The following is a 144,179-nucleotide window of genomic DNA, read 5'->3' on the forward strand; positions in this document are numbered from 1 at the left end:
TGTTTATGCATGTTGACCATGTGATGTAGTATTTGTCAATCTTCGTCGCTGTATACTATCTATTAAACGATTCTTCTTTCTACCGTGCAAATTCATGATGAGTCTTTGTAGTTTCTTTCTGAAATTTCTAAACCTTTGACGATAGGCCTCAGGCACCATATCATAAGCCTTCAAGACATATCATTTGACCACATCATAATCAAAACCAATTATCGGCAATTTTCTCAGAACTAAGAAAACATTTGTCTACCTCCTTTCTTCAAACAAGGGTTTATCAGCATATTATGCTTGGCAATTGCATGACCTGAGCTGATGTATATACGATAAGAGTGTGATTTATTTGTCAGTTCTAATTACTTTAAGTTAAGCTGCCCAACAGTGCTTTCATCTTTCTCTTTCTCTCTCCTACGTTTGCTCATGCATTTGTTTCTTGTGCATTCGCATTTATCTATCTTTCTCTACTTTCTCTCTCCTCCTTTCGCTGTTGCATTTGCATTTCTTCCTTCTGCATTTGCATCTCTTCCTGGTTAATCATAAGCGTTCTTATTTCAACATCCCACTGGTTCTTTTACTTCAGTTCATTTAATTTGCTATACGAACTATGAGGAGCAATCAGAATGTTTGAAATATTTTTAAAAGTGTTGTCAATGAAATATATTAAAGAAATTCAAATCCCGGATAAGCCCCAACTTCTTATTATGTCCTAAGGGATTAAATTACATAACAGAAAATACCGAATCCTTTAAATTAATAATTAAAAATATTAATTCAGTTCCCTAAAATAAAAATAAAAATAACTTACTGAATTGTATGGATTCTTAAATGTTCTAAAAATGTTATATCAATTTCAAAGTAATGGTAATACGCTACGAAAGTACTCCGAATGAAACTTCTAAATTGCTTATGTGCTAACACCACAAATGAACCACTGTTTTAAACTCCAAACGTCTTTGATGGAGTTCAAGGTAAATGAAATATATTAAGTGCAAAATTATCCATGAATATTTCTCGGTAAATTCCAAAATATTAGGATATAGAAGTCTTTTGATAATTTTATAATAATCCAGTATTTGGTATTGTCTGTTAAAGTAAATGTTCCAAGTACTACAATCCCATATGAACGGTTACAAAATTAAATAAATAAATAAAGATTCTCTTTCAAGATTTATATCAACTCTTAGGAATAAGAGCTTTCTCGCGTTCTGTTGCTTATATAAAACAAAATTCAGTCTAAAAATGCAGTGCCTAACAACGCAGTTTCTTTCAACGAATCATTTAAGATAGCGAAAAACATTTGTTGTCATTAAGTCAACAATGTTTTTTCCAGTTTTAACATACGTTTGAATACATGCGAGAAGGAAAATCGTGTACTATGTTTATTTTATTTAGAAAACGAAAACTTGTAATATTTTTGGTCATTATTTCCTTACATCGCTAATGATTAATCAGCGAAAATTCATCACTGACATACATAATCGATAGCCTACTTTTGAAACAATGTTTATATTTGCGTATTAATGTACCATGGGTTGATCACAGTTTGATATACCAAAATAATTTTTATATCAAATAGTTTAATACTAACACTTTAGAAGTCATGTTATAAATGAATATTTTTCATAGGAATCCTGAATGACTGTGTAGATAGATGAGAAGTAATTACTAGGTCATCAGGCGAGTGTGCCTGCTAGGCTCGAGTGCATATAACACCGATTAAGTAGTATAATTGTTTGGTGATGTGTGCTTAGTCGTGATTGAATATGGGCTTGTGTGTGCAGGCATGGACTGGGTTCGAAGTAAAAATTCTCTAACCTGTATGATAGTATTAAATATTAATTCTGCCTACTATTATCTAGTATTCTTCAATAGAATCCAAGGGTAGCCCATTCCGTTCTGACTGGTGTATATTTATAATTCTCTCTCTCTCTCTCTCTATCTCTGTCTCTCTCTGTTTCTGTGTATATATATATATATATATATATATATATATATATATATATATATATATATATATATATATATATATATATATTCTTGCTACTGCTTCAGAATTAAGAATGTAGAAACGTTTGCATCATTATTATGTGATGTAATATGACATCCAGCTGGCTGACTACTGGTCCGTTTTCAGATTATCACACTGCTTTTTAGGAATACAGTATCTGCTTCGATCCGTCATTTGGCAACAAGCGATGTGAATGCATCTATTGAGAGGCCCCGATATGAATTTCAAATAGTAATGAGAGTCATGTGTTCGAGTCCCTGTTCATTACGCGCGAGATGATATTTCTAGTGTATCAAAACTTGGCTCATTTCAGGTTCTAGTGTATCAAAACTTGGCTCATTTCAGGTTCTAGTGTATCAAAACTTGGCTCATTTCAGGTTTTGGAAACTACAAGTGTCGCTTGTTTGCAATTAGTAATGCCTTCGGAAGATATGATTAATTATGAATCCAAGGTGATAATTAAAATCCAATATTTCCGCGAATTTAAATCACGAAGCACGAAAAACAAAGCGCATGCAAAGTGCATCTAACTTATACAAGAAAAGCCCTTCTGAAAATGATAAAATGTATCAAATTCATTTCTGGACATTTTACTTGCTTTGTGGTCACACACATAAACATACACTCGCACGGACTCATGGAGATACAGATTGAGAAAAATATATATTTCATCTCTCCTTGCAGGCATTCATCGCTGGTACATATCTCGGATGAAGGTACAAGAGGACCATGCGAGACAAACTTACAGAAGGTTTTTTATGCAGTTATATATTGAGGGAATTTTATTTCTAATTGTTTCAACAAGCTTCAAGGAATGCTTCGTTTTCCTAAGAATTTAATCAGATGAGATGCATCCAAGTAACTCGATAATAAACTTTAATTAGGCGATGAAAATCGTTTTGTAGGTCCTACTGGATGTTGTGTGGTTCCATTCGTATATCGTCTATTTGATCCAAAATGGCAGTATGCAAATTAAAGATGTTAATGTGTTTTCTTGTTAAGTTTTTGTTACTTACACCGTTAATAATGTGTGAAAAATATTCTCTTATGTTTTGTTTCACTTGAACCTCTTTTTCATCTTCATCCGAGATATGTACCAGCGATGAATATATATATATAATTATATATATATATATATATATATATATATATATATATATATATATATATATATATATATATATATATATATATATATATATATATACAGAGATAGAGAGAGAGAGAGAGAATTATAAATATACACCAGTCAGAACGGAATGTCCTATCCTTGGATTCTATAGAAGAATACTAGATAATAGTAGGCAGAATTAATATTTAATACTATCATACAGGTTAGAGAATTTTTACTTCGAACCCAGGTCCATGCCTGCACACACAAGCCCATATTCAATCACGACTAAGCACACATCACCAAACAATTATACTACTTAATCGGTGTTATATGCACTCGAGCCTAGCAGGCACACTCGCCTGATGACCTAGTAATTACTTCTCATCTATCTACACAGTCATTCAGGATTCCTATGAAAAATATTCATTTATAACATGACTTCTAAAGTGTTGGTATTAAACTATTTGATATAAAAATTATTTTGGTATATCAAACTGTGATCAACCCATGGTACATTAATACACAAATATAAACATCGTTTCAAAAGTAGGCTATCGATTATGTATGTCAGTAATGAATTTTCGCTGATTAATCATTAGCGATGTAAGGAAATAATGACCAAAAATATTACAAGTTTTCGTTTTCTAAATAAAATAAACATAGTACACGATTTTCCTTCTCGCATGTATTCAAAGCGAATGTTCAAACTAAAAAAAACATTGTTGACTTAATGACAACAAATGTTTTTCGCTATCTTAAATGATTCGTTGAAAGAAACTGCGTTGTTAGCCCCTGCATTTTTAGACTGAATTTTGTTTTATATAAGCAACAGAACGCGAGAAAGCTCTTATTCCTAAGAGTTGATATAAATCTTGAAAGAGAATCTTTATTTATTTATTTAATTTTGTAACCATTCATATGGGATTGCAGTACTTGGAACATTTACTTTAACAGACAATACCAAATACTGAATTATTATAAAATTATCAAAAGACTTCTATATGCTAATATTTTGGAATTTACCGAGAAATATTCATGGATAATTTTGCACTTAATATATTTTATTTACCTTGAACTCCATCAAAGACGTTTGGAGTTTAAAACAGTGGTTCATTTGTGGTGTTAGCACATAAGCAATTTAGAAGTTTCATTCGGAGTACTTTCGTAGCGTATTACCATTACTTTGAAATTGATATAACATTTTTAGAACATTTAAGAATCCATACAATTCAGTAAGTTATTTTTATTTTTATTTTAGGGAACTGAATTAATATTTTTAATTATTAATTTAAAGGATTTGGTATTTTCTGTTATGTAATTTAATCCCTTAGGACATAATAAGAAGTTGGGGCTTATCCGGGATTTGAATTTCTTTAATATATTTCATTGACAACACTTTTAAAAATATTTCAAACATTCAGATTGCTCCTCTTAGTTCGTATAGCAAATTAAATGAACTGAAGTAAAAGAACCAGTGGGATGTTGAAATAAGAACGCTTATGCTTAACCAGGAAGAGATTCAAATGCAGAAGGAAGAAATGCAAATGCAACAGCGAAAGGAGGAGAAAGAAAGTAGAGGAAGATAGATAAATGCGAATGCACAAGAAACAAATGCATGAGCAAACGTAGGAGAGAGAAAGAGAAAGAGGAAAGCAATGTTGGGCAGCTTAACTTAAAGCAATTAGAACTGACAAATAAATCACACTCTTATCGTATATACATCAGCTCAGGTCATGCAATTGCCAAGCATAATATGCTGATAAGCCCTTGTTTGAAGATCGGAGGTAGACAAATGTTTTCTTAGTTCTGAGAAAATTGCCGATAATTGGTTTTGATTATGATGTGGTCAAATGATATGTCTTGAAGGCTTATGATATGGTGCCTGAGGCCTATCGTCAAAGGTTTTGAAATTTCAGACTCATCATGAATTTGCACGGTAGAGAGAAGAATCGTTTAATAGATAGTGTACAGCGACGAAGATTGACAAATACTACATCACATGGTCAACATGCATAAACAATCAAACACACATACAACACAAAGTCAACAAAGTGTATGTGGTTGCAGTTGCAAAGACAAAAAAGGAATTGGAAATCGATTATCGTGTTTCACCAATCCAAAGTCGCGTTACAAAATTCAGGCAGAATATATAGTCTATTAATTCCAGTCAGAAGAGGGCTACGCGTGACGACACATACATCACCGATGGGACATAGTTTGGGTATGGTGGAGATTATGAAGACGATGTAATGGGGTGAACCCGCTATGGAGATGAGATATGGCATGGTAGCTACCAATGTCATGTTTCCAGAAAGCAATGATTTTAAATGGTATTTTTCCTCGTCGCAAGAATCTGTACCGCCAATAGTACCGTCACAGCTTTCACAATCCATTCTTTGGGTAGAGAATATTAGACAGAGGTAAAAAGAAGAATTAGAGACATTTTTCATCAGCAGAAAGAAGCTGAGCGATCCTTTGTCATTCAACAGCAGCTGCAACAAGAGCAAAGAAGTAAATGAGAAGAGAAGAGGAAGTGCGAAGGAGAGACGAAGGGTGATGGAAGTCAAACGTTGACAATGTTACTTAACATTGTAGCATAGTTAAGCTATCTGAGAGAAATGTATCAGACATCTTAAACTCGACCCAAGAGAACGAGATATTCACGTGCCGAACATTCCAAAACAGCCATCACTATCACTATCTGACAACCCCTGAGATAGCAGCAGCAGCAACAGTCACTACCGAAACATCCATTTGGCCGCGGCAAGCGTATAGACAGTTAAAGCTCACTGCGTCCAGTTCATGAGTTTGTCAAGCAAACTCCCAACGGTCCTTCTCAGGGACACCTCCTTCTAAAAGACTGTCAAATCAAGTAAAACTTAAATAGCTTCTTTCCCATCATGCGTGAAATGAGTACATGTGTTAGTACGTGCATGTGTGTAGGTCCTTTTTATAAAAATCAAGACAAACAGAGCCTAACGTTTCCTTTCTAGTATATTCTCCCTTTTAAATCACATTGAATTTATATATCAGCTAGTGTCCCATTATCCATTTTCTGTTTGAATCTCCTCACTTGCACACGTTCTTCCTTATCGTCACTTTCTTCTTCATCGGAATTTTTTCTTACTCCTCTTGTTTCTTTGGTTCTCATTGTGCTATGTCCTTTCTAATGGCAAGGATAGCAGGTATCTTGGTTTTTGTCTCTCTTGTTTGGACGAAGCGGGCATTCTGAAGACAAATGTCCATATAACTTACAGATATAGCAAATATCTTCTTCACATTTGAATTTTCGTAAGACGCCCATCAAATCTATGGCCAGAAGGGTAAGTTTTCTTGACACCTTCATCTTTGAATTATACAGCAGGTCGAACTTTGTTGACTCTTCCGTTTTGACTGCTTGAGAACTGAACGGATACTCTGACTCTAAGGCACGATTCTTATGCATAGAGACCCTGAATGTATACTCTAGTCAAATGAAATTTTGTTGCATCATATTGTAACAAGGTATTATTTATTATTCCTTCCTGCAAATCTTGCGGTATATCTGTTGATACGTAGACAATTTCAGGTAGGGCATACATATGCATCGAGGTAGGAAGATAACATCAACTTAGCATTAACATTGCATTGTACATGTATTTATGCAAAAAGGTTATATATAGATAGACAGACAGACAGATGGATAGATAGCTAGATAGATAGATAGTCGATAGACAGATAGATAGATAGTGCGTACTTACAAGTCCCATATCCCCGAATCTACCAGTATGCCCATTTCCACATAGTAGTTCTTCTTTAGATTTCGTACCTCATCTGCATATTGGATTTGATGAGAAAGCATATTCATTTGCAATGTCATAGCCGTTAATAATAATAAATAATAGAAATACGTTAGTCATCAATGCTAAAGTTTACTTTTAGTAATAATGTAATAATCATCCACTAACAAAGGGATATAATATAATAAAGCTGAATTTAATGGCGACAGATTTACCATTCTTATTTGGGACTATAGCTGATAATTTTGTTGTTTTTGTTGTTGTTGTTGTTGTTGTTGCAATATAAATTTTCTTACCTTTTGTCCCTCGGTTATGTAAATCTGCTACATTTCGGGATAACAACGTAGCGTCTTGGCGAAGAAAATGATTTTGTTTGTCTTGTCGACGTCTTAACCATTGGACGTGTTCTAGAAATTGTTTTTCTACATTTTTTGTATTTCCGTTTGCTGTGTCTGCAAGAGAAGGCAATCTTTGTCAGATACAACGATCTAAGGCAAGGTGAGTTAGGTATTCCTGTATTTCGAGATTGTACTCTATCCTCAAATAAAACAAAATTTGAATATGTATTTATATGTAGGTACCGCGTGGAAGGACCAATTCCCTAAATCAACTTCTGGTTTTTTTATAATTTCTTTTGAATTTGTTGTTTGTAACATAAGGAGAGGATACTGGCGTTAAAATGTAGTTGTTGGCACGAATGTAATAATCTTTATAGAATGTGAATTTAGCAGCCGAACGAAATCGTATAAATCGTTAGCATAGAGTCATTAGCTAACGTCTTTCTTTATGCGCTTTATTGATGTAATTGTGTTCAGCAAGGAATTTTATCATCAAGGTTTTGCAATGAAGATACAAAAGACTGATTTTGCACATTTTCAAAAGACTGATTTTGCTCATTTTATTTCTAAGATATAAAAGGCTATTTCAAACCTCTTTTTTCATCTGCAGTTTTTATTCTCACTTGTTCTTGGTCCTCCAGGACATATTTTGTGTCAAGAAGATTAGGACTTTCGAGCAAGTTTCTCAATGTTGCACCAGTTTCCGCTGGTCGAAGATCATAGTTTCTGTCTTCTATTCGTATGTTTCCGTTCTAAATCAAAGTGAATATATATATATATATATATATATATATATATATATATATATATATATATATATATATATATATATATATATATACTGCATAACCCAAATGATCTCAATCAGATTGGTTTTCTCCTATTTGTATTTATTTCTTTACTTCTTTATCTTGTCATTTCAACAGTATAACCATTATAATTGTCATCATGTTTTAGTGTGGGTCAGAAACCTTATCATTATTAAAGCAAACATACTATTATTTGTTGTTGACACTCATATTAGAGACGAGATATAACTATAGACTGAGCTACTACAAAAAAATGACGCTAGGCTTTACTGCAATCATACGCCAGTTGTTGGTTTTAATCTTACATGATTATGGATTACGCATCTTCCGTCAATGAGCAATATTGCAAGATATATCGGGATTGATGCTGGTAAGATTTCTGACATTTGTAAAAGACAAATACCAAGATTCATTCTGATAAATATAAGACTAACTGGAATGTTTTCTTTACTAATGACCCTAGAATAATAGGCTGGATAAATCTCCACAGAGATTTCAATGAAGTATTTATTTACAAAATCTTGAGAAATTTGAGTCTGACTAAGCTCCCACTCCATTATATATTTTATATTTTTGTGCTTATTCTTCATATATTTTTATCAGGAGACAGATCGCTAAGCATATCGTATTTTACTCAAAACTCCTGAATCAGGTCCAACATGATGAACTTTGCGCCTCTCAAATACGGGTTTAGCTGATTAAGCATTTTAGTGTATGTTGCATCTGCAATCTTACAAGCTGCCTTCTTATTCTCATACTTTGGTACTCGCTTTTTACTAGAAGCTGATAAAGCAACAACACCTGATATGATGCGCAGTACCATCAGCTGAGGCAATACCCGTTGTTGTTAGTAACATACGAAAGTACGTTGTTAGTTTTTAGTTTTATAAATCTTTATAAAACCTACCAGCTTTCTTTGCACGGTACAGTTTTTTGTGATAGTGCTTGCAGTACTGAAGAAACTTATCCTTCTAATCCTTGTGAAGTCTTTGAGATGTGGTTGAAGTCTATAACAATCGGGGGGTTGTTTGCTTTATCTATATGATGATTTTGATACAGTCATACTTAAACAATAGTTAAACCGTTGCTAATAGCAAACTTATCAATAAGAATACGAACATCATTATTGCTAGGATCAGATAAAAAGTCTATATTCGTCAAATACTGACGATGATATATCATCATATCTACAATCAATATCTAAATTTTCGTAGTAAACTCTAGGATCAAAATGTGTTGGAATTTCTGTGATATCATTTACAGAAGGAATTAAGTAACGTTTTATATATGATATGAACGATATGATTTTTGTAATTTCTTCCAAAGTAAAATTTTCATTACCAAATACTGCCGCATAATAGCAAATGCGGTACCAAAGTATGGAAGATAATGATCAAAGTTTAAAACACAAATTCCAGATCCAAAACTTTCATCAGAGATGCTACTAGCAAAAAGTAAGATGTTGCTAAAATATTAGCTTCGCATCGATAATCTGCAATCTTTTAGATGGTATCTGTATCATTATAATCTAAACCAAGATCACGAAATATTCGTCTTTTTGCAAACTTCTATCTTAGATGCTTATGTTTAATAACCTAACTTTTCTTTGTTCTATCAAGTTCATCTAATCCATCAAGCATCTTTTTAGGCGATGCCTTTCAAGTTTCTTACCACCTTGCCCATAAAGCTTGCTTAAGGTTGATCTATCAATAGCAAGTGTGTTTTCTCTACTAAATGCTAATAGTATTTATTTTTGTTAGCAGCTTTTAAACAAGGTTTTAGCAGAACAAATACGAGAAGAACAGCATTTGCTTATTATATCGTGATCTCTTAATGCTTCTTTAATCTGAGGACCTCTCGTATGAGATGATAATATAAAGTTTGTTTCGTTTTCGCTTAGTGAGGTATCATCAACATTACGCTTTTTCATCTTTCATATGACATTTGTTGCCTCAGCTCTGCTGATTTCTTTTTTGGATTCGTACTTGTTGTGATTGTTTACGGTATAATATAATCTCATGAAAATCTCTAGCAAACTTTATTAACAGCTGATGTTATTTTTTTGGTCCCCATGTCAGGATTACCTGTCATCGTATCACCCGCCTTAGCAACGAAGTTGTCCTTGACAACATTTACAGTCGCTGCATAATAACTATCATTTAGTGCTATTGCTATTAACATTTGATATTAGCTTCGACCTATATTAAAGCTAACAAGTACGGTTGCACCAGCCCGAGGAACATAGCTACTTAATGCAGTGATCAGCTGGTCATAAGAAACAGAATATGTATTGCTATGTTCAAAACTTAATGGAAAACACAAGTATACTCGTGAGAGTATCTCCTGTTTTACTAACACTGGTATGTGCAACAGTATTTAATTGATTTATGCTAACAGCTTGATGTTACCAGTCCTAGTGCCACCTGATAATCGTAGTTTATGAGACAAAGCTGTAAATAGATGGTCATAACTAGACGTATTTGTTAGATCTGAATTGTTTAGTGGATATTGTGCTTGCAGATTGAGTATGCTATTGTTGTTTGTGCTAATTTTACCAGTCCTAGTGCCACCTGATAATGGCAACTGTTAGACATAGCATATTCTGCTGGTTATAAGTAATTGCCCGAGTATTATCTGTATTACTTAGCCGATTCGTTGTTTGCAGAGTAAATATTGTATTATTGTTCATATTGCCGTTACCAGTCATAGTACCGCCCGACAATTATAACTTTTCCGTATTTGTTGTTTGCATTTGATTGTAGTTTACATCTTGACTAGAATCAGCGGTGGATAAGTTGATTCTAGGTTTATTATATTATTACCCAGCATATTGAGACTTACGATGACTTTAGATTTCAGCAGCCCGGTACTGCCACAGAGCTTTGGCTAGTTTTAAAATTAGTCCAGGAGCTTATAACGTAACCGACCTAAACACAGTTATAAAAGCAAGGATAGCGTCTAGCGGCGGTATGACTGATAACTTCCTGCTTGAGTATAACTATAGCAGGCTTAGAGCCTGGATGATGTTAAGTAACTACATATTAGTAGTCTTTAGTACACAAGCTAGCTTAGGATTTTTGCTGGGCTTTGCCAAGCAGCAATATGGTTCAAGAACGTACGATGGTGAAAAGCCAGATAATATTACAGATGTTAATACGATCTTAATCAATTTCTCTATTGCTCTGGGCTCATATTCAGCAAAAGAATCACGAGGCCAAGGAATATAAAGCTTTCACCAGCGGTTCCACCATGATCGTTTAATGCAAGTTAAACCTAGACAAATAATCTACTATCCGTTAAACTGAAATTTTGTCTGACAATCAAACATAATGATCAGTCATAGACAAAAGACTACTGAAAAATGTAATTGAAGACAGTATCTTCGGAAGTATTTTCTCAAAGATAATATAACAGGCCATGACTAGCGACTAAACTAGTTCCAGTTGAAGTTGATGCTTCAAACGCATTTGCTTCATGTGCAGCATCAGCTGCTGGTACTGCAGTTGGTCAAAAGATAGCCAACAAGATTAAAGACAGCCTGACAAACCAGGAAACAAAACAAGCTATAACATAAATATGATCAGAAACAGGTAAAAAGCTATAATAAAAACAATCAAAACATTATATAAAATTAGTATCACGTGCTGCCGGGCCAAATCCTAGTATAGTTGCGTTCTAGGACTAGGCGGTTCGTCCAAAAGAAAGCCAATAATGACGACCAAAACTTATTTTTGATCCTAATTAAACTCATTTTAGAACATGTATATATGTGTATATGCATGTATTTGTGTGTATGTGACTAAAAAGTGGTCATACATTGTATATACCAGGTTTTGATGAAACTATTTATATGGCTTGATCCGTACCCATAACTTCTCTAAGACAACTAGGCCAAGGAATTTTACACTATTCATTGAACATATTCAGATCTTTCGTTTCTGTTGCAGTGCAGGACAATGTACATTGTATGCGTGTTTATTTAATAATATACGTACGATGACTCTGTCACACTGTCCATTTGATCTTCTGACACATCTGACGGTCATAAATGCTCCATTCTCCACATCTTGGTAGTAAGCCACATCCTATTCAAAGTATAACGTGTATTCGTCATATGAAGGCAGGAAGGTGGGTTCGTATATCATTCAACACGAAAATCTCTCCCTATCTATATTGAGTGTGTGTAGATGTATATATGGAACTTCTGAAGCTCTGGCACCACTGATAAGAACTATCAGCTGGTAGGTGTTGAAGAAATGGGTTTCTTAGACAAACAAGTTATGGATTGTTAAACGCCAGGCGTATTGCTCAGACATATGGAGTTAGGATTAGCAAAATATTTGTAAAACGTCTTCAGAGCTTGTAATATTGGTTACTAAATATTTTATCAACAATAACACAATAAGCATGAAATCTGTATCAACATAAATGAGGGCACACTCCGATATTTTTATGGAATCAGCGGTTTTCAAGGAGTTGTTATAAATACTTTAAATTTACACTCAACTTTTTCAGTATCAGCAAAATTAATTTGTATAGAAGTGCCGATGATATAAAAGTGAGATCAGCGCTATTTGTGCAACTATAAGTTTCTTACAGGGACACTCGTTGAAATGGCGATTTCAAATATCATGAATATAAAATGCAATGTTTTGGATACGATTACGATTGAGATATCCAATTTGTTAAGCTTTACACCACAGAAATAAACTTAAACATGACTCGTATTGGAGCGAGCTGGAAAGAAAACAGATCGAAGGTAGGCAAACATATTAAACAGTGTAATGGTTCACCTAGAAAACCAGTTTTAAACTGTAAGTGTGTGAAGTCTAATTTTTGCTGGTAAAGTTCGTTGTTAATCATTTCTTTAAGACACCTCACTTGTTGTATAAATGAACATAAGGGTCTACAGCTGATACATTTGAAGATCTTATCGTCCTCAAGTGAAGGGACAGAAAGAAATTGAATGAAAGAGAAGGAATATAATACGAAAAACATAGGCCTAAATATCTAAAAACATGCTTGACTAATTATTTATAAGAGCATATATATTTCACGACTATGGCGATAAAATTTGGTATTGATACGTTTACAATTTATTTTTTCTGCCATTGACATATTTCATGATTTCACCATGAACTATATAATAAAGGATCTTATTTAGAAATCCCTACCATCCTAAATTTACTGGGAACTCTTTCAACATCGGGCCGGAAATAACTAAACATTTAAATACGCCATATAATTATAAACTGGCAGACGAATACTGAGAGGAGGTTTGTTATGTAGTCATCTTTATGCAATCAACAGGATTACATATACAATTTTCGAAATATTTTTTAAGACGAAGATAAAATTCAAGGTAAAGTCTGTGTATTTCTTGTCTAGAAATGAATGATGAATCGTTTAGCACTTTTTCATACGCGCAGAAAGCACTACTACTTTGAAATAAATACAGTGTTAAAGACACCTCTTTACTCGTGGCGATAAGAAAAGAACGTATCGTAAGTAGCTGTATCAAGTAACATAAAAACTGTTTTTTGAATGATAGTTATTTAATAGAATGGAACCATTTGAATAAAAACCCTCCGATCATTGGAAAATGCAAAAGTTTATAACAGCAGATCACGTAAAGTTGCATTAATCATAACACAAAAATTAAAATAAGAAACTTCATGCAAACTCAAAATAAGAAAATGAAAATAGTACACAGGAAAGAAGGATAAATCGACTATGAAATAGGCTATGTCCTTGCATTGTAATAAATAAAGAAATTATTCCAAAACTTACGAAGTTTATTTTAACTTCATCTCTACTACGATGAAAACCAATTTTACCTTAAAGGTTTATACACTGGTATATGATATTTTGAATAAATGAACGGATAATGAAGATGGTATAGATGCTGTTTTAATGAAGAGTACCTAGAAACTTCCTTCAAATTTTCATCAAAATAAGGTATTGCAGCGATTATCCACATGCATGAAGAGCAGTGAAGTTTTCCGAGTTCCTTTAAAGAACAATTGTAACTTGTCCATAGTCTTGATTGAGAAATACTATAAAACCAAACAAAATCTTTTGATATGGCAAGGATTTGGAATCATATTGATGAAGTGAGATTCGCTTTATGCACATTTCTCAGACAACATTATTTGGATTGTATCTGACATTAAACTACTGAGGTAAATTGCTCAATCATATTCCAAGTAATTGTTCCAAAGAAGCAAACGTAGATGCAAAATATTAAAACATAAACCTTTTTGTGTCCTTCTTGCCAGACATCCACCTAATCTGTGTTTGCATATGTATTCATATCCAGTCATGTTATGATACAATTGAATCTTTTTTGCAAATCATATTTCGTGATAGTAACTAGTCATATTCTAAAACGTTTAGCTTATCTGAGGATACATGTTGCGTCTATTTCATCATTCGTGAATTGGATATACTCTTTCAGAGATATTCGGAAATGTATGATCTGTTTCTATTATGACATATTTGTGTCTGCTGTATTTTGCTTATGTTTGCTTGAGTTTATCATTTGCATTTCTATTACCTCAGCGAATGTTTGCAAAATATTTAAATAGATGAGATCTTTTTTTTTTTATTTTTTTTATTTTTTTTTTATGTGAAAATCCTTTTATTTTCTTTCTTTTCTTTCTGAATATATACTTCCATATAAGTCTATTATAACTGCAAAACAATGTAGACCCAGATCTGCCATCACATAATAAATCAGCAGATCTTGGTAAATGCAGTTTGTTAGGAGTAACCTTAAGAACAATCTTCTGACACCTCATGCAAAAGAAGAGCAGGGTCATACAGTAGGACCAATTTTCATGGATTGGTACAGGATCATTCTTTGTCTTTATTGGCACACTATTTCTTCAAAGAGAACCCGAGGAACCCTCCATGTAGATATTCTAAAAGGCAGTTTTCTGACTGGACATTGAAAGGGGGGGGGGGATTTACTTTTGATCTGAGATGTTGTTTTTTTTCTTCACTTTAAGATAAATATTTTTTTAAGCTATTTGAGAAGTGTAGTTTATTGCCCTGACAGGATCAGTCACTTAACAACCAATAGATAATTTTTTAAAAATAAATCACCCACAGTTTGCATGAACTTCCATATTTCTATGAGTATTAGCTAATCATAGAATCATCACTGTGTTTAAGACCATGTATTATTTAGGCTTCAAGTAACTGGATTTTTTTTGTTCTATAAAAATATTAAGACTTGCGCACTAGTAGCTGGATACATCCTTCAACCAGACATTGGTAGCAGCATCTCTTACTTGCCCAGGTTATCATCTGGACTGAACCCGAGTGATATGCTAGAATTATTCTTGACTCAAAATTAAATTGTCAAAAAAACCCTGAAAGAACATGCAATTAATCTTGTTGTACATGAATAGAGTGAACAACAGTGGTTCCAGAAATTATTAGAAATATAGTGAGCCTGGAAAAAGGGGACCTATTTTTTGTCAGTTTACACTTTTTTTTTTTTTTTTTATTAACCCCGTAATAGGTTGACCACTGGGTCGGGGAACCATCCCAGGATCACCTTACAATCAAACATTTCTGGTTATCAGATAATCTAGGGATAATAAATATAATCTACAGAGAAAGTAAAAAAGAAAAACACACACACACACACGCATATACACATGCATATGGCCAAAATCTAGGTGACATGGCTTTTGTGATATTACAGTATTTTGTTCCTGTTTACCTTCAAGTCAGAGACAAGTTAAATGTTCATTGTTGAGGTCCATTTTTGAAGAAATTGGTCCTCTTTTTTATTTACCTTGGCAGTGTAATTTTCAATGTTCTTATGCATTGCAACTATTTGCTTAAAAGCAAAAATAGAAGGATTTTTCATATTGAATCTGCAAGTATAAATATAATATTTTGCCAAAATAAGCAGAAAATTACCCAAACTGTCCAGTTGTTCACTTCCTAAAAATCATTCGTTTTTGGACAGATGTACAATATTTGGGCAAAAAGGTGCAAAAACTTCATTAAAACGGTACCAAAACTGTGAAGTAATACTGCAGTCATAAAAGAGATGCTCAATACTTTCAGTTTCACTCTTACAGAAAGTTCATTTGTTGTCATCAAATATGTTAATTCTTTTAAGAAAATCATTTGTAGCGATTATTCTATGGATTAATTTAAAGTTAAAAGAGATCAACTTGGTATCCTTAGTACAGCATTTTGCCCGGCTATATATATCAGACCACTCCTCACTACTTATATTTTTATTTAATACTTGCATCCAAGTTTCTTGCTTCGCAGTGTGTTGCCTTTTAGCTTCCTGTAAAAGATCTTTGTAAATAAACTTGAGTGAATCTTGTTTTCGCAAGTTCGTTATTTTATCCTCCTGCTTATCAAAATTATTATGTACTAGGTGGTTTTTTATGGCATCTTTCCATGCTTTAGGAATTCTGGATATTAAGGAGAAGTATTTCAAGAAATCATCGCTTCCAGTTTTTTGTTTTATTATCTCAAAAGGTATTAAATTACCGTGAACATCTACTAGATCGTTCATAATTTCAAAACCAGCTTATGTCCAGGATTTGTATTGATAGATCATTTTAGGGGGGACAAAATTTAAAATACTCATGGATAGATACTCGTTAGGATTTTGTGGTTCTTCTTTCCATTTAGATACTGCCAAAATTACATTTCTCCAAAAGCTGTTTTTAATGAACTTACAAAATTCTTCTAATTTCCTTCTCCCTAAATTCCAAATATCCTTTTTATTTCTGAATATAGTTGTATTGACTAAGCTCTGCCACGTTCCATTTTCCTTTTCCAGCAATCTTTTAACCCATCTTATCTTAATATACCTAATGACTGAAAATATGTGTATCATATTTAGTCCTCCCTCGTTTTCTGGGGAAACTAGTATATCACGTTTTATTCTCTCTACTTTTCCACCCCATACAAATTTAAATAACATGCGATTTAGTTCTGCTTCAACTTTTGCTGATGGGTTAGGAAGTGCTGAAAAAAGATGTATGAATATGGGCAGAGCAAGAGTCTTTACAACAATTACTTTACCAACTATTGATAGATGTCTTTGACTCCAGCTTGCCAGTATTCGTTTTGCCTTTGTTAGTTTCTTCATATAATTGATTTCCACCATCTGTTGTAAATCTGGAGAAAATTCTATGCCAAGGAGTGTAAAGTTAGAAGAGGACCAAATTAGGCCCATTTCGGGACATATTCTTTCATTAGAAAAATTCCTGTTTCCAATCCAAATAGCTTTTGTTTTTGTTATGTTACATTTAAGTCCCGATAATAGAGAAAAACCTTGCAAGATATTCATAGTTGCTTCAAGAGAAAAACTAGATCCATCAAGAAGAATAAAAGCGTCATCGGCATACTGACCCAATTTATATTCACTGGCGTCAAAGATTACTCCCCGTACATCCACGTTTTGCTTTAAAGTTATAGCTAAAATCTCAACTCCAATGATAAACAAATAAGGTGCAAGGGGATCTCCTTGACGACAAGTCTGAAAAAAGATGACATCCTCTTTCAAGTCTGAAAAAAGATGACATATGTTCATTATTTATAACACAACTATTAGAGTCATTACAAAACAGTTTAAACCACTTACAAACGGAATCACCAAAATTAAAAGATTGTAGAGCTTCTTCTACAAAGATCCAGTTAATTGAGTCAAAGGCTTTTTCGAAATCTATTAACAATAATAAACCATATCTGTTTTCGTTCTCAAGTTGGTCCATGATATCATATAATAGTCTGGTGTTTTCTCCAATGAATCTACCCTTCATATATCCTTTCTGAGTATCGCTGATTATTGATGGAAGAACCTTTTTAATCCTAGCTGCAATTGCTCCCGAAGCAATCTTATAATCAGTATTTAAAAGTGATATAGGTCTCCAGTTTTTAAAATATCTTCTGTCTTTTTCCTCCTTTGGTAGACAGGTCATGACTCCTTGAGTCTGAAAATCTGAAAGTTTTCCTACAGTATATCCGTAATTTATTGATCTACATATAAATCCCCCCAGAGACTTCCAAAAGAATTTATAGAACTCTACAGTGAATCCATCCGAGCCAGGACTTTTTCCATTTTCCATCCGTTTTAGAGACATACCAAATTCATTAATTGTAAGCAGACCCTCGCATGATTCTCTTTCCTCTCGACTAAGTTTAATATTGTGATTAAAAAATCTATTTCGAGTTTCATGAATAGCCTCATCATCAAGCTGAGCAATTCTACTTTTGAACAATTCCATATAAAACTGTTTTTGTGCTTCTAAAATATCTATTTGGTCAGATATATTTGTCCCATCATCTAAAATAATTTCCTTTATTGTCTTATTAACATAGTTTCTTTTTTCAAGATTTAAAAAGTACTTTGTGCTTTTTTCCCCAAATTCATACCATCTAGCTTTAGATCTTAATATAACACCTTCTATGTATTTTTTCCTAGATTCCTCTAATTCTGCTTTTTTTCTCTCTAAATTTTCCAGAATTTCCCCATTTATGTTATTCGACAGTCCCCCCTGAATTTCTATTATTTCCTGCTCAATTTTCTTTAATTTTTCCCGTTTCTCTTTTGATTTCCTAATAGAATAACCTATAGTTTCAGATCTTATTTTCATTTTCAAAATTTCAAAGAACATTTGGTCGTTACAGGAAAGAGAAACATGGAGAGAGTCATCTTTATTTCCCCCTACATAATATTCATTTACAGTGTCAGTTATACACTTTTTGACCAAATCAGTATACTCAATGTTCCTCAACAGTTGGTTATTAAATTTCCAATATCCTTTTCCCCTTGGAAACGTTGAAAACGCCACACTCAAAACAATAGCTGAATGATCAGTCTTGTACCCTGGTAAGATACATGCATCTGCTGTATTCATATGAATGTCATCTGATACAAGAAAGTAATCTAGTCTACTTTGTTTCAAGGGAGATTTTTGCCTCCAGGTATACATCTTTAAGTCTTGGTTGGAATTTCGCCAGGGATCAATTAATTCCAATTCGTTTTTCAGGTCTTGAATCGCTGCCCTAGACTGTTGGTGTTTGTCATGTAAAATATTATAAGTATCCAAATCTAAGTCTTGAACAGTATTCCAGTCTCCGCACATTATAATTGATGAGTTCTCAAAACATAAAGTCTCCTCCTTTAACTTTCTAAAAAAGCTAGGATTATCATCATTATAACCATACAAATTCACGAGGGTTATTCTGTTGCCATTAATTGTAATATCTAAAATAATAAATCTCCCTTGACTGTCACATCTTTCTCTATGAATTATAAATTCAAAAGTATTTCTAAAAAATATTGCAACCCCAGCACTCTTATTAGAGCAGTGGCTAAATATACATTTGTATCCCCATTCAGCTGCCCAATATATTTCATCGTTCTTTGTACTATGAGTTTCTTGCAAGCATATTATAGATACATTCTTTTGTTTTACCCAGTGAAAAATATCCCTTCGTTTTAAGACTGAACCTTGCAGGCCTCTAACATTAATAGATATAATTTTTAGTTTATTATCCATGAAAACAGCAGAAATTTTACACATACATATTCTTGTACAGGAATGTATGAAGTAATTATCACCTTGAGTTTATCATATGCATGGCTTTCACACTCACACTCACACAGAATACAAACATCCATAATAAAACCATCCATGGTGTTACAGTAAAGGCTGTAGCTTTGGCTGCATTTGACATTGATACAGTAGATCAGATCTTGCCTAATCAAAACAATTTAACACAATAAAGCTGTAAATACGTAAGATAAATCTAAATAAGAACGTTTGAGACGAATCGAAGTGAGGCCTGAATGGAACCGTTTCAGCAGGTATAGATGTTGTAGCAGCTTAATTGTGTCTACCTTGAATAGATAATAATATGACTTTACCTGTTAGCTTTAATGCAGTTTAGTTCGCATTTAACGCATTTGTTTTGAAACCATTGAATAACCACATAATTAAACAAAACATGAAATAATACAGAGTAAACCAATTTTCGAAAGACGTAATGACATGGATTTGCATAAAAATAGAAATGGTTATGGTATTAAAGTTTAAGACTTTTATTCCGAAAATAACGTTTAGTAAAGAATACAAATATTCTATATGTATGTATATATAAATATATATATATATATATATATATATATATATATATATATATATATATATATATATATATATATATATATATATATATAGATAGATAGATAGATAGATAGATAGGTAGATAGATAGATAGATAGATAGATCTTCGTCCGTTGAAAGCTTACCTCCTGTTCCAAATTTCGTGATTTCGTCACTTGAAATCGACCTTCTTTCATTTTTTGCACGTTATAGACGTCAGCGTTTGGATCAATCTCATGATTTCTCTTCAAGTTTAAGTTTAGAGATTGTGATCCGCGACTAAATGTAAATGTCAGGGTATCAGGAAGGTCGAGGTCACTATGTATCCGTTTGTCTTGTTGTAATTCGGTGGTCACATCTTGAATCCAAACAGTTTTCGAGTTGGGTGATACTGTCAAAACAGAGATAACATAAGGTTTATAAATACAAAGTGGACAAAAAAGCATACCAGATAAATACCAGAGTACATTTCTGTCAGTTACTTCCCGTATAAAACATAAAACAAGAAATGTTAAAAACTCGCTCATTTCGGTCAGTTGAGTACACGCATAATATCGTATTATAATTTAATATAAATTATTTTCGATATAATAATATCAATAATTTATGTTTGTGTTCAAGTGTGCAAGTATTTATTCGACAAGATTTGGTTAATATAGAAATAAACTCTTACAACGACGTTGGCTAAAAGCATGAAATATTGTTTCAGTAAAACAACCTACATGTAACAAAGTAAGTCCGACTGAAATATAGCAAACTAAATATAACTGTTTTTGACATTAATGGTATCTTTCAACCTACTTATATAGAATAGGGGTTATGTGAGTCCTAAAATAATTATAATGCCTTGTGTCATAAAATGTTGAATTTGCTTTGAATATTATATATATATATATGGTCTTTTGTTTTCGTTAATGTAACCTTTTCGTTGGTTTCTATTTTTAAAATGATTTGATCAATATAAAGCAATGTGCTTTTCTTTGAACTTTTTCATTAGCTCAGTATTAACATAAACCTAGAAGCTAACATACCGTTTTTATCAGATGATGAATCCTGCTTTATCGTATTCATGATCTCCTTTGGGGGCCACGGTTTCACAGATAAAGCATATCGTATTTATCTGGTGATGAATTCCTCCTTTATCGTAGGCATAACCACGTGTAGGGGCTACATTTTCTGAGATATTTTACCATTGTGTTATATTTCTTTATAATTTTGCCAACAGCCTCAATGCTGTTTACAAGTTGTCAATAATTGAATTTTTGAAGTAGCTTTCAAGTCTGTAAAAATGAAAAATGCAATAGTTCTGCTGGAGACTAAACAGAATGGTCTAATATAATGCACTCACAATATATATATATATATATATATATATATATATATATATATATATATATATATATATATATATATATATATATATATATATATATATATATATGTGTGTGTGTGTGTGTGTACACTCATTAGTGAATAGTCTTACCTGACCGAACATACACCGTTAGACTGACGAAAAAATTAAGTACAGCTTTCTTCATTCTCAACTCAACAATCGACTGCTATCTATAAGTGTGCTGATTGACTGTAACTTTAGAATGAAGGTCATATATAAGCTTCATTTGGCAGACCCCGCAGGTGAGGACTGGTTGTAACAGGTTCTAATTTTTGATTGAGCTTTTTCATAAACAAATTAAACGAAATGGTATTGAGTATTGCTATGACGTAATAATTGTTGCGAAAATCACTTTAGGCCTTGTCTATTAGCAGGTGGTGCCTGCTGGGACCATGTGTGACATAATTTGACATGGAAATGTTTACATTAATGTTAACAAATCCGAAATAATAGAATACTAAATGACATATAAAGGAAGAATAATATGTCAAAATAAGTCCAATGAGCATATAGATATATATATATATATATATATATATATATATATATATATATATATATATATATATATATATATATATATATATATATATATTGTTTTTTTCTACCTCTTGTCCATCTACAAGCCACCTATACAAATATTTTTCCATATATCAACCTATTGATATTACTATCGAGCAACATTCGTCTATCAGACTGACTAACAAAAACAACCTTGAATTTATTTTCAAAGGCAATGTGCTAGAGCCACTAGAAAAGTCTGCTTCAGCGTATGATCTGGATATTAGGGTATATTTCAACGAAATTTTCACTACTCAGTATCGATCGGTAACATTGTTAAATTCTAAATAATGAGTTTCCCCTCAGGCAAAAAAGACTTACGCGATTCTGTTCTTTGCTTTGCTCAAGAACACGAGAAGAAAGTTACGAAATGATGGAAGTGAACGAAATATGAGGGGTTAGGAAGGATAATTATGTATAGCGAAAGGAATAAATAATTTCGTGCATTGATATTTGTAAGTGTTCAGATTATCTAAATAATTCAGGCATGGTAAAACTTTTGGAGATGTGTTTTTCAGTTAAACAACATTTTTCAACTTTAACAATGTAGTATATTGTTCGAACTGTCACGATCAATATATTGTTGGTACTGCAAGAGATCTACAATTTCAAATGCAGAGGCATATTTCGAATATCCAACTACAGAGGCACGTAATGCCTCCATTTGCAAAATAACATTGTCAAACTTACAGCGTTGTTGGTCTCATTAGCATTCTCAAGTGTTATTCACTCCGAAAAGTATATTTTGCCAATGTGAGATCTGTCAATAAGCAGTTGTTTAACTTGTCAAATTGTAAGCTGTCAATAGCCCGTTGTAGGACATGCCACATTGTACGTTTTCAGTAACCCAGATGTAACATGCAAATATTTGCTCTGTCAAATGCCTCTTTTATAAAATGAGAACTAGTAAGCTGTCAATAGCACGTTGTAAATATAGTTAGACCATATTCTTCAATCACTTTAAACTAAAGACTGGGAGACTGAAATATTAAATCTGCAATAAAGTACTAAAATCACTTTGAAATAAATATTAAGAGCGAATTCTTTGTAACTGATGATGACGCAAGCCGACTTAAATACCATTAAAATCTACCCAGATAGACTACTTGAGCGTGTCCATAGTTTTGGGTATTTCGTGGGTCAGATAGTAAAGAGAGTATTTATTACATTCTATGACCTTTGCATTGTAAAACAAGGCTCACGTTCCTCCGTTGGAAACTATCAGTTTGTTCAAGGGATAGTTTTTTTCTTTATCTTCGATTGGATCCAATACATTTTGACTAAAACCAATTTTTGATCTGGAACTAATCTTCCGATAGTGGCACTGTGACTGTGTGAGCACATGATTTTGCCAGCCCTCGAGTGAATTTTAAATATATATCTATATATCTGTCTTTTTCTCTATCGCTTTCCCCATTATGATATTTGACGAAAACATGTTTGTTCCCTGGACATTATAATATGTATTTTCGTAATATGTATTTTGTCATGGTTTAGAGCCATTGAAACTCGTGCCATAGATTATCTGAAACACCTTGTCAAAATGCAGTGATGGCAACACAGGGCCAGCATCGAACAAGGTAGTTTATGCATTTGTCTTATAACATGAAATAGGATTAATAGGTATGTTGTAACTTCACCATGGAAAACCCCAGTTCTAGGTGAGTGTCATCTTTACCATCCTGCCAATCATTTTTAAAATTTTGAAAACCAATACAACTTTACAAACGTTAAAACCATTTTTCATCCTGATAACTGAATTCATTGCTGATATAGATTTTATGATCTTTCTAAATATCAGGAAAGCTCCAAAATTAGTAATTATTTCCATGGACACACATCTCGAAAGTTTCAACAAATAAAACCACACAATGAAAATTTAGTTTTAAAATCGCCACCATTGCATTTTCGAACATCACAAATATTATTGAGTTACTTGCCAAAGAACTTAATGACCTTTACGGCATGGAGAAGGATACGTATTGATAACAAAAACTAGCCAATAAATAATTGAATTCATTAAGAATTGTAAGCTGTTGGGTTATCTAATTACTTTAGACATGGTATAAATCCTGGTATGGTATTTTGACATTTAACAAACATAATTCATATGAAGCACACCATTGAAACTACGTAGTGTATTATTTGGACTGCTACAGTTAGGATATAGTTGACAATGAAATACGTTTTACCTTTCAAATGCAGGTCGGTGTTCATATGTACCAATGCAGATACAATTAACACATCTATTTCCAAAGATATATAGTCATACTTACAACGTTGTAGGTCTCCCTTGTACCCTTCAGTTTCAGTCACCACGAACAGAATATCATGCCAAAGTGCAAGCTGTAATTAGTCCGTTGTTTAACATGCCAAAGTGTAAGCTCTCAATTGACCGTATAGAATGCTAAATTGTTGACTTATTTGAACATATTCTTCCATACTTGAACATCGACCGTACAAAGATTGACGGTACCGAAATAATAAAGCTGCATTAACTACTAAAATCACTTTAAACCTAATATTAAGAGGGAGTTCTTTGTGACTCGTGATCATCCAAGCAGACTGTCATACCATTAAAATCTACCCAGATTGCCCAGTTGAACGTGTGCATGTTTTCTGGATTGTTTGCATCGGTACTAAAGATATTATTCATTACATTCTATGACGTTTGTATTTGTTAAACAAGGCTAACTTTCCTTGTTGGAAACATTTACATGGTTCAGAATAGACACTAAAAAGTGCTGAGAGCAAAATGATACAACTGGAAGGATTATAATTTACCCGGTGTTGGAAAAATGTATTAAATTTAGAAACTGTGTGAAATCTTTGTCAATACGATATCCGGGTCAACACTCATATATTAAAGTCATTGTCAGATATTCCCCGTGAAATAACCTCTTTGATCATTAAATTTCTATGCATTGATAATGTGTTTACATTAATAGACAGCTAATACAAATTACAGGACATGAACGTTTAGCATATATTGACTTGAATGCTGTCATTTGAGTTCTAAGCGCATATTTGTTAACATTTAGACACATACTGTCTATTACGCAATAGTCAGTGTCTACACTTTGTAGAGTGTACAGAAATCGGAGTAATGCAAGCATTTTCTTAACACTTATAAAATGTGTTATTCTATCTGAAGTGTCGCTCTATTATGCAATAAAGTCGCTTACAATAGAAAGCATAACACCAAATACAGACTAAAGAATGAAATGTACAAAAGCAATAACAGTGACACTGACTAAACACTGTTATGTATAACAAAAATAACAGTAACACAGACTTAATAATTTTATTTACAATTTTCTTAATAATAAAACACGCATTTCTTAAAACGTCCCCTTTCACTCTCTGCTCTATTCTATTTTTGTGATAACACTTTGGCACAGTTAGCTCTCATATCACTAGCCTTCATGGATATTTTATTTGAAAAGAATAAATAAGTCCTTTGTTGTTCTCCTGAAGTAATCAATATAAATGGACATTAAATCTCTGTCGCAAGCTATCACCAACTTCATCAGGTTTAGTAAACTTGTATCACCTAAGGTAGAAATGAATAGATGGTACAACTAAGTATGTTTTACACTTTATTTTGATTTACTAATTGTTCTCAAAAACCGTATCAGTTTAGTTTTTACCTTAGCTCTCTAATGTTTAATGTATTCACTAATATACTTTTTACATTGGTCACTAGTTGTCTTCTTTTAAACTTTATCATTTGATTAAGCGTACGATGTCTATTATTTACTCATTACAACTTTATTGTGAGGCATTTTATTTTTCTAACAAACACTTAAAAAAATAAAATGATTTTATTAAAACTAAATGTAGTGCACCTTTTTGTGGTGCAAATTAGATGCTCTCTTAACGAGGCAAAATCACAAACGAAAAAAGTCTGAATCAAAATTAAAAAGGTATATTCATTACAAATAATGACCCACCTGAAGCAGAACCTGACAGACAACTTGGAAACATACTAACAGCACATAAAAAGCCTTACTTTAGATCATCAAAATACACACCAACGGACGATGAAAAATGTTATTTTAAACAAGCATATTCGTTTATTAGTTGGTAATGCCTCAACTGTAAATTTAGTATCAAATTAAAATAAAAGACTATAATAAACAACAACTAGTTCAGGTTACGTGACAAATTATGTTCCTGCAATAGTATGAAGTTTTAGAGGATACATACAAGGCAACAAAAAAAGTGCTACAATCGATTACTTGAAGATATTGGAGGATTCCTGCAATTACTCATACCATGCTGTATATTCATGAAATGAGTCATTCTCTATAAACCGTATAAGAGGCAGGTGATTGTCTGAGTGTCAAGGCTAAGGTTACATCATTGAATAAACTTTCATTTCCACGGGCCATTGGATGTAGGTCGTCGCTATTTATATCTTACAAACATTCCTCAGTTGAAAGTTACTAATAATGGGAAGGTAGATTACAGTAAACATACTAAGATTTATTAATCTCTGTATTGCAGTGATCTGGAAATGGATTTGCGTGAGCGGACGTTATCTCAAATATATATGCCGGTACTTATGTTTGGCTTGTATTCTCATCTAATTAGAGATATATTGCCCTCTCCTTTTCACTACATACTTGCATCAAGTCATTGAAGGTTGATGGTTAACAGGAACCCTGACATGTACTGGTGTACCCGAGGAAATGTAAGCGGCTCTTATCTATGTCTAACTTTGCAATGGTAAAATAGAAGGAAAACTAGAAACGATATACTGCATTAAGCTTTGTATGTGATATAGTATAATAAATAATGATGTGAGTTATCATTCTCGCGCGCATTCTACATTCTCTTGCATTCAGTAACAACCGCCAACGGTCAACAGCAGTGATGCTACACTGTGAAGGTGACGGGTTGTAAACTAATCTGTATCTGCTTGACAGTTGATAATGTACTAACTAATTGTAATTACAATGCCTGGATTTCCATTAAATTCCTGCCATAAATTTATTAAATTATAGATATATTGAAAACTTTTAATCTAACATTTGAATTGTTGCTTGCAACTAACATGCATTTTCTAATAAAGTCAATAAATTCATTTAAAGAATAACATGAAATTTCAAACTAAGTTATTTTTCATGCAATTATTAAGGAATAAACGAGAAATTGTAATGGTAATATCCCAATTTTTATTCTGATAAACAAATGACCCAAATAAGAATGAGGCGCCTCACCTAATATCCTAATGTAAGAGCAATTTGCCAAAATCTCTGGATCAGGAGGAGGATAATAACAATAAAAAACAACAGGTTCATAATGTTGTATAGTTGCACTCTTATCTGACGGCATATTTTCATTTGTCAGATAGTGAAAGGTCTCTGTGACAGAATGTTTGATCTCAGTAGGTCGTAGTCGATCAAATTCTATTCCACTTTTAGATGAAGTTTGGGAAATATTTAACTATTAGTTGTTATTAACAATCGCCAGATGTGAATGTGGATGGTGATCACTTCTGCAATTGTCGAAAATATTTTCAGTTGGAACATTTTTGTGCAAATGTCAGCATCAGTACTGTGGCCTTTTAAAAGAAATTAAGTTTCTATTGTTACTAGTAGCTGTCATATTAGGATGGAGATTGGCATCATTTGTACCAAACATCATGGCAGGCTGCATTCCGTTGATTTTACACAAATTCTTCTCAGTTTGTATTTTTTAAAAATGTATGTTGTGTAAACGTGGCCGATATCTTTAGCAACGAAAGCAATAGTTCAAGGTTGAACGGTAGAATGTGTAGAAACGTGAACGATCCTAATGCCAAAAAATACCTCTTGCACAAATTGGATCAAATTAAGTTTAATGGATTTCATCAAAAGTCAGTTAAAGATTAGTATTGGTGACCTTCATAAATGAAAAAATGCATTGTGATGTATATTACACTCATACAATTCTGTAGTCATTGCTGAGAGAAAGGGATTTTGTTGAATTTGCATATTAATTTTATGATCACATTGGAACATATCTACCAGTTTGAAAGACCTTCACGTGATGATACATTGGTTCAAATTTAGCGAAATTAGATTTTTGTTGATGTTTTATTTTGTTTTGTTTCTTCTGAAACCCTAATTGCGTTTTACGTAAGGGCGAATAGTCAGATGGAGGCTTGGGATATTTTCCACAGCTTTCTTCATAATGAACTCAATAATTGGCCGGTATCGATGGATATGCCGATCTAATCAGACATTAAAATGAAGGCTAAATATAGGTTTCATTTGGCTAGATTGTGCAGGTGATGACACGTTTCTAGCCCGTCTTAAGGTATAATTGAGCCTATTCATACACCAAGGAAACAAAATCGTTTTTAGTAATGCTTTGATATAATAATTGTTGTACGAATTCGTATAAGCCTTGCCCATTACCGGGTGGTGCATAATAGGACAATATGTGACGTAATTTGACATGGACATCTTTACATAAATGCTCACAAGGCCGAAATGGTAGAATCCTAACTGACACAAAGTCGATAAGTACTATGTTAAATATGTCGTAATATGAGAGGATGTTATCTTGATATTAGAGTATATTTCAACAAAACTGACACTGATCAATATCGATCAATAGCATTGTTATATTAATAATGAGGTTACTATGAAGAAAAAATACTTACAAGACTGTTATTTGCTTTTCTTAAGAACACGAAGAGGTTACAAGATGAGGGAACTGGAAAAAAATTGAGGAATTATGAAGAATAATTATGCACAGCAAATACAATGAATATTTTTATTCAATAATATTTTCATGAATAATTGTAAGTTTTGAGAGTGACTAATTAATTCAGATATGGTAGAAAGGATATAACATAATTAGGTACAAAGAAATGACGTGTAAACATATGTGGCTATTAGTAGACGTCAGTTTTAAAGATTAACAGTGTTAGAGCATAAAATCCTTGTCTTGCAACCCTGCTTAACGCTCCAGTGAATACACACTTTCCCAAACATTTCCAGACATACAGTATTTGCTCTATTGGTAAAGATTATTTCAAAATTCAAACCATTATACATTTTTGTTTACGGTATTTTTACATCTGACAAATCAAATGATAAGTCTAGAAACACAGATTGATAAAGGTGAGATGACAATTTGGTAGAATCAAATTAATTGGGTCTTATAAACTACTGCAGCTGGATGGGTAATGTCTTATAGACTTTGTACATATAGCAGTGTACTAGTGTGAGCAACATTAAGTGAATAACAGAAAAATCAATGGAAGCAGCCAATAAAAGCAAAATTAATAGAAATAACTGACTCGTGATTGACGAATTTCCTCTATCCAAATATAAAAATTAAGCTAATCTAAATGATTACGTTAGCCGGGACTATTTACTGTTCTGCGTGAGAGTAATGGGTTAACAAAGAAAGGATATTCAAAGTTAAATGAAAACATTAGTTCAAAATGAAATTCGAATATTTGGTGATCATGTTCAGTTTCGACAGAATCAGAGACTTTTGACACATTACAGTGTTATTATATATGGAAACGTACGGTTATTCAGATGCAAATGATGTGGGACAAAGCTATGTATATCATTATTGTGTATTTAACTTTTGTCTATAATTGTAGATTGCTATGGTTATTTGTAAGCTATAAAAAGGTTGTTTACGTTTATTTGTGTTCTAAACCCAGCTTTTATGTGACTTAAGGAGGTTTTTGACATTAACTTGTTTACACGTTTGGGGTAATTTTCAATTCCAATGGTTCAGTTGTGCCGTGCAGGTCAGGTTGGGATACAATGCGACATAGATCAAAGAGGCTTGTATTGCCACATAGATTTCTGCGGATGTACATATGGGGGAGGAAATACAGATTATTCAGCCTTTTCCTATCTTAATATAGGTCTCTTGCTTTTCCAGTATAATGAAGGATTTCTTTATTTAAACGATTCATTGAAATTATAATTTACCCATTGATATTTGGACTAAAATAATAATTTGGGATTATTATCAATTCAATAAAAACAATACCATTGTGATTCAACAAACGTTTTAGCATATTCAATGCTTTTTTTAGCTCAGCGCATTCATGATAAGAGTTTATTTGGAACACAAGTCGAATATATTCGGAACCCTCTCTACCTTGGACCTGTGATAAACTTTATAGGATTATTGGTGGCGCTCTACAGTTTCGTATTTTGCATAGAGTAAGATTTTAAAGAAAAAGAATTTCCCCGGCTTTCCTCACTGGTTATACTGGCTATTTAAAAAAGTACTTGTATATCTTAGGTATAATTCGAGGAACCTTTAATTCCTTTTATTTGGTATATAATTGATGGGTGTAATATGGGTTATAGAGTATACAGATTGGCCTTACTCCAGATGTGCACCTTTAAAAAAAGTGCCAGCTCCACTTGGTCATTTTCACTTCCTGAAATTCAGAGGTAAATTGTATACAAAATAGCCGATAACTGTTTTTACATTTTATATATTTGGAATTCATTCATTGCCCTTTCAGAAGCTGGCATTTTCTCGTCTGGCAAAATTAATTTTCCCTATTTTAATAGCTGTTATGGATAGTGTCCTTTAGACAAATACAGGCTAATTATTTAGCACAAGGGAGCATTCATTTTAGTTAACAGTGTGTTTAACTCATGTACAGTTTCCAAAAATACAATATCCAAAGAAATATCATCCAGATTACATTACTGTAGCATAGATGTATGCCACCATTCTTTCCATTGCGCATGTTTTAAATGCAAACAGCTTCACCTTACATACGTCACTCTCACAAAAGTACATAATAACTTGTGAGCGCCCCCATTTAGGATTTAATTCACAATAATGAAAGTTTCTCTCACATTTTCATTTTAATACTTCGATAACTAAATTATTTGTAGGATTTTACTAAAATTGTATGCTGTTTTTACTGTTACATAGTTTAAGGCCATAAGTCTTAACAAGTGGAGGCTCATCCGGGATAGGAATTTCTTTAAAATAATTCGTAAATATTACATCGTTTTCTGAAAATTCTATTGACTTTGTTTAGGAATTTTCATTGCGCCTGGTGACGATTTTAAATGCAGACATTTAAGAACGTTTTAGGGGAAGAAACAGTCATTTACAATATGATCTGATGTAATGAACGTTATTTTAAATGCTATCAGGAAGGGTTAGGGTACTTAAAAAAGAACGGTATATTATCATGGAAATAAATCATTTCTGGTTAAGCATATAATCAAATATATTTGGTCCAGTATTTGGTGGAATGTAATTGTTTCCATAAACGTTCTCTGGGATTGATTAGCAAGTCTATATCTAGCTCTGATTCGAAATTAAAATAATTGCAGTTTTAAAAAAGAGGATTGACCAATGGTTCCTGTGTCAGTTCTAGATAGATATGTTGCAAATCGAAAACCAAAACGTGATGAAAATGCAAAGTAGAGAAAGGAAATAGAAATACGACTGCAGAAGGAAGAAAGAGAGAGAAAAAGAAGTAAGGCGAACACAGACGGAGAGAGAAGAGAAGGAAATGCAAATTCGAAAGAGGAAAAAGAAAGAGAAAGACAGAAACAGAAATGGGAGAAATATGAAGATCTTAATATAAATCCAGACATACAAAATGGAAGAAACTTTTGAAATGCTGCTCCTACAGCTGATGACTATTCACTAATGTTTGATTGAACATTGTCTTCCTCTCAGTAGTTTAATCCGGCAAAAACACCTGAGTCTTCAACATGCAATTTCGAATCTCAATTTGACACTACTATTAGGAATCAAGCTTCCGATTAGACTCATCCGAATTCCTTATCTCATAACTTGTGCACTTGTTGTGAAAGAAAGGGTAACTTATCTCTCATTGTTTCAGATCAACAACTAAGCAGCAGAATACAGACAGATATTCCAAATGGTCTTATTTCTGAGAGGACATGGTCATGGTCAGATTTTGAAAGCATTACTTTTGTTGGGTAAAACACACCCCAGTGTGTACCTTCTTTTTACGAATGTTGTCCCCTGATGTGATGACGTTGCTAGGATTGGGAATGATAAAATGTCCCATATTGCTACAATATTTATGTATGGCCGATGAGTTTCTACTAAGGATCCTTGTTTCTAACATTCCACTTGTTGCCCTAATGTCGTCATTCTCACAATCATTACATTTGATATAATAAACCAGATCGCATGCTTCACATTTTCTGTTTTGTCCTTCACACGCGTAAGTCGATGTCTTAGAGAGAGTTGTATGGTCTGTGATATACGTTGATCCGATGTTGTCTAACTACTATATATAGCGTCGATTATGTGACGAAAATGGTACTATTGGTTAACGACAAAGATCCATATCAGAAATTAAGGAACGATACTACAACATCAGTAAAAAAAAAAAACGGATTAACCTGCTAAAAGAATGCAAGAAAGACAAAATTATATCTGACACACTGTACCATCGTCTCTACCCCACTGCTGAAAAATTCCCGACCCTATATGGGTTTTCCTAAAATTCACACGGAGGATGTCCCACTCCGTCCCATAATATCTAGTATGGTCATTGTGTTGTATCGTTTGCCCAAATATCAAACATCTATCACGGAGACTATAGTGGGCTAAACGGAACACCATATAATTAACAACGTTCACTTTGTCCAAAAGATCACGGATCTTGAGATCCCAACATATGAAAACTGGTCTCTTATGATGTATCAGCACATTTCGAATTGTGATCCGAACAAACTTAAGTCGCAGGCAATACTCTCAAATCTAAAATTCCATAGAAAGTGAAAATATATTACACCCTACCCTCTCAGACGGAATGTCGGTCGCTGTCACACATTTTCATATTGCTATTGTCATATGTTTTTTAGGCACATCTGCCTTCAGTCATTACACATTCATGCCCATACGGATATCTTAACATGCACTGATATACACAAGCAAATGAAGGTAACTTTTACCTATGTATAGCTTTATAGTGCAGAAATTGAATAGAAAAAAAAATGGAAACGTTATACGACATTTTGTTTGTACATGTAATATATTTAACGAAAAACACGGTGTGAGTTATCATTCGTGTCCTACACCTTCTGATACTCAGCGAAATACTCAAATAGCAAACAACATTGTTGTTATGCTGTGAAGACGATTGGTTGTAAACCTTACATGCTTGACAGTTTCTGATGTATTAAATAATTTTCACTAAAAATATAAATATATCAAACTATTTTCATGTACCATTTGTATGGGTGCTTTCAATAAACAAACATTATAATGAAGTTAACACTTTCTTTTTAGGAATAACATGTATGTCAAATAAAGTCTTTATTTATGTACATTTGCAAAGGATAATAGCGAGATTCTTAATATTCCATTATTTTATTCCGATAAACAGGAGGCCCAAGTGAAAATATGGTGTCTCACCTAACAGCCAAATGTATAGTGTGTTTGACAAAATCTCTGGATAAGGAGTAAGATTTTCGCCAATGCTTTTCATGCGTATGCAAATGAAACAATTGTTAGAAGGTTTTTCTAGGTTAAATGCTTGTATGCATATATGACAACGTATACACATCATTTCGCAAATATTGAAAGGCCTTTATGACATTAATTTATCTTAGAGCCGATCAGAGTCTATAAAGCGTTGAATCTAACACAAAGTTCTGGAACCCTATAACTAGGGATTATTAGCAAGTATGGTGGTGACTCATCATCATTTCTGTAATTTTGGAAGGTATTTTCAGTTGGAATATTATGTCAAATTTGGTCACATTTAGTACCGTGGCATATTGAAAGAAATTAACGCATGTTTTTCTATTGTTAGTGGCAAAAGGTTACAATTCGTGGAAGATTAGCATTTATTCAACTTATGTCCAGAAAGCATCGAAAGAAGATTTTGTTTTGTAATTGTGGTATATGTTATGGCAGATTGACATGATCTGGGTATATTTGATCGTACTTCACGATAAACTGCTTTTGTCACATAAGTTACATTTTGAAAAAAGTTTCTGAAACGCCATTTAAAGTCTGATTACTGCATTTTTGTTTTGAACACGTAGCGATATTTCACGGTGGATCGACATTATGTGCAGAAAATTTAAAGACTTTTATGACATAATACTTTCTTGCCAAATCAGGTAAAATTCTGCTCAATGGGCTTCGAGAGAATGTCACTTAACGATTTTTCTTTTTTAATAGTCATGGCCTTATTAGATGGCCGATTGGAGCTATTTTAAAACAAAATACATCATGTTATTACCATATTACTGTTACATTTAGTGATATTTTATTGAGCCGGTATTGAGAGGTCGCTATTACCTTTTCTATTTTTATTATTTATCTAGAATACGAAGTGAAAATTTAAAAGGAACTTATCAGGTTTGTGAATAAATCCTTAATAGGAATATACTGAGGAATTAAATACGAAAAGTAATGTAGGAAATAAATACCTTACTATATGTCCATGTATGGTTATGTTAAATCTAATTCAGCATTATTAAAGGAAACAAGTAAAATAAATTATAGTTGAGCTTGTGTTTGACTCAATGTTTAATGTTTGATATGTTAGTCAATTTAAGGTGATATTCCTGCGACTATTTCGAACATTATTTATGTAGTTTATAAAGATATACAGTCGCACTCAAGAAACAAGAACAAAACATTCTGACATTTATAAGTGTAGGGAATAAAACAGCAGTTATGGAGAAAAATGAGTTCATTTGAAAAACAGTTTTCAAAACTTACTTGAAAATCGGCAATATTGTTAGAAATCGAATAATTACAAACAAAAATAAAAAGCGATACCTTCTTAAATATTCTTAGGACATTGAAAATTAAGCAAATAAGTTTTGGTGGTAAGATCTTTGCAGACGGTAACTCTCAAAGCTGTATAATATCATTGCACTATCTCAAGAGTATTCTTACGGGATTTCCTATTTACATTTGAAAGACAAAATGTACCAGCATGGGCAATGATTTTAAGATCTTACTTTCAAAATCTTCACCGCCTTCTGATGTATAATTCTGAAGTTTGAAAAATGGACTATATATATATATATATATATATATATATATATATATATATATATATATATATATATATATATATATATATATATATATATACATATATATATATATATATATTCGTATTAAGTGTTTGAAATTTGATATGTGACTAGATTCTACTTTTTCATAGAGCTATAAATAGGTGTATACTAGTTTTAAACTCAGCCTGAATCGTGAATATGTTTATAAGTTTGGTGACTATTCTGATTGGACAATTGAGTATTACAACATATGTCAGGTGGGGTGTATATGGACATAAGAAAGGTAATGTCAAATAAGTCATGTGAATGATTTGCGACATTTGGTTGTTACATTGTCGTAGAGATTTATGTAATGAAGAATTTAAAAAGTAGTATTAGTATTGCTATTTCCCAATATTGCTCTTGTTTTAATATTAGTCTGCAGATGTATTATCTGATATGATTTGATTTATTTTGAGAAGAATTATTTGTTTGGATTACTCATTGGAATTACGAAGTGCTCTTTGACTTTGGACTACAACTTTATTTCCCATTATGGACGTCCTGTACAATGACATTGTGATAAATCAAGATTGTCATGTAACTAGTCTTTGATGAGTATCAACGATATATTTGTTGCTCAAAATCAGATATATGCAATCATCAACATTCATGTAACACCGAGTATCGTCAGTCATGTGTCTGATTTGATGATGTATTTGTACGTCTGCATCAAGCAGTTCAAATGTTCAACGTAATATAGATATCGAGGTCAACATGTGTGTTTTTTTTTATTACTGTGATACCTTTGCCTATAGGGTTCCTTTAGTGACCTTTGTTTTCATTTCTCTGATTCCTATCATATTCCTTTATTCATTTTTTGTTCTTTCGTTATTCATGTGTTCTTCAAAATCCTTTCTTCATGTCTTCTTATATAAACCTTTGAAACCTTTTGGCTGGATATCATGTAGCTAGTGTCTGATGAGTGTTAGTTGCTGCTCTGAATCAAATTATATATAAAAAAAAAACTTATCCGGACGGGTAGTACTTATCCATCTTTGACGTTTGAGTTTAAGAATAATTCATGTTTACATATTAAATAGTTGATTCTGCTGGCGATGGAGAGGAATGATGCATAGACTGACAGCAATGGGTTCCACTTATCGACGCATCTTTGCCTGAAAACGGTGTGAACAAACGCATTTATACACTGAAATTGAATTCTACTCATAGTTAAATAGAAATACATAGATTGACCACTCTAATTATGTCAATACCAACCCGAAACCAGCTTGGGATCATTGGTATTAACACATGAAAACATTCAATCACATAATTCGCAGCAAGAAAACACTCTGGGTGTGTTTCTGCAACAATTAAGTCGAGTTGACCGAATACTTTATCCCGGTTGCATTCCCCGATGAATAAGTTACACCAACGTTGACTCGACGAATAAAATCAAACTTTCGAATATTATTCACCAAACATTATTGGGCAAAACGAGAACGATCATTTCAGGCACTTCGCACGGTTGCACTCAATATGGTTCAATATCGACTTGATGTGGCGTAAATCACGACTATGGTAACTAGATGACAATAATGTCGGAGCCATATCAGTGCAAATATGATTCAATGGTGGCGCTGGCAAAATAGCATCGTCACTGTGTGTATACGTTCATATTCACAATTTCTTGCGGCGGCACAAAGCGGTCCGGAAACCAATTACAAAGCTATAATTGATGAAAACGATGGATATAAAGATTACCATGGCTGCGTTCGACACCGTGCTGGCCCAAAATGGTAAACCACGGGAAACTCCGAGAACGTTTAATAGAAACAGTTATTTCCTTATCATACAAGTGGGACAATTTCCAGTTAGAAATACGAAGTATATAAATATATCCCCCCAAAAATTCAACCAAGCAAACCCTCCACCACAGTCTATCATGGAAATACGAATCGTGCATTTCTCCATTTCTGCATAAGAAGTCCAATAAATGTATTACATCAGCTCAACCATATTATCAGATATGGAATGCACATAAATATTCCCCATTTTAAAATCATATAGATTCACCTTCCAGCCTACGATTGATGGTATTAAAAAGATATAAAGCCCTTAAATAATATGTTCATTCAGTAATGCTTGGGTTTGATTATATGGAACTAAAATGTCAAATCTGGACAAAACATTAAAATATGGAAATAATAGTACTGAGTAATTAATTATGCTCATAATTCTTGCTACGATTTAAAGGGTGTCCAGACGCATTTATTGCGAATCGCATAGAGTATTTTACGAAATAATGAAGTGACAAAGAAAGCAAATATATGGTCGAAGAAACCTTAAATAAACTCTAGGAAGGACCAGAGTTTAAATAACCGGAGTTTGATTTATTCATTTCCAGAATATTAAAACGGACATTGCGTGAAAGCCGAATGGATACATGATGCATACTTTGCGCATAATGGTTTCTTATAACCCTGGGATAATGAGAGATAACTTAATCAAATAATATGGGTATGAAACTCAAAATGAACAGTCTTAAAAGCATCGCTAGTTCCAGTAGTTTGAAGCATCAAAGTTTTATTTGAGTTAATTTCAAAATAATTTCTACTACTCAAGAACGAATAAATTGAACAATGTTGTAAGCTGCGTTTCGATGGCACGATCGTAGCCTTCTTTGCTCGAAACAAATTCGTAAGCTCTCAAGCAATATTCTTTACATTTTCTAAAACCATTAATTTTTTTAAAACAATGTTTGTGATCATTAACACACCATCCACTACCCATAATTTCGTCATTGCCACCCATCATTATTGTCGTAGCCGAAACAATAACACATCATAAACCATCTAGCACTGGTCATCATCATGTGAATACCGGCGCATATAATGGGCATGCCGTCGCCCTAAAAACCAATCATTCATATATCACATTCCCTCGTAGATAGAAAGGCCTGTCTTCATGAGCCAAGGAATATGCATCAAAGAAGAAGACTAAAATGAAGGAGATAACGATGGTGACTATGTACAAGAAAGATGAAATCAATGACAAATCTGACAACAATGATGATGATAGGAACAACAGTGATAATGATCATAATGGATAATAGGAAAAAGCGCAATAGATGTATCTGAAGTTATTCAAAATATTAATCAAGATCATAAATGATTATTACTATTAGAGAATACAATTGGCAAATATGCAAGATGATCAATGGCGTTAGGACGAAGTCCTTACAGAGCTTGATTGCGTTGTAAAGTATCAACTGTGCGGCGGAGCATGCCATTAGGAAAACTAAATCACATTTCCTCGTGTTAACCTAGGTTTAGGCGCCCGGCCATGTCTTAAATATCGTATCGGACTGAAGTCACATATTTTGCCGACCTTGCGGATCTGTTCTCGGATAGATAGATAGATAGATAGATAGATAGATAGATAGATAGATAGATATATAGGTAGATAAATAGATTAAATGGATAGATAGATAGATAGATAGAGATACAGACAGACAGACAAACAAACAAACAGAGAGGCATACAAAAAGACACAGAGAGAGAGAGAGAGATTAAATGGTAATGATTTAATACATAATACTTGTAACGAGTTTAATGATACGTAGCCTTTAATATTAAATGATTACCCACATTCTTATTATCACGTAGGTCTAAGTTCAGTGAAAATTATTTAAAGAGAAACAAGGAATAATTTGATTTATTCTGACTGAGAAGATAACCCTTTATGTTGTTGTGCGTATAATGTAGTCCTAAAAGAAGTTGAACAAATATATTAATATAAAGTAGAATATTTGTCTTGCAAATAATAAATCTATGAACAAGTGTCCTGTTGAATAACCAAAACATGTTACATATACATTTTATTTTCCACACATAATATTCAATGAATGTGATGTCACATTTGTTTATACAGTACAGGTTAGAGTACAGTAGGCGATCGATGCTTACCGTAAATTCTAACCTTTACTATTAAAAATTACCTAGTTGCGATATTTATGTGAAAGGCTTACTACTGGATGCAGAAATGACCATATTTATTGTAATGTGTTAGTTACATGATGTTTTCATTATTTACATGAATACAAAACTGAATCCGTGTTTTCTTCTTAATCAAGGAAAAAATCTCGTTTAATATGGCTTGAAATAAATCTCGGTTTAGCGGCCTCGACTTATCTGTACGCTGTATTAAACTTGTCTTTTCCACCGGCTTGGAACAAAACATTTACATACCACGATAATTTTACATGATTGATTCCGCACAACTCACTCAGATTGGAACTAGACAAGTGCCTCCTTTAACGTCCGCACGTCGATAATTTTCTATGCAATGAAACGAATGTTTATAAATCCCAAACCATTTTCAATTTCGTTTCTATAATAATGCAACAAATTGTATGCTAAATGAAGCGTTTCAAAGCTCATAGATTAATGCCAGTGTTGGTTGTATTCTATTTGCATTGCGTCTTGGCTTTTTTAAATGACTGTATGCCGTGTTTATCTGTATATTGTACTTCAAATCAACCGTGCATAAAATGATTACATTTTGAAATGGACACAATAATTTAATAAGTGATGAACAGGAGGTTCAGAAACAAAATTGTACTATAGATAACATATTTATTAAACACACTCATATAAAAATATGTTCCAATATGCAAAAATATATTATATTGTACTGAGCTATATATACCTTGGGAAAGAACTGAATAGAATAAACATAGAAACGTTTTAACATATTTTTCAGAATCTAAATTATAGTGATGAAATGTAAAATATGTTTTAAACAATATATAAAAGATTTTGTTATGACCACATATGAATGACTATTGCACTGAATTGTCCATATGGTGTAGTTCCAGACTTTATGCTCTCACTGTCAATTTTCCTTTATTTTGCACTGTTCAGTGACTGTTATTAAGCTCATGTTGAACGTATGTTAATACTATTTTCTTAAAATGCTTGTGGTCAAGTTATATTTGTTTACACACCTAATGATATGCAACTCTTACGTTATCGACTGGATTTTTATTGTGGCTACCAACAGATGCAAGTAATTATTTAAATTGCTTTTGCTAGGAAGGGGTGTGGATCACATACTAAAAGTGACTTGATCTTATAATACCTAGAGACAGTATTTTCCTCATGTAGGTTTGCAACAAGTCTCCAAAATGTTTTTTCTCAAAACGCTCCAGAGATATTATTCTCAGCTCTATTACTTGATTCATAATCATTTAAAACATCATCCTTGAGATTTTGTGCTTTCATGTAGAGCTCATCAATTTAGTTCCATATTTTGATATGGGAAAATTGTTGTATTAAGTCTGTTATATTCATCGAAAATGCATTGTTCTCGACCAGCTTGATGGTTGATGTGTGTTGATTCAAGGATTGGCAGATCTTTCACGATTGTATCACCGATTACATAAAGACAACGTTATTCTCAGCTTCCTTTTATGTATACTTTATATTGATAAATGTTTATAGGACTCGCTGTATTAATAATATATAAAATTGGGATTCATTCTAAATCTGGGTGGACCTAACATGGAGTAGAGATGGGTTTGGCTGGCCTTGATTGGTTGCTGGCCAGGATTGGTTGATAATTAAAGTAAGCTGTTAGTGAAAACCTTTTTGGAGACCTTATCATAGTTGTAACTGAAAATGAGTAGAGACTGAATTTTAGTCCTTTCACGGACGATTTTTGAAAACTCATAACTCATTGCAAAATTAAAAACCCATATTGAAACACATGTAGATCCTGAAAATTCCGCGGTTCATATGGTTTGCACTAAACAGAAGCTGCCATTAAAGATATGTCATTGCTGCCAAATTTAGGTTTGATCATGAGGGTTGACATCTTTAAGGTTATTAAATTTTTAATATCACGTTTTCGATCTGTTTATTTTGAGGGCGGTGTTAATACAGACAGTTCTATAACGTTATGTTCACCTTAGCTTTTCAATCATTAAACTGTACACTTTAACGGATGGTATTGTCACCAACCTTAGTTTCTTGCGTCCAATCTTCAATTTGGGATCTTATTACAGCCACATCGTGATATTTCTGATTGAGCGTATCAGATTGAATTGCCTTTTCCTAAAAGAGCAACAGCTAGATTTGAGATTTTTTAAAATTCCAACATTAATTTCTGTGAGAATTCTTTTTATCTGGTTAATTATCCTAACACATATGTGACAATACATATCTTTAATTGAGTTATGCAACAACTGTTATCTTTTAAATTTGAGTATATAACGTGGTAGTCGTCGTTAGAAGGATCAGATTCCAAATGTTATTCATCACATGTGATGTCAAACGAAATGTGAAAGAACGAACATCTATTTGTTCATCGCATACGGCGAAGAATCGTTGTCTAACTGACCTACCAGTAAAACGAATTAAAAATTGATCGGTAATGATTCAATTACTGCGTTCAACTGTCGATTACTGTGAGGTAACATTATAAAGAGAAACCAACACGAACGACTCAATTATTGAGGATTAATACAAACGATCTATAATGAATATAAGAGAATATCAGAAAATTCTTGAAAAGAATGAAACACTTACAAATTAATGCAATCCGTGACACAGCCGTTATAAGCGGGTCTTAATGTCATTAAATAAAATATATGTTTAAACCTTCTAAATAGTTGAAACCTAAACGAAACCTGACCAAATAATTAATTAATGTAGACAAACTAATTGTGTTTGCTTACTCAGTTGGAACATAAACGACTTACAGTTTCAGGTTTTGTTAGGTATCAAATTTAGCTAGTGAATATACTATTTTCTTGTCTCTAGAAGACATCAATTCAGTCGATTTACGCTTGGAAAATGTATGCCATAAACACTTTCGAATTAGGGTTACACTCAAAGCCAGTATACTCACGAATACTTAAATAAAATGATATTTATATCTTCATTATCATGGTTTGCACAGACCATGCAATATCTTTATTTATATTTATTCCAATGCTTCCATATCTCCAAGTTTTGATTTTCAGATTATGGGAAGACACTTGCAGTTTGTGAACGTTGATTGATGTTTAAGGTTATCATTTGAAATAGTCTTTGCTAGAATTTTTTTTAATCTATGTTTAAGAAAAGATAGAAAAGCATATGTGTCTTTTTAAAATAATGAATAAACTTTGGTCAGTTTACAGAAGCTGGACACATGCACACTTCACCAATGGGCTAATGTTGTTTATGCCACATTTACGAGTTGGTACATAGTTTCTTTAAATACTAAACAACAAAGACATTAGGTGTCGACTGAGTTTACTGTGTGAACATTCCTACATGCACTCCAACAAATTTGAAACACAACTATTTTCAAGATATCGCCGTATAACAACGTAAAATACATATTGCTTCCTTGATCGTTGCATGCTTTAATGTGTCTCGTTAGTTGATTTCGCTACTCAAGGAATGCTCTTGTCTTTATATGCAGTGAACAAGTATTAGACCATTTTGTTTTGTTATTGAAATAGCACAATGAAAGTTAATGTTATTTCAACCTTTTATTCAAAATGACTGGCGTCGTTATTGCATGAATGTAATCTGAGTACCATTGCGCAGTAATACAAGCTACATCACTGCTTAGGAAGCTTGGTACATGGGGTCATTCTCATTCAGCACTAAAAAAGCGAGTTTGCTAATGAAAGCGAAAACTCATACTGCAAAACATGCACATCAGCAAATGACGCAATGCATCATTTAAAATTGACGTTTCATTTGCAATAGGAGTAAGAACAACTCCTCCACATTCGCTCATTGTGGTTGATCATGGTCGATTTTGATGTCATATATGTAGGTAAATTAGACATATGTATGGTGCTTTTTGATTACTGCCAAAACGTGACCCGGTGGTTTTCGATAATATCCAAAATTACGGATATAAATGGATTTTGAAATCAGTTTTGACACATAACATTCCTAGTTTAAGATACGATAATGTTACTCATAGTGGATGCAAATGCACTATAGACGTAATAGGTTTTTCATTGATACATTGTATCAAACGGACATTTTCTCCCTCTCTCATTCCGACAACAGGAACTGCATATCACAAGCAGACCATTTACTTTTATTTTAGAAAATATTTGTTTAATCTTTTTTCAAATTACATTTTTGGATGTATTTAGTTTTCATTTATTTAATTAGAATTAACAATAGTTTCTAAATTTGTTGCATTTTAGGAGCAATGCCAAACATCATTCTGAGGTAAGTCAATTATCCAATACTGCCGTCAGGTAGAAAGGGCTAATATCCATGTTGACCTATTGTGGATTTCAGACGCATGACGTAGTCAGCCTTTGGCGATTCGTTCGATATTTGTATTTAGCCTTAGCAAGAGGGAATTCATCTAATGCGACACGGGTTTGCCATATAAGAAAACAAGAATAGTTTTTTTATAGCTACGGTCAATTCCATTGCATATATACACCCGTAGCAACAACGATACGTAAATGAAACTTTTTCTAAAGTGTTTAGTAATGCATGAATTGTTTGAGTGAAAGAAATGGAAAATACGCTGACTGAAATTGTTGCCAAGTGAAAGGACTGACTTTGCAAAGATCTGAGCAGGTTCCATCTTTCCTAGCTGCACAAGCTAGTTAGCTTATTTTGGCATTAATGTGGAAATAAACACGGCACCAAAGAGCATAACAATTCGTAAATTATTTCGAAAGCACTTTCTGCAACCACTAGCACAAAAAAAGTTTATAATTGGAATTTGTTAAGATTCGATTTTGTCTTGTATCATCTGAACATTCGCGTATCAGATTACACTAACGGGACTGATGTTATGACTGCCATCAAGCTATTCATTCACTTTGTCTTTATTCTTTTGTTTGTAGTGCTCTAGGACCCGTGTTCCTGCTGTCAAATATTATGTGCTTTTGAAAACGAGTTCGTTTCTACAATGGTGTTAATAGTAAGATTGAAATCAATTGTTTAAAAAGTTAATTGATTTATTGTAGCCGTTCATAGTATTCATTTTTTAAGTCACTAATTCTGCTTTAAAATATTTTGTTTAATTATAATTATTTTTCATCCAAGTAGTCACTTTTCAATCCTTAATATCTCTACGATCTTTTCAACCATGTCGGCACTGTAAATAAATGACTGTAGAACTCATTTCCTGTTTTTAACTGGTACATCTTTTCTTGTGTCTAAAGTGGGTATCAATACATAGTTGTCGTTTACATAACAAGTTTTAATACATTTCTTTATTTGCCATTGTTCTTCAGCATTAAACATAATAATTCTCATAGTTGCAAAGACATGTATACGGTCTTGCCACTTCAGAAGTGTAGACTATACAAAACCTTCCGAGTACAGTGCTATGCCGATTATCAAAGAAGTGTTTCTTTTTTCAATGAGGTATCTCCAATCATGCCTTACTGGATTTTGAAATTGTGGCGAATGCCTTGATACTGTTGATTTTTTAGAAATTCATGACCAGATAAAGTATGTTAGATTCCAGTTGGCATTCCTTTCATCTTTATATTTAGTTTGAATGTTAAACATCGTTGTGCATTAGAAGCCAGTGGGATGATGCCATGATCATCATTGCACAGGTTATCGAATTCAGAAAAAAAAAAAAACAATATTATCGCACACCGCACTCTGAGTTTGCTCAGAGAACATTCATGCCAAATCTTAAAGTTTATTTATCAAATATTAGATTATTACTTATTACTTAAAAATTTTAATTAAATAGTTATTCCATTAAAATAAAGAACATTTAGCACTTTTCATAACCTTTTAAAATGTTTAAAAAAATAAAGTGTTCGTTATAATTGCATAAAAACTTAATTGCTTTTCTTTCCATTCTTCTGACAATTTTCAAGATATGCTTATGGGAATTTAACCAGTACATAGTTTATTTTGATTTTTAAAGACGTGGCTTGCTTCAACATCATGTATTAAACATTATACATTTTTCTTATGTCCAATTAGTTGTTAGCCTGCTATGGCATAGCCTACATTATAGTTCACGTGTAGAGTTCGTCAAGTGTAATATTTTGTTAGTTGACTGTTTTTTGCTATGGCATAGTGTACACAGATGTTGACGGTTTTCGTTTCTAGGGTGTACTATTTTGTTATTTGCCTCTTTTGCTTCTGATGCATTTTCTTTTTTCCATTTAGGTATTAGAAACACAATGCATGTTTGAACGCCTTTTTATTTTCCATTATTTTCCACTTCTTTCACATCTTAAAAGCTGTTTTTTTTCTCGCAGACACTCAATGTTCCCAAGACCCTGCATTATGGTAATTATGTATTTTGCTTCCGCCGCCTACAATGGTTACATCTTTCATTAAATTGTATAGTACGTTCAGGATGCTAATGATCGTTCGAAACTTCATTATACCATTTCCATTTAACGAGATCCTAAGTTTTATGGTTCACTCGTTTGTTCTTTATGACCTTTTATTTACTGGTTTTGATAAACTTCGCAAATGTCAACTTGTGTGTCGATTAGAGTCAACGTTTGTTAGTAAAACATATCCACTATGTCCTCCTCCGACACGTCTTCCAAGTCGAAAAAGACTGAATCATCCAATTTACCTACGTGAAATTGTATTTTAAACGTTTGTGTTTATCCAGTTTTAATTTGAACGCAAGAAATATATCAGTTGTCAAGTAACGAAATTGTTTGTTTCAAGATTGAGCGATGCCGACTGATTTAGAATTTCCATAGATTCTTTATGGTAGTACGTCAAAAAACTTTCTTGTTTTATCTTGCTAGAAATATTAAAACATTATGACAAGGAATTTTGACACTTGTTTTAGTACTGGCCAACTGAACTATGAAAGCGAAGTCTTTGTTAATTTACCAATTTTTAAAATAGAATACTAGTTGCATTCTTTAAACTCGTAGATTCGGTCGTTAATAATACCATCCAACAAACCAAACGACTGCTACAGCTACACTTTTGATCCCATCGTCCCTTCCAGTTTACATTTATTATATGATTATAGATAAAAAGGTGGGTAGTAAATATGCACCAGTGTACTAATCGACCTTATTAGCAACCTTATTGTCGACTCTTTATTGTATAATGCCTGTCATAAAAGACGATATATTTGAACATTATGGGAAGCAGAACTCGGGATAGATTTTTAGTGTGACTTAAATTGATATTTTACGAAAAATTAATTGATAGATTAAGCTCATGTCATAACTTTAAAATGTGTACGTGACGTCACAATCCCATATCTGCACAGGAACGTAATCGTTTGTGTTTTGATATAGAAGAAACAAAGTCTACATAAATAATTCTTTCTTCGATGTGTCCTATGATAATGATACCATGCGTCATTGTAACTAGTAGGATCACCTGCTGGAACTAAAAATGGTTTATAGTTTAACCTGTCTGTTCCTTCTGGCAGATAGCTCTGTATACCTTAGACACAATAATTGATGCTTTGTCCTTGATTTTGTCGATAAGGTGCGAAGGAAGTACAACGGAGCATGCGCTTTGCGGTTCACGATTCCTTATGATTCAGTTAATCTAACTGGTTTCATGTAGTTCATCTCAATACTGCACTCCGTCCAATTTGGTACTAATTTACAGTGCTTATAGTGGCATGGACGACACATCAGGACTTAAAGTAATTTCGTTATAAATGCAATATGACTAGGAATACAGTCAATAAAACAATTTATTTTTATATGAATTTTTATATCCATATTCATATTTTGTTGTGGCAGTTCTTTTTATAGCCCGGCCTTTAAAATATGTTCATTATGGAGAGGTCTATCTTCTGCATAGGTGTTCGTTCTAAACAGGTATTCCTATGGCTGTGGCTAAATATCATCTTGACTCCTGAAAATAAAATAAATTAGTTTTAGTTAATACTGTGATGTTTTTATAATCAAACATAACTCAAGGCTGTCAAGCATAAAATTGCTCAGAGTTCTGTCTTCTTATTTGCAAGGAACCAAGTTTTCTTCAAATGAAAACTAGAGCATTTTCCACAATACTGTATGGTGAAGAGGATTATATTGCTTAATCTGGAAGTCATACTCAGCTCTTGTCTACCAGGCGAATATAACTAGAATTCAGATAGAAATTAAATGACTGGACACTATTAAGAATTTTTCCATCATCCTGTGGGGATATAAATTGCACAGAGTAATTAAATCTGCCTTGCATTCTATTAAACGTGACAACACAAATAAAGTCATGACATATACATAATATATTTGCTTAAAATGCAAATGATAAAACTCGACTGGTTCTAACATATAATACATACTATTGAAAAGACTGATTATATATACTGACATAAAATGCTATGACATACGCTTAACCAATTAAATGGTGAGCTGGAATTTATATTCATCATCAGAATTTTCGCAGTTTCTTTTTTTCGGTGGGTGAAGGGAGACGCGAAAATGATCAAATTGTTTCAATATGTATGATGTGTTCCAGGTCTATTATATTTCTACTACTACTTGTTTATTTTACAAACATCCGCGTCTTCGAATTCAATGTTTTAAATTCTATACTCTCACAGGGATAATAATCAGCATTTTACATTTTCAGATTCAAGTGGTCAGTAACAAAAATAGGCTGTCCGAACTCAAGAGAGATGACGTTAACCGAATATTCATAGACACGTTGACATCAAGTGGGAACCAACTACATACGTTTGACAAGGATGCAAATATATTCCATTTCCAGACAAACACATATAAAATTCAATTGTTACAATCTTATGTAAACATCTTTGTTCAGATATCAAAATTGTAATCTCGCAATAAACGTGATGACTTATATTTTTGTAAAAGTTATATTATAAATGCTTTAATATATGTAAGCAGAACCGAGCTTAACAGAGACTCGATTCGATCTCGATATCTATGACTAACGTATTATTCATTCCATTGACTGAGCTTATCTGAACATACCACAGAGAGTGGAAAACGGGAAAACACCGTAAAACATTGTATATTCAAGATGGTTATTTTAACTTTTATGTTGCTTAGAATAGTATATTTACGTTTATTGAACACCCACCATACATCTATGGAATTTATCTTTAAAATAATAATCGTTTTGTATTATACGCTTATGAGTAAATGAAATGGAGATACTTGCTGTTCCTTGATGGTAAATATAAATATTAAGTCAAGAATGTCCTTACAAAAACGAGCTGCTGTTAAAATATATTATATGAATTTCGCTTTGAATCCATATTATGTATTTGGTAAATGTCTAAAATGCAGAAATAATTGATGCAAAATATCTTCATAAATTTGCTATTCTTGAAACTAAAATTTCTGGTATGAAAAACTTGCCTCTTTGGAACAAATTTCCTTAAAGATCGAGATCGTTCGTTTCGATCTCAAAAACGCCACCCTTTGAAACACACTGTCCGTCAATGCACCACTGCAAAAACATATGCAGAAAGAAAAGAAAAAATGAAGAACTATACACCTATAGCTGTCGGCTTATTGATTTGCGAGACAGTATACGAACCTAAATAATTTCTAACATTGCTGTGCGAATCACTGCACAACATACTGAACAGTTTTCTTATCAAGCCTATGTTGAACATACCGATAATTGGCCATAACGATTTAAAGAAATACTTCTTGTTTCTAAGGCGGCATTTATGCAACAAGATCTTAGAATAATTTGTTCTATCCCACCTTGTATCTCGTCTAAATGCAAATACTCTTTTTAGCAATGTACACTCTGCATATCACTCTTGCCACAGTACTGAAACTACTCTTCTGAAACCAGTTAATGGCTTTCCCTAAGCTTTGTATAGCGACAAGAGTACCATCCTCACCCTCCTTGACTTGTCTGCGTCATTTGACACAATAGACCACGATTTATTTATTCCCCATTTACATTGTTTGTTTGGTATTTTAGAATACAGACGTATTATGGATAAAGTTAGTGTTTCGCAAAGCTCAACCGCTCTCAATCGTCATAGACTGACATCGGGTTTCTCACAAAATGTACGCTGATGACACTCAGATATAGAAACCTAACTGAAGTCTAGTCTACCGTCCAATGCCTACAGAGCTGCATTTCATCTGTGAAGTCATGAGGTGTTTCCTACGTACACGTATGACGGTCAATATATTAAATACAAGACCGATATGGAATGTATCGTCGTTGTTTCACTTCGACGATGTACAACGTGTTAGCCGATTACCATGACAAGGAAGACACAGGTGCCGCGAGCTGAACTGATATCAAATCTATTTGTTCCACAGTTGAAAACGCAAACAGTATATAATTCTGAACAATGACGCCTATGATTTTGGACCTGCATTCGCAACTGTCACTGCTGGCTTCAAAGGCTAAATTGATCTGCGTTGTTGAATAATTCTGACTATGTCACAAACGCACCTAATATCGCAAATATCATCTTTTCTTGCACCTCCTGGTATCCGTATATTTCGCTCACTTGCAAATTGTTTCAGTTGCTGTACCGTTGCTTTTATAATTAGAAATCGGTGGTGGTAAATTAGCCTTCGTTGATGGAGTACGCTTACCTAGAGTAACTATTGATCTCAGTAATTCAAGTACGTCAGCTTTTTGCATACGGCTTGGTATTAGCATTCCATACTGCCGTGCGATCTACTTTAGCTGATATACGGTTGGCACGCATATATAAGGAAAAGCATTTTCTGGCTGAGAAGTACGTCAATAACTTTTCCTAAGTTGTCTACTCTACCAAGATGAGAAACTGTAATCAATTCAATGCTCGTTATTATCTCATTAATTCGGTTTCGGGTGTTTGTGCAAATCACAGGTATTTGTGTAGTCACATGCGTTACTGCTGATCTATGTTTATGCAAGCGATAATATTCGCGAACAAATCCGCGTGATCCATAAAGTTGATTTCGGCTTTTAGTCCTATGGATCATTGAAGACAGGGCTGAACACCATAAGATGTGATATACAGTAATCAGTATAGCATATTCTGACACAAAATTCAGGATTTTTAAGGCACACAACTTTGCATTCATGACTATCAAATGCCATTGAACTTGTATATCTGCAACATTTATCTAATTGTCTGTAAACACAGTTGATATTTGCTGTAATTGCTGTCGTTATAAGCCTTCACCAGTTGTGATACGAAGTTATAAATGGGACCTTGTCTTTGTCAGGGTCCTCAAAACGAAATTTCTTTGTGACTATAGACAAAATATCTTTCAGAATGGAGATTCAGTATTAGACAACAGTAACAATGTATACGTGGAAACTAAATTTTCACCATAGCTAAGTTCAAAGATATATAAGATCTAGCATTTGACATGGACTTGTCTGCGCTTGACACGTCTAGGTTGTTTCATCAATTTGAAATCATCTTGAAAATTGAGGGAAAACTTAAGCGCGCTGACAGAACTTATTATCTAGCCAGCACCACAGTTGGAGTTCTTAACAACAGCATTATATCGTTGCGTAGCTGAAGGACGCTATGATTCCAGACATGGTCCGTCTGTCTGTCGAGTCATTGTACAACACAATTGTATTATTAACAGATGAACTACGATGGACCCCCGGTCTTACCAATTTGAACAAATAATTGAAGCGAAGCAACAGCTGGGAGATAAAATCACATAGAGAATAGCGCAACTTGTAAAATATCCGTGCTAGCAAATTAATCTGGATACGGCCAAATTCACTAGTACGTATCTATTCAGAACATCTTGCAGTGTCACAAAGCAGTCTCAACACGAATAATAAACTAAATTCGGTGATAAAATTATTAGAGGGGCCGAATTTGATACATTTCTGACAGAAATAAAAGAGCATCGCCAACTCCGAGCACAGATACAGAGCCACGCGGTTGTGTATTTACAGAAACTAAGAGCCGAGGAAAATAAAAACAAAAACAATGTGTCCTACGCACTTTACCTCTCTAGCAGCTTCCTTGGGCAACTTTATCTTCGCGGATTATTATTGCTAATAGTTCCAGGGTTGCACAGTATTTGCACACGTGATAGGTGATAGAGGGTGTGAAGCTGATAAAACCAAAACAGATGAAACAGCTATTTGCTACTACTACTTTTATCTGGTTCGTCTCATCATCGTCTACAGAAACATCAAAAGCTCAAAATACAGCTTCTTGGAGTATCCTTAGATTATGGATAACTGGTCATACCACCGCACACCGCTATGTAGCATCCACTAGCTACCCGTTCGATTCAGAATCAAACACAAAATGTGTTCACTATGCGTCATATAGTTGTCTGGCTCCAGTCCAATACATTTATCTGACTCATGCAATCCCTCTATACTCTTCCGCTCCTCTTGTAACACTTGTTTTCTCATTGTTTCTACAGTTAAAACGAAGTCATACGGACAAAGTTATTTTGTGTACCAGGGCCCAGATACGTGGAACTAATTTCTTATGCAACAGTGACAAAATGACTCAACTCAACTACTTCGACTATAAGAACAGAATTCAAGTTTTGATTATCGTGACTTCCTTAATTATTGTCAGCATGTCTTTTTAAATTCATGGTTTTTGTTTTACAAATATTTTTGTCATAAATTTGTAATCTCTTGTCTAATATCGCAAAGCGCTTAAAGCTTCTAAAGATAAAAAGTTGTACTAAGTCCAAATTAGTAGTAGTAGTAGTAGCAGTAGTAGTAGTAGTAGTAGCATAATACTGCACAACGTTCTGATTGGTTTTCCTATTAAATGTAATAACAACTTATTAAAACTAATAACAAACTGTACTGCTCGTAATGTATCCTTAACGTTAGAAAATAAAATTTGAATAGTGAACTTGCTTCATCATCGAAAGACTGCCATAGATTTGCACAAAGAGAGAGAGAAGAGAGAGATTACCTTATTATGTCCACATCTGGTTCCTCTAGCCGCTATGAAACGTTGTCGCAAACATTTACCAGTTCTGGGATTCTTACACTCCATGAAGAGACAAATATCTTCAGACACAACCTAAAAAGGACGCCTAGATATTAATACAAGGCTGTGTTGATGACTTAGACTCTAACGAACCTGGTTTGGTTCACGACGGATAAAAGGTTTAGGCCGAGTCCTTTTCATGTCACGTTTTCTTTCTCCAAAGGCATCATAACTGGGTGTGTGTGTGTGTTTCGGATATGTGAAATCGTTTCAGATATACATATGTGGCATGTGCAAACTAAAGCATCCCATGCTAATTTGGTAACTTATATTTTAATTTCCATGGATCTTGAATAAAATCTAGTGCAATAATTGAAAATCTAATTTGATCAAAACATGTAATTAAACCTGCATACATTAGACAAATGTATTTTATATCTGATGTATCGAATAAAACTACTCGAGATGGCTTGTCCAGATCCGACTGTTTTCTTTGGATCAGACTTTCTAATTTGTTAAACTTCTTTGCTAATGGGATGCAAACATTCACCAGTTTATGTCCTTCAGACACAAACAGCAGCAAAAACAACTGGGTAGCTTATAAGCTTAAAATAAAAATATAAAATTAAAAGAAATATGATATTTTAATGAACAACTAACAGCTGCTAACATCTGAATTGGCATATGGTCTGTGGCATAAACGTACAAATGAGAATTCATTACTAAGCCGATGTGTGGGTGTGTCTCCTACGAACTGATGCCTATACCATCGACATTGTATAATGATGTATGTATGGTCGAGAAGCTATACCGGTCGGAGCTTACAGGGAAGGCGATTGGTGCAGTTTACCCTCAGACCTGTGTTCGAAGCTCAATAGAATTCGAATTAAAATTTCTAACCTATACGATAACGTTCAAGTTTGATAAAATAGCAATATAATAATAGAATACATCAAACAGGGACTCTTGAGAGAACAAGGAATGTAAACAAATAAAACCTACAATAAAGGTAGTTGAAAAGTCGCCGTGGCTTATACAACAGTATACCCTTTCGTGAAGTTGAGAACCGGCCCACGAACAGACACAGGCACACACACACACACACATACGTTCAAGCTTACAAGCACAATGTACATACCCCACAGAAATCAGATTTGGGTCCCTTAAATAGTTGACATTGATGACTAGGGGTATACACCTCTCCCGGCAGTCTCATCACATTCTTCGTCCATTCCTCATCGTCATAGATACCACCGATATTGGACAAACACGTTCTGAAATACGAACAGTACCTGCTTACAGTGACAGATGGATATAAATATATCCTCTCACTCATTTTCTTACTTATCTACGTTTATATCTGCCTAACTACCTATATATCTAAATATCAAGATGCCTACCTACACACATACGCATGCGCACAAAGATAACGACCGAAGTAGATGGATATGTTAGATAAAATGATAACAGACGGACGTCACTGGCAATACATACCTTCGATGACGCCATTGAATTTTTGTTCAGTATTTCGACATAACATGCTAAGAACTGAGGTTCAAGCACAAGTCTTATTCTAAAATCGGCTGCATACTATTGTGCTCCTTATAAGCGACTACTGGTCATGTTAGTAATTCGTATTTAAAAAAAAAACTGAAATAAATGCAAGTTTAAATGTGTATATGTCTCAATTATACATTGAACATACTTGTGGCGTAGTGTCTTCTTGAACGCTTCCACAGAGCAATTAGAGAAAAACCAGGGGTTTCTTGAAAATGGCTTGTATTTCTCAAATAGTGGCATTCTTGGAGACATAATATACAGATCCTCAGCTGGACACGCAATACCGCTCATCTCACCATCGTGGTCTGCACCAAGACTACAAATAGCAAGCAGAAAAGGCGCATAAATATACATGGGACACAGCGTATATTTCATAGTCAGATGTTATATTGGTCTCTTAGTCTAGGGCGATGAGTCTCAGGCAACTTACGAAATTAAATTTATTTTCCATTAGCGTCGTAAAAAATACATTGGATTTTATTCATGAAACTATGTGAGGTCGTACCTAAATAACAATTTACAATCAAATCAATTGCAGAATTTGACATCTGCTACAATATTTTTATTAAAACAATCAAAATGATAAGCATTCCACTGATACTAGTATCACAAATTGATTATTGCTTTTCTTCCAAAGAATTGTTATGTATTTCACAAAGTTCATAAGGTAATTTCTAATTATAACACCTGGAAGTTAATGTTTTAAGATCATTAGCCGGTAATATTAGTTAGATTCTATGGCATCATCATGGTTTGTTATCCTGTACCTCATATATTTAGTAAGACGTGTCGGATTCTCCATTCCATTATTGAAAATATTTGTATTTTAAGAATGCTTTCAATTTTCTTTTTAAACAGTACTTGTTCCATTAAACTAGACTGCTACCATATATCACTTCAAGTCCTCTTTCAGAAAACAAAACTGGAATCCAGTCTAAACAGTCTGCTAGGTGGGAATCTTCACTTAGTTCCTACCGGCCGGTTCAGTGTCTATCAAAGTGTCAGTCCAAAGTCTTGGTTGATCATTTTGTTGCGTGTACTATAAAGCAGATACAGTTTTTAAAACTATTTAACTACATTATATCTCAACCAATTTTCCGTCAACATTTCACAGCTATTCTGTCAATTAACGTTAAATTTTCTCAAGCAACGAAAACAAAGATGACAAGATGAATATAGCTACCCTAAGAGTATGTTGATGATTTCCTTCAAGTCTGGAAGGACAGTTGATTCGGTATCTTATGCTAATTGTATAGTAAGTAGTGTCCACAACCGTGATCTCGTTCCCGAGATATAGGAGGCAAGTAAACCCACAAGAAATCACCTACCATGTATATGCAGCCACTAATAGTTGCACGTGAGCGAATAGGGATCCACCACTGGGTACAAGAAATGTAAAGAATATGAACTCTAAGGGTCAACTAGGGCGGGGCCCCGAGTGGCCAAGTGGTCTAAAGCTCTCGCCTTGGAGTTTTGGATATGCCTATGCTGGTAAGTGAGAAAACTTGCAAGTAGCTTCCCATGAGTTGGTGGTTCTAACCGGGGTTTTCTCGTGTTCTACTTTCTTCATACTTGCCGCCATGTATAGCCTATCGTTTTCTAAAAAATGACGTTAACCCCTAAACAACAACAACTAGGGAGCAAGGAGTTAACTTACTTGTGCCCAAGTTCGTGTGCTGCTGTGCTTACAGTCTGAAAATAATCGCCTATCTGAATAATCGATGTTCTTTTTCCAAGGTCACACACCTTTCCTATGAAGGAACGGCCTAAACGGAGAAAGGAAAAAGTCTAGATTAAACAAATAAATTGGTATCGGATGATATTGCTTTGAGGTGTATGGGCAACTTATACTGACTCAGATAATACACTAATGCATGATTGACTTATATAAACAAGAGTGAATATAACTAAAGCGACTAAACCCAATGCCAATAAATATATTAGCTGGCAAGAGCCTGTGTGACTATAGAGTTAGATTCAATGATTCTGCCCGACGCGATTTATAAAAGCACAAATCAACAAATGGAGTTTAGAAGCCACGAAGTCACAAACCAATTGGCTACTTCAGGACGGGTAAATGGAAGATTGTACCAACGACCCCTCTGTATTAGGTCTCACTGGATAGTTTCGTATTTTGACACCCCCCTAATTTTTAAGGTAGAAGGCATGAACCTAATTATCACAAGCCTAGCATTTATAAATTCACACATAAGCTAAATCTATAATGTGGTTCAGATTTACTTTGAGTTAGGCTTGGAAATAGGTTGGCTTGTTGGTGACTGCCTGTCACAGTTAGATTTGCATTGGAGATCAAATGCGTAACTTGGGCTGCAAATGAGCTGTCGACTTGGCTTACGTATTTATGTGTGTCTGCTACAGAGGTAAATATCTAAAAATCTAGATGGTTGAGGGATGATGAAAAGTATGCTAATTTGTTATAGTACTAGCGAACTTTATTCATGCATAAGGCACATACTGATTCTTTTAGCTGCCTTGTCACAGAAAAATATTCAAAATAGCTATTTCTTGTCAAAAATGAATGTAAAATTTAGGGGTTGGTGGCAGTGTTGGTTCAGTATAAAAACCACCAGTTGCATCAGGAATTAACCTGATTACTGCAGTCAAAATCTCACATGTATGCTTTCTACAAAAATCATTAGTTTGTTTTTATTTGTATCTTCAGTGTAAAATTATTCTCATTTTTCTGTAATTGGTCATCGTCGGATGATAATTCACCAGATAAACTGTCCAGTGAGACCTTACGAATCCAGTGCTGTAGCAAATGAGCTACCATGGCACAGTACTTTTAAAGAGACTTATTCTTTTCATGACCATTGCATATATCTATACATATTTATATATACAAGAAGCAGCTAGGGATGCATATATATATATATATATATATATATATATATATATATATATATATATATATATATATATATATATATAAGATGTAACTTCCAGCTGGGTTATTAATCAATGTAAATACCAAGAAGTTTTCCGTATGTAACACTAGCCACGTACACGTCCTTAAGAGCTGGAGGCAATTCCATGTTGGTTAATAGACGTTGACTTGTTCCGTGTGTAATATATACATAATATTAACAAGCATTCTGTTTTGTTGACACCAAACTGTTGACTTATTAAGATCGACTTGAAGTTTATGTTTAGTGGTGTAAGAAACAGCCAGCAAAACTATTAGTATTGGAGTGCACTGGATATATACCCTAACCACTGGCAAACTGTGTCCGTAATAAGAGTTTTGTGGAAAACCACTTAAAACATGACTTGAACTGAAAGTATATTTACCCATACAAACCACCTGGGATTATTAATGAGACATGATCTGAACAACGTAAATGGGTTTGAAGAAAATTTATAGGCTGACAAAACGACGAAGGCTGCGCCAGGAAGTTCGCCCGATTCGATCTCAACTAGCCACTGGTATATAAGTATCATCACGGTAATTTGACATGAAACAAAACGTTTTTGTCACGAACCTTACTGGAATAAATAGGCCAGTAAGTGAATGAAAATAAATAACAAAAATAGATTAAAATCCATTCAGTGGTTTTGAAAATATTGTGAATTAAATTCAAATATTTTCTTCGATCGTTTAGGCTTGGAAATACGCCATAATGGACATAGTTATTATCTATCTCGCACTAGCTCTATAGTGGTCTATAAATCGACGGCTACCATAATGTTCTTTTTGAAATTTTTAGATAGGTTGCACAGAACAACCGTGTTAAAATACAAACTAAATAATTATAAAAAAACATAGTGCAACACTAGTAAAGAAAGCAATAAATAATGAATTGAAATTCCGGCTATCATGATTAGTGCAACTTTCTGACAGGATGACAGAATCGTGCAGTCCACTCCGATACATATGTTACATCTGTACAGTGTACTCCATACGATGTCAGATCTATGTAGTCTACTGCGAGACTGATGTTAGATTTGTGCTGTCTAATCCGGTAGGTGTGTCACATTTGGTAACACTACTGCGTTACGGATGTCCTACCCGTGCGGTCCACTACGATACCGATGTCATATCTGTACAGTCCAATACGATACGTATGTAAGATTTGTACAGTCCATTCCGAGAACCTAATGATTTTCAACAATAATATAATTATTAATCTTTACGCCAAACATATGTTAAGATATATTGAAATGGTGCTTGGTGTTTAAACAAAATATATATATAAATACAATCCTAAACTTTGTAATAATGATCAAAACTTCCAGTCACTGTCAAACAACTGTGACCTTCTCGTACAACCGAAATTTGCTAAACAGATACATACAAATAATGCTGTCAAAGAGATGGACAACTTCCACTGTAACAGGTACGGACACAATTACTGTCTTAGGTGCGAACAATTACTAGTTTGACAGATACGGACAATTACTACTGCTACAGGTACGGACAAATGCTACTGTCACAGACATGGACAATTATTATCGTCTCAGCTAGAGACAATTAGTACTGTTACAGGTATGGACAATTACTACTATCAGTGACACATACGAACAATTACTACTTATTACGAAATGCGTTTCTTATCTGCATGATACGGCCTCTAAAATTGATGATCATTTTATGCGTGTGTTTCTTTAAAGTGTTAAGTAGCATAGGCGAAATTGAATTTCTTAATTAAAGTGGCAGAGTGGTTAGAGCGTCCGTCTCTGTTGCAGGAAGTCGCGGGTTCAGAGCCCGGCCTGGGTGGGACATCATGCTACATGAATGTGGCATGATGTCCCAATGCTAGACATCACTATAAACTGTCACACTGCAGATATTGTAGCGATATGACTGAAAAATGACTGAAAACTTGCTAAAGCTATGCTGAAAATCAAAATCACACACACACTGAATCAATTAAGGTATTACTGTGCAAACTTCTACAAACATTTTCAGATTAAAACCCTCAAATATACTAATAACTCTTATTTCTTACTAGTCTTTTGCTGAGAAGGACAGTTGTAAACGAACATATATTTCAAAGCATGACCGATAAAGTCAATAGAGGTTTGTATAATAGGACAAAGTCCTATTCTTCTTTAAGATCAAGAAAACTGAAGGCATCATAATCCTTGTCCAGATTTGCGACTAATTAATACGATAAAGACTTAAAGGTGCCTTTGATTTGAATGGATACTGACTCCAAATAAACAAAAATGCCTCTGGTACGCATTATAATTCTTACAAATATGTACGGCAAATGTTTTTGGCACGTAATTTCTTATCAGACAGACAGATAGACAAACCAAGACAGACAGACAGATAGACAGATAGAGTGCACTTACCTATTTCAGAGTTATTATAAAGCTCATCCTTAAACAAGTCATGTCTAAAAGTGAAAATAAAAATATTCGTTATGTACTTATACAACATGCAGTTTTTACAAACTGGCAACAATATTTAATCTTCCTTCACGGCCAAGACTATGACATTCACATCGGGTACCAAAGCAACTTGTCAGAGAAGCATGATAAAATATTGACCAGAAAAAGTCATCTAATCACGTGTTTGAAATGTATTCACGGATAATTGGGTCATATTCAGTGTAATGATATATCCAGTTTAAATATACTTACCCCGTAAAGAGCATTGCGTGATCGTATGGTGCAAAAAATTCCGAGTATTCCACATCCCATAGACGTAGATCATCGAGATATTCGGTGATTTCAATATATGTTTTTCCCGCATCTCTCAATACTACAGACACGTTGTGTGGAAAGTCATGTTCCCGCTGTGAGCAAGATATGAAACAAATGAAATGCGAACTATTAACTACGGGAAGTCAATTTCCCTTTATAAGCGAAATGGAAACAATTGCAAAACGATGCAGTAATTATTTCAGTGCAGTTCCTAACTTGGAATCTAAATAAACACGACAGTAGCGACACAGATGAAGGAAAAAGATCATACATCTGTTGTAATGTGTTTTCCATGAGCAGGGGGAGCTATAGAACGGTACGCATTCTCCCTGCATCATTGTTAAAGGGTAGACCCACACGCATAAATAAAACAAGAATGAACAGAGGTATAAATTGGGGAAATACAAGGAGACAGAGGGACTGACAACTGATCGCATAAACTTTATATATATATATATATATATATATATATATATATATATATATATATATATATATATATATATATATATTAAAACCTATCATCGTGTTGCTTGACAAGGAAAACAAATTCAGAATTGTACACTTTGTCTCTGTCTCCCTCTGTATTTACATTTAATATATGTAGATGGGATGTTTTAGTGCGACAAAAAAAATGTTATAAATTGCTGTGCTATGGTTAAAAGCTATGCCTTGTCCTATCCTATACGGCAGGGGTGCACAATCCCCGGCCCGCGAACGTGTTCAGTCCCGCCATCAGGGCAAATTAACACAACATATAAATCTCGCCCGTGAACAGTAATTATATTAAAGATATTAGTGTTTTCGGCTCTAGAGTGATCTTAGAAAATGCAATCCTGTTGTACGGTAATAAACTGACGTGCTATGCTCAAAGGCAATGCCTTGTCTTATCCAATACAGTATCAAATTGAAATAAATACCAAACTGGGTTAATCTAATGCGTTTCAATGTCAAGCAATGTACTAAAGGCTTTTATGTTATATTTGTCTAAAAACTAAAAAAATATAACGCGCTTTGAAGTTTTCGCCTCTGAATCCAACATATATGAAGTCTTTATCTCAAAATCCAAGACATATGAAATTTTCACTCGTAAATCCAACACATGAGAAGTCTTTACCTCAAAATCCAAAACATATGAAATTTTCACCTCTAAATCGAACACATATGAAGTCTTTACCTCAAAATCCAACACATATGAAATTTTCACCTCTAAATCGAACACATATGAAGTCTTTATCTCAAAATCCAACTCATATGAAGTCTTTATCTCAAAATCCAACAGATATGAAATTTTCACTTCTAAATCCAACAGATATGAAGCTGTTTTGATCTTAAAAATGTTGCCTAGTTCGTGCTATCAGAAATCAGAGGTATTCCTGACGGAAAATTTATCTTCGCCAGTTAGAAATTATTATATTCTGAATAAGGGAAAATGTTTATTATCTAGGATGGCCACGTTTTATGCTGTTAACGTTGTATTCAGAACTTCATATGGATATTAAAATATAGGTTGCTGCGGATAAGTTTTATCACCATCCCTTTGATACTTAAAGATAAAAGCAATACTGATTAATGTTAATGATATGCAAATGTTTTGTTCAATATTCTTTAATTAAAGCAAAACTAGTTGGCAAACTTTTTATTCATGTATCCTACAGACCTACAGCTGGATTATCTAAAGCAGGGGTCTCCAAACTTTTCAGCCCGAGGGCCGCATTAACTATCAAACAGCAGTTCGGGGGCCGACTACACACTCGAGGTCCAAATAAAAAAGAATCAAAACATGGATGTTGTTTTTAATTATTTATTTAATATTATTTTATTCAGTTATTATTTAATAACACATTGTTACACTACACATGAACACCTGTATTAGTGGGAATGGTGAAATTGTTTCTTGGATGCCAAAATAGCAGACATTTCTGGCTTTAGATTTGATGTCCCTAACATCAACAGTGACCTGAGATTATCATCGGACAAGTTTGTTCTCAAATTGTTCTTCACGTATTTCATTCTTAAAAATGTTTGTTCACACAGGTATGTTGTTCCAAAGATTGAAAGGTACCTTGACGCAAAAGTTTTGACATTAGGAAAGTCTTCCTTGGGCAAAAACTGGTAAAAACCCACCAGTCCTTCTTTGAACTTGTCCCTAAGGAGGTCATTTGCTTGCAACTCAATGACCTCCAGCTGCAGTTCATTTGGGCAACTGGCCACATCTGCTTCAAATGGGTTTTGAAACAGTCTCACTTCTTCTGCCTTTGAATCCAAGTCAGAAAACCGCTGCTGAAACTGCAGCTGGAGGTCTTTGATGATCTCGCATGCAGATGACGTGGGGAACTCAGCTGTTGCTTCAGCCATGAAGACCTTGCACTGCTGAAAGTGCGTCAAGTTGTTGGCCTGTACTTGTTCCAAAAACAAGACAAGTTTGGATCTGAAGGCCTTTAGGTGGGTGTATAGATCGGAAACTAGATTTTCCTCTCCTTGTAGTTTTAGGTTCAGAAAATTAAATGACTAGTTATGTCTGCAGCAAAGGCCAATTTCCATACCCACTCTTCATCAGACAGTAATGGCTGTGGCTTGCCTTTACTTTCCAGGAAGTCACCTATTTCCTTTCTTAACTTAAATACTCTGCTCAGAACTTTCTCACAACTTAGCCATCTTACTGCTGTGTAATATGGTAAATCTTGCGATTCTGTGTCTGTATCTTTCAACATGTCTCTGAACTGTCTGTGGTTGAGCCCATGTGACCTTATTAAATTCACCATCTTCACCACAGGATTCAGTACACTGCTAATGTCCACATATTTAGCACACAAAGCTTGCTGGTGAATAATACAGTGCAGGAACATTGGTTGTAGAATGTTTTTCTCATTACACATCTGCTTCACTTGTCCAACCAAGCCTTTCTTTATGCCACTCATGTTCTTTCCTCCATCAACAGTCAGGCAACTGAGGTTAGTCCAGTCCAAGTTATAATCAGCAAATGTTATTTTTTAACTCATTGAATATATCCTCTCCGGTAACAGTGCCATACATGCTATGTAGGGAAGCCAGCTCTTGTGTTATGTTCATGTCTTCATCTACACCTCTAATGAACACAAGCAGTTGAGAGGTGGAACAGCTGTCCAGCGATTCATCCATTGCAATTGAAAAATGGCGAAACTTGCTTGCATTTTTCGCTATTTGAGTCACAATGTTTTCACCCATGTCTGCAACACGGCGGGCAATGGTATTTGCACCCAAAGCTACACTTTCAAATTGTTTTGACTTTTCTGGGCAAAGTTCCTCAGCCACCTCCAACAAACATTCCTTCACTACTTCACCATCTGTAAACGGTTTGCCTCTTTTAGCCAGGACGTAGGCAACTTTATAACTGGCCTTAGTTAAGGATTCATTTTCATTTGAGGATTTACTGAACAATGTCCTCTGAGATGTGAGTTGATTTTGTAATTTAGAAAATTTTTCGGCACGGACTTTACCCTCCAACTGTGCATATTTCTCCTGATGTTTGCTTTGATGATGACGGCGCAGGTTGTATTCTTTCATCACAGCCACGGTTTCGTTGCAAATCACACACAATGCTTTCTCGCCGGATTTGATGAAGAAGTATTTCAAACTCCATTCTTCTTGAAATTGCCGACACTCTTCGTCTATTTTTCTTTTCCTCTTCTCGGCCATCGCTGGGCACTAAAATAAAGTGAATTCAACATGAATAAATAGTGAAACTGAAAGTATCTTGCACACAATATCACTCAAATAACCTGATTATGCGAACTAATTTCGTCGCAATTATAGCTGCAAATGACCCGAAACAATTTTTAAAAATTCTTATGATTTCTTAAGTTAAACTTACCTGAATATAGTGTGCAAATATATCCACTTATGGTAGAGAGATTGTTGCTTTTAATGTTTCCTCTTCAGAATATTCGCAATCAGATGCTAACTGACACCAACACCTCCTCATCGCAGCAGTCAACCGCAACTGGCAAACTGTGATCAAAATAATCAAGTCTTGAACAAGCAGCAAACCATTTAAAAACTCCGCCACTAGATGGCGTTATATCATCTCATTGACTGTGAACGGAAGTAGAAAAACTAAGCAGCGAATAAGGTTTTGCAATGTAGTGATCGGTTGGAAAACATAACGCACTACTGCGCGCCTCTATTTTAATTCGGTAAAAACATAACGTCCACGTAAGCGGCGGCTGATCTTGGCAGGATACACGTAAATTTCCGTAATTTTTTTCCGTACAAAAAAAGGTCTCCACGGGCCGGATGTGAGGGCCTCGCGGGCCGCATCCGGCCCGGGGTCCGTAGTTTGGAGACCCCTGATCTAAAGGATTGTTTATATCAATATAACAAGTTGTACAGACCCTTTTCCTAGCTAAACACGCCATCATTAGCATCAAAGTCCACTCCCCAGATACAATAAAAATAGAACGTTACAGTAATCCCGAATTTGCTTTCTGTCACAAGTACTCAAAATCATACAGGAATCCTGTTTTCATACCCTACCTCAAGTTCTCAAAAGCATACAGGAATCCCGTTCTCGCACTCTATCGCAAATACTCAACGGCATACAGCAATCCCGTTTTCACATTATATCGCAAGTATTGAATGGCATACAGGAGTCCGTTTTCACACTCTACCATAATCACACAAAAGCATACAGGAATCCCGTTTTCTCACTCATTCACATGCACCCAAAGGCATGCTGATAAAAACGAATGAATACATATAATTACTTACCTTGTACACGAAAAATTCAAGAAGGGTGACAGTGATTGATATACTATCATCTTCCATTCCTTTGTAGAGGAGGCTTACCTATGAAAAAATGAAGATATATTCATATACGAAGATTATAATGCATGCTTATTATATTTATGTGCGTTCCTTTACGATCAGAAAGAATAATAAAGCAAACTTACTTATCAACCTTTCCAAACAAAGGGTTATCAAATATAAATGATGATGCTACCTTTCTAAACCGGACACAGTTATTATCATTACTTTCGCTGCTTTTGTATATCAAAACTACTCTTAGTTTTATAATTGCCCTTTGGGTATATTCATTTTCGTCTTACAGATTTACAGAGAAGGGCGGTTACAGAGGGTACCTATTTGCAGACAATTCCTGGTTACTGAAGAGAAATTCAGACATGAGACTGGGTTGCGGAGGTGCTTTTTATTTACAAAAGATACCGGGTTACATAGGAGACAAGGTGATAGAAGAGCCTTTAACAGAGATTTGGAGGGGAGAATTCATGGAAGTTTTCTTTCTAATTGCATCAATAAACTTATAGAAATGCTTATTCTTGAAGAATTAAGTAGATGAGATGCATCCATGTAACTTGATGTTAATAATGAATTCCTGTATAAGAAGAGAGTTGTAGGTCCTATTGGAATTTGTATAGCCCCAGTCATAAACCATCAATTTGATTAAAAAAAGTAGCATGCAAATAAAAGAAAATTAATGTGTTCTATAGCTAAGTATTCATTACTTACATAATCAATAATGTGTGAGAAATATTCTCTTATATTTTGTTTCACTTGAACCTCTTTTCATCTTCATCAGTGATTTGTACCAGCCACGTATCAACAAACTCACAAAAATGCTTTCTTTTTCTTCAGAATATAATCAGGGAGATGCTTCCAAGTAGGTTAATAATAATCCTTAATTATGTCATGACGAGAGTTTTGTTGGTCCTACTGCATCATGTATCATTCCATTCATATATCATCTGTTTGATTCACAATTGCAGTATGCAAATTAAAGCAAATTAAAGGAATATAAGTGTTCAACAGTTAAGTATTTATTACTTACACCATTAATAATGTGTGAAAAATATTCTCTTATATTTTGTTTCACTTGAACCTCTTTTTCATCTTCATCCGAGATTTGTACCAGCGATGAATGCCTGCAAGTAGGGGTGAAATATATATTTTTTCTGTATCTGTATTTGAATGAGTGAGCCCACGTGTATGTTTCTGTGTGTTAACACAAGATACTTAAACTGTGCCGATATGAAAGAACTAAAATAAGGATCTTACTTGACCAAATTGGATGCACTTTGGCTGTGTTTTGTTTTTGAATGTCGTGACATTTGTTTAGTGATTTAAATCCGCAGAAATATTCGATTTTAATTATCTACATGGATTCAAACTTGATCATATCTTCCAATAGTATGCGAATTAACATAAAAAGACACTTGAAGTTTCCAAAGCCTGAAATGAGCCAAGGTTTGATACACTAGAAATATGTTATCATACGGAATATAAAGAGATTCGAACACGGGACTCTCATTACTAATCGGAATCCATAGTCGGGCCAACCACTCTATAAAGTCATTTACGTCAGATGTTACCAGATGGTGGACGGAAGCTGCTTTCTTGCAGATACTGTGGTCTGTGATTCAGAAAATCAATGTGATACTCTGATAACGGATCAGACGTCAGTCAGCTGTATGTGATATTTCAGGTCATAATAATGATACAAACATTTCTACATTCTTTATTCTGCAGCATTAGCAGCAATCTTTCTCTCTCTCTCTCTCTCTCAGTCGTGCATAAAGGAAAAAATACGAGTAAATTGTTGCATAGAGACAACAATGTGGGCTTGATGAAACCCTTGAAACTGACCTGTAACCAAATAAGCAACAAGAACTTTGGTCGTAATAGCCTTATGTTTACAGTTTATTTTCTTTTTTTAAAACCGATAATAAGCTTCTACAAGCCGACTTTTTATCAAAATTATAGTGTTCGTAGTCTCCCTTTCTGTCTCACGATGTTGATGGTCAGACATCAGACTAATTTTTCAACTTAAACACGTATGAATTAACCCAAATGCTTTTATGGTAACTCTACCCAAACTACAACATCTCTCTCTCTCTTTCTCTCTCTCTCGTTGGTTTGTCCATCATCATATCAGTATTACCAGTGCGTCTAACACTCATTTGGATGGTATGTCATCATATGAGTTTTACCACATCATCTCTCTCTTTCTTCCTCGACCATCGTAACAAGATACGGTTAAAATACGGGTACAAATGACTGTCAAACAACGATGTTTCTGGATCTATAAATGATATTAACATTAAAGTAAAATAGACCAAAGAAAAGGAGAGAGAGAGAGAGATGTCGGATAAAAACAAGTTTTTGATTAATAGCAATTATATTTAAAGCATAATAATGACTTATTTCAACTAAGTAAATTTAAATGTTTGAATTACTCTTGCTGGTTTTTCATTCTGCTTAGTCTATAATTTCCACACGTTTCATGGTGTGTTCGTTGTGCTCTACGTTCTTCATTTAAGCCATCTTTTATGTTTGAACCATAAATATGTCTCATATTTTTTTAATCAATACGAGTGTAAAATGGGAAATCAAAAAAGAAAACATGCAACTTATCTATCTGCAAAGACGACTGTGTTAAGTATGTCTTTATCAAGTATATTATTGGTGTAATATACTTTTATAAAATTCATTTAGTCAATACGATTGTTAAAACCGGAAAAGCCGTTAATGACTTGATGACAGAAAATGTATTTCGCTATCTTAAATGATTTGTTGGAAGAAATTGCGTTGTTAGGTACTGTGTTTATAGTGTGAATTATGCTTTATATAAGCAATAGAACACGGAAAAACTCTCATTCTTAAGAGTTTATATGAGTCTTGTAAGAGATACATTGATAATCGTTTTTTATTCTTTTAAATTGACAACCGTTCCTTGTGATTGCAGTACTCGGAATATTTATTTTAAAAGACAATACCATATAATGATATATTGTGAACTTATCAAAAGACTACCATATACTAAAAGGTTGTAGATTACCAGGAAACATTAAAAGACGTTTTGGGACTTAACATTTTGGATTTACCTTGAACTCGAGCAAAGACATTCGGATTTTAAAACAGTGAGTCATCTGTGGTGTTTGCACATAAGCAATTTAGAGTTTATATGAGGAGTATTTCTGAGCGTATGCTGATTACCTTGAAACTGATAAAACATGTTTAGGAATTGAAGGAATTCATCCAATACTGTAAGTAATTGTTCACATTATTTTAGGGAAATAAATTTTATAACTTAAAACATTGGGACATGTTGTATTTGGTCTTTCTTGTTAAGTAGTTTAATCCCAAGAACATAATAAGCAATTCAGGCTTTTGCGGGATTGAAATTTCGTTTACGTAATTCAGGGATATAAATTTCTTTAATATTTCAGAGATTCTTATTACTTTTAGAAATTTGAATTTCACGTTGAGTTTGAAATTTTTGAATCTTCGGTATTTTTTTTCACGTTTGGGAAATTTGTAAGGATATTAAAAAGCTTGTACAATAACATCCAAAGTGGATTATTGAAGATCCTACACATGAGGGGTTAGAAACCTTAACCAGGACGAGTTACTTGAGTTTGCCGTGCATTATGAAATTGCTGAAGCAAGAGCTTCTTTCATTAAACAGAAGGTCCAAAATCATTAATTGGTAGAAAAGGGTGTCCTTGATAAAAGTTGTTCGGATTTGAAATAAAAGTTGAAGGTTTCGAAATTGTAGAAAGAAACTACAAAGACTGGTCTTGAGTTTGCAAGGGAGAAAGAACGATTGTTTGATAGATGGTGTCATGCGAAAATGTTTGACAAACACTATGATAAACTCAAAGAACTCAAACTGATTAATGGGTTCAGTAATTTTTTTAGCAGTGACGTCAAATCTTACCCCGATAATAAAGGACTTGAACCGTTAGAAAAGACAACTAACACAGCTGACGAATATTCTTTGATTTACAAAGTATCATTTGTGAATAAATCTTCCTCCCCACGGGGTTTTATTAAAACACCATTTCAGACTTGTGCGACCATTTACAAGTTTCAAACTGGTATAAGAGTTAAGAATCACATTTATCAAAAGACAGATCTGAAATCCTTATCTCTTTCTACTTGCAATTATTGCTAGACGAAAGCCACTTATATCTGATTGCTGGATTTAGGCCACAATGTAACGACAGAGGTGTTCCAAATATTCTTGTTTCTAAGAAGTCAAGGTCACTGTCATACAGTGGAAAAGATACAGTTGTTGGGTCCTAGTAAACACCTGTCTGATTTTATTATGGAGAATTATAAACCATCCATGCTGAATGGTTCAGAATCACTTGTTGGTTATTTTGCCAAATCTACATGTATTAAAATATTGAGAAACACGGGAGCTTCTGAACCTTTTATTGTTAAATATTTTGCCTTTTTCTAAATAGACTTCTAGTGAAATTCTTTGAAGCCACTAATTACAGTGGATATCTGTTAATGTTCCTCTTCAGTGTGCTAATTTTACACTATACTTATTTTCGGGACCAGCAATTAAAAGAGATATAACTTCACTTTCTACTCCGGGAGTTCATTTGTTACAAGGTAATGAACTTGCTGGAGATGAAAGTAGTTGTAGGAGATGTTTGAGTGTCATCGTGAAATCCTGTGTTGAAATCGTTCAACGTTTAGAATGTTATAACATAAACTTAACATGGTTAAATTCAGGGTACTGGACACTGGGAAAAAATGGGAAAACTTTTGCAAGTGGCTGTCCTCAATCGAGCTGGACTGAGTAACAGTGTTCGAGTTTACCTAAATACACACTACTCCAGAAGGGTCATATTTGTTGACACCTTCATCTCTGAGTTATACTTTTAACAAAGCTCTGAGCAGCCTGTCGAAAAGTCTTGACTCCTCCATCTTGACTGCTTGAGAACAAAATAGATACTATGACAATATAGCACTATTCCTATACATAGAGACCCATGCGTGTAAAGTGTAGTCGAAAGAAATTTGCAATCAGGATTAAACGATCGATACCATTTCAAGAAGAGAAAAGTGTTGGCTCAAATACATGGCAGCGATTTCGAAGAAGAGTAACGCTGAAACATTTCCTTCCGTGTCTGATGCCAGACCAAGATATGTTTCCACCAGCGAAAATAGGCCAGAGAGAGAGACAGAAAGAGAGCATCATTAAGGCAGATAGATGTATATATAAAGTGAGAGAGCGTATGTAGTATGTGTGTGTTAATGGTCACTGTAAACATTTTACGCCGATTTTTTTATATTTTTAAGTCGTACAGCCGATAGCGTACATTTGTTACGATTTTCTGAAATAATAATACGTTGACTCAGAGGGAAATGCAGTGTGCATTTAGTCATGCACAAGGGTGACATTTAGATAGATAGACAGACAGACAGATAGATACATAGATAGATAGATAGATAGATAGATAGATAGATAGATAGATAGATAGATAGATAGATAAATACTCACAAGTCCCAAATTCCAGAATCTACCAGTATGCCCATTTCCACATAGTAGATCTCCTTTAGGTTGCGAACCTCATCTGTGGATAGGATTTCAAATGAGAAAGCATATTCATTGGCGTTGTTATAGTCATTAGTAACAATAAATAATTGAAATAAGTATTTTGTTTGCATTTTTGATATAGAACACATTGATGTAACTGTTCAAAATAGTTTCCGTGTAAAATGTCTTTAGTTTTCAATACTAAAGATTATTTTTGTAGTAATGTAATAATAATCCAGTAATAAAGGGATATAACATAAATTAACAGAATTTAATAGTGACATATTTGCCAATATTATTTGGGTTTATCTAGACATCCTCTGATAGTTTTACCATCCTTACATGCAGTTGTTGCTGTTGTCATTGTTGCAGTATAACTACTCTCACCTTTTGTGCTTCCATCATGTAAACCTGCTACATTTCGGGATGACAACTTAGCCTCTTGGCGAAGAAAATGACTTTGTTTGTCTTGTCCACGCCTTAACCTTTGAACTGGTTCTATAAATTCTTTTTCTACCTTTCTTCTATTAACGTTTGCTTCGTCTGCAAGAGGAGACAATCGTTATCAGATACAAATATCTAATGCTACATGAGTCTGGTTTTCCTGTATTTCGGAGTTGTTTTATATCCTCAAATAAAACGAAATTCAAATATGGACATAAACGGAGGTTCCTCGTGAGAAGACTAATTTGTTCTTAGTTTATTTTGAACTTGTTGATCACTTAAACCAGGAGATGATAATGCCATTGAACTGTAGTTCGGACAACAAATACAATAATCTTCATCTAATTTTAATTATATCACGTAAACGTTATCGTACAATCGTTATCCAAGAGTCATCTGTATACGTCTTTCTTCATCCGCTTTATTGCCGTAATTGTGTTCAGCAAGGAATTTTACCAGCAAGGTTTTTCAATAAAGATACACAAGGCTGCTGCTGAACATTGTATGTTTAAGATAAAACAGTCTAATTTCAAACCTCCTTTTTCAACTGGAAGTTTTCTTTGCACTTGTCCTTGATCCTGCAGAACATACTTTGTTCCAAGAAGATTAGGACTTTCCAGGAAGTTTCTCAACGCAACGTCAGTCTCCGCTGGTCGAAGATCATAATTCCTTCCTTCTATTCGTACGTTTCCGTTCTGGGTCAAAGTTTATATATATATATATATATATATATATATATATATATATATATATATATATATATATATATATATATATATATATATATATATATAATATAATATAATATAATATAATATAATATAATAGATAGATAGATATTCCACAAATCAACTGATTTCAATCAGATTTGGTTTCCCCTGTTTATATTTATCTCTTTTTTCTTTATCTTGTCATTTCAAACATCAATGTTACTGGTACCCAAGGAATATGAACATGTTTATTTCGTTACGTCTGAAAAAATTGGCATACTACTAACAAGTTTAATAATCTTTATATAAAAAGATAGTCAAGGACATAAATGAGGAATGACGATTCCTGATTCACGCAGGAACATAGCGAAGAAATCGTACCAATTGGCTTCTTGTGGCCTTTAATAAATAGTCCCTAGCAGCAATCGCAATCACTAGAAGGGTGAATTCATAAGACATATATTACGGTGTCCTCTAAAGTTCTGGGATCTCTCCCTTATAAAAATAGTAACGCAGTTTACGGAGACTCTAGCTTTATCTTCCTATATAGCGCTATTTCGGAAATTTTCTCACAATTATAGGCTATTCGCTTATAAATCCCCAATTAAAATGGCAAGGCGTTATAAGTAATTGAACCAATATTTTCCATTTGCTTTAGTACTTTACATCGTTTGCGTGATTCTTGTCAACCGAATATATCTGGTGGAGAAAGAACCCTGGAAAACCCCGGGAAGAACTACTGAACCACGAAACGTTACTAGCAAGCTTTCTCACCTACCTACGTTAGCCGTGCCTAAGACTCAAACACACGCAGACAAAGGTGAGATGGCAGTGATCTGGAACGGTGAGCGCTTTAGACTACTTGACCAAGCGGGGCCCCAACTCTAATTGATGAGCTTTTAGTTGCTAATCTAATTTCTTGATTGTGCATTGAGTAGTGAAATGATTAGATGCCAGTATATAATGTTTGCCTTACAAACAGAAAATTCAATAAATAACGCCTCGTCGTGTGACCAGCATTTGAAACAATTATTACACAATGCATTTTAAAACTATTTAGGTCATTAAAATGTTAAAATGTTTGAGCAAGTAACAACAATTAATTTGTAGGACTGCATTTATTATTTGAGGACATAATTGGGCATTATACAAACAATGACAGCAAAATCGCACTGATAAATAAATTTCTTTGATATCTTTCTGCACTAGCATATTCCCGATCTTGCTGTAATGATGCTAAAATAATTTTATTATAGGATTATATGGAGTTTTTATAGTACTTTTGTATTTATTACATCTTCATAACTAAATAATGTTCCACTGTGGAAGCTTGATACGATCCTGGTGAGTTTTCAAAACATAACGACCATGTCAGATTTCCTGTTCTAATAAATAGTGACAGGATACCTAATTTGTTAAATATATTCATATCTCTTTCATGACTAAATAATTAACATACTTATTTCTTGAAACTGGAATCGTGTTCTTACGCGTGATGTCGTTTCAGAACCGCAATCTCGTGTGTGGGGTTATTGAAATTCAATTAATCCTTATCCATAGAAGCATCCTTACTTCTAAACATGTTAATTCCAATCCTGGATATCAGTCTTAAAGCACATATAGGAAAACAAAGTAAGGAAAATCGCTAACTCTACAATCCACCATAAATGTGTTTTGTGATGTATAAATTATGGTGCAAAGTTCAGTCATTGTAAGCCGCAAATACCATTCTCCGGTATCTAGTGCATTCAAGTAACCGTAGATGATGTGAAAACAATATGCATGCAAGGTATGATTGGATGTATTGTGGATGTATGTGCTTTTTAATGCTTGTGCGAATAAATATATTACATTTTATTTCTCCTCACTTAGCTATATTTTGGTTAAGTGCTAGGCTTAAACAAGCCATCTTTTATAATAACGTTGACCATATTTGAATAAAGAAAACATCAAAGCGGAAAACTACCGCAAACAGATGGTATATGGTCGTTATAATGACAAAGTCGCCTAACAATAGAATGCACAAGAAAGTCGACACTGTAACGGAATTGTGCTCATTTAACAACAATGCATTATGATATGACATTGATGAATTACATTATGTAGACAAACATCACTGAGCGTGTTTAGTGTCGTAGCTAGATATAATCCCAACACGGTTTCATCAAGTTACATGCACATTCTGAACACCAAATAAGTGTTACTATGCAAGTTCGGTAGCGCATAAAGATTTAAAGATTATCATTAAGAACCATCTCAATGTCTCAGGTCGACAAATCAGTAATTTATATTCCGTAAAACGTGACCTCCAAGGGTTCACAATAATTCATACCTATAATAATTACACTGAACAATAATCACATTTCTAACGTTCCAGAGACTTGAGAAGACTCTATTAAGCGTTAAAATGAAATGTTGGGAAAGCATAGGCTAAATTCATCATAGAATAAAAGTCACACGCTCGTGGTTTTGTGTTACAAAGTAACAATAAGAAACAATTGAGAAACAACCAAACAATAGAAGAAAACAATGATAGTGTTTACATTTGGAACATCAGAATGAGTTCACTGCTAACATCACTAGATTCGTTCTACTCTACCACCACCAGTATTCACTACAGTAAATGAATTAAAGAAATTGTTGATATTTTTATTAAATTTTTTAATGAGCTTTCAGCAATACTTATCGAGGAAAAATGAATGTTTAGTGTCTTTTGTCATCTTAGTACTTTTAGGCCCGCTTTCACAATGCATAAGTATTAATATGCCTATATTGCAAGTTAATATAAATCTTAATATACTGAGCAGGAATGTTAGATGAATTATATCCTCTGCTCTTAGCTTTAGTGCAATGCTGGATAAATATAGTGTTGACGTAGCTTGCTTGCATGACTGAACATAAACTATTACAGCATATACTTTCATTTTACGATTCTATTCGTTTTTATTATAAATGCACTGCTAAGGCCGATATTTTTTCTGATAGCACGTTAATAAAATGTGGTAAAGGAGGAGTTGCAATCTTCAGAAAAACTTCTCTCATGAGATATATTAATTTCAGATGACGTTAGACGTTAATAGTGACAGAGTTGTTGGCATATTATTCAAATTTCCATATATGCAAAATGTATGTATTTTTTGTGTATATATGCCGACTCTATTGTATGGCACAGATTGTTACAAAGTGAAAATTGAGTTGATTCGAAATCTGTATGATCAGTACTCAAAGCGGGGTGACGTGTATTTTACTGATGATTCCATTGCAGTAGATAAACCAGACACTTTCGGATGTTACAAAGATAGCGTATTTCATGAGTTCATGCGATATAACTATCTCGTAAGTGCTGGACATTTAAAAATATGCACTGGTTCCCGTTATACATTCACCCCAGCAAGAACGATGATTGGTCATTTTGTACTATCGGATCAATGCATAGGTAGATTACGGAGTGTGCACATTGTTTCAGATCACGAAGAGCACGTGATATCAGACCACATCGCTATCCTTCCTTCAGACAGTCTATGAAGAGAAATAACAGCTTGGAATACATTAGACGCTGATATCTTGAAACATTATCGAACTGAGCTGGACCATCGCCTGAAAATCTTTGATATAGATACTATTTCGGAAAATGTTGATAGATTGTACGGGCACAAATGAACTCAAAGAAGCACATAAACTTCAAAGACAAGCTAGATATATTTGGATAAATGATTGAAGGTCGAGGGGTAGTCAATATAATTCTTACAGAGAATATAAAGATAAGAAAAGAGACTTTAGAAACGTTCAAAAACTGGCTGTGGAAAAATTATTTGGGGGAGGTATATGAAGAAATTGAAAAAGCACATGAATGCGATGTAAGACACTTTTGGAAAATGATCAATGTTAAGAGAGGGAACAATGTAAATTTTGTCAGGAATTATCAACTGATGGAGTTTGTGTCCGTGATGATGATTCCATCACAAATGGCTTTGCCAGATACTATGAGGACATTCATGCGCCACATTTTGGCCATAGTTTTGACGGAAAAGTTTATGAATTTATAGAGAGAGAATTAAATCGGGGTCATTGGGGTCTACAGGACGGAGTATTCCATATCCAGGCCTTACAGACCAGTATCAGTGTAAACGAAGTAAGAAAAATCATTAAAAGTCTAAAGAAATCAAAAGTATCGGGCCATGATCAAATTTGCAATGAACACTTGATCTATGGCAGCGACTACCTCATTGAGTGTATGACAATTTATTTACTCAGATGATTGATCAATTTTACATACCTGTAGATTACAAAAAAGGGTTAGTAATACCACTGTATAAAGGTAACAGAAAATCAAATAACTCCCTCGAAAGTTACAGGCCTGTTACTTTACTGCCTGTTATCTACAAAAAATTTGAGAAAAATATTCATGAACGGTTGGTAACTTGGCTCAAAGATATTAATTATAATATACCCAGTTCACAACAACATGGTTACCAAAAAGGTTTATTCTGCACAACAGCGTGTTTTTGCTGTTGCAGTCAGTACAATATAATGTAAACATGGGTTCACGGGATTTTGCTGAAACAAAAAGGCATTTGATACCGTGTGGCACAAAGGACTACTTTTAAAATTATTCATGTTGGGAATTACGGGTAAATCCCTTTTGATATTTTTTTTGCATGTATACAAATTTACAGAGTAAAGTTCTTGTCAATGGGAAATTTTCTCAATTGGTTCTCAATTGGCCAAGGAGTGAGACAACGAGGTGTTTTGTCAACCTTGATGTACACAATATTTATAAATGACTTGCTGCTACAGATAGAGAATAGTGGATTTGGAGCAAAGATTGGATCCTAAGCTATGGGAAATCCATCCCTAGCTGATGAAATTTCACTTTGGGTATATATCCTAGCAATCTACAAAAGCTGTTAGATATAGCATACGCCTACAGTAATAAGTGGCGATTCGAGCTTAGTGTCACAAAGTCATACATTTACATTTTGGTCCCCAATACAAGACTTATGTCAGTATGAAATGGCATCTTGGCCCGTCATGTTTGCTGGTTACTGATTTGGCAACACACCTGCGTCATCGGATTAACTCAAAGCTGACGTCGTTTGACGCAATACTCGATGCATACAAGAAATGAACAAATCTTTTCACGGCCTGTTTGGTATTGCAATTAAACCGAATGGCTTAAATACTTTGGTTGCTGCAAATGTAATCAAAAAGGTAATTTTTCTCACAGTGTTTTACGGAAGTGAATTATGGTGTAAAATTTCAAAAAGTGACCTCTCTTCATTGGGTAAAAATCTGAGGTATTTCGCCAAACATTTACAAAGCTTCCCAACACATACAAGATCAGATATCGCCCGGCGAATGGTAGGATGGACATCATCGCAGTCCGAAATTGATAGAAGAAGATTGATGTTTTTACACATATTATGTTTGATGCCTAATAACGTATATACTAAACGTGTGTTTAACGTTGGGTTATTTCACTTCGTTTTGAGGGGATGCATGTCAAGCTACGGGTTAATTTCAAATTTATATTATACGTTAAAGACGTTTGACATGCTCGGGTATCTAACTAATTATTTGCATCATTCCGAAATTCCAGGTTAACAAAATTGGAAAGAAATTGTAAGGTCAAAAATTGCTGGTCTTGGAAATAGCCTCTGGAGAGTTCGGGTGTCTAATCAAGCAGATTTTAATAGATTCTATTCTATGCACGAATACTTACGACCTGCCGAAATGTGTCGGTTGGCTAAAACCAGACAGCGCACTACGGTATTTACATTTGTAGCTAAACTATGGGCTGCTGTTCTTCAAACACAGCTCGATATGTGCATTAGATGTGGGAATGTTTATACAGACTTGATACTTCATTGTTGTGTTATTTGTCCTTATATGTCGACTTTCAGAAAATCTTTCTGGGGTTTCCTTACTGATAAATTTCCACTGAGCCTGCACATTACGTTATTTAATGCAGAATATGAGCAGCATCTACAATATCTTTTAGGCAAAAGGTTACCAGCAGGTGTAATCGACAAAGAAATCTCCACGCTATTAGCCCTGTATGCAGCATACTTTATCATGCAGTGTGCAGTTATCTTAATCAAATTTGGTACTTAAACTTGTAACTTATGCAGTTGACCAAAACTTTATTGACTGCTATACTGTGAGAATTTGTATTCTAATATTATTATTTTTTGGTACATGTTTATTTATCTTTTAAATGTTTGTTTTTTATTTTTTTATTTTACTTATTTATTGATTGTATTCATATGATTTATTCTTATATCATGTAATCGTTTATGGAAGGAAATAAAGACGATGCTGAAGTTTCCATAAACAATAATCCCAATAAAAAAGGCCAACTTCAGACTAAACATCACTATTTAAAATCTTTGTCAAGAAAACATTTCTCTAAACTTAGCGTCTCTTGATAGAATGACAATAAGTTTTGGACGATATGTAGTCCTGGTTTAATCATTACCATTCTTGTACAACGGCCCTCCCGAAATAACTAACACTAGGTTAGACGAAACAAAGAAACAAAATAGAAAGATTAGGTTATGTTGATGTCAACATAAAGAAGTGATCGGAGATCACTTATACCATCTCCCAAAGTTAAAAGCATGTAATAAATGCTTGATCACCAAGTTGTTTGAATAAGTTCTTACATTTTGCAAAGAACGCAGTATGTAGGCATAGGCAGCAATACATCTTCATAAGCCTTGTGTTCTACAAGGGTCTGTATTGGGACCATTGATTTTATTAAAAATCTATTAAAATTATATTACGCTGACTACTAAGAAACCAGTACAGACCATTTCAGAATGTCACAATTGAAAATGTTTATAATCATGCTGACAACCGTTTCTTTCCATGTGGAATATACAGTTTAAAACTTTACGTAAATTACTTTATTTTAATAATGCAATTCCTGAATAAATAGGAAACTCCCCTCCTGCTGTCAGAATTGTAATTAATAAAAAATAGTTTATTGTCTTAATGAGCGGGGAAATTGTTCCAAACAAGAATTTGACAAAAGCATCAAGTTACAAATGAGACCAAAATATAAATATCTCCATAAAACTTTTCGTTCACATCCTAAAACTCTATAAATAATTAAGTTAAATCGAAACTGACAAAACAAAAATATTCTAGCAAAACATCTCCATATGTATCTATAGTGTTGGAGGGTTATCTCCAAAACATGTTTAACAATATATAAACTATTTATACAGGTCTCTTTCTATCAGCTTTAACCTTGTGCTACGAAGACGTAAACTACCAATGTCTATGTAAAGCGTTAAATTTGCAGGGGCTCTTCCTTGGAAAAACTTATGTTTTAATGTCAGAAAATAAAGTCCTCTCAAGGTTCCTAAAACTACAAATTGCTATTCTTTTAGCAAGGGTTAAACAATCTATATATTGGACAGACATACATTCAGGAGGGGGGGGGTTCTAGATGTAAAATCGCTGCTTACTAGTTACGTTACCTGCATAAATGAATCATTAGTAGAAGTGATAGTAGTAGTAGTATAATTGTAAGTATTATGCATATAACTGTAAGTATTATAAATATAATTAAAAGCATAGTTAATATTAGTAGAAGTTAGATGCTGTAGACAATAAACAATCGCGGAGTGCCCAAAATAAATGATGAAAGCACATTCAAAGATTTTTAGAGACTTAGGTGGCAATTTTACAAACATTTTTAACAACCAATTAGGCTATGTGAAAGTAAGTCTGGAAGATGTGACAGGCTTTCTAACTCATTTTCTATAATCAGTGTTAAATACACTAAGTGATCATGCATATAAATCATCGAATCAACGTGTAATTGAGGTACATAAAACAATAGGTATAATGGAATTTGTAAATGTATGCAAAGTTCAAAATGATCTTAAATATCTGCAAATATGCATACAATATTGGAATGGTAAATGGAGGCATGGATAAAACTTCATCATTCTGATTGTTCTTACTACGATAGAGAACAGATACATTTGCTTATTGATTAAAATAACTTCAAGCGAAGCTGCTGAAGTTTATTGCTGCGCTACCTAATATTGCACAGAATGCTTTAATTTCCTTCAAGAGCAGTTACAGATATGGAAGGTATCATTGCGTTGAAAAAAAAGATTTGTCAACATTACATATCATATAACTGACAGAACATATTTGCATATTTAAAATGCTTGACTAATCTCAGTACATAGGAAAATTATTGGACCGTAAAATACTATATTCGACAAGAGACAATCCGACTGAGGAAAAAAATGCATTTTAAAGTGTTGTTGTAAAATTTTACATCATTTGAAGCTATTACAATTTCTTGATCTCTGTGAAACTATATATATATATATATATATATATATATATATATATATATATATATATATATATATATATATATATATATATATATATATATATATATATATATATAATATGTTTTGCCTGCACAGAATCCGCGTCTTAAATCATAATCTGCGCTCAATAAATGCCTTAGAAGAAAAGGTCATAAATATTTGGCGAAACATTGAATGAATGCATCTTTACCCTTCATTATTTTGGTCTTCAAAATCTTTTCATGGGTGTAGCATTAAAACGTTTAAATATGTGTATTGTGTTTGGGTTTACTATTCTTTTCTCCCCAGATCTAAGCAAGATTCGCTGTATTTCAAAAAATCTAAAGTTCTTCTGATCCGTATTTCTGCTATTTAATCACACCTCTACAGTGGTTTCCAAGAATGAATTGAGTTTAATAAGTTATTTTCAATAAAAGAAACTTTACAGCAGTGGTGTCCAAGGTAAAATTGTGTTTGATACGTTATTTTTTTTTAATAGAAAAAATTAATACCATTGTGTCCAAAGTTGAGTTTTGTTCGACACGTTACTTATTTGAATAGAATAAATTGTATGCAAAGGTGCCTAAAGTTGATTTTTTTATACGTCAATTATTTGTATAGAAGAAACTGCATGCAGTTGCGATCAACGTTGATTGGTCATTTTATACATTATTTATTTGATCAGTTTTTTAAAAATACATTTCTGTCCAAAGCTAAGTTGTGTTTGACACGTTACTTATTTGAATAGAAGAATGTGAATGCAGTGCTGCCCGAAAGTTGGTTTGTTTGATACGTTACTTATTTGTATAGAATAAATTGCAAGCAGTTGCGACCAACGTTGATTGGTGTTTTATACGTCATTTATTCGAATAGAAAAGATTGTATGAAGTTGTGTCCTAAGCTGAGTTATGTTTAATGCATTATTTATTTGAATAGAAGAAATTTTATACAATGACGTCAAAGGTTAAGTTATGTTTAATACGTTATTTATTTTAAATAGAAGAAATTATATGCAGTGGGGGCTATGATGGGTTATGTATCTGAATAGATTTAATTGTTCTGCAGACGATCCAATGCAACACATTTCAGAATGTACATTATACCATTATTATTTCTTTTCTTCAAAAGCTTTTGAAATTTATAGGTACCTTCTGGTGTTTTGGATATAAGTAACATTTCTGCGCAAAGCAATTTTCATGCCTAAATTCAATTCAGTTATATAAAATAATGTTTTGCATTCATTGTTGCATTGCGTTTGTATTTTTGCAGGTTAACAATGATTACAAGCATCTGGTCATCCACCTACCCTACATAAAGTCCTTTGTGGAGAAATATTTTTCCAACATGTTTTTTGTTAGAGCACTGAGATTTTTATGTGAATCAGCTTTAATTAAGAATGTGGTTTTTTCATTTAATTCCCTTTATTTGTTTTCACCTTTTATTCATATTAGTGTACGAAACTGATATTTGAGAAATGTTTAAAAGCTATTAAATACTTTCTTATTCGGGAATTTTTTTTAAAAAATAGGAAATATCAAGAGAATACATCAAGCTGTGCAAATGTATTTTGGTATCATGTAGAAACCACCTGGGAATCCACAGCAAGAATTTTATTTACATTCGTTTGCAATGATTCTTCAATGCCGACAAGATACAAATTATTTTAAATTTATGTTCAATTTTGCCATTCATGGACTTGAACCTAAAACAGCTTGACAATTTTTTAGTCCCCATATGCTAGCTTGAATTTATCGTAGTACACCATACGTTCTTGTCCTTCGTTTAGCAATGCACTACAAATTTTAGCAGCATCCAAGCATTTATATGTATCCACTTAAAATACGTAAGCTATATCTTAATTGTACCTTGTTGTTTGAACAATCCTGCTTTCAGAGTTACTAAAACATGTCGAAAATGTCTTACCAATTATCATGTTTAAGATTAACCTCTTAAAATATATTTGAATTACCTCTCTTATACAACACCAATTGATCAGAATATAGAATTTCGCCACCGCGTACGTTGTCACAACATTATATATTTAAGTTGCGCTCTAGTCATTGGACAATCAAGAAATTGGCATGTGACTAAATAGTATTTTACTTTAGAAATATAACTGGTTCCGAAAGTAAACGGTATTTGCGTTTTTATAAACATACAAACACCTTTTACACTAGGCAAGGGAGGAAGTAAAATACATTTTCAAACCCTCCAAGAGACAGGAGATGGCCATCAAGCCGTCATAGCAAACTGACAAATTACCGCTCACAAAAGAAGAACCACGAATTTAATATCTATATATTATCGTAGGAAAAAAGTGGACAATCAACTGATGATTTCCACACCATATTCTAAGCCAGCTTTCAGCAATGTGCGAATTATTCATTGATGCAGATAAAGAAATAAAATCATAGGTAACTCAAGGATGTCTGTCATGCACAAAACGTTGTGAACTTCGTAAAAAAATGGATATAACGCATCTTCGTACAGTTGCCCGTGACCGAAAAGCAATTTAAGAATGTCAATGCCATATCAACGAGAAGGACATCGAGTCGTAGCAAATGCATGACACGTTTCATGGAGAGAGCAAATATCAGCAACAAACAACAATAGAGAAACCAAACATACAGAATTTGTGTTGGCAAATATCCACACAAAGCTATGCAGTATCCTGCCAAAGGACACTATGTAATATCTGCAATAAGAAAAACCATTTTGTAAACGTCTGTAGATCAAGTCTCAAAGCAGAAACCAGTCAAGTAAAAAGCCAGTAAGATACAGGTGATAGGTCGGAAAGCTCAAATAAATATTACTCTGGCCTGCGAACTCGAGATAAAGTCAATACTCGTAAACCAGACTAGCCTCATACAACGGTAAAAAGGATAGAACGAGAATAAATGTGCAGATTGACACATGATCAGGCTTTAATGTCATGAATGAACATACATTTGCAAAGTGTAATCATAAGCGTAAACTGCAGAAAACAGGTACCAATTTATTGGCCTATGGATAAGAGACCAAACTACATATAGTTAGCAAGTATCAAGCCAACATCGAGACTAAAAATAAGATAACTACATATCCATTCTATGTAACCAAAGGAACCTTTGGAAATTTCCTGAGCTATGAAACAAGCATGTAGTTACAAATAATTCCTAAAATATGTACTACAGTGAGGAGCCCTTCTGAAAGACTATGCAAAACGTTCATGAAATCACGATATGTCTTGATATGTGTTTGCCTGATGTAGCGGTGATGTACGAGAGATACAGCACAACAGCAATAGACGATTTTATAATAGATCTCAATGGTGCAACCGTGTTCTCCATGCGTCAGCTAAATTCGGGCCACCATCAACTGGACTTGGAAGAAATATCAAAGAATATTTCAACATTCTCGACTCATTTAGGAGTACTGAGATCAAAACGCCTCATTTTCGGAATATCATCTGCAATGCAGATATTTCAAAACACATTGTAAAACACTGGATAGACTGGATACCAGGCCAAAATATTAGTAGCGATAACATTCTAGTATTTGGTCACACTCAGGAAGAATATGTAAAAAATCTAAAATCTACATGCATTCGCATAAAGGCAAAGGGTTTAACACTTACGGAATAAAAATGTTAGTTCAAGAAATATACAACTGAGTTGTTTGGATAAATTTTCAGCAAAGATTGAATTTTTCAATTATTTAGGATCCGAAGAAAGTGAAAGCAATTAAAAGTGTCAGCTTTACAGCAAACCTATTGAAAGTATGTAGGTTTCTTGGCATGACAAACTACATTGGACGATTTATCCCAAATTATTCACCAACCATTAAGCCTCTTGAGCCTTAACCAAGCAAAGTAAACTATGGAAATGTACAGAAAAACACAAGAAAGCATAAGGAAACATTTAATTATGGATGCAAGTGATGTCGTTCTAAGAGCGATATTAATTCAGAATGAAAAGGTTCATGCTCAGGCCAGTAGATCACTTTCAGATGGGGAACAGCGGTACTCACACATGGAATATTAAAAACTAGCAATAGTCTTGAGTTGTGAGCATCTCCAACTGTACCTATTTGGTCATATGTTTACGCTAAGTCATTTATACTATTTTTGCCATGGAATAAACATGGTGCACTGTGTTGCATTAGAATGTAACCCAAACAGTGATGATGAGACAAAAGGGTTCTTTCTTTTCCGAAAGACCCCGTTTACCATAAAAAAGTGGATTTAAGCTGTGGGATATGCATCCTTACTGTAGAGTGTATTGCATATATCAGATAACAAATTCGCAAATGAGACGGGAATATCACCCAATTGTTTGAAGGTACCTGCCATTCACGCATGATACGTTATAAGGTGAAAAATGACTAAGATTGCATTCTACCAAGGTTAACTAACTGACAGTATATCACAAATAAAAATCATTATTTAAAAATGAGAAGAATCATGCATTAAATTTCTCCCTTTCAACGAGGCGGTCAATTGTTAAACTTCATGCCACCTGTTGAGAACATAACGAAGTAATTTATGTTTAATGATATTGTTGATCTTTTTGTTGCTATCATTTTTCCATATATCATCGTCGCATAATGTTAACTTTCTAGTACTGACATTATCAGCCATTGCCTCCCTATACCAATAACGACAAATCCAGAACAGAGCAACTTCGAAGCTCAGAGCTTTCATAGTAAACAGTGCCTAATACACCTCAGATCATGTCAGCATTGATTATATGCTCATTGCTTCTCCATTAGCCTCACACTTGCACAGCTTTTCTATATGGTACTTATTCATTTTGCGCGAAACGAGTGTCTAAAAATGGTCTTGTGTGTTAGAAATTACTTTTGATTATAAACAAAACATGTACGCAAATGTAGCAGAAGCAAGTGCGTTTGATTTATTAGATTTGTTTGTGTATCAACTAATCAATCTGTATAATCCATTGGAAAGTAGAAATGATGCAATTCATAATGTGTATAAGTTCATCGATGCACAAAAGAAACTTTCAACCAGGCAAACGACTGAATATAATATCTGCAATGTCCATAACAAATGTGCGACACTCAGTATTTAAAATATCTTTCTGATCATTTAAATAGTTATGTAGAATAAGTATTCGTAATGATTCTAAACCGGGATTGTTTGGACTATGATCCGTGCTCTCAAGGGCCCATAAAGAATGATAGAAAGGCATGTTCAAGCTATAGCCTCTCCCATTTCTCTCGGAAATATCCCTTTTTTACAAGTTAGTCCAAACGCTAAATTGGAAATAATGCAGTTGACAACGGCGCATTTTTTGTTGGGAAAAGAACCTCGGAGCCAGTAAGTCAAGTCGATGAGGAAATGTTATTTCCTCAGGCGAAATGGATTGTCACTCCGCAGCTGCCTAGCATTATCCTCCCACCACCTTTTGAGATACTGTTTGGATTTATAGCTTTATAGCAGAGATACAAGCCATGCAGGTCATCAAGTAGCTGAAATCCCTCCAATACAAATACGCTATAAATCTCAATCACAAGAACTGTGCGGCTGTTTAAGCAAAGGGTAAAGATTACCAATATGAAATATCACTAGCATGTCGCTATTGACACTCATACAAAACTAGAGCCTCGCATGTTCACAAAAAAACAGCCTACCACTCATTACAAAACCAGGAAGCCTTACGCCAGAGATTCTCGCCAATAATGTGTTTTTTCACCCCTTGTCCAATTTATTGCTCTTCCCACAGTACCAATAACATAAGTTTTTTTCATTTAAAATTTCTCCCAAAGCAACCAACGATTCACGACTCTCTATGGTAAAAGAAAACAGTAAAACAATACCGAACATTAAAATTCAAAATCATTTATAATTCAGCCAGATACGTCTTTCCCTTATCCTTGTTCCGCTCAACGACGGATCATTCAAAATCTTCGAAACTGGGAACAAAAGCATGAAGCGGTTGCACAAAGTCTCAAGTGTCTTTTTTTAAGAAGTCCTCCCTAAGAACTAGCGGTTACGTTCTAACATTTCTAACTTCATCAACCGATGTCATGTTCTTAGAACATCCTTTGTAACTTGACACAGTTTAGTTCTCAGACAGGCTTACTTTTAATGATTTATCGATTGTATATAAGAAGTTAACCCAACTTGGCGATGCAACTAGTACCTCTTTCTTGTCAGTAAACGAATCAACTTATCAATCAATAAAAGCACCACTCAAACGGCAGCTTGGGGTGTGTGACGGTTACGGCCACCAGACTCCTCTCAATGTTTGTTTTTTCAGTTACTTAATTCCCGAAAAATATGAATGTGCCAGCGCATCATAGTTCTCGAACAAGCCTGACTCTGTGCATAATGGTTTGGATGATGGTATGCACTCGTCAAGAATGTGACACGCGTTTGGACTAGAGATCATTACCATATGTGTGTTTCGGTTCCACTGTAAATCAATCATTTTCATTGATTTCACCAAATCAAGCAGAAAGACTGAGATTGTAAAAGGGCTCATCAAGTGGTTCTTTGTTTTGCATGATCTCCATCTACAGTACTGATAATCTTATAATCTCAAAGTGTTATATATAGAGGAACGCGAACATCACTACAAACATAATTACTCAAAGTGTATCCAATGCAAATAACCCTTTTTGTACAAAATATAGTTACAAGTTAATTTAGCTGCATTGTGCCATCCAGCATCACTTTTATAAATTGAACATGTTTTGTATTTGAGATATTTGATGGCGATGACAAACCTAATGTCCGACATTGAGTGATTTCCATCACGAGCTTGTTTGTTTGAGTAAACGCTCTGCTACCTATAGTGGTTTATATAAATATACAAGTTTTAATCCGAGGATGCTAAAATAGAAACTAGATCATTCTTGACAAATAGAAGTTAATTCTGAACAACGTTTTACCAGTCCGTTATCATATGCAGAGTTCTGGAATATGCTGCCAGAATTATTTTTTTTTATCAGTTATCACGTGGGTCCACAAAAACTCACAGGTTGTTGTTGCTGTGTTTTGCTTGAGCTCAATGGTTACCTGCTGGCACTTTACGGTGGTTTTTCATTTTCTTCTCTTTGTAGATTTACATTTTTTTCTGTTTGTAATATTACGATGATGAGTCCACAAACATCAGATTAAGCGCTTTAGGCCAACCTTTAGGCTCTGAATATAGCAAACGTTTACAGAGCAGCAACAGAAGTTTTGTATTCTCTTATTAATGACCTAATGACTATGTGGATGATTGTGAATTATTTCATCCAATATCGCAGAACATAGAGCAAATGTTACAATACGAATAATGCCATGGGCAACAACTTAGAATAACATGTTTCAAGTCATCCATCTGAACTCTTTGCTTTACAAATTGAAATTCCGACAATAACAGAGGTATACAGCTGATTGGTTAACACAGGTGTGTCTGTCTCTGTGTGAATGGGTGTGAAATATGAAGTCCTACATTTTATACCAAAAGTCATGATGACACTATATATATATATATATATATATATATATATATATATATATATATATATATATATATATATATATATATATATATATATATATATATGTATGTATATGGCTTGGTCACATTATTTTATACTATAGGGGAAGACATTCTGATCTTTCATTGCGGTTGCAGGGCAGTACAAAGTACACTATAGACTTGGTAATTTAATAAGATACCTACGATGAATCTGTCACACTGTCCACTTGATCTTCTGATACATCTGACAGTCATGAATGCTCCATTCTCCACATCTTGGTAGTAAGCCACATCCTATTTATATTAATATATATATTAAGGCTGGTACATGCATCTTTAGCACGAAATTCTCTCCCCCCCTCTCTCTCTCTCTCTCTCTCTCTCTCTGCACGGTTATGTATGCGTAACTTTACACGGCTGTTTCTACTGGAATTAAAACTTGTAACTTTATTATGTTTCATCTAGTTTATTTCAGCTTGTTGCTGATACTGGAACATATTTGTATTGACCAGAAATTGATGAGCCTTAATGAAATCTGGTATTTTATGTAAATTTTGTAAGCGCAAATTATATCCTGGATATATCACTGTTATAGTAGACATAAGCTATTAAGCATATTTAGACAATTATTTTATAGAATATGTGTGTCCAGGCGAAAAGTGTTCTGCGACCGTGCTTCTGTACAGTTTCTTTGTATCCAGTCAGATATATGAATTCCTCTAGAAACAGCCATGTAAAGTCTAGCAAACATAACCGTTTTTCTGTTTCATTTGTTTGTCTTCTCATTGTTTTGTATTTGCCATTGAAAAAGACTCATTAATGTGTCGAAAGCGCTCAGGCCAGCTAGATAATAGGTTCGCACTGTTTGATTATGTAATGAATTTTTCAGTTGTTACAAAAGGAAAAGGAATGAATATGTTTAAGTTAGGAAATGCCTTGACATTCACATTGGGCACTTAGGACGATTTATGGAAGCAAATAGTATCCACATTTGTAAGCCATTGATGTATCCAAACATGAGTTAAACTTTTCGATTGCAAATATAACGTAGGGATACATTTAAAAATAACAAAAGAGAAGCAAAGGTCAAAAAAGTATGAAATCTTACTAAATGCTCATCTGTTAAAATGTCACCAATGTTGTCAGAAATATCATAATAAACAGAAATAATCAGGAAAGTGATTCCAGTGGACAACTTAGGCAAATTGAACTAAAGATTAACACATTGAATAGGACCAAATTTGATGACTAACTATATTTCTATTATTTGGACCATGGTTTGCATGCTAGTTTATACCTCTCAAAGACATAGATTTTTGATATATTTGATTATGTGGTAAAGTCTTCTAATGATAATAATATAATAGCCAATTCTGCAACATTTTGTGTCATGGATGAATTTAGCAGTCCCGAGTGATTCAATTGTTTTATCTTCTATATGTTTTTTTGAAGGATTTTACCAGTTTAGACCTAATTTAATTGCTGTAATTATGTGTTTGACAATTGGAAGCAATCGCTTTCTTCTTCAGATTTGGAGAAAGGTTGAAGGGCTGGTATTGCGTGATTAGTGTAAAGACAGACAATATCACCTTCTGAAATTGTTAAATATATTCAACTTCGATATAAATTAGCTGAACATATACCCTAGGATATTCAATATCGTGCCTGATTCGACTATTTGTTTAGAGATTGCAAAGTTCTAGTCATCTTGATAATAATTTATCTGATTTTTTTTTTCATTGTGATACCGAATTCTGACATGACAAGATTCTCATGTCAAATAAATGGAATGCAAACATGACGATAACAACTACAACCATGGTCCCCAATTAACCAACGAAGATAACTACATAAAGGTCACAACATCCGCGTAAAGTTAAACTTGAAAGAACATTCGGAAAAAGTTCTCAATAATTTAAAATGTCACAAACAACGAAATAAAAAAGGAAGATAACTCTCCTAAGGATATCACAAAGAAACTATATCACAAAACGTGATAGAAATTAACGAAACTAAAAGTAACACAATCTGTTATTTGATAGGTGGTGGTTTAGCTGTTTATGTAATCGATCCTTTTGACAAACACTAAAGATAGTTTAAAGTGTCTTCCTAACTGAAGGCATGGTCCAACACAGGAATATCAAAATAACGTTGAAAAATACGTAGGAAATGTGCATAAAAATAATATCGACATATGCAGGAATAAACAATCAACTGAAGTAGAACTATCTGTTTCGGTAAATTAATTAGAACGTTTAGAACAAACCAACAACCTAGAAGAAAAAGTAAAATATCAAATCTATTTCTAGTGTAGCATATGCCTCTACTTTTACCAATACAGCATAATCTTTAATATGGTATTAGGTTCACAATCGATATTGGGCATTAGATAAATATTAAACTAATCAGTCCATTTTTATTTCCTCTGTTCAAAAATGATAAACTAATATCGAATGAACATTTACCCCACAAAACTGGTAATGCACAATATTCATGTTGCTAATCATTTAATTAAATCATGAGAAAGTGTCCATTAAGACAGAAAAAAACATAAATAGCAGAATACACCATGCAACACTAAGCTTCGCACTTCTTGCTGAATTCAGAAAATGTTTCGAAAAATTATTGATTTTTTCGTAATTGATACACAATCAACAATGTGTATTGCAGAAGTAACCGGGACAGACATTAGACTTATATTAAGCCAAGTTGACTTTCTTGTAGATAATGGACTGACACAAGTGTTACTCAATATCTCTTTTGCTTAGAAAATTGGTAAATATCCACTACATACTAGAACACAAGAACGTTTGCAAAGAGAATGGATATTTTATAATCAATACAATCTAGCACAATAAAGCTGTGAACAAGTAATATAAAGTTAATACGTCGTTTTAAAAGCATCGAATGATAACATAATTGAAGAAACTATGAAATTATACAGAGTTAGACAGTTTTAGAAAAAAGTATTGACATGGATTTGCTTAAAAGAAGAAACTGTTTTGGTGTGAAAGGTAAAGCCGACTTTTATTCCGAAATTAACATTTAGAAAAGAATAAGAATATCCCACCAATCGCTTTTTGAAAACATTATTTTAAGGACAAATAAAATCGAGACGTTTGACTACAACGAGGTTTGTGGAGTTTGTTAGATGATAAAATAAAATTTAAAAAAGATATATCGCTGTTCTGACTGAAAAGAATGAAAGGAAGGAAGGACGATATTAATTATGACTGGATTAAGAGAAGAATCAACATTCACATATGTAATATATATTTGCTTTTTTATATGCTCAATTCTAATTATATTACACTACTGTCTTTCCTCCAGTAATTCATCTTGCAAGGTCTTTTGTACATTTTCTATCTCACTTTTCTTCTTGGATATACATTTATTTTACCTAAAGTGCAGAACGGGTTCTTATCGATCCATTTCATTTAATGTTCGATTTCTGTTCCCAAAATGTTATATATCTTATCTTTAATGATATATTTTTATATGTCAATAATTAATGTAATGCGCGTCCAACTAATCTCATGATAAGTAATTCCAACCACGTGTACTCCTGAAATCCACATTCTTAAGCAACCTGCAATCACAATCGTTGATTAAATAATCGCACACGAGTTCTGGTGCCATTATAGATAAATAGGATGTAGCACTAAATGCAGCAAGAGGCTTTTATTATAACCTGTTGAAAGCTTACCTCCTGTTCCAAATTTCGTGATTTCGTCGAATGAAATCGACCATCCTTCAATTTATGCACGACATAAACTTCAGCATTTGGATCAATCTCATAATTTCTCTTTAAGTTTAAGTTTAGAGCTTGTGGTCCGCGACTGAGGGCAAAGGTCAACGCATCAGGTAGGTCAAGGTCACTGATCATCCGTTTGTCTGTTGGTAATCCGGTTGTGACATCTTTCAGCCAAACAGTTTCCGAGTTGGTTGGTGCTGACAAAACAGATATAACGTAAGGTTTGTAAAACCAAAGTTAACAAACAAACAGACCAGACCAGTGTAGACTGTCAGTATCTCCCCATATCAAAAGAAACGTTAAACGACGGGCATTTAGGCCACTCGAGTACATGTTTAATATCTTATTATAATTTAATAATATTAATAATAATAATAATAATAATAATAATAATAATAATAATAATAATAATAATGATAATAATTTATTTATATGTTCAAGCGGCCAAGAATGAATTCAAAATACACAAAATATAACACAAAGTAACAGTCAGAACACTATCAAACAGGTTTCAATAAGAAACTGTCAATATTGAACTAAGATTAATATTAGTCCAACGTAAGTGCGGCAAAGTAAAACATTGTTTTGTCATTCAGTTGGTTTTGACACTAATGGTGTCTTTATACCTACTTATATAGAAAAGGGCAGTTTTAGTCGAAAAAGAATTACAATGCCTTGTGTGATAAAACCTTGAATTTGGTTTGAATATTATATCTAACAATTGTTTAAAATCTAATGTGCCTCTTTTCTTGACATGTAACTTTGAAATGATTTAATCAATGCAAATATGTGCGCTGTTCTGTAACTTTTTATAATGAATATTTTTCATTGGCTCAGTTTTAACATTAACTTGCAAGCTAACATACCGTTTTATCCGATGGAGAATTCCTGATTTATCATATTAATGATCCTTTTAGAGGTTTCGGTTTTACAGATATAAAACACCGCATTTATCAGTTTGGTGAAATCGACCTCTATCACAGGCGTAACATGTGAAGGGTTACATGTTTTAAGACATTTTCTCATCATGTATTGATAGCGGTCTTTTTAATTTTGCCAACAGTTTTAATGCTGTTTACAAATTTTCAAAGATTGAATGTTTGAAATAGATTTAAAAATCAGTACAAATATATTACTTGTGGTGGTGAGTAAGGAAATAGGTCTAATATAATGCATACATATATATATATATATATATATATATATATATATATATATATATATATATATATATATATATATATATATATCATAGGGTGAAGCGTTTCATAAATATATCGATACATCGATACCTTTGCTGTTACGATGCACATATCGAAAAAAGAGATGAATAATCGATACAAAACTATATTTACCTTATGTAATTTATTTTAGTCTTCAGTAGTAATAAATAAGTATTATTAGCTTGCCTTGTTGTTTTCTAAATATAGAATTCATCTCAGACAGCATCTGCAGTCCTATGCACACATTTGTATTAGTAAAAGCGAAAAAGGCTATTGAGAATATTCGCTCGCCGTATACAAATTAAAACAAAGTGACATGGTTCGTTATCTCCCCCCCCCCTTTAACTCCATGCTAATTGTCCTATCCTCCCCCCCCCCTCCCCCGCAGCATGTTCCTCTTATAGGATACATTCTAAACATGTTCCACGTGTATAATGAAGTACTTTATTCAACGTTTAATGACCACTTTTGCGCATGGTTTCTACATTGAATTGTATCTTCTCTACTTTGTTCTATTTGAAAACTATACTATTGGTGTAGTCACACGGTGAATATGTTACATAGAATTCTCATCGGTGGATATTGCTTGTTCCTGTTCAGCCTAAATAATACCTATAAATCAGGAACTAGCTAGTGCAGCTTTTTCCCTGCGTGACAAACAGGAAGACCTAGCAAAGCAACAGAAAAACGTCGCGCAAAAAATCATTGATACGCAGTATTTAAACTGAGATGTTGTCAGGGTGTGCGACTGCGTAAATCGTACAAAATTTGTACGAATTGGCACAATTGGCAATCAATCATGTGCGAAACCTCCTGCAAATTCGTTGAAAATTACGCAACTGAAAATGTGCTCAGCTAAGTATACAATCTTAATTTAACCGTTCTTTCCCCGACATCTGGTTTTCTGGTAGGCTACTGTTGACACATCTGGGTTCTTCAAGCATGACATGAATGTCTGTTAAACTAAATTTGATTGGAACACTATGCCTTAGAATACATATCATGGCATAGTTTGAGATTTTTATAAAGGCTGTTTTGCAAATGCTTCTTTAAAATACAGGCTACCTAGAAATCCCAAAATGTCTGATTTATTACGTTTACGTTTGGAAAATAGAGGCTGGTGATAGTTATGAAGAATTTGTTTCTAAGGTTTTGAAGTATATCCGATTATTGGAGCTTCTGAAGTTGTTTATGAAGATACCAGTGAGTGATTTTGAGTCCAAAAATGTTTTAAATACAAATCAGATGTTCATTTTAGTTGGACGAAAATAGACGGTATGACGGTTAATCTCCCTTTCATCAGTATTTCGAAATTAATAGTATAAACGACATATCACTAGAGTATATTTAAAATAGACAATTTAAAAGTACAATGCTATATTCTTTTCTTATCAATCAATTTAGTTTTGCTCATCATATGCTACGAAAATCCGTTTGAGTTTTAAGATAAACTGAATAAATAAGAATGAAAATTTAAATTAAGTAGAAAAACTATTTATTTGAATAACTCTGTCTGCACAAGCCTACTATGGCATTGATGAAGTAAAAATCTTACTAAAGCATTATGGAACAGATAAGAAATCAGCCATGGCAGCCAGTAAACTAGATTAAAGAAAGAAAGTTTATATTAGTGAAAAGTCCTATTTTAGAGTAGATGTATCCAAAAGATAATATCTGTTGTGAGTTCTGGAAAATTGTAAATAACAGCCACAAAGATCAGTTTCCCAACATCTTCGATCTGACAAAGCTAGATCTACCCCATAAGAATGAAGCACATAAAAATATTCATACACAGATAAGGAATAGAATATGCTCAGAAATAATTCGTAGATTGATACTACAACGAGAGATAACATCTTTTCATTGCTTGATTTCAATAGTGCTCTCACAGACGTGGTGGAGGAAAAAAGAGACCCATACATTGAAGTGTTAGGTAAATATTGAACCATGACCGTTTCCTCCTCTTCCTAACTTTTTGCTCTCCCCTTCTTCCGTTAACTAAGAGTGACGTTCCATTTAATATAAAATTATGGCAGCATCTCTCCTTTCATTGTACATGAGAAACATGGAATTTCTCTTTTGATGTACAGAGATTTAACCAGTGAATGAAAATGATGATGGAAAAAATAAAATTATCACAAAATCAGCAAGGGGCAGATATTAAACATCTCAAATTTATAACCTTGTCTCAAATCAAAGTAAAATTATATAACAGGACAGGTTGTTTCAATAGTTATCCTTCTTCAATATTAAATAAAAGTACTTGTGGCTGAAGCAGTTTTTCGGCACCTGAAGGAAGTAGAATGTGATAGTTTTGTTGGTATTTATCCTCGTTCCCATGCCCGGATTTGTTCTAGTAAGATGTTCAAAGCATGATGAAACTGCTTTATTTCTTCTGTTTTGAAGATAATAACATCGTAATGATTTACAAGTTTAAGTTAGTCACGAAATTGGTAACATGGTGTTTTCAAAACATTCATGCTGCGGGAAACAAAAGCCCTGGTATCTAGTTTATTCACCTTTAAATGGCATAAAACGCTGAATAAAGAGAATAAATATATGATAACTTTATCTCTATCTGTAATCTTCAAATGGAAATAATTAGACATACATAAAGTAGAACACCTACCTTACAAAAATAAAAATTCCATGAAATTCATATTTTTATCGATATGTAACGGATTGTAGAATGTGCATCTTGAATCGTATCGTTACGCGGCAAGACTGTATCTTTTCACCCCTTATACATGCTTACACACACACACACACACACACACACACACACACACACACATAACCTCTTTAGTGAACTGTCTTACCTGAACGAACATATACCATGAGACTCAAGACAAAATGAAGCACACCTTTCTTCATTTTCTGCGCTTGGTATCTATTTTAGGCTGATCGACGCCAACTTTAGAATGAAGGTTATATATATGCTTCAACTGACTAAATTGCGCCAGTGAGGACTAGTTATAAGAGGTTCCATTGTTTGACTGAGCGCTTTCAAAAACAAATGAAACCAAATGGTATTGAGTAATACTGTGATGTAATAATTGTAGCAACATTGAATTAGGCCTCGTCCATTACCAGGTGGTGCCTCTTAGGGCAATGTGTGACAGAATTCGAGATGAAAATATTTATAGAAATGCTCAGAATCACTAATCACAAAAAGTCGAATATATATATATATATATATATATATATATATATATATATATATATATATATATATATATATATATATATATATATATATATATATATATATATATATATATATATATATATATATATATATATATATATATATATATATATATATATATATATATATATATATATATATATATATATATATATATATATATATATATATACATATATATACATACATATATATACATATATATATATATATATATATATATATATATATATATATATATATATATAGAGAGAGAGAGAGAGAGAGAGAGAGAGAGAGAGAGAGAGAGAGAGAGAAAGATAGACAGACAGACAGAAGAGAAAGAGTTATAAATATATACCAGATAGAACGTAAATGCTAGCCCTGGATTCTAGAGACAAATGCTTGATAATAGTAGACAGTATTAATATTTAATACAAACAGTACTTTCATAAATGTTATTGCCTTTTCTATCTGTCAATCTATCAGCCAATCTCCACATTTATCTTTCCTTATATGCACCACTTAATCTAACAATCTATCAACTTAATCTATTTGCCTGACTTAAAAGACCTAGCTGAAATTTAATTTCAAAGGCAATATGTTGGACCCACTACAAAAGTCTGCTTTAGCTTATAATCTGGATATTAGGATATATTTCAGCAAAATTGGCAATGATCAATATCGATAGGAGCATTACTAAATTCGAAATAATGTGGTTCCCATCAAGCGAACAATACTTATAAGACTCTGCTTTTCTCAAGAACACGAATAGGAGATTACAATAAGATTGAGATTATCTAACTAATTAAGACATAGTAGAACTCTTGGAAACATGTTTTATAATTAAACACAATAGTTAGATTTCAGTTTTGTAGCTAATTGTTCGAACTGGCACAATCATTATATAGCTTGCACGGAAAAAGATCTCTTTCAAATCCAGGTCATCTTTCAAATATTCAACTAGAGAGGCAAGTAATGTACATAAGTTCCGTCTCTTTATACGGAGAACCATTGTCACACTCACAACGTCAATAGAATCCTTTGCATTCCCAAGTTTCAACACACTCGAAAGGTATATCATCGTGTACTCTGTCAGTAGCTTTTGTACTTGTCAAAGTGTAAGCCGTGAATAGCCCGTTGAAGAACACACCTAAATATATATTGGTAATTACCCGTATGCAACACGCTCAAAGCACTTCTAAACTAATATTAAGAGCGAGTTATTTGTGATTCATCATAATCAAAGCAGACTGTCATACAATTGAAATCTATTCATATTGTCCAGTTGAACGTGTGCAGGTTTTGTGAATTGCTTGCATTGGTATTAAAGATACTATTCATTACGCTCTATGACGTGTACTTTTCATAAAAAGACCAACTTTACTTTGTTGGAAACATTTACATTTTTCAGGGGATATTATTTGCATCTTTTGACGGGATCTAATTCATTTGAAGGCGGAACAAGTTTAGGTCTGGAACAAATCTTCAACTGGGAGATTGTAAGCACAGACTTTGCCAGTCCTCTAGTGAATTCTGAATGAGATGTGGATAGAAACAAATGCATACAAAAAACATTTTAGTACCTCGATATATTGGTCCTAAAATATTTCAATTTATTTTATGGTGAGGTAGATATATATAAAGATGATGATTTTATTTGTAATCTTCAAGCGTTACAGGATCATGAACGGTTTAATACCTTCTGTTGCAGAATAGAAACCGAGTGGGTTTTGGATTAAATGAATAACACAAGCACAATGTGTGAAAGATGGAAATTTATTAAATGAATTAATAAAGAAAAACGTATGGTGAATAAATACAATGATTCTCTCACGCTCTCAACATACGATTGATCCAATCACTCTACACAAACATTCACACATTAAAAATAAACCAAAAATATGAATTTAATATGAAATACAGATTCAAGAAACCTCATGGACTGCAGATATGTTTCAAATAATATTATGCACTGTAAGAGAGATTCACATAATCTCACGTATGGACTACGATTAAGATTCAAATAATCTTAAGGTATTCAAATGTGTTTAAAATAAAGCTATGCACTGTAAGTGACATTCACATAATCTTCTGGAATACAAATAAGATTCAAAATAATCTCATGAACAAGAACATTTACCAAATTGAAACAACAATTGGAACAAACATATGCTTCTTGACCCTTGTACGGTCGTACGATTCATATACTGATGAGCCGCACAGTTTCACCGAGTCCTTGGGTTGGCCCACACTTTTATCGACCGCTCGCACCCTTCACGGATCCTCCACGTGTACAGTCATACGTATACACACATACATACAGCATACAGCACCCTTGAATTAGCTACGTCTACATTCGTGGCTCCACCACATATACAGACATACTTGCATACATACATACGTATCGACAGCACGTAGCTCAAAATACTCTGGAAACTCCAGACAGCTCTAAACAGCTCTAGCAAGCTTCAGACAGCTCTTGACAGTTCTAGTCAGCTGTAGTCAGCAACAATAAAAACAAACTGGTCATGTTAACGGGTTCTGAAAAAACTCTGGATATAAACTAATACATTAAACTCTAATAGCAACTTGTAATTCAAAGGTTACAACGTTTCAAACCTGTGTTGCAATAAATGCATCATTACACGATTTGACATTGCAAACTGAATAGGCTTCTCATATCAAATGAAATATAAATTTAACACTTACCCCTATGGCTGAAGAACACAATGGAGAGCGCACACTCCTTGACGAGATCCAAAACGACCAGTTCGTCGGTTAGAAATTGATCTTCCTTAAGTCCATTGGAGAGTGAGTAATAGTCAGGGTAAAATACCCGTGCATAGCATGCTTTTATTGTGCCTCGTCGCAAGTAATATCCGACGAGATACATGTTAGTACAGTCACTTACCTGGAAAAATACTTACTCATCCTAGATAACGTTGTACGCATGTACAACGAAAAATAGTCAAATAGTTCTAAGACAAAACCAAGGTAAATTTTTTGGCTAATTCTGTGACACCTTCTTCTATTTTCACACCTTTATAATGATAGATAAAAATCTTGTATCATAATTAAATGTAAAAAGAAGAATTGAAAGTTAGAATAGCGAATGCCAAGTGCAGAGAGATAAATGGTATAACTGGTAGGATTGTAATTTGCCCAGTGTCGGAAAAATGTATTAAATTAAGAAGCTGTGTGTAATCTTTGTCAATACATTTTCCGTGTCAACATTCCTATTGAAACATCAATGTCAAATAATTCTCCTAGCAATAATCTATTTGATTATTAAATTTCTACGTATTGGTGATATGTATAAATTATAGACAGTTAATACAAATTACACGACATAAACGTTCAGAATGTACTGGCTAGGCCTTGTCTTATCGAGTTCTAAACGCAATTTTGATAATATTCAGACACGTGCATTCTAATCAACCAGATGTGCAAACAGAAACCAAAACTAATGCTAATTAAATAGTCCGTTGCTATAATTCGTGGCTTGTAACGAATGTTGTGAAATCCGTGTATTTTTATTAACAATTGTAAAACGTGTTATTCCATCTGAAGTGTCGCTCTTTGATGCCATAAACACAGACTAAAGACTATCTATATCGTAAAACATTACTCAGTTAAAAGTTACCAAGAATGTCAAAACAGATTACGAGAAACATACTACGATATATTATTTCTCTGCATTCCAGTGAACTGGAAATGGATTTACGTGAGCGGATAATCTCTTTAATATATATTTGGCTGGAATTCTCATCTAATTTGACACTGATATCTGCCCTGTCTTTTTTATTGCACACTTAATTTCAGTCATTGAAGGATGAAGGATGATGGTATTACGGAATCCTGACATCTACTGGTGTACCCAAGTTAATGAAGCAAATGGATTAGGCTGTGCATGCAATATAGTAGAATAAATCATTATATCGTTTATTATTCTCTCGCGGGCTCCTCAAGATCTTGCATTCAGTAATAACCCCAAACTGTAAATAGCAGTGATGCAACGCTGTTAAGGTGACTGCTCGTAATCTTTATCATCTTTCCAGTTGTTGATGTGTTAAATAATTTTAACTACGATGCCCGAGTTTCCTTGAAATTCCTGCCATAAATTTATCAAACTATAGATATATTGAAACATTTTAATCTATCATTTGAATTGTAGCTTTCAATCAATACACAATTTTAGTCAAGTTAATACATTCATTTAGAGAATAAAATGTTATGTTAAATTTAGTTATCATTCATTTAACTGTTAAAGGATAAAAGAGTTATTGTAATGTTAATATTCCCATCTTTATTCTCATAAATCCCAAATTGGAAAGAGACAGCTCACCTAAGAACCAAAATGCCTGGATCAAGAGGATGATTTATGTTAATGCTTTTCAAAAGTTTCAGAATATTGTATTGTTCCACGCTGATCTGACGTCATATAATCATCATTGGTCAAATAGTAAAAGGCCTCTATAGCTGAATGTTTATTTTCATTAGTTCGGAGTCGATCAATTTCTATTTGATTTTTATATTAAGGTCGGTATAGGTTAAACTATTTGTGGTTATTAACAGTCGCCATATGTCACTGTGGATCGTGATCATTTCTATAATCGTGGAAGGCATTTTCAGTTGAAACATCTCTTATCAAATGTAATTAGCATCTGTATTGTGGCCTTTAAAAAGAAGTTAATATTGTTTCTATTGTTAGTAATAACAAAGGCAAAAACACAGATTTACCGGGGAAAACAGAATCACTTTGTTCTAGATTCATTTGTGTCATCTGCCAATTTCTCCTAAATCTAGCATAAAGCAAAATCGAGAAAAAGAAAGACCGGACAGAGGACAATTGGGCGTATGTACATTTTATGCAAATAAACTTTGGAATGCAGAAAGAGAGATGCGAATAGAAATTGTCGCTCCCTTAAAATAACATAAGTAGTATAGTTGGGCTGTTCAGGGTCTATGGGAATCTCAGTCAAAAAGGTCATGGGGCTGTTTAAGGTGTATGGGAAATTTAACATCGGGCAAAACCTTGGGGTTGAAAAGGGCCAATTAAATTCCCAGAAAAAAAGGTGTCCCGGCACTATGGGGTTTATGGGAATTTATCATGGGTGGGCATGTATAGCGACAATGGGACTTTAACTCGGGAAAGACACCTGGGGAATTGAACATGGATGACGTCATGGTGTTTATAGGGTCAAAACTATTTATAGGGTGAAATGCTTTTATAGGGACAATGGTTGATAGCGACAAACATAGACATACAGAAACAAACAATTACACATTCAATCAAAGAAGAAGGAAACATAGAAAAGAGGACTGAAATGTTGTAAAGAAAGACTCACAGACAGAAAAAAGACACGAAAAAGAAAACTCTATTGAATGGGTACAAAACATTTATACAAGTATATACATGGGCTCTCTGTCCTGTGCTTTGGTATAAGCACTGTCCATTTAATACATTGACATTTCGAAATGAAACAATCCTATTTACTAGTTATTTAGTTCTTGGTTCTAGTAAACAACATTTTAATATTAAAGTTCACGCATTGGTAAAAATCACTTCATATACAACTTATTTACATTAACTGTTCATTTATAAGAAAAGGCTTAAACAAAACAAGTAACAACAATCAAACAGGACAAAGTTCATGTTTCTCTCTATATCCGTCGCACACGTTGCATAAAATCTGGTCAACTACCACTTGTGTCCCAGCATAGGTGTTTCCTATCACGTACTCCCTTTCATTCTTAAATCTGTTGTTATGTCCTTCTTGCTAGGGACACGTATCGGTAAGCAGATCAATTGTAGTTATCGTCCTCTTCAAATGGATGTACAACGTATGCCATATGAATGGTTACTTTTCCATCGGTGATGCACAATTTTTCTCTCATCGTCTGTACGTCTTCAATAGCCCTCAAAACATCAGAAGAAGTTAATTCTGCAGGTGTGATAAACCCGAGACATACGGATGAGTTCAATCCGTTGTGATAAATACATAGGCTTAAACGACCTCGATCATTGACTTGGCACTGACGTTTGAGTTCCTCTAACAGTAAGTCCAGTAGGTCTGTAATGAAACCTGCTACTTCTTCGGGTAGAACTTCAGACGCGAAGTCTTTAAATTTCACCGTGTAGGTGTAAGTTGCCGTCCAAAATGATCTCGAAGTCGCTGTCTGAGTCATCTGGATGATAAAGTACTTCTTCAGATCTACTGAATCCTTTCTGTTCTTGGATGCACTTTGCTGTGACGGTATGGTGATTAAAGAGGTCAATGATGTTTGTTCCTTCTCTTTTTGCATCTCCGTAGAGTGATTCATCTTTCTCGTCGCTTGTTCTCGCAATGACGTGTCGCTCTTGGAAGACGTCCCTTTTTTATAATGGGCGATATCAGCATGTCCATAAGGTAAAGTCTCGTGGTCTGGAAGTTGCACTGGTTGCACGTAGTTTGTCATGGCGTTAGTACATAGACAACTAAGATGTGGTACTGCATTCGTGATGTGATAGTGAGGCATAGTATCACACCTGAGTTTCTCGTTGGACTTGAGTCTTACGCTCTATACTTGCTGCTTGAAAGGATTCAACTTTCTCGATTGACGTTGGTATTTCCAATAAATTAACGGTCTTGCACGTTGTCCTTTTTTATATGCTGACCAATATCGACGTGACCGTACGGTAAAGTGAAGTGGTTGGGAAGCCGAACTCTCTTCTTGTAGATGATTTGTTAGACTTTTTCCAAGGGTCGACAGACAAATTGGCGTGTGCGTAAACGTAAGATTTGTGCTGTTCACGGGTGATCACTTTAAAGTGTTCATCCTGTCCAGACTGAAAGGCTTCTTTCAATACGCCAAAGTGCACCAGTCGACTGTTGCGATAATTCAGAGTCAATCCTTTCACTTTGCCCTCCGTGTGCACCTTTCCTTGTGGGTCCCGGTATTCGTAGCCGTAATGTTTAGGACCGCCACTAGCAAAACTTAGGATCTCGTCGTCGGGGTGCTTGTCCGTCCAGGCTCCTAAACGGTCTGATTCGATGTCAAGGTGACGTTGACCTAGGCGATCAACCGTCCGTGCCAAATTACAGGACGCGATCCCCTAACAGTTCTTCAATTTTAAGAGAGCATGCGCTATCACGTAAGCCACAATAATGATATTTCCAAATTCGTCGGCTTCTACAGAGTCCAGTTCTTCTTCGTAATTAATTATGAGCATGTCTTCGTTATTCTCCACGTGGTATAAGGTGAAGCCTTAATGCTCCCAGTATTTCTCTTTGAATTTATTTTGGTCTTCGGAAGTGTGGCACCAGGAAGGGTAGCCTCTGACTTCTTGTTTCAGTTTCGAAAAGGCATCCACGTAGTCAGTGAAAATGCCTTCTAAGTTTTGTCACCCATGTGGTACTGTTCTGTCTTGGCAAAGTGGTAAATTTCGTACACTTCTAACAGTTGGTATCCCAGGTCCAGAGCTTTAAACAATTCCACGCTGACCCACGTTCCTCTCAAGGCGCCTTCTTCCTGGGTGTGCTGACAATGTCATTCTTGGTCGCACGTTTCGGCACAAGTAAGGCACAAGGGAAAATCAGTCTTTTTTGGCAATGGTGAAGTAAAACGGGATGGTACAAGTCCGTGGGAGGCAAGACTTTGCACTTGATCAATCCTTCGTATTGTCGAATGCTGTCCAGTTCCATGTGTTCCTTCAGCAATTGCAGGTGCCCTGCATAAAAAATAAAAAATATTTACACACGTAAGGATACAGCGAATAGACTTCCAAGTATATGATTTATTCACCTTTCTGCTCGTCGGTGTGGTACAGCAAACAGGTGGTATTCGTCCATCCTCCATACAAACTATTCCGCGGGTTTAGTGGGTGCACCAGCTTGTAACTTTCCGCGATGCGTTTAAACTCGGTATTGGTTTTCAAACAGTAATCGGACTCGTGTTCCCAGATTTCCACCACTTGGTATCCTTGCTGTTCTAACTTCAAGCGTCGCTGACAATTGGCCTCCTAGACGTTTTCCATGGTACATAGTAAACACTGATTTTTAGTGTCACGTTTAAGGTAGCAGAGGGGACATCCGTGAAAATAAGCATCCGTTAAATTCGTACGAGATCTTTGGGTTTTCTTTGTCCCAGCCATACACCAATGGTCATTTCGCCTCCTCTGTTTCGCGCATGTTGAATCCATTTGTCTTCTTTGTCGCACAAGTAATGTACCCAGCATAGGGCTTTGCCATTTTGACATCAGAGATAAGCTTGTTCGAGGAGACCATAACACGTCAACCCCTTACTATCTTGATACACCCTTGCAATGCTAGATCAAATGCTTTCATTTCTTGGTTGTTTATGCTGAGATACAATTTGGACAGGAACAAAATGCCCTACAGAATTCTGCCCTGTGGCTCTAAATGAGGGCCCCAACCTGAATCTGTCACGACTTATCCACCATGAAAAATGGTGAAAAAATGTTGGTATTAGAAGGATCGGGACTGATAGAATCTCTGAGGTTTCATAGACAATCTCAGTGAGGCTTCAACCTTGTGAGAAATAGAAACTGTAGAGGTTACATATGAATATGTCCTTAGAGAACCAATATGTTCCTCAGCATTGAAGGTACAGGAACAGTCGAAGAGACAAAGTTTCTATTCAAAGTTCCTCGACAGAACCAGAATTCAGTCTTTCAGATTCTGTGGAAATTGGACTAAGTTCTGATTCACGAGGAAATTCATCTTTACATAAACAAAGTCTCTCAATGGAATGGGTTCTGATTTCTCGAGGTTGAGTAAAAGCCAAAATTCCCTTGGACCCACATAGAAACAGGTCCTGATGAAGGGACTAAACCTAAATATTGTGGATCCGCCAATCGTCAAATTACTGGAAAATTGGTGTACCAAGTAATCAGAGGTCAGCTGCTTCTATTCCCATAACGCTGGTGAAACTTCTTGATTGAGAAGAAATGCATAATGGTAGGACCCAGAATTGAGAGTCTGCCTGATCCGAAGACAAACTGAGATATTAGTTGTGGGAAGGATATAGGGTAGGTAAGCACCCTGAACAAATCCATTTTTAAAAGTTCTTCCAGAAAAACCCTGTTTACAGGGGAGAGGTCAATTATCAGGCAAAACTTTCCACTTTTCATGAAACTAAGAAACCTTTTGACTGCCCCACTCTGTAAAAGGATGGGAACTTCCTCCTTCAGTTTCACCAGACTGGATTGGTGAAGAAAGATGGAGGTCTTAGATAGTTGAGGTAGTTCCCAAAACTGGAGTCAGTACCACTCACTTACAACTAAAAGGATCCAACGATCATACGTGCATGACCAAGCCTAAGAAAAGAGACCTTGGCAGTTTATGAACAGCTGGAGAGAATTGGTGAGATTTTTTCTGTCGGGGAACATTCGTATCAAAGTTTCTTTAGTTCTAGTAATACATCTTTTTCAATATTTGATGGCTCATCAGCATCATTTATCTAATTATGGAAGGCTTTCTCTCAGAGTTTGTCAAATTATGCTAAGGATTTGTTTGCAAAACCTAATTGTAGAAATGTTTTTTCTATTTCTATTCCTGTTATTTATTACGGTGCATATGAGCCTTGAAATGTACATACAAACTGTAGCACATTAACATATTGGTTGATAATAATGAATTTCAGGACAGGTGTTTATATGAGATATGAAAAATTTACGCCAGTGCGTATACTCAGTATATATTTAATGAAACATGCACGATACTCATGAAAAATGTACCTTTAAATAAAAAGCGTCATATTATCATTATAAGCGACAGCAAGCATAAACTATTATACATCATTTGAAACTAGTGTTGCTTACTGCATACATCCAAATGGCATGTTTGAGTGATTGCATGCTGCAGGTGAGAGACAGCCATTGCCAATAATTACAGATGCATGATCAAATATAATTTTTCATACTCATAATTGTTATTTTTAGGCTGATATTCGATTAGATTTCCTCTCAAAATATTAGTCAGTGCTCTGTACCATAAGCCTTTCTTTGACGACATTCGCCTAAAACTGGCCTGCACTCTAGCGAACCTTTTTCATTTCACCACTCTGGACACAATGAATGTGGAGTCTGATTGGGCAACCCTTAGAGAGCATGTCTACAATACTGTTTCAGAGATCCTATGGCCTTCCTCCAGAAAACACAAGGACTGGTTTGTTGAGAAATTGCTACGAAACCAAACAGCTGTCGGCTGAAAATCATTGCCTCCACTAAACGTACCTAACTGATTCAAAATATACCAAAATATATCAAACAAAGACACCTTCAATAATATCCGAAGGACTGTTCAATAGAAACGCTGACAAATGCAGGACACTTGGCTGAGTAACAAAGCTGATGAGATTCAAAGCTACACTGATGAGCCTTATATGAAAAAGTGTTATGACGCGCTAAAAGAAATCAATTTTCCCTCACCATCTGCTTCATCCCTTCTATCGGTGCGGATGGGAACACCCTGATCGCTGACAAAGAAAAGATTGTCGAAAGGTGCACCAAGCACTTTAACTCCCGAACTGCCCAATATCCATCAAAGACGAAGCCATTTTTCTGTGCGATGTACCAGTCAATGAATCAGTGGATGACTCGCCCAACCTTTTGGGGACAACGATAGCAATACGTCTGCTTTCCAGCTGCAAATCTACTGGCTCATAATCGTTCCCAGCGAGATATGCAAGGATGGCGTTGCAGCCGTTGCAGCTTTGACTAAACTACTCCATAAGTTGTCTCAGCTCATGTGGCAGAAAGAGACGATCTCACAGAAATTCGAGGACGCTTCTATTATACACTTGTATAAGAGCAAAGTTAATCAGCAGGCCTGTGACAACCAGTGAGGCATATCTTTTCTCCCCATTGCAGTCAAGATACCACCTTGATTCTCCTCGACAGTCTCACATCACACCTTGACCAAGGACTCCTCAAACAGAGCCAATGGAGATTCCGGAAGGACCCCGGAACCATCGACATGGAGTTCGCTGCTAGGCAGTTGAAAGAAATGTTACTGGTGCAAAATGTTAACCTTTTCTCCACCAATGTTGACCTGACCTAGGCCATCAACACTGTTAGTAGATAGTGCCTGTGGAAAAGTATGGCCAAGTACGGATGCCGAAGAAAAGTTTTCAGCTTGATGCAGCACTATCACGACGGCGTGAAAGCTATAGTACAGGACAATGTTTACACGTCTGAGCAGTTTCCTTTCTCGAACCGAGTGAAGTAAGGCTGTATACCAGCACCAAAACTGTTCAGTCACATGTTCTCCAATATTCTCACTGATGCATTCAAATTGTTGAAACGGGAATCAGCTTCAGATACCGACCTCGTGACAGACTGTTCAAACTCCGGAGGCTTCAAGCAACAATATGATTAGGGCAAACATCGTCAGACACTTACTAAGTGATGATGACAGCGCCTTGAATGATAACTCTGAAGCTAACAAGAAACGCAGCGTCGACAAGTTATCTGATGCTTGCACACAATTTGGTTTTACAATCATCACAAAGAAGACTATAGTACTATATCAGCCAGCCTCAGGGAAACCGGATGTTGAGCCAAACATGACAATCAACGGCTACAAACTGCTCGCATTGAGAACGTTCACTTTTCCTGGCAGCGCTCTGTCCAAAAAACGTTGTCGTCGCTGAAGAAGTTAATGTCGGAATTGCAATGGCCAGAGCAGCCTACGTGCAAAACCTGGACATTGTACCAACTCCGTGCAAATTATCTGAACCACTTCTACACAACTTGTCTCAGAAGACTATTCGACATCAAGGTTAAAGACAGGACCCCAGATACAGAGATCCTCGCCCAAGAAAGGCGTTTCAAGACTCTACGCGAATCTGCTATGGGCAGGCCATGTAGTTCTCGTGCCAGGCCACTGGCTTTGGAAGACTATTTCATGGCGGGCTAGAACAAGGAAAATGTTCTAAATGAGACTAAAGGAAACGCAAAACTGATACCAAGAAGACGTCTTTGAAGTCATAAGCACTGCCACGTGAGAGAAGACTGCTTCGGACAAACGTGTGTAGTGCTCCTATATCGCCAAAGGCGCTGATCTTGCTAGACCAAGAGGGCAGCCAGAGCAGAACCACGAAGGCAGGTCAGGAAAGCCTGGTCCAGTGACCCCACAATTTGCGTTGCTGCCATCTCCTATCGACACTGTCATATAACTTCAAAGAGTACATCGGCCTCTTCAGCCACCTGCACACACACAGACCTATTAAGTCCCATCAAACGCACGATGACTAAAGTGGCTCTTGTCGTTTCAACAGACGAACCCATAAAGGAACTTGTTGGATATGGGTATTGTTAGTAATTATATAAAGGAACGTGTTGCATGATAAATGTTTTCTTAGTATTAATGTAAGAAACATGTAGATGTAGGCAGTCTTAGTATTGATATAAAGAAAGTGTTTGATGTAGGCATTCTTAGTATTAATATAAAGGAAACTGAAGGGTCTAGGCAAGCTTTGTATCAATATAAAGGAAAATGTTGGATGTACTCATTCTCAATATTGATTTAAAGGACACTGTTGGATGCATGCATTCTTAGTACTGATATAAAGAAAACATTTGGATGTAGGCATTCTTAGTATTACTATAAAGGAATATATGTTGGACGTATGCACTCTTAGAATTAATTTTAAAGGAACGTTTTCGATGTATGCATTCTTAATATTGATATAATGGAAACTGTTGGATGTAAGCATTCTTAGTATTGATATAAGGAAAGTCTAGGGTGTAGGCATTCGTAACGGAAAGTGTTGGATGTATACACTCTTAGTATTTATATAAGTAAAAACCTATTGGATGTAGGAATTATTTATATAAAGGAAACTATTGGATGTAAACATTCTTACTATTGATATGAAGAAAAGGGTTGGATGTAGGCATTCTTAGAATTGATATGAAGGAACGTGTTGGATGTAGGCATTCTTCAATGGATATAAACAAAACTGCAAGCCATATCACGTTGCTTTGTTTACAGTTCATCCGTTCCTAAATATGACATATAGCATGTAATACGAACTTAACTGATAGATTGTCTAAGAAGATACTTCTGAATAAGTTATGTTTTCTTGCATTTGGAAAAACAATCGACGACATGTTTGTATGTGTGAAATATAATTGCTTACTAGTCCACTTGCAAAATCTATCTTGCAAAAATCAGTCTTTATGTTTCATATTTAAAAAATGTCACTCATGATTCAAGATTTATCGTACAGACAGCCTATATATAAATCTTGGACTCAAATTCATGTAAAAATCTTCTTAAATCTTAGAAACATGACAAAGGTCAGGTAGGCAAAACCTCCATTTTCACAGTCCTCAATCATGGACAAAAATGTCTCAATACACAATTCTATCTTTCGAAATGCAATTGTATCAATAGTCACAGCCAACCGTCCGTTTATATTCGGTAATAAGTATCGCGATAATATTGTACCTAGTAAATAATCCTTAACTCTAGACGTGCATTATTATTATTATTATTAGTAGTAGTAGTAGTAGTAATATTATTACTATTATTATTATTAGTAGTAGTAGTAGTATTTGTTGCTGTTGTTGTTACATCACGTTTCCATAAAATAGTTCCTTCTATAGTCTAAGAGCTGCCTCACTAGGAGCTCGGCATTAAGAGATTAGTGTTAGGACTGGTTAACGTGGTATCCGGATAATGTGTCTGGGTGGGACATCATGCTACACGTCTACAGCAAGATGCCCCAGTGCACGACATTACTATAAAGCTACGTTAAATATAAAGATCACACACACACACGCGCACACACAAAAATCCTATGGTAATCTCGTTATGTATCCTTGGCCATGCCTGCTACAATTACCAGTAACCACTGACCTTTACCCTAGGGAAGTGTTCCTCAATATTTTACTAAAATACTTAAACATCTGGTCCTCAAGATTATAATTGAAATCTTTGACCTATAGTCTCTAAAAGCTTATGAAAAAACTAGACACAATTTGAAATATTTTGTTCTCTGAACCACAAATTTTCTATATCAAACGCCAATTCCGCTAGTCATAAATGTTTGCGAAAAATATTAGGTTACTAGTAAGCAAACCAAGAAAAAAGAGAACTGACCGACTTGTTCACGTCTCGAAAACGCATTAAATTCCATTATGTCTTGAAATATTTTTTTTTTATTTTCAGACTCACTCATGTGTTCATTATTCCTTAACACTTCTTTATTTTCAACCGTTAGGACGTATGTGTTCGCTGAAATGATTTTCACCTTTTTATTATGTAAATATATTTGACCAAAATAAAATTTTATGATAAAACCATAAGCCATTGGTTTCAAGGATTTTACTGAAAAAAAATTAAATTGCTACAGTGGCAGCCACAAACCCTGGACAACCAAAGGAATAATAAGTCCGAAAAAGACCTCAACGCTAGCAGCTACAATACTCATAAAACAAGACGAAAAGAACATCCCATTCCATCAAACTAGAGAGTAGTAGAATGGTTTTATTTTCAGCAAAAGAACAATTATATTCCGAACTTACAAATTAACATACATTTACATCTAAACCATTATGCTCACAGAGTTCATTTAGCTATTAAAATACTATTTCTACAAGGCCGAAGAGCATATAAATAATAATAATTTCATTGGTCACTCATATTAAACAGTTTCATCACGAAAACAATCAAATAAAAAATTTTCAGAATCAAATTAACTGGTCAGCAAGGACTACAACCACTTAATGTAGATTGATTAATTGGCCTTTAACGGGCCAAAGTAAATATAATTGAGCAAAAATTCAAACTTTCCTTGCTTATTTGAAACATATTACATAAGTAATATTATTTAATATCAAACATTCACTATTAAGATTTGGAGACCAATGGCATTCCTGAATGTTTGATATGTTTGATTACCTCTCTTTGTATAGATAACATCATCAAAAACATCTCACCTCATATTATAAAGAAAGATTGGACTAATTTTATTAAAGTTAGATATAATGGGACAAACAGATCCATGTATAAGTTCATATTTTACACTAAGACACTCAACAAAACTCGAGCTTTATCAAATCTAATATACTTTCTGAAGGTCTTTAATTCAATTTCGTGGTTGTACAAGAATCCTTCGTCAAATTTATTTGATTCTATAATAAACGGTATGCAAATCTTGTATAATAATATCAATTCATATGCTACAGTTGATAAATATCTTGGTTTAACATTCAAAGAGGATGTATGCAATAAGACCCTTTATAACTGGATATATGTATCTTGTGTTCAGGACTACTGGAGCAAAGGAAGGAGGTTGTTGTTGTTGTTGTAGGGTTCAACGCCATTTTCCAGCACAAAATAGGCTATACATGGCGGCCAGTATAACTGGTGGAGGATGAACCCTGGAAAACCAAAGGAAGAACCACCGACCCACGAGAAGCTACTGGCAGGTTTTCGCACGTACCCACGTTAGCCGCTCCTGAGACTCGAACCCACGCAGACACAGGTGAGATGACAGTGATCCGGAAGGTAAGCGCTTTAGACCACTCGGCCACTCGGGGCCCCAGTAAGTAATAAAAATACATATTACAGTATATTTGATTTCTCAATATGCAGAGGAGACCTTTTTTTATTCTGGAATGGTATTGGAAATTCTGAAGTATGTTTGTGATCTTTTATATTGATACTCTAAATTTCCAGATCTTAGTGTCAATATTGATTAAACTCTAGTCTGGGAGTTAAGTTTGAATTGAGGATAGATTGTGTCAGAGTTATGAGATAGTTAGGGGAGACTCATGGTATATTAGTAGGTGCAAAGTGTTCAACAAAGCTTCAAAAATAACACAAAAAAGTTATGAAAATAAAATAAGAGAAATAGAAGCAGTTATTGTATAAGTGGTTAAAAATATCTGCGCCATACAACCAAATCTGCAAAACGATTAGCATTATCTAAAATAAGTCATCTACCTCCATCCCTATCGTCGCCATAAATACCTTCTCATGAAATTATCAATACATTTTATACATTTATCTGGAATAAATAATTAGCTTTCAAAATAATGGACAATTAATTATCAATGATTACGATATAGAGGTTCAAGAGTGGTCGATTTATTCTCGTTTGTACAAGCATCAAAGATTACTTGGACTAGATGCCTTAAAACAACGTCCGCGACTACATTAAACACGGAAATTAGATGAATTTTCAAATTAACTGCAGAACAGCGAATTAATAGGAATACATTTCAGTATTTTTGAGAATCTATTATACCAAGGCTTAATAAGAATAATAATTAAACAACAGAAAATGTTGGTATTAGACTCTTTTCAAAATAATTTGATCTGTGTTTCAGCTCTAATCTGCTTTACATTGAAACGGGCAAAAAGGGGCTGCAAAAGTATTTGCAGTAGACAGGGGCAATTCAGCCACAAGAGACACTTGATACAGAATAGTTGGCAAAATTTACTACTTTATTCAGATTAGCGATGTTTCAAAATATAGTGTGGTTTCAGAATAATATTATGACACAATAATTCCTATCTTATGTTACGTGTATAGACTCGAATAAACAGTAAAACTAGAAAGAGTGAAAACAACAAGGTTTGAAGAAATATAATAATTTATTTCCCTCGAAAATTCTGTAAAAATGAAAAAAGTATGTATTTTCGGTTTTAAGAATCAAGTCCAAAATAATCCAAGAATAATCCACAAATACAATTTTTGAAGTCCTAATAACAAAACGTTCTAATGATTTCAAATTCGAGTCTCGACGAAGAATCCAATATGGAAGACGATGACGCATGCTGTAAAATGTAGTGTTGAAGTCTACAGTTCCTTGTTTTAACAAGAAATATCACTCCGGTTTCAGAAATCTGAAAATAATTTTTATAACAGCTGTCTTTGTTCAAGAATTTCACATGAGCTCACATATTTTCCAGAAAAAAGAATTAATCCTTTTGAATCCAAGTAATTTGAAATAATCCAAACATCACAACATACACTTTCCACCTCAAAGAAAAAGCCCAACTAATGAAAATATCTCTACATAAACAAAGGTTATATCGCATTCTAAAACGCACAAATTGGGCATGTAATCATGTTCCAGAACCTCGTCGAACTTTTTTAATTGTTAAAGATACCCAGTGTAACCCTGACGAAAAACAATCATTTTACTCTAAGAAATAAAATTTAGAAAAAGTTTGTTTACATCTTAAACACGCAGTTCCATCATGACCTCGACAACAACCAATCATTTTAAAATTAAAATAAAACTTAATTACGAGTTTGCTACTAATTTTGAATCGAGATCTAGGTCAACACATGGTGTTTACAAAATGACCAGTCAAGGTCAAACTATTTTCTGGAAAAACTATCATCTCCAGTGAATAAATTTACATTACAATAGCATATAATGAACAACAATTAAAATTTAAAACTGACAAACAAACAATTAAACGGAAATAGTTATATATTAAAACAGATAAAATGAAATCAAATATATCTAACACCTACAGATACATTTCTGTTAATACATGTTCTTCCTTTTACCAGGTCCCTACATCCATAAGCTATCTTGTGTAGGAACTTCGAGGTTTTCGAGAACTTTCTGTAACTGATTGCTAATAAATATATTGATATACAAAACTCTAATTTACATAAAGAAAACTTTTGTTTAGTGTACATAATAGGCAAGAGGAAGATGACGTATTCAATTTTATCGTAATCCACGTAAAGTCTTACATTTATAAATGCAATGATTGTAATTCACATCAGCAGATAACACGTTTAAAATACGTTTCAAACAGTATTTTGCAGGAAAAGACAACGCTTTCAAGCATTTTCAAAACAAAACATTTTCCACGAAATTGAAGAATTACACAGTTGTATCCAGATAACGCTATAATCACTAGTTTATAATTTAATGACAACGAGTAAAGTTTATATGACCTTGCACCAAAAAATGTTTTATAGATTTTCTATTCGCATCTCCCTTTTCATTTCATTCATTAAATTCATACAATTGATATAGGTTTCGGGAATAATTATAAATGTATTCTGTCATAATATATCTCTCAAATGCTTAATTATTATTAATTACTTAATGATAGTTTTGTGCAAAGTTTGTAAAAGGATGTATCTAGAGTCGCTCACCGTGCATCATTTTCCGCATCGGAAAGACAACAAAACGATCAAGAGTCATATTGCAGTGACACTTAATAATATTTGCTGTCATTCTGCCAATTTCCTTCCAAAGAGGAGTCATGAAAAAGTGGGCAACCAGTGAAAGAAAATCTTCACAAAAGTGAGAAGCGTGATTTCTGTGAAAAATATAAAACTATCTTTGAGAAGCTGCAAAAAAGAAACACAGGTCTCTAACAAATCATTCATATATTGATTATATCTGATTCAGATAAACTTACCAAACGTAATGATAACCAAAGAGTCTTACTTTTACCACGATAATCGAATTCGTGCATTCAGGCAATAAGTGTTAATACTTACAAAAGTATCAGACACTTCATAATGGCCAGTGTAACCAAATAAGGAAGCGATCTAAAACTCTGATGAAATACATTCAAATGGATGAATTATTGTATTTACACTGTCCCATCGGCAAAATCAAATACCACAATGTTAATTAAGTATTAATGACATTTTCCTTTCATTTTTTCTATATGCTACTATGAACGAATTGTCTAACGTTTATATCTAGGACATTCTTCTTCTGCATACTTAACAACAGTTTTTTTTTCTCCATCTATTGTATATGTCATTTCCATCATGTGGTCGATGTCAATGTAAGCCTCGCATTTTCTTATTACAATTTAAAGCAAGTTTTAGCAAATAAGAAATAAATATTTATATTTTAACTTACCACTGACATCACAACCATAAAATATCTGTGCGCATTAGGGATTAGTAGACTTTCAAGTTCTATGTTAGCCTCAGGTAGTTTGTGTGAGCGATTTTATGTCGAACTGGTGTTAAGTGCAAGTCTTGAAATTGCTTTGACAGGTGTGTTTTCAAGCAATTAAATACCAAAAGGATTTCGTTTTAAACGCTATTTTGTAGGAACATGTAACACCTCAGAGGGCGCTTATGATGTGTTGCTTACTTAATAGTTACAAGAGACCCGATACAAACTGCTTCGCAAACAATTAAATGGATGATAATAAGTGTTCTCAAGCCATTCTCAAAAATCGGATTCTTAAATCATTTGATGCATGCGACTATATGATAATTGTTACAAAATGGATAAAATAACTGTCCACAAAACATTATGTTGTGAGTACAAAAATATCATTACAAAAAGTTTTGACTTAATCTCTCTTAAAGATTGTAGCTATTTCTGAAATCTTTTCTACCTACCCTTTAATCTATTTATTTATATAAACATGTCGGCTTTTGCCCTTCGAACACTTCATTTGAACTCTTTCTAATGTGCATATCTATAAGCGTGTATTATTTATATATATGTTTGAGATAATAATAACCAATGGCATATATTTTAACGTGTCAAGAGAGATACCAAGGAAACACGAGACTTTTAATAAATATAATAGGATTCCCTTAAAATGAAATATATTGTATTATTGTTTTATTCATGTTGGGATATCACGAAAAGGGCAAGCTTAACTTTTCCGATGGCAAGTTTAATTGTCCAATGAGATTGTCCATGGCAAGCTGGCTTTTATGCATTTTGTAAATCCCTGAATTAAACATCTCAACAGTAAGTTACAACGTCTTGAAATTTAGTTTAACGTGCTGCTGATGATTGTTAACTTGTTAGTTTTTAACACTAACCCCTACAATATAAAGCCAAACCATTCTTTGATTGGGTTGCCAAGTGTAAATCGTGAACATGGCTTCAAGGTGTTTTATTTTCCTTTAAAAGCTATGGTGTTTTGACTGAAAGCTTGTCTACGCTCAAGCTAAATGTCCATTATGAAATAAAACCAGTCTCATAATAGTCCATCCCGTACTGAAATCTGTATCACGTGTTCACAAATTCAAAAGTGTATTCAAATCACTGTCACATAATCTTACATATGAATTACACTCAGAATGAAATGTGCTAATGCCACCCTCATGCATAACAGACATAACACTTTCTCACTCAACTTTGAGCTAAACCATTCAAAGAGTCATTCTTAAATGTTTTGATATATGCATTACTTTAACTGTAAAATGCAAAAATCTATGTTCCACTCTGGCTTTGCTATCTCGTAAATATTAACAATAATCAACAAATTTGTTTCCTTTTGTCTGTGACCTGACGAATATGAAAATGTAATCCTATGCCGAAACAATGCACTGATGAGAGAGAGGGGTTGAGGAAACAAGTAAATTATATATCTAGGGTAAGAAAGGAAGATGTTGTTATGTATGTTTAAGACAGAAAGATGTACATACATCTGAGTTTCTCTATCCTATTTTGATTTGTGTGATGTATTATTTGTCATTCCCACCAAAATGGCATTAAAATAAGTCTTACAATTGGAAAGGTCGGGCAGATGCTAATCAAATTTCTATCAGATCGCAATAGACCTTAATGTACTGAGAAAGAGAGAGTGAGATAGAGAGAGAGTTTACGAAACTAGAGCAATAGAAGGTTCATTCTGGAAGCGAATTTATTTACAGTTTGGTGTAATTTTCCTTCCGGAAATGTTACGGTGACATAGGTCACGTTGTGATGTATAGGAAATAGTTTTTGTTAACAAAGTCATGGTACTTGTTTTAAGAAATCTGTGACATGATTTTAGCTGTGTTCAGGTATACTGTGAGAGGAGTATTTATTTGAATTATTAATTGGAATTGCAAAGTTCTACTTGAATGTTTGCACTAAAACACTCTATTAGGATTATTCACGATCCGTTCAAAGGCGTTTTTGGGTTATATCATTGTAATCCATCAAGACTAATAGTATATCAGCACATTCAAAATTATTGGAATGAATTCGTAACATTCTATACTTTTGGACTTGTGACTAAACTTGTAGGATTATATGAGACTAACTTTACACGACTTCACCTTCCAGTTTTATTTTGACTTTGTATTCTAGGAGCAAAATTTTCTTAAAGTTTATGTTCCAACAACAGTTCACACATTTTTCAAAACTCTAATTGATTGAGATCTAATGGTGTATTTACTTTGATATATTCCCTACTTATACCACAATCTTCATCAATTTGCCATATTACCTTATCTTTTTAAGGGTATAATGAACATAAATCCCAGTGTTGTGTGCAGTGTGATTATTCAGAATTTAGACATTCCCGTGTGAGTCAGAGTTTGAATTTCAGGTCATTTAGCAAATTTTAGGTTTATTACCTTGTACACTCATTACATTATTTTGCAGTTTACATTCTGCTTCGAATATTCGTGTACAGCTTGTTGGCAATGCAAAGAAAATGAATATTTGAATATCATTTTTCTTCGTGAATGGTCACAAAAACTTGCCCGAAGTGAATCCTGAATATTTGTCTCAGCTGTAGACAAAATGTCAAAAATCCTTGTCATTGTCACTGAATAAAACAAAATTGTTTCCGCACAATTACATTATTTGTAGTTCACAGACCTGAAGCAAAGTTTGTTAATGGTTCACACTTTCGAAAATGAAGAAGCACAATGACTTGGAGGTCAAAAGGGTAAAGGTAAGATTGTTTTTGTTGCTTTGGTGTTGACACCATTTCTCAACAAAATATAGACAGTACATGATGGCCAGTGTAAGCAAATAAGGAAGCATCCAAAGAAAACCATGGCAAGAACCAGTTACCTACTGGAGCTACATGCTAGCTTTCTCACATACCCTCATTGACGTAGGTCGAGACTTGAGTTGCTGGTTTCGGCTCTTTATGTTACATAATTTAAACCATATAGTCGTAAAAAATATCGGAGATCTGAATTTCTTTACAACATTTCAGAGATATTAAAGATAATATTTAAATTTTAAATTGACTATGCTTAGTAATTATCACTGTCCCTGATAACGCTTTAAATTTCACATATTTGAGAAATATGTAAGCAAACAAGCAAGCCTTCACCAAGTCGTATAAACTGGAGAACTTTTGTTTTAAATCCCACCCAGAAATTGTTTGAGTCTTTTAATAAGGACGAGTAGCTTGAGCAATGGTTCTCAAGCGATGGTTTATTTAACAAAGCAAGAGATAAAGAATGTTCTGATTCATTATGTGTCGAAAACTAATTTTTGGAATAAATGAGCTTTGGGTAACATTAGTAAATCTGTGTTTGGATTTTATATGAAATTATAAGAACCACAGTTTACAAAACTCATAGAATTATGATTGAGCTTCAGATGATATGATGTAAATGCAGGTATTGGAGAGAACAGAGAGGGGCAATTACAAATGCAAATAGAGAGAATAGAGAGAATAGAGATAGAGCTAGATGCAGAGCGGGGTGCTAGGACAATAAATCATCCCTTCACTTATAATAATATTGACTGGCAGTTTATGACTAATATTGCCTATTCTTTACAACCTGCACAAATCTGTCGCCACTTTTGTCTGCAGACATCGGAATATATTTTATACACTGAGCAACAAGTCTAGCAGCTGTTGAGCTACCGTCAGCTGAAGGGTTCTTTTGGCGACTTGTACAAACTATTTCCGGATCAAATCCTAAGTTTGGAGATTTGTATATCCTCATGGAATAACACAACCGTCTTTCTTGTGACCATTTTGAATTTTTCCCAGGATATGGTTTTTACTAAACACCGGTAAGTGTCTCAGCTGTACTCAGAAGTGTTCCGGAAACATTTAAAGGCAGACAAATGCACATTTTAATCAGCAGGTGACATTTAACCGATATATCGTCTATCAATACTAACACAGATTATGGGATAAGGGGCTGATTTATCGGGCTTGGAGGGTCGAAGTGGATAATTTAAATTAAGAGTTAGAACAAGCAAGGGTAAGTTAATGACTGAGACATCACGGATTCTGCCCCTAATATTTGCTTCTTCCGACATATGTGAAATCTCACAGAGGAATCAATTATTTAAGAACAACACTGATAATCAGAATGATCATTCAGTTAAAGATGAGCTAATCCTATTTTCAGGTTTTTTTACATAGCTAAGAAAATTTGCATCATCATGATTACGTACACAAATGTTCAATGCATTTTGTATTTTTTTATTCTGAGAAATTCAACATTTTAAAATAATGTTTTTGATTATTATGAACTCCCATTTCCTAAAATGTTATATTAATTCCAATAGATCCGATGTAATTCGAATACCTTCCAAAGGCATTTCCAATAATAAATATAATGTACTTACATGTTAATTGTATAGATGAAGTGACTGCTTTAAATCAGGGTAAAATGCAAATAATATTCTTCTTTGAATACAATGTTAATAAAATCAAATTAATTCCGTTCATTTATTAATATTAGAATATCATTCAATAAACCATTGTCACATCACTACAATTCCAACAAATGACTATCACTTTCAATAAATCAATCAAGCTCCTCAAAGTATTCCTCACAAGTCCGATATAACGTCAAGAATTAGCGAATCATATAAATATTTCGAAATAACTCATTTATACTCAACAAACTATTATAGCTCCATCCAAACAATAATTAGAACAGTTAAACGTTTTCTAATTGGATAACGTTATGTTTACTATCTTGTTCCAAGACATCGACCATGGAATTTGTGTGATTAAATAGTACTCATTTATACAAGTATTTATGCTAAGAGTAGAAACCAACAACATTCAGATGATTTTACAATTAAAAATATCATTGCATAAATGACTATTACAAAAGATATTATTATAAAAATATGTATAGGTTACTGCATTAGTACGGGAAAATACGAAGGAGGTATTTTCTGATAATATTGCAAAACATTTGATGGCAAAATTAGTCCAACAAAACGAGTTCATATTTTCCGATACAAATGCAGTAACTTTTTCTTATATACTCAGTTCGTTTTTCTACCTAAGGCTTAATAGCAAAGGAATACACTGCGAAACACAAAATAATTAAATTTATGATATATTTTTAAAACCATTTACAATCGTAGATTCATCAATTTACAGTAACAATTGTAATGAGATCATGAAACCACCCAGCGAACCTTGAATTCAGTTAATTTTTTGAAATTCCCGGTTTCGTCTACTTAGTATTGAAATTAAGAGCCATATTTTGGATAAATTGGCATTGAAAAAATTTTAAGTTCTATTTAAATCATTTAGACACGAATATTAACTGAAATTGCAATAGTTTTGTTATAAATTTAACCTACGGTATCTAACCAGCACGTATTGTAGAAAATTATTAAATTGCATTTTATGAAGATTTGAGACTCTGTCTCTCCATCAATCAGTCCAAAAATCGATATAACTAAACATTATATAATATCGTTAGACTTAGAGTGGATTTTTACAGGATCATTTTCAGTTTGAGATAGAGGCATTAACCTTTATGGAAAGAATCAACTCTTTGAAAGCAAATTTAATTTAAGAATGTTGCAGCACACTAAAAGTTTCCGCTCCAAAACAGAACATTATCGTGATATAGCTTTAGAGACCAATCTAGCAGTATGTTAGAAACGTAAGCAGTTAGTATGTTTTACATCAACATAGTTGGAAACAAGGTTTCCATGGAATATATTCCCTTGCTGTATATCATTTAACCTAAAGAATACATAATGCTCTTTCTAAACATAAAAGTCTACGATTTCCATCATACTTCTTTCAGTATTTTCCGAGATTTGGACTTCCGCAGAGTTTATTCTTATTTCATGACATCGCAAAGAATGAGAGAGAGACAGAAAGAGAAAAAGAGAGAGATTGTTCATAAGGCAAACAAGTAGAAACATAAATGAAAGATTTGTTATGCAAATGTACCTACAAAATTAATATGCTGTTGGAGGGGTAAAGATTCAGATTGACGTTATATTTAGGAATCTTTATCTTAATAATTGGGAGTAGTTAGCATAATCTGAGCAAACGAATATGAAAGGAGAATTATAGCGGTTTTCACTATTTTTCCATCCAAATGAACGACTTTATTTGCAAGACAACAAGGTCGCATTCTGGTAGTAACTTAGCATGAACACTATACATTTATCGAGTCCTATATCACTGGGAAATATTTGCTGTACCCTTGCAGGATAGAAAATTTACATTATTAATCCTGAAGAGACTACAAAATGTGACTATCACCCGACTAAGGAAACCAGAGTTGGTGACAAAAAAACTCAGAGAGAAGCCTTCAGGAAAATAACCTTCCAAAAGTAGATATATGATGTTGATGTGCCATCAAATATGGGACTAAGATGTATTACTAAAAGAACAGAAAACTTAAAACAAATGCTTCCAGGAAGAATATTCTCACCAATTCCCTCAAGTTGTGTGATGTGATGCATGAGAACCTTGTTATAAACATATTTAAATGATATAGATTATGCAAGCTCATGTGTGTTCTTTAAAAGATTTTGTGAGTTCAGGAAATCTAACCAAATGTTCACAAGTGTGTGTTTTGACGCACATAATAATTTGAATGTTCAGGTGAGAAAACGCAACTCTGAAAACATTGTTTTCCATTACATCTATGTTTGAAAATATGGCAACATATCCAATAAAACATGACTGAAAAATTGGCAACATATGCAATCAACATTGTTGGAATTAGTTTCTAGCGAAAACATTCCATTTGCTCATCTGGACCTGCAGCCTGGTTAGTAATATCTAAGGCAGGTATGTGATCTCTTCACATTTCAGCATTTTGCTGAAATGAAATTATTTGTGCTTTAATTCAAGGCAACTATATCTAATGTCAGCTCATCGTAATTTGTACCAATTTGTAAGCCTTTCATACAAGGAATTGTTTTCAGTCCATTACTTCACATTTTAACGTGTCTTATTTTTCTTCCTTTTATTGTCAGTGTCTACAAATGTAATATCAACATTAACTTCTTCGAAGACGAACAGTTTTCTGTTTCTAGTAAGGACCACCATATTCAACCCGGAATAGTCACAAAACCTTGAAAGCGCCTTATGCAATAATACGTCTTTTTAAAAACTGTCAAATCCTACTGATGGGTATATGAAAAGTTATAGGCTTTTAAATATTTAGCAATTAGGGGTATTTCATATTATATGCAAATTTTAAAGTCCATCGTGCAAGGATGCTGTGAAATATGGTCAAATTTTGCTAAAAAAAACTTTTGCAACGAAGTTATTGAAAAACATTTCTATGTTCAGTATCAGCAACCAAATTTGATGATGAATTTGCATAAATTACAAAATGCGAAAGTCATCAACGCCAGAATGCTATCTGCTTACTTTTGTGTCAGAAGTTTAAATCGACACGACTTGCCAGACACAAGACACCAGACAACACATCCCAGATGCCATACCGTAAGCCCAATTAACCATTTAGCCTAGTCTTGTATTTCCCAACAGTCTCTAAAAGGTCTATCTTAAAACCACTACATTAGGTATGATACTTAGGATGAAAACTATCACAGAAACTTGGCACTCTAGCATACAGATCCAAGGTCAGAACAATCGGAAAGTTTAAGCTCAACTTACACTAAAGTATTAACTTTTTAGAACCTCAATCTTGAAGTTTTTTGTTAAATAATATTAAATTACCACTATCGTACTAATGCAAAACAATCAAAACAACGCATGTGGGCCTGATACCACTTACATGAGGTACAGTTACTGAACTGGCAATTGTAGTACATACTGTTTTTTAAAGACCATCCCTTATGACATATAAATTATAGTTTCTCTTGATAAGTCATGCTACTATATAATTAATAAATCTGTGCATTGGCAACCTGGTATTTAAAGACACATTTTACAGTAGCAATAAGGGAGTTGCCTTGCCTTGAAAGTCACTCGTGTCATTATACCTTTCAGTTATTTAGCTACTGGTAGTGGTATTTTTCATGATGTTTAACTCTTTTTCAACTCTAACATTAGCTGAACTAGATGGTACATTGGTATCAATGTGAATGGCATTCAGACAAGGGCTCTATCTATCGCATGTGGTCTTCCATGGTTATATGGGTTTGGAGAGAAAGTTCTTCTAGTTTATGTTATTAACAACATCCAAATATTATAGTTGCCAAAAAAATAAAAATAATGATTTCTGCAAAATAACGTTAGTTTTGCAACAAAGTCCTGATCTAAATTCTTTGGATGGCGTCCACTTGGTGTAAGGAAACCAATTGATTTTTAGATCGAAAGTTCAAAGGTTAAGGCCACAGTGCCCGAAAAATGGGTTTCCATACAAAATGTCTTTTTCGACTATATACCTACACCAATGTATGCGGATGGCTTACACCCTACATGGCCTGAAAAGAGCTTTGGTCCAAGGTCTTAGACCTGTAATTTTCACCATGTATTAGTAAACAGTCTGTCTGACCTGCCATGTTTCCAAGTAATGGAAAATAAAAACATTATCTTTAATCCAAAGATGTTACTCCCATGTGTGTGAATAACTGCAAAAATCTGTTTCAGTCAAAGTTACTCGAAGTATACTTATATTCTGCTGGGTAAACGACAGTCAGAGTGTGACATCATTTATAGCATGTTGCTCTCAAAACTTATTTCGCAGCCCATTTGAAGATTGCAGAAGATCTGGGCGGATTACTTAATGGTCTTTCCTCACGTTGTTCATACCATTAGTTAACTATTGCAAAGTGCAATGCATACAAGTGCAGCATATACAAATAAAACAATATTTAGCACCCTTTGTTCTACAAAACAAAGCCATACAACGTATATTTTATTATCATATTCCTTCTTTTCTAAATCAATGCATAATCATGTTTGTTTAAGCTTAGTTCAGGTCCTCGATTGTTTCACAACCTTTCTGTGGATCACTTGAATGGAACTTATGAACAACCAGTAATCCAGGTACCACATTTTAAAAATCCATGTGTAAAGAACAGATTACAAGTATATATTATTTTTCTTTTTGGATTTGATTACGAGTCCCAACCATGCCAAAATCAACGACCTTATATTATATTACCCATCGTTCAACTTGTGTGTTGAATGAAAGCTTTCAACCACACCACCTCCGCCAACATAAATAAGGATGATATGCACCAATGATTGTGCCTTTACATAAAATGAGCATAGAGATAGCTAAACTAATTATTGCGGAACTAGTCTACTATCAGCATGTAAGGTCTTCATATTAACCTGAGTAACATGATTGAATCATGATAGGAACATGATAATTTAATATGTGAAAATAAAGATGGTTCCGGAGGAACACACTCTTATAGATGACATTTAATTTTACACTCACATGAAAATATATTCGAATACATAATAATAGATTGAATTGAACTTTGTGAAATATTTAGTCGATAACTATGAAAGAATTGTCGCATAATGCTCAGAAACTAAACTTTGGTCTTGAAATGTTAAATACGTTTCAAACAATATATCAAAGCATGTGCTAGAACCAAATCAGAACTTGCTGTTACACTGAGTGGTCCTTCTAGTGTTCTCAACGTGGCATTCTATCATGCTTGCGTTTTATTTTATTTTTATATGAGTTTCTACGTACATTATTCAGTGACAGTTACTAAATAAATATTGAGATCTTGTTAGATTTGCTTAAACATGTATCGAGGTGCAAAACCAAAGTATTCGACTTGAACCTTATAGTGATGAATGGGGTTTAAAGGTCCAATTAGACAGAACAGATGTTGTAATTTCACCAAAAGATGGCTACCAACGGATGCATGCAATTATTTAAATTCATTTTCCTTTTTTTTTTCTTCTGGAGGTGGCGGGGGTTGATTACAAACTTAAATAGACTTGATATAATTAATAACTATGAATGATATTCTCCTCATGTTGGTTTTCCATAAATCCCCATATGTTTCATCTGAAGAAGCTCGTAATGTATTAATCTCATCCAAAGGAAAGTAACTAAATTAGGAACATAATCTTTATACATGCTGTTTAAATTATTGGTTTGTTTAATACTAAGATATCGACTGTCCTATCCTATGCAGCTGAAAGCTTGATGTTTTGCAATGTGCATCACATAGAACCTGTCATATTGACTGCTCCATCCCAATGGAGTTGAATTTGGCGGCTTTTGCAATGTGTTTGATATTGATAGCGTATATGGAAATTACTCTTAATGCATACTGAAATTTGCAAAAGCTTCTCAAAGCAGTTTAGATATAGGTCAGAAAAGATAAACTGTTTATACTTGACCTTTAATATAAGCCACGAAACTGAGGGTTGAAATTGTTCAAATGTCTTACAGTAGACTTTCAGGAATTTGTTTAACATGCAAATATAATGGTCGTTCTCATCCGTATGTAATGTATTGACCCGTAAAATGAAACATCTGCTCCTTTCTTATATTCTTGGGAAAGCTTGGCACAACCAAGGCATGTTGAAAGTGACATAAATCTCTAAGGTAAAACTTAATAAATCAATTGGTCCACCTTTTAAACTTTAAATCAGTTAGCCTTTAGTCGAGAGCATTATCTAGATATTATAAAATCCCAATGTACCTTAACATTTCTTGACAACTGAACGAAAAGCTTGCTGAACGCTAGACCCTATAATAATGCATCCGGCCATATAACATTCCTTGAAAGAATATGCGTCTTTTATGAAAGGGAGATATAAAAGGAATACCATTTTTAAGGTACTGCCATTAAAATGCAGCATTACATTAATTTACCTGAAGATCTTTGTGTACACCCTTCAGACTATTTATTTATCTGCCTTGCACATTACAAAAATGTACATTGAGCTCAATATGTAAACTTTTATTGTGAGCACATATTCATTCAAAGTAACACCAATAATCTTGTAATATAGAAATCTGTGTCATATAGGCAATTTGCTCTGACATGTATATATTTAACATGATAAACTTGAGTGGATGCTTGGATCAAATAGCAACACAACACTATGTGATGAATGATAAACAATTATTAAATAAGTAATAAAAACATATATATTATACAAATATAGTGATTCTTTCAATTTCTGAACATACGTTTCATTCAGTTACTTCATCCAAACGTTCACAAAAAGGACAACAAAACAATGACTCATATATTTAACTGTACGACGGTAAGATTCATATACTCTCACGTCATCAAAGTAAGATTAAAAAATCTCATGTAATAAAAATGACTCAACTGTACTCAATTGAAACAACAATCAATAGAAACAAACATATCACTCTGTCATTTCTACAGCCGTAGGATTCATTAATATTTGTAAAAACTTACAAATGTGTCCACTGACAAACCACACAGTTCTCTCGTATTCTTGGTTTTGCCCACACTCGTATCGTCCGCACACACCCTTCATGGATCCACGATGCGCACAAGTTTACAAATTAGCGGTTTTGTCTTTGTATGGCCTTGACGTTTAAATCATCTTCCATGTCCATATAGACACACAGACAGCCAGACCGACAGCCTGATATATCCACACACGTATGTACAGGCAGCATACAGTTCTCCTGATTTGGGTTGGCCCACTTGTATTGGCCACACAAACACTTCATGGATCCACCATGCGCACAGACATATGTATATCTATCTATATATATATATATATATATATATATATATATATATATATATATATATATATATATATATATATATACAGACAGCTACAATAAAACGAAACTGGTCATCATAACAGGTACGGAATTCAAATGTATAGATACGTACTACTACATTAAATCCCTATTAGCAGCTTGTAACAATTCAAATTACACAACGTTTCAAATCCGCGTAGTAGTAAAGGCCTCATTACAAGATACGACATTAAAAAATGAATATGCTTCTTCTGATATCAAAATAAAATGTAAATGTAACACTTATCCCTATGGTTGTAGAACAAATATGGAGAACCTTCACTCCTTGACAAGATCCAAAAGACCAGTGTGCCAATTAGAAAAGAACTTGCCTTAGGTGAGTATTAGCAAGAGTAAAATACCCATGTATAAGTGCTTTTAGTGTCTCTCTCCGCAGCGATCTACGACGAGATACATGCTAGTTCAGTTGCTTACGTAGATAAACAATTATCCACCCTAGGTAAAGTTGCCTTATTCTGTGACAATATGTACGATTGGATTGCCGTATCGTAAAGGACAAAATTATATTTAAAATGTCTTAAATTCCATCAATTCTTTCATTTCTGCGAGAGAAAAACTTTATCTGGTTAATAATATATGGTATTTTCGTAACCATTAACTGACCTTTGCAACAACTCTTATCTTTTAAATGTTGTAATATGTTAATTGCTAGAAGTTATTATGTACGAACTGTTATTTATCAGCTGTGATATGACAAACGAATTGTAAAATAAATAACTAATATTGGTTGATTGCTTGGTCCGCTGGTGCATTGGCTAATTAACCTCCCAGTTCAAGAAATTAAAAATTGATCGGAAATAATTCAGTTATTGATCTTCAACTGTCGATTATTGTGTGAGGCAATATCATAGGTCATACAGCCAATCTGATAGCACTAGTGTGATTGAGGCAATATCATAGGTCATACAGCCAATCTGATAGCACTAGTGTGATTGAGGCAATATCATAGGTCATACAGCCAATCTGATAGGACTAGTGTAATTGAGGCAATATCATAGGTCATACAGCCAATCTGATAGGACTAGTGTGATTGAAGCAATATCATAGGTCATACAGCCAATCTGATAGGACTAGTGTGATTGAGGCAATATCATAGGTCATACAGCCAATCTGATAGGACTAGTGTGATTGAGGCAATATCATAGGTCATACAGCCAATCTGATAGCACTAGTGTGATTGAGGCAATATCATAGGTCATACAGCCAATCTGATAGGACTAGTGTGATTGAGGCAATATCATAGGTCATACAGCCAATCTGATAGGACTAGTGTGATTGAGGCAATATCATAGGTCATACAGCCAATCTGATAGGACTAGTGTGATTGAGGCAATATCATAGGTCATACAGCCAATCTGATAGGACTAGTGTGATTGAGGCAATATCATAGGTCATACAGCCAATCTGATAGTACTAGTGTGATACCAGTATGATAGACACATAAATTGATGATGAATACTAGCGATCTATACTAATTCTACAGGAAAGCGAAAATGCTTGAAAGAAAGAAACCCTATGGATACAGACAAAATTAATGCAATATATGACACTGGAGTAATAAACGGGACCTAACTTAGTCATCGTGATCAATGCTACAATTTTAAATTAAATGTAGGCTAGAACATGCTAAATAGTTGAAATCTATAAAAGAATATTTGTCAAAGCATTAAAGAAGTAATTGCTCTAGACATTATAATGTTGTGTTCTTAACCATTTGAACCAGAATTAATTTATAGTTTAAATTTGTTTCGGCATCAACTACAAGTGATTATTAAGATGATTTAGTTTTTAATGGTCATCTGTGGGACGATCACGTCAGTTAGGACAATGACACTATAAATGAAAATAATGATTTCAACTGTGAACTCATTGAAACTTCTGCTAAGACATTACGAACCCACTTGGTTAATTGTGCAGTAAATATTAAGAACGTACTAGCAGGAGGATATTCAATTCATTAGTAAATTATCAAAACATTTACATGATTACATGATAAAAATATTAAATATATTCGGTGGTTATGAAATGTCACATATGTGCATAGACAAATTTAGACATAAATTCAAAACGGTAATCATCAATAGCTGAAAAGGAAATGATGGACAAATATGCCCAATCTTTGTAATAAGATGCTCACATAATATTCCATCTATTAATTTAAACGCTTCACATATAAATGTGGCCAGTGAACTCAGTATTTTTCTACTTCTAGAAGTGAACAGTTCAATCTATTTGTGTATGAATGTTTATTCCAGAAATATTTTTCGAATTAGGTTTTCACGCAAGTTAGTGTACACATGACATAACAGAATGAAATGATATGTATCGTCAATATCATGGTTTGCACAGAACGTGCAATATTACTCACTTCTGTCACATCTATTGCTTCCATATATCCAAGTTTTATTCTCAGATTATAAGAAGACCTTAGCAGTTTACTCAAAGCTGATGGTTGTTTATGATTACGCAATCATTTAAAATCATCTTCGAAGCCGATGTCAACTTTTACATCTGTATATAGAGACAGTTTGTTAGAATAGTTTAATTAATTTTCCACTTGGATAGAAAAGTTTATGTAACTCTTTTCTTACAAGTTGGACTAAACTTGTAATTTACATTATCGTCAAACATACACACTTCAGCTATGGGTTAATGGAGGTGGAATGATTTCATCTTGTTGATTACGCCACTTTCACAAGCTGATATAAAAAAAATTTTAATTACTAAACGACAAAGGCCTTATGTGTCAATTGAGTTTAGTGAGTGAATAATCCTTCATTTCACCCATGAAGCAAACTATGTTCAAGCCATTAACTTATAACATATATATATATATATAGTTTCCTTGACATAGGCATGATTTAACACATTTCGCTAGATTATTTCCTTGTTCATATTATATCATTTTCATTATATTCTTAAGACAAGTATATTAATCATTCTGTTAATAACCATTATGTTTTATTAATGGAATAACACAAGTGAAACAAAATAATATTTCAAGATTTTATTGACAATTTCAGATATCGTTTATTGTATGAATGGAACCTTCGCATTACCCATTCATACATGGTCAATGTCACTGCATATTTACCCGTAGCAACGAAGATAGCTAATGGGACATTTTCTAATCTATTAAGTAATGCAAAAGTTTGCTTGACTTAAAAAACGAAAGAGGCAAATACTCTGAAATTATTGCCGATGTGAAAGGGCTGACTTTGAAACAATCTGAGCCTCATTCCTAACTGGACATGTTAGTTTGCTTATTCTGGCATTAATAGGTATCTAAGCGCGGCATTAAAGAACATGCAAATTTCATAAATTATTTCCAAAATGAAACTAAAGTACTTGCTGCAACCACTATTATAAACATAAGTTAATGAATTGGACTTTGTCCAAGATTCTATATTGCATTGTGTCATCTGAACACCCGCGTATTCCATTACACTATCTGGACCGATTGTGCTGGTACACGTTTTCTAGCGGACAGCAACACGAGGTTGACATTAATATTAGGCGATAGCTTAATTGATATCTTCAGCTGGCAATGTTCTTCGGCATTAAACAGTATAATACTGACCAGTGCAAGGACATTTATAAGGTCTTAATAGCTCAGAAAGTGTAGGCTACACGAAACCTTCAGTGCACAGAATAGTAATCTGCGTGGCCTATACGCAAAGAAGTACTTCTTTTTTCCATGAGGTATCTCCAATTAAGCCGTACTCGATTTTGAAATTGTTGCGTCTGACATAAACTTGGTTAATCTCGTAGATGCTGTTGATTTGATTCATTCATGACCGACTAATGTATGTAACATGTAGGACGAACCGTATTTCTCACATCATAAAAACAACGTCACATTTGTATTTTGATTCGACTGTTGTACGTCTTTTTATATTAGATTCAAGTGGGATGATGTCAAAAATGCATTACCCAGGTTAGTCCATTCTGCAAAATTATTATCTCACAATGTACACTGTGTTTGCTCTGAAAACATTTTTTTCGAATCTTACAGTATAGTTATGGAAAAATAAATGGTTTATATGTACAAATATTATAGCAAATATTTATCCCGTTCAGTATGTATCTTTACTATCGATGTGCTCTATCTTGTTCGTATGGCATGCGGCAGCCTAAGGCTCAATCTATTGTACAGGGTCTATCAGCGTAGCATAGTGTATGCAGCTATGAGAAAACATAACTAGATCCTTTATCTTTGTGTTAGACAAATATGGGGAAATTGGCGTTTTCTACTGAAATACAACTATCGCGTATCAACTCCTTTTGGACATTACAATAATGTGTACTTTTTATTGAATTTGCCTCCTAATCTTCTCATTTATTTGACCGCAATACGTCTTAAACTTCGTTAATTTCACAGATTATTCATAACGGTATTAAGATATGTATGTTTTATATTTACTGTATTAGTTTTGCGCTGCTCCATTTGTAACATTTTTAAACTGATTGTACCGAAATCATTATATGGACAAACTATAGAACGTGAGGTGTACTAGTTCCAATGTCTAAAATAAAACCTTTGTAAGTTTCTAATAGCTTGGCCAAATTTGCCTTCAACACTGGAATATGAATTTGCATGCTGCAGAATCCTTACTACAAGTTTAAGTCTTTACTAATATTAAACAACAACACCCTTCAAAATAAACACAAACAACTACTGCACTTAGGACTTTACCTTCCCTCCCTCAGAATATGCCATCATTTATGCATGCTAAATTCAATGGTGACTTATTTTTAGGCACACATTATGAATGATAATTTATATTATGTGTTCTCGAATTGAGGCAACGTCATTTAGGTCATAAAATTAATTCACAATAAAAATATTCATGAGTGCAGTTTGCATATCACGCAAATCACAAAATGCGACTCAGTCTATTTTTATAATGAACGTAAAGAAGTGATAAGAACTATAAGGCGATAATAACGATATTATATGTTGTTCAGTTGTTCAAATTATTTAAATGACTTTTTAAATACATGTGCCGTTGCGCCATTAGTGAAACGTTATATTGTTATATAATTACGTTTTCTAAATTGCTGTTCGGTCCAGGAAGTCGAGAATATTTTTGTTGCCTTGAAAATGCATCTGGTCTAACTCGAAAATTGTACTATGGTATAAGAAATCACATCGATGTTTTACATGACTGGTCCAGAAATGTTGTCATGTAGGATATAAGCTTTAACAAATAATGAAATGATAAAGTTGAACACTGAAAGCTTAAATGTGCATTTATTAGTGGGTCTTTATGAACGTTTTTTTATTATGGGTGGGTGAAAGTATATCCACAATAAGTTTAAACTTCCAAAGTGCATAAAGTTCAAGGTCTCTTATAATCTCACTACCGCTTGTTTATTGTACAGACTTCTGTGTGTTCGGTTTCAATATGTTTAACATGTGTACTCTCACAAAGATGATGAATGAGTATTTGAGCCTTTAGGATTGAAGTGGGCATTGGCAACACCCGTCTCTAGGGACTCAAGAGACATAACATGCATGAAATATTCATTGGTCTGTTTACATCAGTTCGGAACCACCTGCATGAGTCTGTCAAGTTCTTGCTTTGGTTTTAGTGTCATTTTCAGACCACGACAGGCTCTACATGACGGTCCGTATTACTGCTGGAGGAAGAATTAGCGAAAACCTCGATAAGAAAGAGAAGCTGCTGGCAGTTTTCTCGTATACCCATATTGGCCCAGCCCGTGATTCAAACCCACACGTACACAAGTCAGATGGCACTTATCGGTAAAGCATGCGATTTAGGCCACTCAGCCATCCTGCTTTCAGTCTGACAAGGCTGCAAAGATATTACATTTCCAGACAAACACAGCTGCAATACTTGTTGCAATTTTATTCGCATTAGTGTGTTGAGATAACGCAATCAATAACCAGCAATAGAATAGATGACTTATTGTTTCAAGAAAAATTAAGATTTTTAGTGTTTGAATATTGGTAAACCGAAATGAACTCCGACTGGATTTGAACTTGATACCTCTGGCTACTTTATTATTCACTATATACACATGGCTTTTCTGAACATACTCCAGAGTGTGGAAAATTGTAAAAATAATCATTGTAAAGCATTATATAATCAAGCGGGGTTTGTTTCGGTTTTTTATTTTGTTCACAATAGTGTATGTACGTGTACCATAGACATTTCATGTGCATGATTTATCTTTTAAAAAAAAATCTTTTTATGTTAGATTCTTGGAAGTAAAAGTAGTCGAGATAGTTGCTTGTTGCTTATGTTAAGTATAAATTTTAAGTCGAGAATATCCTATAAAACCTTAAATGAAGTAAAATATTTTAAGTAGATTTAAATTTCAATCCGCATTTTCATTTGATAGATGTAAACATTCCAGGATGTTTGTTAGTTAAGTCTGGAAAGAAGCCACCTCTTGAAATACACTGCCCTCGCATGCACAGCTGCAAATAAATAAATAAAAAATAAATAAATAAATAAAATAATAAATGTGAAAATAGAAAAGGAAACATGGTGATTTCGATCCCATACCGTCGGCTGATTCATTTTCCTGATTGGTTACATTATGAATATTATTGACTAACATACTTCATGGTTTTCCTATCCAATTTAATTGATTAAATTGTAGTGTGCGTTTTTGCACATCATCCTGAAAGTTTCTTTCTGTTAAACCTCATTGATTACATAGCAATGTATATTATTGCACAAAATACTGAATTCTTTTACTGTCAGCACTAATTGATTATATTTCAGTGTGTATTATTGAACAACATACTGAATTGTTTACTCATCAAACTTGCATGATTACAGTCCAGTACGTATTATTGCACAGCATACTGAATTAATTTCCTATGGAACCTAACTGATTACATTGCAGTACGTATTGCTGCAAAACTAACTTAATTATTTTCATACCAAGTCCAACTGATGTCATTGCAGCATGTATTATTGCAAAACATACTGAACTTTTTTATATGAAACCTTGTTGATTACAATGCATGTGTATTAATGACAAACACATTACATTGAATGAGTTTCCTATCAAACCTATTTGATTATGTTTTAGTGTGTATTATAGTAAAACATTATGAACAGTGTTACTATCAAATATAATTCATTATTTTGCACAACATACTGAATTGTTTTCACGTCAAACCTAACTGATTGCATGGCAGTACGTATTGTTGCACAAGAAACTGAAATGTTTTCTATCAAACCTATTTGATTACGTTGAGGTGCATATTACTGCACAACCTATTGGCTTATTTCTATTCCAAACGTAATTGATTGCATTGCAGTGCCTATTTTGAACAACAAACGGAATTGTTTAACATTCAAATCTACTTTTTCTATTTCAGTGCGCATTATTGGTCAACAGGATGAATTGTTTTAATCAAACAACATAACATATTACATTACATTGCTTATTCTCGCACACCATACTGAATTATTTACCAAGCAAACCTAACTGATTGCAGTTCAGAGCGTATTATGCACAGCATACTTAATTGTTTAATATCAAGCCTAATTGATTACATTGAGATGCGTATTATAGTACAGCGAAATGATTTGTTTTACTGTCAACTTACTAAATGGTGTTCTTAAAACTCGAATAAATCGTTATTATAGTCACTATTAAACTATGCTGCTCATGACATATGTATAGCTCCGAAACTGCTATCTGAATAATGAGTTTGTTACTACCTTGAAAAGCCGGTATAGTGAGAGAGAGAGAGGGGGGGGGGGAAGAGAGAGAAATTGAGAGAGGTTACTTTGTTAAGTCCACATTTGGTTCCTCTTGCTGCACTGAAAGGTTCCAGTAAACATTGACCCGTTTTTGGATTCTTACATTTCATGAAGAGACATATATCTGCTGACACAACCTAAAAAATGGAAAGACGAAAAACAGTGCAAATGACGGACAAACGTTTAAACTAGGTTTGATTCTCAATAGTGAAAGTTCTTGGCAGTATCCATATCCACTTCGAACAAAACATAACTGCGGCCTGTGTTTGGGATATTCGATATCGTTTGAGACCTGTATTTGAATGAGGTGGAAAGACAATAATATAGCTACTTCACCAGCAGTTCGATAGTATGTAAATATGGCTTCATTGCAACAATTACGACAGGAGCACCTTATTGGTTAGTAAACGACTAAAACTTAAACCGTCTTTAGTTACCTAAGGTAAATATAATTCCTTTATTGCTTCAAATGAAAATTTATATATCACACGCTAAAAATCAAGGATTTGTTGGGCTAACACAGTATGTCAAGAAAGTAAAATTGAAGGTTGAAAGTGATTTCGACAACTTTGGAAGGGTACTAATCGACATGTAACTAAAACTACTTGCACAAAGAATGTTCATTAAACAAAATTAAGAATCATTTATAGATGAATTTAATTCAAACCCCTGTCACGAAATACTCAATGCCACTATAAATATAACAAACTTGCATCATATGATTATAAAGGTATTTACTGGCAAATGTAAATATACGTCAATTACGGTGATTACAATTATGGTGTATAATCTAGAAACCTTGTAATCAAACAGATATGCCAGTATCATCAAAATTGTATTTCTTTCAAATTGTAACTTTAGTCAACTCTGGCATCTTTCTTTTCCACAAAAAATATATTAGTTTCTTAAAACAAATTTTGGATGTACCTTTTCTCTTTTAAAAATAAGACCAGTACACACCTAAACAATTTCTTGATCTTCTATGACATCAATCTAGTTTTGTACGTCACCAGTTATAACCACTCTACAATGAATACCACTAAATGCAAATTTGTTCAGGCTTATAACTTGTTTGCACATCCTATAAATTTGCAAAATCTTATGCAAAACCATGGTATTAGTTTCCTAGTATATACTATTTAGTAAGTTCAGCCGTTGGTCTGATTGCTTATTCATCACCAGGATTACAAGTGTGCTGTTAAAACAATAATATTTATCTGATCGTTTTTGTATTAATGTATGGAAACATATTTCCTGCTTAAGTTCTGTTTCATTTTATACAGTATCGAGAGTCCTGTTAAATTCATTGCTAATTAATCAGGCATATGCATACACGAAATAAATTCCGTTTCTGTACTTTCATTATAACCACATTTCACTGTAATGCATACTTTCAAGTTCATACTAATGGTTTGCGTCTTGGAACACTTTAAATATTTTGTTAGTGTAATCGTAAATCTAAACTCCTGCGGAAGAACAAAATGCTGCAAGGGACAACTAAATGTCAGAATGTGGAAGTAAAGTGATATTCTGCATTTATTGCCGTTTACTATAAATAGAACAGCTTCAAGGCCAATGTGATGTGAATTATCCTATCCGATTTTATTTTCATTATACGTTGTTCTCGTTTAGTTGTTTTAGCATTCAGATTAAATATAGCATTACTATCTATGAACTAACTATCCATGTAATTAACACTTTTCGTCATTTTCTTTAAAACTTATTATTAACCTCTCCAGTAACCTTTACGTCGAACGATATGACACACTGTGAGGAACAATAAAACCAAATGAGTTCTAATCTAGTCATTACCACTTATAAATATGTTTTATGTTACTCGCAGTAAGTGTACAACATTAATGTGATGTCTTAAGATATTTAACACGTTGTGATATTTATTCTTGTTTATGAGGAGCTATGTTACATATGCACCGAGTGTCGATTTTTCAGTCGATATCTTTTTGTTGTAACCTATTACAAAATCCATGAATAAAGGGAATGTAGCCTTGACGACTGCTGTGAATCTATGAGTGTATTTCTAATAAGTTAATGTCGTTTGCAAATGAAACAAATCATTAATTTCAGCAGTTATCTTTATAATCGCTAACTAATATTTGAGTTCTTGAACGTTTTTGTCTTATTATTTAAGTCTTTTTATAGTAATAACAGGTATTGCCAAGTACAATGACCATCTAGTTATTTATTTACGGTTTCCAAAGTACCGCTTATTGCATTTGTATGTGCTTATAATTGGTTTTATTTGGTTACAAGTCTTACTGAATACCTGCTATCTGTTATTAGCGTTACATAAAATTAAATCGCAGTAACAATATTTTATCAGTTAATAACTCTAAAAGAATGGAAAGTTATCCATTAGAGTACCTCGTGCGCTTTGCTCACAGGGAAAAACAATATAAAATTTTCGGTTTCAAATATACACAAAATATATCATATTTAGCATATACCCATATGTATATATGGTTATAAAATCCTAACCAAATTAAGCAGTAACAGGTTATGAGCATTATAACTAATGATCAATGACTAAAACGATAGCGTTCAGTTTCTAAATATATATACTTTTAGTCAGTTATAAGCTGTCATTCCCTCTCTTACTTAATCTTGTACGCTTCTACGTTGTTGAAATCAGTAGATATTACCGTTACCTCCATTGTTGTCCTAAAATAAGACAGATAATAATGTTGTTGCTTTGTTTTCGGGGAGGTGTTTCGTTGTTTCTCAGAATGGTTTCATGTTTTATTAAATGATTTTTGTGACTACTACGCAAATCATTTTAATGATCAATCGCAAAATATATATCCTGTAAAGAATTGTACAATTTTCATTTCTGTTATCAACTGGAAGTGACACATGTTGCCTTTTTCCCCAGGTTTTCGGACGTCCTTCCCAGGTAATATAAATAGCGATCATTAAACCATTTGCCATTAAAACAATCAACAGGATAGAGATTCTCTATCTAAATTGTATCATTTTCCTTTTTTCTACTGAATGTTAGACGATTATGAATCATATAGTTGTTTAGTTAACATATAAACTAACAGTTACTGCACACAGTTCACCACAAGTTTTTCCATGCGGCCTCTTATCCAGACAAAAATATTATGAACTGTTTTATATGTCCCAATTTTGTTTCATCAGCCTAAACTTAGTAACGTTTAATTTTCGAGTGTTTTTAGATGGAGTAATTAATATTGAATACTAATATGAATATAATGTACCATAAGGTCGTAATAAACTAAACGATGACACTTATGTTTCCATTGTGACATTACAAATTAACGCCTTAGAGGTAGCGCTCGTAGCTGCATAACAAAAATGTGCATAAGATTTATTAGACTGTGTATAAGCTTTATCAGGCTTTCTTTAAGCTTTCCCTGTGTTGCTTTCCTTTGCTTGTTTTGCTTAATATTGCAATATATGCATCCTACTTATGTCCACTAATACTCTTTAGTTACTATGTTTACTTATATAATTAGTTATTGTGTCTAGCAGTACCCCTTGTGATATAACATAACCAATCCTAAACTGACTCAAGGAAATTGTATTTGAAACAGTAGTAATGATTGTGTTCTTCTTGCAATTTAAAAAAAAATCCATTTCAGTGGTAAACAGATGGCAGAAGATGGTTTGCATCATAAATGTGAAAATCTTGATCACGCGGAAAAGCACTTTGATGCACATATACATGATGAAATAATAATAATAATAATAATAATAATAATAATAATAATAATAATAATAATAATAATAATTAAATCGCGTTACAGAAAATAGTTATATAGAATGTATCAAATGAGGATTTGAAACTCCTCGACAATACAATTTGTTGATGAGAGCAAAACATTCATCAAACAGCGTTTTGGAATATGAGCAATGTAACAGTATAATTAAGGAATATTTACATTTTAACGAACGAATATTGTTTTACCAATAATAATAAAAGCAGAATTGAAAAGACAAAGGGCATAGCAAATATCTTAGCATCTATATTTATAGCTGCGCAATGAGTTGAAAACAATTGGAAGCGGTTTACAAGGAGATAATATTTACAAAATAAAAATTAGTAAAGATAAAGTTACAAATGAAAATAACTAAACTGCAAGAAGTTCTGCAGACTATTGAGAGTAACAGATCACAAATATTTGGTTATTTGACAGATATAGAAATGAACTTTAAAGTGTACAATTTTAGCATGGAAGCAAATGTTAAAGAAAAGGTACTATTAAACAAAAAATTGAACTAACTCTATGAAAAGGTGCAAACATTGCTCTTGTTTAGCAGCTATTGTTATGGTGGCAACATCTCTTGGTCTACTTCAGTACAGTTTTCAATACGTTTAACACTAACAAGTGGCAATAGTGGCGCAGGTAGCAGTTGTAGAAGTACCACGGAGTCTTTGGTTGATAAATGTAAAATAGTATTAACAACTACTTCTTTCAGTTAGGTAAAATAAATGGAGTAGAAACACTGACTGGTATTATTGGCAGTGTCATATACCGTACTCATTATAGGCATCACTATCTTGATTAAAGGTACTGGTCCCCTGATTACATATCCTGCTATAGTAAGCACAAGAAATTAACCATTTATGTCTCTTTTACTGCATACATCTTATTAACATTATCCCGTTTTATATCGTATTCTTTCTTTCATATGGTGAATTATTGTAGACTGTTTATCAACAGCTAGTATTGTATTGTTTTCCAGGTTGGAATGCATAGTAGTAGTATATTCCCGTTTTATATTCATTTGATGATTTTTGTAAATTAAATCAACTTAACTACTTATATTTATCATCATACCGATGTAACAGAAATATACCATCAAAACCTGTTATATGTCTGGGTCTGCCTTCCTTTTTTTCACCTAAAGTTTGCATTTAAATCAACTTTTAGCATGTACGTTGGAATTAGAGCGTATAATATTTTTCCGATGTGCATTAGAGCGGGCAAGATACATATCACCTACAATCAAATACTATCATTTTATCTAGATATTCTGTCTTCTGTTGGTCCGATGCCAGTCAAAGGAAAGAACAAATGCGTCCTATCTTTCATTAGCCGAGCCTTTGTTAGCTTTCTTCTTTATTCAGACGATATTGTGTTACCTTATTAAACTGCTCTGGTGGAAAGACTAACAGAGATGTTCTGTGGGATGTGGAAGATGAAACGCTTACCCCAGGAATTCAAAGATGCATTAATCATCCACATTTACAAACGCAAAGGCAATCGCCAACCCTGCAAAAACCATAGAGGGATCTCTCTAGTCTGCATCGCGGGCAAGATCCTTGCCTGGCTACTGCTGAATAGACTAACAGAACTCCTTGATCTTGGCCTACTGCCAGAAAGTCAGTGTGGCTTCAGAAAAGAGAGAGGCACCATGATCTTTGTTGCCAGGCATATGCAAGAAAAGTGTCTTGAACAAAATGTCCAGCTATACATCACATTCGTGGACCGGACTAAGGCATTCGACACTGTCAGCCGGGAAGGCCTTTGGAAGGTCATGGTCAAATTTGGATAACCAGGAGTCTTCATTGAAATGGTGAGGCAGCTTCATGATGGCATGCTTGCCAGAGTCCAGGACCACGGTAACTATTCCGAACCCTTTGCAGTTACGAATGGTGTGAAACAAGGATGCGAGTTAGCCCCCACTCCATTCAGGGTCATGTTCTCCGCAATGTTGATGGATGCTTTCAAGGACAGCGATATGGGAGTAGGTCTCCGATACCGTATGGATTGGAAATTGTTCAACCTGAGGAGGCTTCAAGCCAAAACCAAAGTCCAATTTGAGAACATTTGCGACCTCCTGTTTGTAGATGACAGCGTCCTCAACTCCAGCACGGAGGCAGGCATGCAACAGAGCATGGTTTTTTTCCAAAACGTGTACCAACATCGAAGTCACCGTCTCTACCAGCAAGACCGAGGTTCTGCATCAGCCATCTCCTGGAGAGGATTACCTGGAACCATCCATCACTGTCAGTGGCCAAAAGCTCAAGACTCTAGACAGATGGCAGGACAAGGTACCGAACACAGAGGTGCTCACTAAGGCCGGCATGACAAGCATCCACATTATCCTGTGCAAGGCACAACTCCAATTTCTGGCCATGTTTTCCGCATGCCGATAGAATGCTTACCTAAGAAGGTCTTCTATGGAGAGCTAGACCAAGACAAGAGATCTCATGGTGGTCAACAGAGGAGATACAATGAAACCCACAAGGCTTCGCTGAAGAACCTATGCATTGATCCTGATAGCTGGGAGTGTGCCGCTGATAACCGATCTGCTTGGCGCAGTCAGGCCAATGATGATGCTGCAGCCTTTGAGCAGAAAAGACTGGTGGCCGCAGCTAAGAAACGTGATCTGCGCAAATCCATGAACAGCAGTTTCGCAACTCCCGGTCAGCAACCTGTACATCAATGTCCCCGCTGCAACAGACTCTTCCGGGCCCTGATCGGACTGATCAGCCATCTCCGGACCCACCCCCAGTGAATCGATGACATTAAATGGTCCTCATCGACACCAATGGACGAACATCATCATCATTAGACTGCTCTGTCCCCGAAAATGACACTCAAGTTTGTAAAGCACGTTATTTGGTATATGTTCTCCAGATTTTTTATGTACCTTTGCGTGCTCTAAAGGATCAATATCAATAAGATATTCTTTATTTTTCCATTAATATATTACTAACTATGATGGGACGGAATATTAAAAATCATTAAGCATTTTATCAACTAGTTTCAAGTTTATAACTGAAAATAAGGACTGATCATCGGACATTGGCAATTAACATTCGGTACTTACACGGGTTTCAATTAATTTCCATCTTTTTATCAACTGGAGCAATTCAATACAATAGCAGAACAATACTAATGTGCAATGTGTGTTCGGTTTGGAATTTTACAATTTCAATACAAAGTATATTGTTTATTTATACAAATGCTGCCATAACGTCTTTAAGGACTCACGGTACTAATTCCACTCCAATGGTAAACATATGGAAACACTATCATATTCAAAATTCAATAACTTAAAATTTATGGGTGCTGATAATGACACCTATAATTTTTCGTGCACATCTAACCTTGGTGCAAGCTTATGTGTGGAGAACACCATATGACCCGCGGCAATTTGTTTACATACATGTGCATGAAACACGTGTTATTGATTCTGCACCAAATGAATCAGGTGCTACTTTCAGTATTGAGTACTCCTGAGTCAAGCCTGTAAAAATGCTAAAGTTGCATCAGTAGAAATTTGTCAATATTTTTTTTACATTACATATAGGATAAGCTCTCAAAAGATATTTTTCCTAAAATTTTAATTTTCATTATTAACCAATTATGGACAACCAAACCTGTAAATACTCTATCATTTCTTCACCCATTTCTAGACTGGTTCACAGTTCTTCCGTATAATTAGTACCGTGTGTCCTATAACCAGATTTAATTTTTTTTGAAAAAGTTGTATTTTACTCCTTGATATTAGAGCATAATTGTAAGAAAGAATTGGCCATGCTTGTGCATGGATAATAGTGCAATAGCATTTTATGTGATACCAATATCTGTAGTTAAATTGCATCCGCATTACATGTTGCTGTGTTGTATTGTACTTATTAATGGCTTTTTCTTGTTATTAAAATAATTGTTTTCTGCCTTTGTATCTTCATGTTGTCTTTCTATGGCATGCATGCTACACAAAAGAAACACAAGCATGCTGACATCAGCAAGTATGACATCACAGGGTATCAAATTACATGACGCATTGTATTTTCATCTCTCACTGGCTATAAGACAAGTTTTAAAAGTTTTAAATTTCAAAATTGCATTTCTTTTCTTGCTGACTCTCACAGAAATAACACACAGTGCATCCCTATTCACATCAATCAAACAAAACAAATAAGTGTGCCACATGACAGGTCAAAATGATACGAGGCCATTGCCCTTTTGTGACTAAAACAAATACACACACCCATGAAGCATCAATAGATGCTGATATTCCAAACTTATTTAAACTATCATCACATGTGATTCATGACCCCCAAATGTTAATAAAAAGGTGTAAAAGCCAAGGAAGAGTTCCATAAGCTGTATTATACTGAATAATTAAATAACATAGTGCTACTTTTTAGTATAAAACTATGGGGAAGGGTGAATAAGCAAAGAATAGACAGAGTAATTTCTTCAAGCCTGGTAATGTTCCCCACAACAAAGGGGGTGGGGGGAATGTATATCAACCCAAATAACACATCAACATGAGGTATGTTACATAAGGACATCAAGAGACAAATTTGAAAAAGCTATCCAAAGTTCCTATAATGCTGACATTGATGTTGGAGACAGAAAGTGTATGCACAAACTGTTATGACTCAAGCTATTAAGTATGCTGGAGGTGGAGAAATGTGTGAAAAACTTTGCTATGCCAAGACAAGTTCATGTCTCTATGCAATATGCAGACACTGATAAAAATTGTCACTGAATACATTACTTGTTAAATTTAAGTAATAGGACTGAATTGCATATTGAAGTTGTCTAATACATAAACATATACCTACATTTACCCAAAGCTCATAAAAAGTTAAGAAAAAGTCTAAAAATCATTACTGTGGCTGCTTTCCACTATAAGCAGTGTTAAATTACTTACTTTTTAATATAAAGCTGAAAAAATGCATACATTATTGAACAAAAGAGAAACAAAGCAAACATTGCAATCACTCAATTACAGTCAAAGGGGAGGTAATACACCTTGATTTGGCAAACCAAATAGCAAGGTCTAATTTACAGTTAAATGATTCCTTACTATTACTTGATGGTAAGAACAGAGCAATGTAGGTTTTATAAATAGCTTTTGTTTCAAATATGAAACCATATTTCTGACATGAAGATTGTTTTTATTTATTCACAACAACATATATGGTGAACAAAACACATATTGCTTAGTGCACGCAGTAATCAAATGCTGAGATTTGGAATAATGTGTTCTGAGACCACAAGTTGCAACACCCTGAGTATGAAGGTTTTCTATCATGGGACTTGGTACATGAAGAAAAAAGAGATCTGGTTTGGTGGGAGAGAGCAGTATGTTCACCATGCAGTTATACATCAAGAATGTTTCAACTGTATGAAGAGAGGTTGGGGAAGAAAAACTGCCTGTGTAAAGAATGCAATACAGATAGGACTTTTGCAGAGTTATATTTGGAATGAAGGGTTGAAAACTATTATTTTAAGTGAAAATATCCCTCCCTGCTCCCTCAACAAAAGGAATGCAGAAAAGTTCCAATACTGTTTACCCAAAAATGTAATGTACCAATATGAGAAACATGCTGAACATAGAATAGGTGTCAAGGAGTTTAATTCTAGGATAAGAAATAAGACCGGTATAATTGATATTCAATGTGACTCGACATATAATAATTCAATTTACAGGTTGAGGCAATGCAGCATGTGCAGTTTTGTGCACAGTACTTATTTTTACAATGTTCTCTGCTTTGATCTGCTGATTGTGTCTCTAAAGATAAATGATCAGTACTGATACATAAGTGATTGTGACATAAGTGGCTTACATATAAAATCTCCCCCACCCCCACCCCCTTTTGGGGAATTGTTGCATGTGTTAAATGGTATTTAACCATATGGGCCAATCTATGGGTACCATCATATGAAATTCTGCCATCAGGCCATACTATGCTCTTTTCCCTATGGCCTGAGCTATCTACTTCCACTCTCCATTGTATAAAACCATCCCCATCTGTCTTTTGTATAGAATTTTTCTCCAAAATCACATTCAAACCATGAAAAAAAGACTCCATTATGATTGTCATATGTAACAACCACCAAATTGATACCCTGTATGCACGTGGTAACCATGGAAACAACAAACTCCTATTATGGTATAGGTCGCATATAGGACTCACGGTACTAATTCCACTCCAATGGTAAACATATGGAAACACTATCATATTCAAAATTCAATAACTTAAAATTTATGGGTGCTGATAATGACACCTATAATTTTTCGTGCACATCTAACCTTGGTGCAAGCTTATGTGTGGAGAACACCATATGACCCGCGGCAATTTGTTTACATACATGTGCATGAAACACGTGTTATTGATTCTGCACCAAATGAATCAGGTGCTACTTTCAGTATTGAGTACTCCTGAGTCAAGCCTGTAAAAATGCTAAAGTTGCATCAGTAGAAATTTGTCAATATTTTTTTTACATTACATATAGGATAAGCTCTCAAAAGATATATTTCCTAAAATTTTAATTTTCATTATTAACCAATTATGGACAACCAAACCTGTAAATACTCTATCATTTCTTCACCCATTTCTAGACTGGTTCACAGTTCTTCCGTATAATTAGTAACGTGTGTCCTTAAGCACATCATAATGACAATATGATTATGGCTTATTTACATGGGATTTATTTTAAATTACTGACTTTAACTGATCTAAAACACTGGGCGATACAACTACATGACTCGTTACCCAGGTGCACGATTTCAAGAAGTTCTGGTTTCTTAGTAATTAATAGTAATTAGTTATATCTGAGTGTTGTTTGTCTGTGCATGCGTGCTGAATATGTGCGCCGGAGTGTTGGATATATTTCATGTGGTTTCTATGGCTGTCTTGTCATGCTGAGTTCTTTAATTACTGACTCTGTTCGGACTTCATTACTCGAGAACGTGAATGACTGAGCGGAAATATCAGGCACTAACAGGCTAAGTTACTCCTGCACAGGATCACTCAGACTTCGTACAAAAAAAAGCTATGCTATTCTGAATATGTATATCCGACTGTTGGATATCTGAGTTTAACTACCGGATATACGAGACAAAGTTTGAAACCTTTTAGTATGGTTGTTGGATAGTTGAGTGGCGTTCATGATTATTTGATTATGGTTGTTGGACATCTGTGTTTTTTCGTTTCTTTACAAGGTTGTAATATTTTGTGATTACATAATTGGCGACCACTCCGATGGCCTAGTGATTAGAGCGTCGTGGGTTCGATTCCTGGCC

At 34.1% G+C, this 144,179-nt stretch overlaps 1 protein-coding gene across 1 annotated transcript; it reads right to left on the reverse strand.

Annotated features, from left to right (window-relative positions):
• Positions 1 to 48,496: 48,496 nt before the first annotated feature.
• LOC149777526 (A disintegrin and metalloproteinase with thrombospondin motifs like) lies at positions 48,497 to 94,460 on the reverse strand. Its single transcript, XM_089941399.1, has 14 exons — positions 94,370 to 94,460; positions 90,280 to 90,524; positions 86,774 to 86,867; positions 69,993 to 70,148; positions 69,570 to 69,642; positions 65,100 to 65,193; positions 64,022 to 64,099; positions 59,210 to 59,364; positions 58,919 to 58,962; positions 55,257 to 55,365; positions 53,745 to 53,915; positions 53,178 to 53,313; positions 52,022 to 52,132; positions 48,497 to 48,588 (listed from the first exon to the last, which is right to left on the reverse strand). Exons 1-14 carry the CDS (start codon positions 94,422 to 94,424, stop codon positions 48,517 to 48,519), a joined length of 1,593 nt encoding a protein of 530 aa, XP_089797525.1. The 5' UTR covers positions 94,425 to 94,460; the 3' UTR covers positions 48,497 to 48,516.
• Positions 94,461 to 144,179: the final 49,719 nt, after the last annotated feature.

This window comes from Sinohyriopsis cumingii, chromosome 18 (assembly GCF_028554795.1).
Source record: "Sinohyriopsis cumingii isolate HCF-2022 chromosome 18, ASM2855479v2, whole genome shotgun sequence".
Classification (NCBI taxonomy): Eukaryota; Metazoa; Mollusca; class Bivalvia; order Unionida; family Unionidae; genus Sinohyriopsis; species Sinohyriopsis cumingii.

Bases quoted from the DNA above. Each gene is read 5' to 3' on its own strand.
- LOC149777526 (XM_089941399.1), bottom strand. From the start codon at position 94,424: ATGAAGAAAGGTGTGCTTCATTTTGTCTTGAGTCTCATGGTATATGTT. The intron at 64,100-65,099 runs GTAAGTAATAAA...ATTTTTTCATAG, and splicing joins TTTCACACATTATTAATGGT to GTAAGCCTCCTCTACAAAGG. The intron at 48,589-52,021 runs GTAATCTCTCTC...ATGTTTTTGCAG, and splicing joins CCAGATGTGGACATAATAAG to TGGTGCATTGACGGACAGTG.